The sequence below is a fragment of the Arvicola amphibius genome, chromosome 5, assembly GCF_903992535.2.
Source record: "Arvicola amphibius chromosome 5, mArvAmp1.2, whole genome shotgun sequence".
In the NCBI taxonomy this organism is placed as follows: domain Eukaryota; kingdom Metazoa; phylum Chordata; class Mammalia; order Rodentia; family Cricetidae; genus Arvicola; species Arvicola amphibius.
The window spans coordinates 15666600-15810778 of NC_052051.1; the positions used below are offsets into that span (position 1 = coordinate 15666600).

The 144179-nt window shown below is 45.2% G+C and overlaps 1 protein-coding gene and 1 non-coding gene across 2 annotated transcripts; both read left to right on the forward strand.

Moving 5' to 3' along the window:
• The first annotated feature begins 10795 nt into the window (after positions 1-10795).
• LOC121677190 lies at positions 10796-80628 on the forward strand. The gene is made up of 7 exons (XM_042055119.1): positions 10796-10888; positions 12235-12346; positions 16881-16981; positions 18094-18137; positions 65540-65641; positions 74738-74818; positions 80500-80628. Exons 1-7 carry the CDS (start codon positions 10796-10798, stop codon positions 80597-80599), a joined length of 633 nt encoding a protein of 210 aa, XP_041911053.1. The 3' UTR covers positions 80600-80628.
• LOC119815985 lies at positions 69611-69767 on the forward strand. Its single transcript, XR_005285654.1, has one exon. It is a non-coding gene; the product is annotated as a U1 spliceosomal RNA (small nuclear RNA).
• Positions 80629-144179: the final 63551 nt, after the last annotated feature.

Sequence of the window (144179 nt, forward strand, 5' to 3'; positions counted from 1 at the left end):
GTGATCTGAACATATTATTTGAATGATTTCTTTTTTAAAATATTTATGTATTTATTATGCATACAGCATTCTGTCTGTGTGTATGCCTGTAGGCCAGAAGAGGGGCACCAGACTCCATTACAGATGGTTGTGAGCCACCATGTGGTTGCTGGGAATTGAACTCAGGACCTTTGGAAGAGCAGGCAATGCTCTTAACCTCTGAGCCATCTCTCCAGTCCCTATTTGAATTATTTCAATTGAACTTTTCGAGACTTGTTTATGGCCCGAATATGGTCCTTCTTGATGAATATGTCATGAACTTTTGAAAGCAAATACTCCTTTTGCTGTTTAGTACTCTGTAAGTTTATATTAGATTAAAGTGGTTGTGGCATTGTCTAATCTTCTACATCTTAATGATTTTGATAAATTTACTTATGTCAGCTGTTGAGAGAGGCGCTCTACAATATGTTAGTTTTGGTTCCATTAATTCTGAAACTATTATTAGGTAGAATTAGGATTTTTAAAAAATGTCTGACTGAAATGAACTAGCTGAATATCAAAAAATATAACTATTTTATTTTTATTATTTAACTAATTAGTTGGTTCTGGCATGTGGAGGGGACTGCATGACCTAAGCTGATAGTTCTCCTGACTGAGCCTCCCAAATGGTGGGATTCCACAGAGGCCTACCCTCCACCTCCCTGACGCAAAGCTGGGGTTTGCTTAAATTAAGATTTGATACGGACAGGGGTATCAAGTGAGAGGGTCACTTAGGAAAAGGACACTACACACCTAAGATACTCAGTGTCTTAACAATAGTGGTATCTTTGACTTGGTTGTTGCTGTTTCCTGTTTAAAAAACTATTAATATCTCTCTCTCTCTCTCTCTCTCTCCTCTCTCTCTCCTCCCTCTCTCCTCTCTGATCTCTCTCTCTCTCTCTCTCTCTCTCGTGTGTGTGTGTGTGTGTGTAGGGGTGTAGGGGTGCATGCTTGGCACATGTGGAGGTCAGAGGTCAGAAAGCAACTTCATGGAGTTAGTTTGCTCTCTTGCTTTTATGTGGGCCATCTCTCCCCTCCCCCATCTTTGAGTCTCAGTAGTCAAGGCTGGACTCAAACTGCTTATAGGTAAGGATAGCCTTGAACTCCTGAGACTCCTGCTTTTACCTCCCCAGTGCTGGCTGCAGGTACGTAGCAGGTCTGTATATACCCAGAAGCCTTGATAAGGTTGGTGGCTTCTGATGTTCCATTATTTACTGTGTTTCTAAGGAACCTCCTTTTATCTTTTGTTTTGTTTTTCTTTTACGTGTGTAAAAGGGTGTTTGTCTGCATGTTTGTCTGTGGACCACAAGCATGCTGTGCTCACAGAGGCCATCAGATCCCCTGAGCCTGGAGTGTCAGATGGTTGTGAACCACCACGTCAGTGCTGGGAGTTGAACCCAGGACCTCTGGACCTTTTAAATGCTGAGCCATCTCTCCAACCCCTCTTTCCTCCCCAAATGCTTTTTAACTTTTATTTTATGTGAATGAGTGTTCTGCCTGCATGTATATTTGTATAACATATGTGTTGTTCTTTTTAAAAAAAAAAATGGGTCCCAGGCGGCAGCTGTAGGCAGGCAGCAGACTCTGGGAGCAGCCAGTCCCAAGGCAGAGACTTGCGGTCCCAAGCAGGTCACCCAAGATCCCGGGCAGTTCCCGGAGCGGCTAGCAGCGGGGAATGCTGGCGAGTCCCCAGTGCGGCTTGTGGCAGGGGTGGACGGGCAGAAGATAGAGACATGGACAGACACAACATGTTGAATATTTATTCAGGGGGTTATGGAGGGGAAAGGGAGAAGGGAGAGAGAGAGAGAGAGAGACAGAGAGAGAGACAGAGACAGAGAGAGAGAGAGAGAGAGAGAGAGAGAGAGAGAGAGAGAGAGAGAGAGAGAGAGAGAGGAAGAAGAAGAGAAAGGAGAGAAAGAGACAGACAGACACCACCAAGGGACAGGGAGAGAGAGATTCAAGATGGCAGCGGCGAGAGGTCAGGCGGTCTCCGGGAGTGGGCGTGGCTTGCCCCTTAAAGGGCCAGAAGAATAACAATATGTGTGCTGGATTCCCTCGGAACTGGAGTTATATAGATAGTTGTGAGCTGCTGTGTGGGTGCTGGGAACAGAACCCAGGTCCTCTGGAAGAGCAGCCAGTGCTCTAAATCCCTGAGCCATCTCTCCAGCCCTTATGTTTCTTTTCTAAATTAGACTCTCTGGTGGTTTCTGAGGTGTACCAGCTCAAGTACAGGTTGGGAAGATGGGATCAAAGACCATGAGGTGGAAGGTCACAGGGGACTGAAGACAGGCTCTGCCGCAATAAGGTTCCTGATCTTAATTGTGAGCTTTTCACAAAGCAAACAGGTCTACATCTGAGAAAGGAATAAAGTTAAATTTTAAAGTAGTTTTTGAAGTTAAAATGTATCCATTTGGTTATTTTCAGTAGTTTTTATTTGTTGAAATTTCTTATTTGTTCATCTAACTGAGGCATTTAAAATTTCTTCTTCTTCTTCTTCTTCTTCTTCTTCTTCTTCTTCTTCTTCTTCTTCTTCTTCTTCTTCTTCTTCTTCTTCTTCTTCTTCTTCTTCTTCTTCTTCATGTGTGAGCCCATGCATGTGCCCACAGAGGTCAACTTTCAGGAGCTGATTGTCTCCATCCATGTTGTTTTTGAGCAGGGCATCTTGTGTCTGCCATGCTGTGTCCTCTAGACTAGACGGCCTGCAAGGTGATTATCTTGCCACAGGAGTGCTGGGATTGTAGATTCCAGCCACCACATTCCTCTTCTCAAGAGGGTTCCAGGGCTTGAACTCAGGCTGTCAGGTTTGTGCATCAAGCCTGTTTCCTCGCTTAGCCTGCCCCATGCTTGCTTTCGGATCCCTGTGCATAGAGGCGGTATTTGCCTCAAAATGACTTCTGTCGGGCTAGAACTCTGAGCTGGAGATGCTGAGATGTGTTGGAAGGGACAAAAACTTTACTGTGGAATAACACCTGCACCAAGGAGTGTGACAGAGCAGGGCTGGGCAGGAGGAGTCACCGCTAATAACACATTCCGAAGGCTCCTGCTAGACTGCTGGTGAAGCTGGGAGCAGCAGTTGTCCCCAGGAAAGGAAGGCCCCAGCTTGCAGAATTGGCTTAGCTCCTGTGTGGTTCTTGTTCAGAGACTTGAAGCCGCCCAGAGAAAATGGGGCTGAAAATAGCTGCTGGGTCCTTTTCTCCGTAGCTGGTACTGGGCTTTGAGACGGGTGAACTTGGCTAAATTGAACTACATTTTGCAGATTGCCTTACCTATAGATTTCTTGTTGGAGTGAGCCACAAGGGAGGTTCTTGTGGGACCTTTGGAGGGCAGAGGTGAAGCGGAAACCATTTGTCGTTCACATTCAGCCTCTTACCTGCAGGCTCACCTTTGAGGTCGTGCGGATCCATGGTGTCTCTCCTCCATCTACCGTGTGAATGACTTTTAGCTCGGCAGCCCCTTTCTTCTCCACAGACTGAACAAACTATTCAAATCTTCCCTTAGTTGGGGGCTGTTCTCCTGTCACGCGTTTGATGAGAGTGTCTGTCTTCTGACTTGACTTTTTCTCCACCAGGAACATCTGTTTCTTGTGGTAGAATCCCGAATCTTTCCTCTCCATCTTCCATCTTTTCCCTCGTGGCTTTTTATCTCATTCTCTTTCTTCTCTGAGCTTTAAGGTATTTATATTTGATCTTCCAGGTTTCCGATTCAGGTTTAACAGCACCATTGTCTTGTCTTTAATTTACCTTTTTTTTTTTAAAGCTTAAAAGTTTCTTTTTTTTTTCTTTCAGTTTTTTTGAGGCAGGGTTTGTCTGTGTAGTCCTGGCTGTTCTAGAACTCACTCTGTAGACCAGGTTGGCCTCGAGCTCACAGAGATCTGCCTGCCTCTCTCTGCCCCCCTAGTGCTGGAATTAAAGGCATGTGCCACCACCACTCCCACCTGGCTAAAGTTCTTGTTTTAGGCTTCAAAAGTTTTTATTAATTAATTAATTTATTTATTATGTATACAACATTCTGCCTCCATGTATGCCCACATGCCAGAAGAAGGCACCAGATCTCATTACAGATGGCTGTCAGCCACTATGTGGTTGCTGGAAATTGAACTCAGGACCTCTGGAAGAGCAGCCAGTGCTCTTAACCACTGAGCCATCTCTCCAGCCCCCTCAAAAGTTCTTTTTTATGATGGATGTTGGAAAGTCTTAAAAGTCAACTAAATTTTTTTGTTTTGTTTTTGATTTTTTTTTAATTTAGGTGTTGATCTGCACCTTCAGGCTACAATTCCACCCTCCTGTGGCGTCCCTCTGCTGATATGGCGGTATTTGCAGCCTGCTCCCAGGTTTAGATCTATACCTAATGTCTTCTGTGTGGACCGCTAGTCACTGCAGAGGGACTCCATTCATAAGGCTGCCAAGCACGAGGAGCCAAAGGCCCAGATCTCAAAAAGGCCTTCTTTAGGATAAGTTTAGGGGTGTTCCGGGGACAGAGAAGGGCGGTAGCCTTGAGGTGTGGGGAAAGGTGATTGGGGGCAGGGCAGAGTACAGTACAGGTACTCTGCGCATGCTTGAGCAAACTTCATAGGACACGTGCTCAGAAGGCGGCACCGTGGTGTGGGGGCTGAGTGTGGAGTTTGGCACATTCTGTCCTTCATCATCATCACCTGAGTAGGTAAAGTTCTGTAGTAAGGAGCTGTGGGCAGGCCTGCTTTTCATCCTGCCCAGCTCCCGGCCACTGGCTAGCTTAAAACCCGAAATAACAACACACAAATTGTATTCTTTTAAAGACTGCCTGGCCCATTATTTTCAGGCTCTTACTCACATCTTGATTAACCCATATCTAATAATCTGTGTAGCACCACGAAATGGTGCCTTACCGGGAAGTTTCTAGTGTATGTCCATCTTGGGCTGGAGCTTCATTGCGTCTGGCCTCTCTCTCAGGAGAGGCACAGTGGTCTGCCTAACTTAGGAGAGGCGTGGCATCTTACTGATCCTTCTACCTCACTTCCTCTTCCTGTTCTGTCTACTCCACCCACCTAAGGGGTGGTCTATCAAATGGGCCAGGCAGTTTCTTTATTAGCCAATGAAATCAACTCAAACAGAAGACTCTCCCACATCATTTCCCCCTTTTCTGTTTAAACAATAAAAGAAAGGCTTTAACTTTAACTTTAAAATTACATATAACAAAATAGTTATCAAGTAAGAATTAGTTACAATATTATATCCATTTTATCTTTTATCATAACAAAGGAAAACTTTAACTATCTATCCATTCTTCAACTCCATCAAAGACTCCAGAAGGATATAATATTACCTAAGTAAATAAGAAATAAGCAACTTACAAAACTCTAGAAATGACAGAGACATCTCGCTGCCTGGACAGTCACCCAAAGTTCCTTTGTACTGTTGGGGCATCCATCTTCAGCCTTCAGGCCCATAGTATCCAGAGACATTTCCATGAAGCAGGAAATTTAAAAGGCAGTTCAGTCAGTATCTACTGTGTCCTGCAGAATGTCTCACAGACTCTTTCATGAGTCAGGAACCCCAAAGAATCATCTCACATTTAGGCAAGTTCAGCAGTCCTCTCTGTGAGTTCTCTGTGTCCAGTTTATGCAACAGTCCAAGCAAGAGCAGTTTCTTGCCCAATGGCTATCAAACTCCATAAGGAGCCTCTTTGATGCCCATCATCTTCTTGAAATAGATGGTGCTGCCAGGAGCAGACAAGTCTCATTGTCATGAAAAGCCCTAAGTTATTAAAACATTTAAATGCTATATTCTGTAGTCTTTGGAAGATATGAAGAATGCCTATCTAACTGAAATATATCTCTATATATCTAGAAAATCTAACTAACATGACTATAAGCTTTACTATTATTGACTATCCATTAACAACCTATATACATTACATTTTTAAAATGAACTACACAATCACAATACCTTAATCAGTATCAGAAATACATATACATAAAACAAAATTGACCTTAAAATCCATACCAATGAAAATTATTCATATCTATATCATATCCCCCTTTAAATGTAAAAGAACATTTATAAACAATATTTGGGAATATGGGCGCAGTTATTTCTCTCCAAACTGCTTCCTGCTGATTGGGGACGCTGTTAATCAAATCTTTCATGGTGTAACCTGTGTGCCAGGTTCATCTCAGTCATCAGTTGAGTGAAGTAATTTTCTGAAGTTGTTCACAGCAACCTTTCAGGAGGCCGTGGTCTATCATACCATATTGGGATAGATGCAATCCATAGGGTCTCATTTTCTGTAAAAATAAAAGAAGAATCTCTTTTCCAAAGTATCATATCCTTAGATCCAAATTCTGAAGTCAAAGTATTTTCAAAATATCTATCTTGGATTAGTTCAGCAGCATTTGTAAACAAATATCTTTTAGCAGCTGTTGCTTCTTCCTCAGCATTCAAACAATTCAAAAAGAGCATAATAGTATACAGTATCAAGATTCTCTGTGTATTTTCCATCTTTGTGCGGCTTTATTTTAACCTCTATTTCGTTTATTTTTGCTTTTACTTTTACTTTTTGAGACAGGTTCTCTGTATATCTTTGTCCTGGAATAACTCTGTAGACCAGGTTGTCCTTGAACTCTCAGAGATCCACTTGCCTTTGCAACCCAAGTGCTGGGATTAAAGGCGTATGCTACCACACCTAGAACTCACAGAGATCTGTTGGTCTCTGCCTCCCAGACATTGGGATTAAAGGTGTGTGCTGCCACACCTTGAAGTCACAGAGGTCAATCTTCCTCTGCCTCCCAAGTGTTGGGATTAAAGGTGTGTACCACCACAACAAACTACTTCCTTTTTTTTCTTTTTCTTTTTCTTTTTTTTTTTTTTACTTTTAAGAACTTTAACCTTTAGCCTGCATATATTTTTAACACGGTGTAAACCACTTAGACATTTTCTTTGACTTTGAATTTTTCTTTTACTGTATATCTCTCTTTCTGTGACCACATGAGTCTTTAATTTACCAAACAATATCGGTAAGACTGAAGCCGTGGCTTTGACAGCTAGATCCAGCCCATTCCTTAGCTTTCCAGCCTCATGGCAGAGGTACCGGCTGTAGCCATGTTTATGGCCACAACTCTATGGCGTTTCATGGTCCCTGCCAGCAAGCAAGCTGCAAAAGTATGTCCACAGACAACACTCAAGTCCTCTCTCTGTAGGCGGCCCTCCTGCCTCAAAGAGTCAGAGTTTGCACTGGCAGGACAGCCCAGAAAGCCGGCATTTTTAAACAGCATAGCTTTTTTTTTCTGGCTATGGCTGAAAACCGAAAAACACACATTCAGACCCGAGGAATTGCTGCTACCAAGAAGCCATGTTTTACTCTATTCTTTCCCAAGCTTTCTCAAGCTTTCTGTGGATTCAGTTATCCACGTTGGGCACCATTCTGTAGTAAGGAGCTGTGGGCAGGCCTGCTTTTCATCCTGCCCAGCTCCCGGCCACTGGCTAGCTTAAAACCCGAAATAACAACACACAAATTGTATTCTTTTAAAGACTGCCTGGCCCATTATTTTCAGGCTCTTACTCACATCTTGATTAACCCATATCTAATAATCTGTGTAGCACCACGAAATGGTGCCTTACCGGGAAGTTTCTAGTGTATGTCCATCTTGGGCTGGAGCTTCATTGCGTCTGGCCTCTCTCTCAGGAGAGGCACAGTGGTCTGCCTAACTTAGGAGAGGCGTGGCATCTTACTGATCCTTCTACCTCACTTCCTCTTCCTGTTCTGTCTACTCCACCCACCTAAGGGGTGGTCTATCAAATGGGCCAGGCAGTTTCTTTATTAGCCAATGAAATCAACTCAAACAGAAGACTCTCCCACATCAGTAAAGGGTTGGTGAGTTCTTCTAGTTTGAGCTCCGGTAGGCTATCCCCAAATTCCTGACAACCATCTTCAGGTGTTGTCCCTTCCCGAGGCCATAGGGCTCTGCTGCTGCTTGTTTAGCTGAGCAAGAAGTCCCGTCCCTCGCCCCTCCCTCCTGTCCTCCCCGTTCCTCCCCCCCCCCCCCGCCCTTGCCCCTCCTTAAAGTTTAGAGTTTAATCAGTGGCAAGAGGAAGGAACTCAAGGCGCATGAGGCTGCAGGTTGCTCAGGCTTTTCTTGCTTCAGGAATAGCCAAGAAGCATCCTTAGAGACAAGCAGACAAAGGATTCCTTCCCTTGCACTTCCACATCTTCCTCCTCCCTCCCTCTTCCTCCCCCTTTCTCTCCCTCTCTCTCCTCATGCTGATTTAGGAAGTGAAGTTCAGGTTGTCCTTGAACTGGCAAACCTCTTTTCTCAGCCTCCTAAGTGCTGTGTTTATGTGTGCCATCACACCTGACTCCAGATTGGGTTCTCTCTGTTGCCCTGTCTTTAAGCTTGTCTACTGTTTGTTTGCTTGTTTACTTATTTATTTTCAATTAAGTGCTTCTTAAACTTACCCAGTACACTAAAAAGGTCAGTTTTAAAGTTTTTGTTTTGTTTTTGTTTTGTTTTTTTTTGAGACATGGTTTCTCTGTGTAGCCTTGGCTGTCATGGAACTCACTCTGTAGACCAGGCTGGTCTTGAACTCATAGAGATCCACCTGCCCCTGCCTCCCAAGTGCTGGGATTAAAAGCATGTGCCACATCTGCCTGACCTTTAAAGTTTTTTAATAAGTTAAAATTGTCCATTCATTTATTTTCTGTAGTTTTTGAGTTAGTTGAAATATCTTATTTGTTCATTAAGTTGATATTTTCTTTTTAATAATTTATAATAATAGTAATAATAATAGTTGTGTTATTTTTTTTTCTCTGTCTCTGTGTGCGTGTGTTTGGGCATGAATGTGCAGCACAACCTGTCTGGAGCTCAAAAGACAACTTTTTGGACTTGGTTCTTTCCTTCCACCTTTTTTTCTTTCTTGAGGTAGTCTTGTGATTTCTACCATACCATTTATTCCACAATAGCCGGAGCCAAGGCTTCTGAGGGACTGTCAGTGCTTCTTCCAAGGTGCCCACAGGAGGCCTCTCTGCCTCTACCTCTCCACAATCCCAGACTTGCTAGTGGGCCTTGCTGTAGTCGGCAGCTTGTCAACTTTCTAAGGGCCAGGCAGGCCGGGAAGTCTTCCGCAGGGCCTGTGGAGCAAGAGAGCCCAGTTTTTGCTGAAATGGACACTTTGTTACTTGGAGTTGCTCACTGGTTAATTGTCTAAGAAGCTCAAACCCCAAAGCAGTGCTTTCTGCTGGAACCAGGTCTCGAAGGCAACAGCCTGGAACTGGACGGATAAGGAAAGGAAAAGAGGAACGCAGTCCGCCCTGCTGTACTCAGCATCTTTTCATCAAATAGTTACCTGAATATCAAAGATTTCCTGCAGAATGAGCATGAGTCAAAGATTTAACTAACCCACGAGTGAGCAAAACCTCCTCCCTCTCTTCCTCCTTCATTTCTCTCTTGCTTCCTTTCTCTCCCTCTCTATCTTTTCATATGCTGCCATAGAATTTGATGTATAACCCAGGTTGGCCTTGAACTGGCAATCCTCTTGCTTCAGCCTAAGTGCTGGGTTTATAAGTGTGCCAGCAAACCTATGGTTACTCACCTTGGATCATTTCTATTGGCCTGTCTTTAAGCTTGTCCACTGTTTCTTTTTCTTTTCATTTAAGTTCTTGTTAAACTTACCCAGTGCACTAAAAAGGTCAGTTTGAAGCTTTTTAATAAGTGCTGGGATCACAGGTATGCATCACCACACCCAATCTGCCGAGCGTGGGGGATGAACCGGGCTCGGTGCATGCTGGGCAGGCCTGCGGCCCGACTGATCGAGCTGCATCCTTAGCCCCTCATTTTCTTTTTAATTTAGGAAAACATGCCAAAACCAGCTTCACAACCGTCTCAGCCTTCATTTTATAGAGCACAACATTTCCCTGAAGCTACTAGCAGAATCACTCCTGCCAGCCACCAGCTCTGTAGGAGGAATGAATCCATAATCACCTCTCTATGGGAATGAGGTCGATTTCAATGACTACCTAATAAAGGGCTAAATTCAGCATTAAAAAGATCCCAGGATCGTGAGGAGTCCTAGTGGAAAATGGCAATGGAAATTAGATCTGATGGAGACAGATCTTTTATTTATTTATTTTAAAAGGGTGCTTTCTTTTTTCTTTTTCTTTTCTTTTTTCTTTTCTTTCCCTCCCTCCCTCCCCCTCCCTCCCCTCCCTCACCTCCCTCCCTCCCTCCCTCCCTCCCTCCCTCCTTTCTTTCTTTCTTTCTTTCTTTCTTTCTTTCTTTCTTTGTTTCTTTCTTTCTCTTTTACAGTCCCAACACAAAACTCCATTTGAAAAACTGTAGGTGGATTTATCAACAAATCTCTATTTGAGGCATTGAATTGGCACTGACTGACTACACAGCCGGCGAAGGCTCGGGATCACCACACAGTCTGCCTTGGTCCAATTTAGCGAAAGGTCTGAATCGGTTTGAAAGGATGCTTATGTAACTCCGCCACGCTTAATTACCTTCAACACAAAGTCAGCCGAGAAATTCATTTCCCTCCAGAGGTTGGGGGATCACGTGCCAAACTGATTGCAGAGTTTGTTATCAGCAGATCAGGTTCGCCTTGTTAATCACCACCTCCTAATGTCAGCCCTGTTTGTTGAGGGGGGAGGTGCACTTCTCTGCCGTTGTCTGGTCCCCGCTGGTGTTTGTACACCGGATGAAACAGCCTCACTCTCTGAACTCTTTCTTAGATGGAGAGATGCACGTGGAGACTGAGGCGCGGGGAAGTCTTGGCCAAGGGTTCAGGGCTGAGCCCAGCTCTCCATGACTCCTGCTGGTGAGCTCCGGGCCCGTGTTTCAAGGAAAGTGGACAGTGTTCCTGAGGATGATGCCATCCTCACATACATCAGCACACACGTGTGCACACATGCATTAGCATGCACATATGCACACGAGTCTTTTTATGACTAGTCCTCTGTTCGATGCGTGCCCATGTGCTTGGCATACAATCATTCCAGCACTAGTCAGAAGGGCTGGCATGGTGTTCAGTCTAGAGTATTTGCCTAACATTCATGAGGTGTTGGGCTCTACCCCAAAAGCAGAAATATATATATATATATATATATATATATATATATTTTTTTTTTTTTTTTTTTGAAGAAACTGTTAATATATTTAAGATTTGTTCCCTGTAACAACACCAAGAATTGACTGGCTTCTGTCATAGTTAGTGTTTGGCAACTTGACACAATCCTAGACATACATGGGACAAGGGACTCTCAGTTGAGGAACTGCCTCCATCAGGTTGGTCTGTGGGGGCATTTTCCCAATTGCTGATTGAGGTAGAGGGGCTCACTCCATTGTGGGCTGTACCAGGCCTAGGTAGGTGGGCCTGGGCTGTATAAGAAATGTAGCGGAATAAGCTGGAGAAAGCAGGCAGTAAGACGTGCTCCATCCCCCCATGTCTCCTGTTTCAGGTCCTGCTTTAGCTTCCCTCAATGCTACAGCCGGTAAGTCAAATAAATCCATCATGGCAACAGAAAGGCAAACCAGAAAAGCCTCTTAGGATATGTACCAGCTTCCAAGCACTGCCTGTATACCCTTCTAGCTAATCCCCTCACAGTCTTATGGCATACCATTGTTTCCAGTTTCTACAGGACAGGGAAACTGTGGGCCAGAAATATAAATTCCTAACAGATATTCCCACAGTTCCTCCATTCCCAGTATCCTTATTCACTAGTTCTGGTGCTTCCATGGCTAAAACAAAGGTCGAGTAAGTTTTTATGAGAGGTATTTGTGTGTGTGTGTGTGTGTGTGTGTGTGTGTGTGTGTGTTAGAGAGAGAGAGAGAGAGAGAGAGAGAGAGAGAGAGAGAGAGAGAGAGAGAGAGAGAGAATGTATGTCCCATGTGTGCTGGAAGCCAGAAGAAGGTGTTGGGTCCCCTGGACCTGGAATTACAGAGAGCTGTTGTGGCGGCTCTGCTCTTAGGTGTGAGCCTGTTTCCACCTTGTCTGAAGGTCAGAGAGTTTGAGCTTGCTCAGTTGTGAGCTACTTGACATGGTGCTGGGAATGGAACCGGAATTCTCCGGGAGAGCAGTAAGCACTCAGCTGCCGAGCCGCTCTCCAACTCCTGCATAGATTTGTTTTTGGTTAAGTAGTCAGGACCAAATAACTTGTATTTGTGTCCTAAAAGATCAGCAGTCATTTGAAAGATCAACTCGCTTAAGTTGAAAGAAAAAAATGTTTATATTCCATGTCTGATAGCTGGATCCCCGTAGAATTGGGTTGTGTGTTCTGTGGGCCCTCACAGCTCTTCAGAGCTTAGCGTTCATACTGCTATCATGGCTTATCTTGGCTGTGGAGCTGACTACATCTGGTAAGCCCCAGCTGCTGTGTGTTCCTGTGAGGGGTTTTTCTTAATCAGATTATTTGAAGCAGGAAACCCCACCCTAAGTTTGGCCCACACTTTCTGGTGGCAGACTATATAAAAGGACACAGAAGAAGGAAACTTTGAGTTTGGCCTGCTTACCCTCACTTTCACTGGCAAGTTCACCTATCCAGTTGTTGTGGCCGACATTAAATCCAAATTCTTCAGGGTTCCAATGTAGACTGAAAACCCATAGCTCTCCAGTAATCTTCCTGGACTCCAGCCCCAGGATGGGAGAGATATTTGGCTGTGTGGATTGACCACCACCAGATTCTTGGCCTTTCTGTCATGAGATAGCCGTTGTGGGACTACCCACCGCCATGTCCTTCTAGCCGGTCTAATAAATCACACACACACACACACACACACACGCACGCACGCACGCACGCACGCACGCATGCACGCACGCACACACACACGCACACACATGTGCACACACACGTGCACACATGCATGCACACATGCACACGTGCACACACAATTAGCTCTGTTCCTTTAGAGAATCTTTACTAGTACTCTAACCTTGTTTCTTATTTCTATAATCACTGAAAAGCCACCTGTGCAAAGATATAACATCATCAAAAGCAACATTGTACCAATGAGGTTATAACTCTGACCTTCCCTGAACTATGGCTTGTAGACACTTGACACATATTTCTCTGCTTCTCTGGAATATTCAAGGTGACCATGATGCCTTCGTCCTGAGACTGTGCTTCAAAGCCCAGGGCCAGTTTCACTGGACCAAACTTTCTTAGACAAGCTACATGAACAGTCTTAAGTCTGTTTGGACTGGTAATAAGCTATCGTAGACCAAGAAGCTTAAGCAAAGGAATAGGGGCTAGGGAGATGGCTCAGGCAGTAGAGCTCCTGCCTTGTAAACAGAGGCAGAACTTTTCTTTTGTGACTACCTGGTCCCAAATAATTGCACAAAAGCTTATATTAGTTACAGAATGTTTGGCCTATGCTTAGACTTATTACTAACTAGCTCTTGCAACTTAAATCAACCAATTTCTATTAATCTACATTTTGCCACATGACTTCATGTCTTTACCTGCTCTCTAGCACATCTTATTCCTCTGGTGACTGACTTGCATCTTCCTCTGACTCCACCCTTCTTCTCCTTGTGTCTCTGCATGGCTTTCCCACCTGGCCTTTTTCTGTCTTGTTATAGGCCAAAGCAGCTTCTTTAGTAAGCAGTGAGAGAAACACATATTCACAGCATACAGAAGGATTATCCCACAGCACTGCCTTGCAAGTAAGAAGACCTGAGTTTGACCTCCAGAATCCCGTGTGGGTGGGGGGAATCTTGGCATGGTTTCATGTACTTGTAACTCTACCACTGAGGAGGTGGAGACAAGGGAATCTCTGGGGCCTGTTGACCAGCCATCCCAGCTGAGCTGTTGCTCTGAAATTTGACACCTGAAGCTGTTTTCCATAAACTCTGGTTTCTACACACATGTACACACAGGCAAGCACACCTGTGCATACATACACACATGCATGCACATAAAGACCCAAAAGAATGGATCATAAATTATTCTTTTATAGTGTAGAAGGCCTGACCTTTGTACCAGCAAGGCTGCATTCTGGTAAGAGCTTTCTTCCTGGTTTGCACAAAGCCGCCTTCCAGCATGAGTTTTTAGGTGGAGACCGAATGATCTTTTTCCCCCTTCTCTTCTCACAAGGTCATTGATCCCACCTGGTAAGATGCCTCACCCTCATGACATTGTCTGGTCACACTGCTTCCCTGGGACTATCTCTAAGTACCATCATATTGATGGTGAGGGCGTCAGTGTGGGAACGAGGGGGACAACATGGTAACGGGTGTCTCAGTACACTACTTGGGAACTGTGGGTCTTTAGGGAAAGACTAGTGGGAAGGAAGGGTACTGAAGCCTGCACAGTCTAGATTCTGAGCTGCTGTGTGTCCATCTCAGTCATGGGCTGGCTCTGTCAGAAACAGGTTCATTCATCCAGCAGATACCTGAGAACTGACATATGGCATCAGCCAATGGTGTCAGCCACTGCCAGGCTGAAGAAGGAAGGAACAGAGAGGAAGTGGCTCTAGGGGTTGTTTGGCAACCCTCGCATTACCTGGGGAAATCACTGCAAGTCAGATGTAAATGAAGGAAGTGCCAAGTACAGCCTGGTGCCGAGAGGGGTTTCTGATTGAGTGAAGGCAGGGCTGACGTCGTTGCTCCAACCTTCCCAGTGCCTGGGGTTACAGACATCTGTCCACCGCCATGACGGGTTTCTGTGGTTCTCTAGTCCCCATGTGTGCTGAGCTAACACTTTACCAGCTGAACTGTATCTCCAGTCAACTTTTGGAAAGTTGATTTGGGGAAAGAAGGAAGTCACTCCTCCTAGAATTATGTGTTTAAGTTGGGGAAGAAATAAAGTGGGCTTCAATAGGCATCTTGCCAACCCTGAAGGCTGCTGTAGACGCAGTGGGTGGGTTGGGCTAGCCTGAGGTGACACATCTGGGGCAGGGACCTGCTGAGCCTCCTGGTATTGCTAAATATCAAGAAGAGACCTGTTTCAGAGGGGACCAATCTACTTGGGTCTTGAGCGGCTGCACAAGGTTGGCTTTAGGAAGCGGCCACTTCTGTCCTTGACTGACTCAGCCCTAGCTGGTCACCGACTTGGTTCCGGTGTGTCATGCCTGCCACTTTTCTGGAGACATTGCTCTTGTTTTGGGCTTACATTTTCTGGAAACTGATTCTTCGGGTTTATGGTAAATGTGCTTGCTTTGAGATTACAACTTGACTTCCTGCCAAGATGAAGGTTAAGGTGAAAGAGTAGGTTGGGGGAGGGAGACATCTGACCACCTCCTCCACGCTGCCAGAGGGACTCTGTATAATGCACATCTTGCCTTTGATGCAGGCAATTTTGGGGTGACTTTGAGTTTGAAGGAAGCCTTTCTTCTCACCTCAGATGGACTTTAGGGATCTAGGATGTCATGTGCACGTGCTCTTTGTCACCCCAAACTTCCACCGAGCCAGTGATTTTTTTGGAGCTTTTTGTTTGTTTGTTTTTAAAGACAGGGTTTCTCTGTGTAGCCCTGGCTGTTCTGGAACTTTCTCTGTAGACCAGGTTGGCCTCAAACTCACAGAAATCTACCTGCCTCTGCCTCCCAAGTTCTGGGGTTAAGGTGTGTGCCACCGCACCCTGCTGGCTTTTGGTGTCTTGTGTCTTGGATTCATGAACTATGGGGATTGAGTTTCAGAGAAAAAGTTTGCTATACAGCGTCATAGATGAGAGTGAATGAGAAAGAGAGAGAGTGAAGTGGGGAGAGAGAGAAAGAGAGAGAGTGAAGAGAGAGAGAGAGAGAGAGAGAGAGAGAGAGAGAGAGAGAGAGAGAGAGAGAGAGAGGCAGAGCTTCTATATGGAAGAAGTGGATACTGAGGATGGGGTACCATCAAGGGGCTAGTCTGGGCTTTTGGAAAGGCTGTGCCAGACACTGGGGTGGGGGTGGGGAATGAGCTCTTCAGTCCAGCTGTTCCCCTTTCAGTTTCCACCAAGTCCACATGTATGGCTTCCAGCCAAGGATATGGAAGAGGTAACTGGGAACCAGGAACCAGAACTCTCTCCTGGTGTTCCTGCCTCCAGCAAGGACAGTTTCACAATTGCTGCTCTGGGGTCCTTCTCCCACCTGGCCACTTTCTATCTCCTGCTCTCATTGCTTTTCTGCCTTTTGTTGCCTACTGTTTACAGAATGGCCAGATTCCACACTGCCTACTGTTTACAGAATGCCCGGATTCCACACTGCTTACTGTTTACAGAATACCCAGCTTCCACACCGCCTACTGTTTACAGGAGAACACCCAGATTCCACACTGCCTGCTGTTTACAGAATGCCCAGATTCCACACTGCTTGCTGTTTACAGAATGCCCAGATTCCACACTGCCTGCTGTTTACAGAATGCCCAGATTCCACACTGCTTGCTGTTTATAGAATGCCCAGATTCCACGCTGTCTGTGAAGTGGGGCTCTCAGGGTTTCAGTTCTTGAGTGATACCTACATGTCTAAGAGCAGGCCTTCCAGGCCTACCTGCCTGTGCCTATACTATTCCTCTCTGTCTGGCTCTCCCTGCCTTGTATACCTACTCAATCCTGGTCTCCCAGATGTGGCTCTGTCCTCTGATTCGCTGTGGAGGGCTTTATGCAACCGTTTATTTAGACTGAAAAAAAAAATGTGCAGTTTGGCACTTCCTCAGGGCTTCAGTGGGGATGATCTTTTGGGCCTAGTTTGGGCCTGCTTACAGGTCTGCAGGGTTCTTGTGTGTCCGAGGGCCACCTGGAGTTGGCTGGTGTTGGATGGCCTCACTATCTAAATTGGTGGGGATGGGTTTCCTGAGTGGTTTTTCTTTCTCCAGCAAGGCACTTGGGAAATCCCACCCCCACCTACCCTGCTGACCAATGCCAAGCACTGCTTTCCCAACCTTTGCGAGATCCTATTGGCTGAGACAAATCACCTGACTCAGCCCAGAATCAGGTGGGACGGGGAGGACCGTACTCAAGGGTGCCAACACTGGAGCTGAATCACACAGGAGGGAAGTTGGTGGTCCTTGTACAGCTGTTCAAGGTGGGACAGCACAAGACGACCTACTTGTGTGTCTTTATGTCTCACTAGCTTGTGGTCTTCTTGAGGTCTTGGTTTGAGATACCGCAGTTTCCCTAGAGCCACGGCCGGAGCACATGCGCAGTATTTATTTACCTTGGGCCCCAGTGCTTATCAGGTTAACTTGGGCTTTGAGTACCAGGTAATGGCCAGAGCACCAGAGATGTAGTTGGTCTGGCGAGAAGGGGAGAAGGGAGGGCTAGAGGTGATTGTATCCTTCTTTCTTGGGGGGGGGGGGGGGAGACACAGCGTTCCAGGGTTTCGATTCGTCCCAGAGACTCTGATCTGATTCAGGCAGCCTGGTCTCCACCTTTAAATGCTGGAAACTGCATAAATCAGCACATTTCCCCCAGAGCAGAGTCTATATCCAGCACACCAGGCTGCTCGCCATAATTAGGCTTCCAGCAACGATTGTCTCTGCGCCTTGGGTTTTGTTGCCACCTCCCAGGGAAAGGGGAGGGGTGTGATATGTGCTATGACGTTAGGAGAGGTTCTGGGCACGGAGTGCAAGGGACTGCTCAGGCTGGGGTCTTATTTCCTTCCCGGCTTCAACATGCATGGCCTACCATCTCACATCTCCTCCTCCTCCTCACTTCCTTCATCCCCTTCCCCTGTAACCTCTTTCTGGCCCTGTGAGCCTATTGGGGATAGCCCACCTTAGGCAGGAAAGACACTACTGTATGCAGCAAGCCTGTATGCAGGCTCAGGGCCATTTAGTCAGGGAGTTCCTGGGTCCTTGCCTGGGTGTATGTTGCTGTATATAGGCACGTACTCTGACCCCTTCAGCTTCCTGGCTGTTTGGGAAGAGGCGTGGCCACTGCAAAGCCAGAAAGGGCCTCTAAATCTTTAGCATAAGGGATTTTCCCGAATATGAGCAATACGGAAAAGCAGAGGTTTCTGGGAGTCTGGCTCTGTCATTCTGCCCACAAGACTGGACAGACTCTCTGGGGTCCCAGGAGTCATCTGAGTAGATTCAGGTGTGTTTGGAATCCTGGCAACCGCAGCCATTAGTTCTCACACGCACACATCCTTCTACTGAAAGCTTTCTGTCTGTTTCTGTTTGGCTCTTGTTGCAGACCTTTGGGTCACAGGAGAGGGTGTTGCAACTCCCATTGACCAGGTGAGGAAGCCAAGACTCAGAGGAGGTACTGCCATACCTCACATACCCCACTGTCGCTGAATGAGCAGGACTTGAATCCCATGGTGAGCTCCCTGCATCGTGTTCCTCATACCTTTCTTTGGAGATTTTAGCCTGGTTTGCATGTGCATGTGTATGCACACGTGTGTATGTATAGTGTAATATAGTGGATGTGTGTCTGCGCATCTGTGCCTGTGCATGTAGAGGCCAGAGGTTGATGTTGGGTATCTTCCTCAACCATTCTTCTCCTTACTTTTTGAGACAAAGTTTCTGGAGCTTACTGATTGGCTAGGCTGGTTGGCTACCAAGCACTTAGGAATCCTCCTATCTCTGTCTCCTGATGTGGGATTCCCCTCTGTATGCTGTAAATACCGTTAATGAATAAAGAATCTGTCTTGGGTTTGTGCAGGGAATAGAGGGAATAGACGGAAAACGATAAGCCGTGGAGTCAGAGACAGACACTTTGCCAGTAAGCCACTGCCACATGGTGGTACACAGATTAATGGAGATGGGTTAAATTAAGATGTAAGAAGCTAGAGCTAATGGGTCAAGCAGTGATTTAATTAATACAGTTATTTTGGGAGTCTGGGCATTTGGGAAACAAGCAAGTGGCCTCCCTACAACAGCCTCCCATGTTGTGATTACATGTGCCACTCGGTTTTAAAATGTGGATGCTGGAATCTGAACTCAGGTCCTCATGCTTGCCCTTCAAGTGCTTTACCCACTGAGCCACCCCTTTGCCTCCGTTTTATGTGCATGTGCTTCTAGGGATCAGTCCTAGTGCCTCATGCATGCTGGTTAAGTGTCCCCACCACTGACCTACACCCCCAGCCCTAAGAGTAGATCCAAGTGGTATCCATCTGTCCCTCACGCTCTCCTATTGATGGACATTTGGGTTGTTCCCAGGTTCTGGGGCTGTTGTGGACAATGTGGCTATGAGCATCCTTGTACTGACAGCGCTGTGACTGAATCCTGGCTGTTGCTGAGCTGTTACTAAGCCTCGCTGAACCTCAGTTTTCCTTTTCATAGAACAGGGACAGTAAAATCACTTGCATGAGCTGTAAATAAGTAAACACACGAGCAGGTGTGGAAGGCGGTGGTGGTGATGGTGACACTTGTGTCCCCTGTTGGGCGTTCTGGTTTACACGGAGGACTTCAGTGAGCTTGTTGGTCTGAGGCTGCATGTCTGTGTCTCATACATCCTGATCCCCAAACTAGTTTTAGCCATTTTAGGTTTAGGTGAGTTTGTCTGTGCCCTCTATTCTGTCTATACCTTCCCTCCATTTGACTGTGGAGAAAAATATCTCGGATTATCCTGATGACTCCCAGATATATCTCTAGCTGTGATCTTTACACTGAGTTCCAAACTTGAATTTGTCTGTGGGTTTTTTTTCTCTGTGTTTTCAAGCTGTGTGTGGTAGGACTTTATTAACTCTAGCACTCGGGAGATGGAGGCAGAAAGACCTTGAGTTTGAGGCTAGCCTGGGCTCCATAACAAGGCCCTGACTCAAAACTTCCATCTTTCTCCAAATTGCACATCTACCTACACTTCTTTATTTATTCTGTCATCATCAATGTCATCATTGTCATCTTCATCATCATCATCATTATACTTTTATTTATTTATTTTTTGTACCACAGGGATATAATCCACAAAGTCTATATGGTGAAACACATCAGGACAAATGACCAGGTTCTTTTGACAAATGAGCTGTAAGAATATTACATGCCTTATACACAAGGGTCCCAAAGTTTAGAGAGCATAGAAGATAAGGTGTCAGTTCAAGGCAGCCAGAGGGGGCTCTTTGGGGAAGGTGACCTTGGGGTATGTCTCAAAGAAAATTGTGGAGAACAAGTTGGAAGAGGAGACACTAGGAGACTGAGGAAGCGTGCTTTCGGAGTGCAATCATTTTTTTTTTGGGGACTCATGCAGAGGACAGGAAGGGCAAGGACTCTAGGCTGGTTTGGGTAGAAATCGTGTTTTCTGGTTGATACCCCAGCTGGCACTTTGTGGGAGCATTTTATCTATCAGGCGCCCACACAGATGGAGCAGCGAGTCACCATGGCATTTGAAGCACCACACTAGAACGTCTGAAAGGAAAGCCACATCCCTCCCAGAGTGAAATTGCCAATAACCTGTGTTGCTGAGAACACAGCTAGTTTCATGGGCCCCAGATGAAAGACTGAATCCCGGGTGTTGCTTCCAAGAGCTGGGTGTAATGGTAATAAGATGCCAAGATTTTAAAGGCCCCCTTCATGGGCAGAATGCCTCTCTATTCACAAATAGAAACTTGCTGAGAATTTAATTAAGATCAGTGTACATAAAACTCACTGTTCCCAAGTAAACAAATATTAAGCAAGATACTTCACTCTCGTGTCATGGGCTCCTCCGGGAAGGGAAGTAAAGTGCCAGGAGGGGTGGGTGTGATGATTTGGGGGTGTGTGGGGGGTAAAAGATACATACAGAGCAGAAAATAGATTCCAGTGTGGGGAGGGAGAGGAGGAGAAAGGCAGGTGCACACAGTGCCGAGGGATGAGGGGAGCAGAGGCAGATAGAAAGAAACCTCCTCTTTCTGGCTCCATGTTATTCTGGTTCTGATGCCTAGCACTTCATTGAGACAGATGTCTCTTTTCACATCTGGCTGTCCCCTAGGCTTCACGCAGGTCCCACTGAGAACTCACAGTGGGCGTGGTACCTGTTGTCCCCCAGTGCTTATGGAGTGCCTTTTTGTGGGTGCCTGCCGGTTTCTGCCTGAGGAGTCCTCTCAGCCCTGGAGACACTGGTGGGAACATAGCCTCGGGAGCAGGTGACAGAGGGCAGAATGTGGAGCCTAAATTCCCTTTGAACTTCGGGGATGATTGCTCTTGCCCTCATCTCTTGATGCTGGGATTACAGGTGTGCCCCACCATGGCTGGTGTGTGTGGTGCTGGGGACGAAATCCCAGCCTTCATGCATGCTAACCAAGCGCTCTACTGGCTGAGCTGGGGGGATGATTCTCCAACCCTCTTTTGTTTCATTTTAAAAGTAACTAATGAACAAAAAGCTTTGGTGCATGGATGTGCGTGCTCCTCTGTACTCTCCGTTTCCCTGCCCCCCTTCTCCCAGTCTCTTCTCTCCAGACAGTTTCACTTCTATTTTGTGTCCCCCCCTCCCCCCAAGTGTTATCTGGGACCTGAACTTGGGTCCTCTGGAAGAGCAGTAAGTGCTTTTAACTGCTGGGCCAGATCTCCAGTCCCTTACATACATGATTAAAAGAGAACACAACAACTCTTTACCTTTATTTAAAGGGTGTGTGCATGCTTCAACTTTCAGGCGTTGCTTTTCTCCTTCAATGTATGGACTCTGCGAATTGAACCCAGGTCATCGGGCTTGGTGGCAAGTATGTTTCCCGGCTTTACCACCCTGCTGATCCATGTACATGATTTTGTGTATCTATATAAAATGTAGGAACCATAAATGAGAGATAATGTATGATATTTATCTTTCTGGGATTGGCTTAATCCACCTAACGTGATTATCTCCAGCTGTATCCATTTTCCTGTAAAGCACGTCTTGGTTCATTATGTGGAGAAACAGTTCCGTTATCTATGCATCCACAGTAGCTTCCTTTTTCCATTCCTTTGTTGCTAGACGTCCATGTGGGGTCTAGAGTTTGAACTTGAGTTTCTGATGAGGCTTCAATTCACTGGCTATTCATTCTCTGGTCACCGAACGTGCGTGGCCCTGACACTGGAGCCTGGCCACACAGAAACAAAATCCTGGAAGCCATTGCCTGCCAGAAGGCCGGGAGAGACACACGGTGGGACACTTCCTGTCTAGATAGATTCACCTCTCTGGTCAGTGGGATGGGAGGGAGTGCTGAGTTAATTCTGTCTCACTGGGTGGTGGAGGGGCAGTCAGGGTGGAGGAGACACTGTGTGTGGAGCCTGGGGCGTGAAAGCAAGAGCAAGGCTGTGCAGGATTGGCAAGGCCAGCATTGAGAAGGGCACACTGAGGCTGCAGACAGCACACACAGGCTGAAGAACCTCTGGCTTTTGAGAGCTGGGCTTTGCCATTGGTGGTACATCCCTGTCTCTGGATAGAGCAAAATTCCCGCTGGCTTCTGTCACCTCTTCACTGTGTGCTCTGAGAAGGTGAACAGGCCCCAGCTCTACCTTCATTCACCCGTCAGAGTTCATCTGGTGGGAATAAGGTGAGGGTAAGGCAGGGCAGCTGGGAGCAGTTCCGGGGACACGGGGAGTGCTCAGCCGGAGTGACTTGCTAGTGCTTTGCACTGTGAAGGGAGGGAGTTCATGTCTGCAGACTTCAGAGTCCTTCACAAGGACATCTTTGTGACTTGACAGTGCTCTGGGCAGTGTCCAGGCAAGCTGCTGGTCTCACTGGCCCGAGATTCCATCAGCTTGTTATCACCACCATCCCCCTGCTTCCTGGGACATACAACTTTCATCTTTGACACTGGAACACAGTGGGGGTGTTGTGCAATGGCACTCTACCGCCCCCTATGCCTGTGGGGAGTCTCGCCGTTGGGATTGAGCCGGTCTGGTGAGTGTGGGGACAGGACCGCATGGCAATGCTCCAGACTTCTCACTTGCCTCAAGGCCCACGTGTCACCCTTTTCGGCTGCATCTGCAGTGATGTTCTCAGATAAACTGGAGACCTCCCAACTGCCCACCCCGCCCATCCTGGTGCTGCTCTGCAAACGGGACCGGCAGATGGGCAGCGAGCCCTGCTCTTCGCAGAGAGCTGGAAATGGCTCTGTTTTCCTTAGACTTGGGAAATAGAAGGGGCCAGAAAGAAAAGTGAAGGTGGCCTTATGTTTGTGTAGATGAGGGAACCTGAGGCTTGGAGAGAGGCGGAAGGGGTGGTCTGTTTCAAGGTGGGCCTTTGACTCCTTGCCTCATCTCTCAGCTGGGTACCCCTAGTCAGCCTTTAAGAAGCTTTAATGCTCTCATTAATAATTTCTTCATCCACCCATCCATCTATCCATTTGTCCATGCATCTATAAATCTATCCATCCATGCCTCCATCCATTCATTTATCTACCATCCATCCTTCCATCCATCCAGTCTCTAGCAAAAAAACCATGGTATTGTCTCTACACCAGATGCTTTTTATTGTTGGGGATTTGGAAGTGACAAATGGATTATGAACTTGAACCCCTGTTGAGGCAGGGAGGGCCTGAAGTCACATGGCTGGTCTAATAATTTTTTTCTCTGTTTTCTCCCAAATGATTGCATGACTTTGTTAGTTTAAGGCCAGCCTTTAGTAAGTCACAACCCCTTTGCCTGGCAATATGGATTTTGCTGTCTGTCCTAGGTCTCGCTGACGGGCATAATGGAGCACCCAAGTAACCACTTCTGAGGCCAAGGGGGCCTGGGGTGGCTCTTGTTCCTTCAGGAAGATGAGAACACTTTTCAGAGGTCATATGCCATGGAGAACATGGGAGGACCTTCTCAGAGCAAGCCTTTCCAAGTTCAGGGTGAAAGGTTACAGTGCTAGATTTTGCTTTAGCTCCTGAATATTGTAGAAAATGTTACCTGTACTCCTGCATAGAAGTGAAAAGGGTTTGACTCCTCTCCTCTCCTCTCCTCTCCTCTCCTCTCCTCTCCTCTCCTCTCCTCTCCTCTCCTCTCCTCTCCTCTCCTCTCCTCTCCTCTTCCCTCTCCTCCCTTCCCCTCCCCTCCCCTCCCTTCCTTTCCCCCCTTTTCTCCCCTCCCCTTTTTATCTCTCCTTCCGTCCCTCTCTCCTTTCCTTCCGTTCTCCTCTACTCTCAGTGTGTGGTATATACTTGTTTGTGTGCACATGTATGCACAACTGCCCTTGCCTGTGCACTTGTAGGGGGGCCCAAGATCAAGGTCAGGTGCCCTCTGTTGTCTCCACCTTATTTCTGGCGACAGGGTCTCTCAGGGAAGCTGGAGCTCTGTTTCGGGCTAGACTGACTAATAGGTAAACCCTGTCTCAGTGTCCTGCTCTTCCACAGTGCTGGGGTCACAGAGGGAGGCTAGTGTGCCTGGCGTTTATGGAAATGCTGGGGATCCGAACTCAGGTCTCATGCCTGCATAGCATGAGGTGGCACATACCTTTAATCCCAGCTTTGGGGAGGCCGAGGTTGGTGGATCTCTATGAATTTGAAGGTAGCCTAGTCTACAGAGCGAGTTCCAGGACAGCCAGGGCTACATAGAGAAAAAAAAAAGTCTTAAAAAAATTGAGCTAAGTCTCTTTTGTTATGAGAGAAGCATGGTAGAGACCAGGAGTTCCTGAGTTTACAGGCTCACTCCCCCCTCCTGCCCGCCCCCAAGTTTCTCTGTATAACAAACAGCCCTGGCTGTCCTGGAACTTGCTTTGTAGACCAGACTGGCCTCAGACTCAGAGACTCACCGCCTCTGTCTCCAGATGGCTGGAATTAAAGGCGTGCACTACCACGCCCAGTTTAGGCTCACAATTTCAGCTGCCACAGGGAGGGAGTCATTTTCCACCTTGTTCCACACTGAAACTCCTAAGAAGGGAACGGTGGGTTCAATTTAGGTAGAACACCCTTCTAAGCCAATCAGCTGTGTCCAGGGAAGGGGGTCCTGGTACCCAAAACAGTGGCTTTTGTAGAACCCCACAAACAGGAAAGTTCCCAGGAAGCGGTATCTGCGTGTGTACATCCTGTTTATTTAGGGTATTAACCTGGGTGTGGTCCGGCAATACCAGTGTCCAACTGACCATCGGGCTCACAACATCTTGGAGGGATGATAAACTTTCCAAGCTTCTGCCCCATTCTTTAGATTTTTTTTCCAGTTTATTTATTTTTTATTAAAAATTGCCATCTCCTCCCCTCCTCCTCCCCCTTCCCTCCCCTCCCCTCCACCCACACCCCCACTCCCTCCCTCTTGAGGCCAAACAGCCATCAGGGTTCTCTACACTATGTTGAGACCAAGGTCCTCCCAACTCCCCCCAGGTCCAGGAAGGTGAGCAACCGAACTGACAAGGCTCACACAGTCTTGCATATCACCATAGAACCTTCACCTGGCATTGGATGGAGAAAATGACAGAGCCCCACATAGGAGCACCGGACTGAGCTCCCAAGGTCCCGATGAGGAGCAAAAGGAGGGAGATCATGAGCAAGGAAGTCAGGACCGTGAGGAGTGCGTTTACCCATTCTTTAGATTTTGAAGGGCTTGCAGAACCTCATAAGGCATCCTGGCCCGGCCGACCTTGTCTCTGTGGTGTGCATGGTCTGGGAGAGACAGGCTGAAGCTGAATTCTGGTTTTCCTCATTCCTGCTGCCCTGTGTTCAGTGAACAGAAACCTCATTTCTAGATCGTACTGAGCCCAGCTCCAGTTCTGGCTCTGACACTGCTAAATCATTACTAATCATTATTGATCTTTATGGGCCTCAATCTCCTTATTTAGAAATAGAGACAAGAGCAAATCACTTTGCAGAGGCTGGAGACAACCTGTCCTAGGAGCTTTCAGACTGTTTATCTGTATCACATCAGGTCTAGAACCCACCCTTATGACTTCTAGTGGTGTGGCCTGATCGTTTGCATTTTGAACCTGTTTCTAGTGACACTGGTACTATTGGTCCGGGCACCACCGGTTGAGAAGCACTGGTCTATATTTATGATGAATCTCAGCCAAGGGGCGTTCTGAGGTACCCTATTAACACCTCCCTCCCTTGGCAGATATTTGGCAATATCTGGAGGTTGTTTTGTTTGTCATAACGTGTGTCCTAGCTGCCCTTTGCAGATGCGAAACCCTGGTCATATTGTCTCCCTTCCCCGAGTCGCACTAACACAGGATTAGTTCTAAGAACCTTTGCCGCTCTAATATTCTGCAATTTGGTCAAACACAATTTATCAGGGCTGGGGAGATGGCCCAGTTGGTAAAACTGCTTGTTGTGCAAACATGATGACCTGGGTTCGGATCCCTAGTGCCCTGTAAAATCGGCGTGGACAGCACCAGGGAGGTGGAAACAGGAGGATGCCTGGAGCTCACTGGTCGGACAGTCTAGTTGAGCTAATGAGCTTCAGGTTTGTGAGACCCTGCCTCAGAATGTAAGATGGAGAATGATTGAGGAAGACATCCAGAGTCTATCTCTGTTCTCTGCATGCACACTGGACATATGTGTACACCCTATACAGACACGTGTATCCCTATGCACACAAACATACCATACATACACACAGACAAAAACCATCATTAACCACTACCTATAGGCAAGATATGGTAGCATTTCCAAGCAAGGCATTTTCTTATATGGGTTTCTACTCTTGGCAAGCAGTCTGAAAATGTGGCTGGGTTTTATCTTGTCATGTGTAATGATTGCTTTTTCAGTCTATGTAAACTGTACTATGTTTTCTTCTTTGTCTCTGGTGGAATTCAGAAAACAATGTTGCTATGCCTTTTTATTTTTGTTTGTGTGTCATAAACACATGCACTAATGAGGGCATCTGGGCACGTGCCTGCTAATTGGTGATGGGAACCACGGGTCTGTGTTCAACCCCCCAAAATCAAATTTTCACACTTGGCTAATTGAAGCCAACCTTTTGTTTGGGAATTAATAAAATATGTATTGCAATTAGCTGTGGTCAATAACTAACTGTGTTGCTAATTGACAGTAGCAGACGGAGGTAGAAGGGGCAGAAGAACCTACAGCGAGGGACAGCAAGTTTTTTGGGGTAAATGTTTGGCTGTTGGCCTCAGTTTCTAAGCAGCTTCTAGAGGGATAAAGGCCACCCAGCTAGAGTGACAGCCCTTTCCTGCTGGCCTAGGATTCTCCATGGGTTTCCCTTGTTTTATACCCTGGGAATAAGGATGTTCCTTAGTCCTGGGAAAACATGGATAATTGATGACCCTAGTGGAGACAGAAAATTTATCAGTAAGAGATTTTTCAGAGTAAGAGATTTTTCAGGCAAGATGGAAAGGAAAACTGCTTCCGGTCTAGTGTTTCTGAAAGTGTTTTATTCATGGTTAGATGAATGGGGATGTGTCTGGGAGACTTAGCAGCAGAGCCGGGGTGGTGTTAGAGGGGACACATCAGCAGAAAGCTTATGTAAAAGCTCCGAGGAAGGACAAGGGAGTCACCATATAAAGAAGCTGGGTAAAGCTGAAGCAGAGACGACGGGGCGTGGGTCGAGTGGTGGGACGAAAGACTACAGCTTGAGATTTTATTTTTAAAATGAAGTCAGTGGGAGAAACGCTGAAGGGCAAAAATGTAGGCATGATAAGATCAGAAGGTTCTTTGTTGCACAGAGATCACTCTGGCTGTTGGCATAATTATGACGAATGGGCTTCCTGGGAGCAGGGAAACTGCCACTGTGGGGGACTTAAGCAATCCCCGTCTGCCTTCACAGTTCTAGATGTCGGGTCAGACTGCTGTCAGGACAATCCTTTCCTCGAGCTGGGAGGGAGCATCTGTGCCATGCATGGGCCCAGGTTCTGGCGATGCCCACAGTTCGTAGTGTTTGTTTGATTGCAGGTGTGGCCTCTCTCCTCTGCCTTTGTGCTCACGTGTGCACAGCTGTGTGCCTCTTTCTCATCTTACAAGGACACCGGTCATATTGGATTAAAGGGTAATTTCTATATGACCTCACATTGACAATTTTATGTTTAATAACTGCATTTTCCAATGAGGTCATTTTCTAAAGGCATGAACTTCCGGACTTCACATTTTTTGGAGGGAAAGGGTGGGACCTCACATCTTTTTTTTTTTTTTTTTTTTTTTTTTGGGTAGGGCACAATTCAGTCCATCACAATTGACTGGAGACATTAGTTCCTCAGAACATGAACTTGATCATAGAATGTCTTCCAACATGGCAGCTGGTTTCACAGAGTCAGCAAGAAAAACATGAGAGAGAACCAGCAAGTTGATCTCTTTTTGTAACGTAATCTCAAAGGGACACAACCTTACTTTTTCTGGATTTGATTATTTTAGAGTCGAGCCATAGGTGTAGCTCACTCCCAAGGGCGGAGATTACTCATGGTCCCGAATACCAGAGCTGGGATCATAGGGGGATGTCTTGAAAGCCCATTATCGGACACGGATCGGTTTTGGCTACTAAATCCCCTTTCTACTGGCTGAGAGTTGCTTCCAGGGATTTTCTTGGTTTTAGTGTAAGAAGTCTCACTACTTCTGGAAAACATTTCAGTACCAGGCAAACTGGCTCGCCCTAGTACAGAGTTTGCTACCTTGGCACTGTTGAATCAAGAAGCAATGGTGTGACAGCACCTGGAAGGCATGAAATTGTGGACTCGGCCCTCCAACACTAGCAGCTTAGAGCAGGATCAGGGAGACCCGACAAAATGTCATCTGTGGAGGATAAATAAGTGGCTCTAGCTTACCCAGAGCTCAGTTAGTGCCACCAGTTTGAAGTGGCTGTCCATAAAGCTGAAGCAATAGGCTTCAGGAGGCCTAGCGTTAAGGAGACCAAATGTACAACAGCAGGGGAAAAAAGCTCAGGCCATTAGGTGGTCACTTATCAAGATCTGGAAGGGGTATGCATCGATTTGAAATGATAAAGCAGCATCAAAGCAAACCAAGTTTTTATCACTCTGAAGATGCCAAGAGACAGTTCCTGCTACAGGCAGGGGAAGGGACAATAGACACCAGAGTTTGATTTACATATAAGCTTCTCTGTTTATTAAGGAAAGATGTTCTCATGGTGAAGATCTGAGACCCACCAGGAACGACTGTGTTGCTATGGTTGCTTGTTGTCTACCTGAGAGAGAGAGTGGCTTACTCTCTGCAGTCAGTTGCTTTAGAAGGCCCCAGGGAACACCGGGGACAGAAGTCCTTTCGTGTTCTGTTTCTCTAGTTTGTTTTTTCTCCCTGCTGTCTTTTACTGCTTTGGGCAATGGATCTCAAAGCTGAAAGTGCATTAGAATCACCTAACATGCTTGTTGAAGCATACAAGGCTTGTGCCCAGCTCTAGAGTGTCTAAAAAATTCCCAAGGTGATATTGCTCAACCTCACTTTGAGGAGTACTGGATGGGGGCTGTGAAACACCTGCAAGTATATCAAAGAAACATAATGGTCATCTATCTTATCGACTCACATCGATAGCGTTCTTGTAGTGCTATTCTCTCCTTGGAGCAGGAGATTTCAGTTGGTTATTGTGGAGAAGGCATGGAGAATTGGTTCATGGGATTGGAGGCATGTAGAGGAAGGAGGCTCTTTACATCACATCACACCACAAAGCAGAGAAACAGCCCCAGAAGCTTTCCCAGCTCCCTAAATACCACCAGCTGGGGGCAAGTGTTTAAATAAACCAGTGGAGGACTTTCAGATTCAAACCACAACAGTGTGAATGAGAGAGAGGGGACAGGAAAGAAGGGAAAGGAGGGAGAGGAAAAGGGAGGGGAAAGAGGAAGGGGAGAGAAAGGAGGAGAAAAGGGGGAGAGAGAGAGAGAGAGCGAGCACACGCATAACTGTGCTGACTTGTTTTATGTCAACTTGACACAGGCTCGAGTCATCAGAGAGGAGGGAGTCTCAATTGAGAAAATGCCTCTCTAAGATCTGGTTGTAGGCAAATCTGTTAGCATTTACTTAATTAGTGATTGATGTGGGAGGGCCCAGCCCATTGTGGGTGGGGCCACCCCTGGACTGGTGGTCCTGGGTTCTATGAGAAAGCAGGATGAGTGAACCCTGGGGAGCAAGCCAGTAGGCAGCATCCCTCCAGGGCCTCTGTATCAGCTCCTGGCTCCAGATTCCTGCCCTGACTTCTTTCAGTGATGAATTGTGACAGGGAAAAGCAAGCAAAATAAATATTTTCTTTCCCAAGTTGCTTTTGACTGATGGAACACTAAGATGCTTGGTGTTTCGCCGCAGCAATTGTGACTCAACTAAGATAACAACTTTCTGGGTTTCTCTCTATTTTTCACATATGGTGAAGAGCTCTGAGTTAGCCTTCCTGATGTTGACAATGTTGGAACACTTCACCTCTATATGGTTCTGACATCTTCTCATCCAACTGCTAAGGGCTAAATGTTGCTTCACCTGAACCCTGGCTGTGTATTAGAGTCCGGTAGCATTTAAAAACCCCCGACATTGGCCCCAACTCTGGTGGATTAAATCAGGAGCTGGGGGATGAGGGATGCCATTGATTTTATGATGAAACTAGAGCTGGTCTTAGACGTGGAACGAGTCTACCGCAGAGGTCTTTTTGGGCAGGAAGTCCCCAAATGTGGCTATCCACTAGAATCACCTGAGGGAACTCTTACATCTCTCAGTGTCCATGAATCCCTTCATGTTAATTACTCAGAATCTCAAGGGGGTGAGATCCAGTTATCAGGACTTGAGAACCATGGTCTACAAGCAGGACATGATGGTGCACCTGTGAGAGGGGGAGTGGGCAGGGAGAGAAACTAAAATGGAATGAAGATCATTGAAAACACAAACAAATTAAAACACAAAATTAAAAACTTAACAGAGAATCTCAGATTGGGTAGCTCCAACTCCAATGAACTCTATACTAACTTTGAAGTTATATTTTCGTTAAAGATATATTTTCATTAAATTATAAGGCAGAATAGTCACAGATGCACCAGCCAGACACAAACAAAAAAAGGTGACAGGAGCCACTAGAGGAAGGGGAATTGTAAGACAGCACTATTATACGAGATTAAGAGGGGTCATTTAGCAAACTGATGGAGGGTTTAACCCATGACCACAAGCAAGCAGTTCTGAATGCAGTGAAGCTTATATGATGTGATGGTCTGAATGAAAACGACCCGAATAGGCTCATAGGGAGTGGCTTTATTAGGAAGTGTGGCCCTGCTGGAGTAGCTGTGGCCCTGTCGGATTAGCTGTGGCCTCTTTGGAGGAAGTGTGTCACCGGGGGTAGGCGTTGAGGTTTCAGATACTCAAGCCAGGCCCAGTGTTGGTCTTCTTCCTGTCGCCTACAGGTTTAGTGGAAGAACTCCCGGCTCCTTCTTCAGCACCATGCCTTCCTGCATAGTGCCATGCTTCCCACCATGATGACGTGGGTTAAACCTCTGACCTATAAGCCAGTCCCCTATTAAAAACTTTCTTTTACCGGGCGGCGGTGGCGCACGCCTTTAATCCCAGCACTCGGGAGGCAGAGGCAGGCGGATCTCCGAGTTCGAGGCCAGCCTGGTCTACAAGAGCTAGTTTCAGGACAGGCTCTAGAAACTACAGGAAAACCCTGTCTTGAAAAACCAAAAAAAAAAAAACAAACAAAAACAAAACCCAAAAACTTTCTTTTGTAAGAGTTGCCTTGGTCATGGTGTCTCTTCACAGCAATTGAAACTCTAACTAAAATATATATATATAAAATGTGTGTGTGTGTGTGTGTGTGTGTTGTAGCTGGAACTACAAACAGAAACAGGAAAATGATTAGTAAGAAACTTTGAAGTATTTGATGGATCAGACTGGTGAAAATAAAAGTATTTTTTTTTGTGTGTGTGCATGTGTGTACATGTGTATTCGGGGTTGTGTGTGTGTGCAGGTGCACATGTGTGTGCATTACATATTTAAGTGTGTTTGAGACTATAGAAGCCAGAGGATAGCCTGAGCCGATTCTCAGACACTGTCCACCTGTGTTCTAAGACAGGGTATATGACTGGCCCAGAGCTCACTAAGCCATTCCTTGGGATTCACCTTTCTCTTCTTCCTTTACATTGATGTTATAGACATGCACCACTACACCTGGATTTAAAAATGATTTTTATTTACTTGTGTGGGTGTGTGTTTATATGAATGTTTGTCATATGTGTACATGCCTGTAAGAGGCCAGAAGTGGGCATCACATTCTCTGTAGCTGAAGTTACAGATTTACGGATGATGAGCCACCCAGTACGGTAACTCAGCACCCAGAAAAGCAGTAGTGCTTTTAACCTCTGAGCATCTCTATATTCCCACATTTGTTTTTTTTTTTTTTAATTTTTTAAAAAAATTTTGTTTTCTTTTCTGAGACAGGGTTTCTCTGTAGCTTTGGAGCCTGTCCTGGAACTTGCTTTGTCTTTTAATCCCAAGTGCTGTAATTAAAAGTGTGCGCCACCTCTGCCTGGTTACATTTGGCTTTTTAAAAATGTAGGTTCTAGCCTACATTTAGCCTACATTAAAGGCGTGGTGGCTCACGCCTTTAATCCCAGCACTAGGGAGGCAGAGGCAGGCAGATCTCTGTGAGTTCGAGACCAGCCTGGTCTACAAAGCGAGTTTTAGCTCCAGGACAGGCTCTAAAGCTGCAGAGAAACCCTGTCTCGAAAAACCAAAAAAAAAAAAAAAAAAAAATGTAGGTTCTAGGGATTGAATCAGGTTCTTGTGCTTGCAAAGCACCAATTGGCTGTTGTAATGGTATATTATTTGTATTTTGATAAATAAATCTTGCCTGAAGACCAGAGACAAAGCTAAAGCCACTAGAGGTCAGGCAATGATGACACACACCTTTAATCCCAGGATTTGGGAGACAGAGTCAGATAGATCTCTGTGAGTTCAAAGCCACCCTGGGCTACACAAGACCAATGCAGAAACAAATCCAGGTGGTGGTGGCTCACATCTTTAATCCTAGTACTAGGGAGTCACCCACCTTTAATCCCAGCACTAGAGGGAATATAAAATGGGAGGAGAGAGATGCTTAGCCTGCTTATTCTGTGGTGGATCAACCTTGGTGGAGGTAAGACTTCTCTAGTGGCTGACTGCTTTGCTTTTCTGGTTTTTGGGTTGAACCCCAATTTCCGTTTCTGAGTTTTTATTATTCATGCTACAGATTGTACTGTCTCCCCAGCCTCGAAAACCTGAATTTTGGTATTGAAAAGAATTATACAATGGGATACTTCAGATGGTACGGATGGAGTCCTGACTCCCTCAGATTCTAGAGACAGGCTCCACAGTCTTCCTCCATGATCCCCAATTGTTTTTTTGTAAACCGAGTCAGGTTTTAAATGGGAACAAATGGCGGACAAAGGAAAGCCTGAGCTGGGACTCCTTCATTTGTAAACTTGGTCTCAGCACCTCAGTCAGCTGCCATCCACCTCGGGGGTGGGGGGAATGGATGCTTCACCGCAGTGAGCCCCAGTTCCTTCATCAATAGAATTTACAGTAATCTCTCTGCTTCAAGAATTCTGTAAATGCAGAGTGATACCCTCTCCAAGGAACAGGCAGAGGCTGACCACAGCAGATTTTGCTTCCTCGCAGGATGACGAGGACCACAGCGCTGTATAACCATGTGTCTGTGGAAGGGTCTCTTGTCCTTGGCACTACGCTGACATTTGGGCATCAAGAATTTTGCAGTGGGCAGAGGGCTTTGTAGATGACTAATGTCAAACCTGGTCTCTACCTACTGAATGTCAGCATACCCGCCCAGTGTGACAGTCAAACAGCTATCTGTCCAGACATTGTCTGGCTTCTGGGGGACAGTGCTCTCGTCAGTTGTAATTCTTGGTGAGGTGGGAGACTTTAAAGTATGCTCTCTGGAAAGAGGTAAATAAGTTTTGTCTCTGAGTGCTGTGATTTGACAATTGTATTACTTTTCATTAGCTTCTTCTGCATTTCTGAATGCAGAATCTGCACCGTATACACATTAAGGTGCTGAATTAAACATGGATGCTCAGCATCATGCATTGTTTGCATTGTTTGTATTGATTTTGTGGCTGAGCAGAGGTGCTCTGTTTGCCTCTGTCACTCCTGGACCACAGGGAGAGACTTATTCAAACCCCTTTTGTGCACGGCTGCCTTTGGCACCTGTGAGTTTCCCATAAACGAACCCCCTCTTTCTCCTTCAGCCCCCTCCTCCAGGAAGGAGGGATTAGTGTGAAGGCTCTCTCCCAGGGCAACCGGAGTGGGGTGGTCTTTGTATGAAGTTGGCATCAACTTCATAACTTTATTTCAAAAGCTCAGACAGGCGATGTTGACAAAAGTCAACCGAAGTATCAGCCATTAGCCAGGAATCCACCTGAGTTGCTGTGCTGCTAGCAAAAGAAGTCTCAAAGACCCCCGAAGTGTGGTGTCATCATGTTTACAGAGAGCTCTGAAATGGGTAAGAAATGCTCTATTGAGTCTGATTTCTCCATTATCCCGTTGCGTTCAGGGTTTCAAAAGGGACCCAAATTCTATTTTTCCCGAAGAAAGGGAGCACAGATTCACAGATTTCATTACCAACTTAAAACAAATTGAGCAAAAACCTGGGGAGTCCTCCACCCCCCCATCCAGAAAGGCCTCTTTTAAAAACCAGCACACATCTGCACACTTAAGTACCTTCTGCCGAGGTCTAAGGAAGTCAGTCTATGGAATTTGTGTGAGTTCATTGAGTCTGCTTCACTTTCAGAAACGGAATAAGAAATGAAGATATAGCCTTTAGTTTGTTTTAAAGACTGAAAAAGCCTGATGCATCTGCCAGGAAAGTTTGCACGGGGCATTGAGAGCTCATCAGAGGCAGATGTAGAGTATATAGCATTGGCTTGGAACTGGGCCAGGCGCTGGGGCAGCTTTTGGATTTTCTCTTCAAATAAGTTAAAAAAAAAACCACCAAAAACCTCTAGCTTTTCATTTTGCTGTTTAAAAATCATCCCTTGCTCTCTCTTTCTCAGCAGAGAAATACTTGTTTGCATTAGAAAGGGTGCTTTCAAGCAAGTAGCCACGAGGCACGTTCAGATGTCTTTCCATTCATTTCCCTTCAATTAATAAAATACGAATTTTAGGGGCTGGAGATGTCTCCACAGTTAAGAGTACTGGCTGCTCTTCCCGAGGACCCAGGTATAATTCCCAGCACCCACATGGCTACTTAAAACAGTCAGTAACTCCAGTTCCAGGGGATCCGACGCTCGCATACAGGCAAAACACCAATGCACATAAAATAAAAACAAAAGATTTCTGTTAAAAAGAAAATAAGAATTTCAGGTCCCAGTCAGCTCAGCCGTGTGTTGAGAGTTGACAGTTCTGTGAGGTCACTGGCTTTCCCACAATACTGCAAAATATAGAGCTAATGGATTTGGGAAACAAGGACCAAGAAAAAGGAGACACAGTCAGGTGACTACCTAGTCTCTGACCCTCAGAACTGTAGCTGCTGACACTTGGTATATTTCCTTAAGATTTTACTACTTTTCACAAAAAAAAAAAAATTGATTGGAATGCCAATCTTTGTGAACTGTTTTTTCCTCCTAGTGTGTGTGTGTGTGTGTGTGTGTGTGTGAGAGAGAGAGAGAGAGAGAGAGAGAGAGAGAGAGGAGAGAGAGAGAGAGAGAGAGAGAGAGAGAATACATACATGCTCTTAGAGAGACAGAATACATATATGCTCTTACAGGTACAATGTTGGGTGTCTTTCTCTATTGTCCTCCTCCTTGTTTTTTGAGTCAGGGTCACTTACTAAACCTGGATACACTGATTGGCTAGATTGGTTGCCCAGTGAGCCTCTGGGGTCCTCCTGTCTGTATCTCTCCTCCAAGCACTTGCGGGTAAGCACTACCATGCTTGGCTTTTTACTTGGTCACAGGGGATCTGCTTGCCTAGGAAACAATGTACCCACTCTGCCCAGCCCTCACTTAATATTTTATCAAGAGACTTTTCTCATCTTAAAATACATTTTTTGAAAGTATGACTTGTAAGTTATTTTTTGTTTGTTTGTTTGGGAACTTGCTTTTAGGAAACTGAAGCGAAGTGGGCAACAAGTTCTCTGGAACCTTACTACTCAGTGGCAAAGGACTTTGACCATTTGGTGGGCATTTCTTTGGGTGTAAATACACAGATGGGCTTATAAAAAGACAGTGAATTTTATTAGGGATATTTCCATGTCAGTGGATATGGAGATGCATTATCCCGTTTACTGGCTGCCATTAGTGCATGACAGATGCTATGTTTGATATCTCTTGCTTCATTTGATCAGTACATTCCTCCTTACTTCCTTTCCCTCCCTCCCTCTCTTCCTCAATCCCTCTCTTCCTTCTTTCCTTCCTGTCTCCCCCTCCCACAACCACCTCCCTCCCTTTTTTCCTCCCTCCCTTTCTTTCTCCCCTGTCCCCTCTCCCTCCTTCTCCCTACTTTCTTCCCCTTCTCTTTCCTCTCCCTTCTTCCCTTCCTCCTTTCTTTTCTTTTTCCCTCCCTTCCTCTTTCCTCCTTCCTCCTTCCTCCCTCTCTCCTTCCTTCCTCTGCCCCGTCCCCCTTTTAGTTCAAGTGTGTGTAGGGACATATATCTTGGTGCATGTGAAGGCCGGAGGACAATTTCAGGTCATTCTTTTGGCACTGTCTACCTTGTTTTTGGAGACAGGGTCTTTCACTGGCCTAGAGGATCCCATTATCCTAGGCCTCTCACTTGCCAAGTGCACTAGGGCAGATGGCTGGGCCAGGAGGGCGATGAAGCTCAGGGGAGTGTCTGTCTGTCACTGGGCCCAGAGTTAGGGCCCTGATGGATGCCAACATGGCTCTAGGCCACTGGTTTTCTCTCAGGGGCAGTGGTGTCCTCTGGACATTTTTGTTTGTTATCACTGAGGGGGATGTGCTGCTGATTGAATTGACTGGGTAGAGGTCAGGGGACATCCCACAGTGGACAAGATGGTCTCCAGCACAACAAATGATGTTTGACTCTCTCGTTCACAAGTGGAAAGTGCCATGGCTGAGAATCCGTGTTCTAGAAGATTCTGGGACTTATTGAGACTGTGGGGAACTGAACTCTGGGTAGGGAAAGTTCTTTAGGTAGAGCATTGGTGACAAGGAGGGGAGAGAAGAGAGGAAGGGACAGTTATTCCTGAGGCTATTAGCTTCAGTGAGGAGCAGAGAAGTTCTTCATTGTGAAGCTGTATTTTGACATGTGTCTCTGGTGGCTGAGTCTGAACTGTCTCTAACCGAAGGTGCTTGTTTGGGGGTGTGTGGAACCCTTTGGAGGTGCGGCATAGCCAGCAGTCGTGTGTGCCCTCTCCTTTGAAGGTTATACCTGCTTCTAGGTCCATCCATGCTCCCTTGGTCTACCACCATGTGAACAGCCACTGCCTTAGACTCCCACTGCCATGCACGGAGCCCTTCTGCTTTGCCTTCCCTGTATGATGGGCAGCAACCCTTGAAACTGTGAGCCGTGACACAGATTTCTTAGCTGTTTCTGTCACTCATTTTGTCACAGCAGCATAAAATGAGTACAGTGACTAACATGTTCAACTTTACTTGGCCATTTTCCATGCTAGGACCCCCAAAACAAGGATGATTGGTCACTCCAGCCAAACTCTGTGCTTTAACCCCATTCTTTTCTCTTTCCTCTACAAAGCTCACAACCTGTAACAGAGGGATGCCAATGCCTTGGTCCCAACAGCCACTTTTTTGTGGACATATAGGTTAGGTTTGGTTCCTCATTCTTTTGACCCAAATACTACCAGATCCTATCAATATTCATGTTCCTGCTTATAATAAAATGATGAGGCAAAAGGACCAAATAACATGAGCAGTGGAGAGACTTGCTTCTCAAAGTGTGGTCCATGGACCAAAACAACCAACAGCTTCTGATAACTTGAAAGAAAAGCAGCATTCAGTACTCACTAACCTCTGCCCACTTTCTCTCCCCAAGACCTTCTGAAGAGCCTGCAGATTCCCACCCCTCCCCCCGTGTGGGAGTTGAACTCAGGGCCCTTGTTTGTTCTAGCACATACCCTTCCACTGAGCTCTGCATATTTACAGGGTCTCTATGTGATTCATTAACCCATTTGATCTTTTCTTTCATGATTATAGGGCATTGTATACTCACTCCTTCCTGTACTCTGGATGAGCCCCCACCTCACACCAGCCAGAGTGGCCTATGGAGGGATCCTCATCCCATCTCACTGAGGTGCTGATGAATTATTGAAGCAGGTGAGAGCCCCCTTGCACCTCCCTGAAGTGTGTGGAGAAGCATCTGGTGCATTAAGCCCTTTCTCTTTTTGTTCAAACCCAAGGTCATCTCTAGTCAGGATGGCGGGAGCTAGGTTTTAGCCTGCACTGGACACTCATGCCCTGCTTGGGCAATGAATTATTGAAATCCAAGATACACCATTTGGTCAGTCATGCTGGATCAAGGGGGCCCCAGAGGGCAGCACCTCAGAATAGCCTCTCTATTTCTTTCATCCAGAAGTTAAAAATAAAAGAAAAATACAAAGGCAGCGAGTTGACATGCCACTACCTGGATGACTGTATATTTTTATTTATATATTTAATGCATGAGAGAAAACAGATATTGATAAATCCTCCAAATTGAGTCTTCACCCTTTTTCAGACTCAGTGCTATCTTGATTTTCACAAATAGCCGTGCCTTTTGAAATAATTCTTTTGAAAACCTTTGTATTTTCACATGCATATATATGTATGATGAAGGGAGAACGCACGATATTGCTTTATAAGAACATTTCTCAACATTTGCTCAGATTTATTCCTGGTCCCTTTGCACACTGCTTGTTTTGCTTTTGACCTCTCTTCTTGTTGATGTATGTAGCTCTAATCCCTTCATTCAATTGGCTGCCAGGTATTCTGTCATGCGGAGAGGCCATGTTTAGTTTCTCATTTACATCCTGTTGCATATTTATATTGTTTCCAATTTTTCACCATAGCGAACAATTCCGCAGGCATCATTCTCGCCCTGGGTCTCACCAGGCCCATGCAGGAGAGTTTCTGAGCAGACCTGTCTCCTAGAGTGGAATCATTAGCTTCTGTGTTATGCACACTTTCAATTTTCCTGGGTATGTCCATTGCTCTTCCAAAGGAGCTGTAGAAATTTCCATTTCCACCAGGAGGCTAGAAAAGTACAGTTTTCTCACATCCTCTCCAGTGCTTGATATTGTCAGGATTTTTCATTGTTGCTTCCTCCTCAGGAGAAAAATAGTTTGCTTCTGTGGTTTGAATTTATTGCTGGTTTCTTTTGGTTGGAAGAGATGTCATCGGGGTAAGATGAGGGCCTTGATGAGGTTGGTAGACTGGTCCTTGTCGAGCTGAAAGGGAGACTGGGCAAGTCTGTTGCCCTCTCTGGTGTTCTATGGTATCTTAGGTCTAGATGGTCTCTGGGAGGATGGTACCCTGAAGGAGGCATGGTGCTTCTGACTTGTCGGTTTGACATTTCTAATAACAAGATCTGTACAGGAAGGGTCACTCCAGTTAAGAACCTCTAGGGTTACCATTTAGCAAATTATTCTTGAATTAACAAAGAGGCTCCATGTTGTAGAATGTGATTCTATGAACAAAACAGTTGTCACCTTCATCAGATCAGCTGTGCCTGGTTGCAAGAGACCATCACCATTGGGCCTGTTGCCTGCTGACCCTTGTGTCAGAGGAGAGGGTTGAGAGAGTCATCGGATCCTCACCTGAGATTCGAGTTGCTGCTCCCAGCCATTTGTATGCAATTCTGTCCTATTTGCCCGTGACTTTGGAGTCTTGGGAGATGCTAGAATATACATGCTGGGAAAGACTAGGGGAAGGAGGCTCCATTTCTGTGGCTATGGGGAGGCTATCACCCATGTCAGGTGAAGACACTTTAGCGGAGTTCCTTTGGGCTCCCCTATGCTCTCCTAGGTAGCCCCTCATTCATGTTCTATAGGTAAGCCCAATAAACGGTTCCTTAGGATGAACTTTAGTGAAATCACACTTGGGTTTGTCACTGGGGCCTTTTAATGACAGGGGAGATGTTGTGATGTTTATTTCTCCCCAGAAAGGAATTCTCACAACGCTCCAGCATTGGAATCAGAAGTGGGTTTTAGTCCTGGTTCTAATGTTTCCCTAGAGTGTGGTTGTGGATGGATGAGCTGGTAGAATTCCAGTACAAACCCAATTCAAGGGCAAGGAAGCCTTTGGGGAGCCATGTTAATAAGGCCTTTTCCCCAACGGGGGCCCTCTGTAGAGTAGTGGGAGGAGCTCTGGGGTTTAAATGCAGATCCGACCAAGTGTTTCCTGAGGCCGACTCTGTTCTTGCTTTTGGCTAGAATGTCTTTTGTTTGTGAAGTAGAAGACATTGCTTCAGTTGAGATAGAGGTATCTTAGTGTGGGCAGGGACCTGACTTACATACCTGGAAACCTTATGGATACGATTGAAGGGTTATCAGAGTTGCACGATTCATCCTACAACCCACCCCATAATTTAAATGAAAAAAAATTTTTCCTAGGTATTTTGCTCCAGGCAGAAGCTGAGGTGCCACTCAATGGATGATCTAACTTAACAAGTAATGAGAATCTTGCCTTTGGAGGTATAAAAGCAGAGACTCAACAGACTATGGGAGGAGATGCTGGGCACAAACACAGTCTCAAAGTCTCTGCTTCCACGTCTCCAAGGACGTTGCTGGAAGCAGCTGTGGCCATCTGGTGTTAAGAAAAGACAGACAACCACCAAGTCTTCTATAGCTCCATCCCTGAGGCTGGCAATGTCTTTCAAGAACTATTCCCAGTAAAGCACTGTGAAGTTATAGTTCTCAAAACATGATCTCTAGACATGAGCATCACTGGGAACGTGCCAGAAATGCAAACTCCCAGGTTCTTCTTGGATAACACTGTGATGGCTCAGTTTTGACTTGTTTGGGTTGAGAAACACCAAGAAGATTTGAAAAGTGCACCTCTGGGTGTATCCATGAGAGCATTCCCAGAGCATCAGATCAAAAGGGCTCTGACCCAGTGAATGATTTTATGCATCCATGGATTCAAAAATTGACCAGACTGGTGGCTGGATAGGTGGCTCAGTGGATAAGAGCACTGGCTGATTATCCAGAGGATCAAGGTTCAATTCCCAGTACTCATATCAGGGCTCACAGCTGTCTGTAACTCCAGTTCCAGGGGGTCCAACACCCTCTTCTCATCTCTCTGGGCACCAGGCATGCTCATGGTGCACAGACAGAAATGCAGACAGTACACCTATCACCTACAGAGACAGACTGCTAGGAGATGGTAGACCTGTGCTAGGTAGAGCCTAGTTAGAGGGAATGAGCCACTGGGAGCATGTCCATGGGAACTGCATCTTGCCCTGGCCGCTTCCTGTTAGTGTCTTGCTCTGCTTCCTGTAACATCATGCCTTCCCTGTCATGGTAGAGTAAAACCTCCGAACCCATGAGCAAAACACGTGTTTTCTTGCTTTCTAACTGTTTTTATCAGGTGTTTTTGTCAGAATGACAAGGAACTAAATAACATGTACACTGAATTAGAAGTTAGGATTCAGCATTCTGTCTTTATAAGTCCTCCAAAGATCTGATTACTCGTCACACTTGAGAACTGGCTCAGAAGACTGGCCTAAGATCCAGAAGCCATGTGTGTGTTTTGAATAGGTATGGCCCCCGTAGACTCATTGTTTGAGTGCTTGGCCCTAAGGGAATGGCACTATTAGGAGGTGTGTCCTTGTTGGAGGTCTCAAATACGCTCAAGCCACACTCAGTGTGCCAGTCTCTTGCTGCTGCCTGTGGATCAAGACATAAAACTCTCAGCTCCTCCTCCAGCACCATGTCTACCTGCATGCTGCCACCGTGCTTCTTGCCGTGACAGTAATGGACTAAACCTCTGAAACTGTAAACCAGCCCAAATTAAATGTTTTCCTTGATAAGAGTTGTCATGGTTATGGTGTCTCTTTACGGCAGTAGAAATCCTAAGGCACCATGGCTATGAGCTCGACTTCTCTGGTGGTAGAGAGAAGGTAGAAACTGCATTTGAGGTGACGGCTTAGAGGGAGGGGAAAGGTGGCACTAGGAAGAGCATTCAGCATAGACGATAAAAGAGAAAGAAGCCTGGTAGATGTTAGAGAATTGCATTTTTGTTTACCAAAAGGATTTTGTCTATTTATGTCAGGCGTGGAGGTGAGGTCTCAGCTTCTGCTCGAGAGGAATATGGTTAAGTGAAAGGGGCGGTGATGAGATGGGCTGGGAGGCAGATGGACAACCGTGTACACTCTAAACAAGGACAGGGGCAACATGCTGAGTGGCGCATGGGGAGAAGGGGTCATGGTGAGCGGCCCATGGGGAGAAGGGGTCATGCTGAGTGACCCATAGGAAGAAGGGGGTCATGGTGAGCGGCCCATGGGGAGAAGGGGTCATGGTGAGCGGCCCATGGGGAGAAGGGGTCATGCTGAGTGACCCATGGGAAGAAGGGGTCATGGTAAGTATCCCATGGGGAGAAGGGGTCATGGTGAGTGGCCCATGGGGAGAAGGGGTCATGGTGAGCAACACAGAACTTCTTTTCCTCTCATCTCTGAAAGATCTTCCTTGCCACAGCTGTGGCCCCAGTGTGGAGACAGGAGCAGAAGGAGAGTTTGGCCATAGTCTGCCTTTTTACCATCACACACGTCCACATGGACTTTCAAGAAATAGCAAGTGCCCTGTCCTCAGAGGCACGCAGGCAGCAGCGACAAGATCATCTCAGCATTGGGTGGAAGGAAGGGTAGCCTTTGCGATCTTACCGATGGGGTCCCACCCAAGATTATCTGTCTGCTCTGAGGGTCAGTCACCTAGCTTGCGTTCTATAGCACTGGTCCTCCTTGCCACACCACCCAGTTGTAGCTAAATAATGTCCGTCTGGACATTCTCAATGGTTGGGCAGAGAAGAGTGGCTTTAGGCGTCGTGTGTCAGGTGAGTGGAAGACATGGGTAAACGTGAAAGCAGCAGCGCAAACCGCTGCGTTTGGCAAAGAGCAGTTGTGTTCTCTCCACTCTGCCTTTCCTGGGAGCGTGCCTAGTTTTCCCCCAGAACATCTTGTTCTTAGCCCATGGGTCCCCATGAGCATCTCTGCAGGCAGGGGTATGGCCACTTGTCTGTCACTTTCTATTCTCTGCCAGCCAGTCTCATGGAACCTGGCTCTGGGGCAGGGTATGGGAACTGCTGGGCTCACAGGCGATTATGATTGCCAAGGCCGTTTCTCTGCGATACCACCATTACCTCAGCGTGATTGTGAGCTGAGATGTTTCTTTGGAAGCTGGCCACTTGGCATGGGGAAACACCGCCACACCATTTGGCTGTTTTTGCCGGCTCCATTTGGTAACATAATGCTGGGTGGTTGTTAAATTTGGCTGTGGGATATTTTATACAGGTTGTTAACAGCCACATAACAACCCACCTTCCTTTATCTCCCTCATGTTGCCGGTCTGTTGCTGTGATCAAACACATTTATGCCTTCACCACTGTTACCGCTAACCCTACTGATATTTGTGTCTCATTTACAGATTATCAATACAGCCGCCTCCTGGCATCTGCTAGTTTCCGGGTCCCTAAGGACACTAAGATTCTCGGATGTTGAAGTCCCTTATGTCAAATGTCACAGTATCTGCTATCAGCTGTTCAACCCTCCTGTGTGTGCCATATAATGTCCAGATTACTTAGAAAACCAGTGCAATGGAAATGCCCTGTAAAAGTCATTTTGTGTTGTTTGGGGGCAAACACAAAGAAAAAGATGCACACGCAGTACATGTGCACCCTCTTTTGGCTTCTTTGGGTACTCCATACAGTGTTTAATACATGCACCAAGACATACATAAACACAAAAATCAAAAACAGATCTTAAAAAATCATGTTCAGTGTGCTGGGGCTGTAGCTCAGTCAGCAGAGCGCTTGCCTAGCATGCACAAAGCTCTGGGTTTGCTCCCAAGTCCTGCCTAAACCAGGCATGGTGTCGTATGCTTGTGATTCAGCACTGGGAGATGGAAGATCAGAACTTCATCATCGTCCTTAACTGCAGAGTGATTTCAAGGCCAACTTGTGCTAATGTGAGATCCTGTCTCCAAAAAATGATTTTCAATTCAAGGCTGGTTGATTTCTTGGACCTGGAGCCTTGGATATAAAAGGTCCTGTGGATTGGCAGGTACACCACCTAACCCTGAAGGCATCATTTATAAGATGGGAGTAATAACAGTGACCACCTGCTGCTTACTGTGGGCACTACCACATGTAGTGAGAATTAAATGAGCAAATACACATAAAGAGTTTAGGACATTGACTCTTGTGCCACACTATGTATGAAGTATTCCCACCATCTCAGGTAGGAACAATTTCCCTATGGGAAACAATGGGAAAGCATCCTGCCCTTTGGTGGTGGTCTGAGGATCAGGTATGGACCCGGGTCCCCAAGGGGAGGATTATCATTAGAGAATTTATGTATCTATTTACAAATATACATATTTATATACTTATAAAGCATATATAAATACATAAACAAATATATACTTACATTATATATTTACTTTATAGATTCATAAAATCACATGTGTACTGGTGACATCGGAGTAGAAGTGTGGCAACCTGGGGAGCAAAGGGGACCCATGGTAGGGGTGAGCGGAAGAGGGAGTACAGGGAGGTCTCGGGGAATATGTTAAAAGTACATTCTATACTTGCATGAGGCATTATGTAATCCTGCATAATAAAAACATGCTCACTTAAAACAGCAGCAAAAGGCAGCAATAAAGCTGTCGAGTTAGCCCGCTCTTTATTACTGCTCTAGGCTGGCCACGCTAAGCCATGTCAGAGTTTAGTTGATCTCTGATGTAGATTGCTGGGCTTTGTTGAATTTTAATAATATATGCGCCAGCTACATATTTCATTCATTTGTTCTTTTCATATTTATTTATTTATAATTTTTTTAAAAAAACTATCTTTTTTATTTTACATACCAATTCCAATTCCCACTCCCTCTCTTCCCCCCATTCCTTCTACCTTCCCCCTTAACCCCCATCCACTCTTCAGAGAGGGTAAGGCATATTGCTTTCAGGAAGGGCCAAGGCCCTCCCTACTATATGTAGGCTGAGCAAGGGATGGCTCCAAAGATAATGGGTTTCAAAAAAAAGCCAGTATAAGCAGTAGGGATAAATCTTGGTGCCATTGCCAGTGGCCCCTCTGTCTGCCCCAGCCATACAACTGTCACCCACATTCAGAGGGCCTAGTTTTGTCCTATGCTGGTTCCTTCTCTGTCCGACAGGAGTTGGTGAGCTCCCATAAGCTCAGGTTAACTGTTTCAGTGGGTGTCCCCGTCATGGTCTTGATCTCTTTGCTTATATTCTCACTCCTCCCACTCTTCGACTGGATTTTGGGAGCTCAGCCCAGTGCTCTGATGCGGGTCTCTGCCTCTGTTTCCATTAGTTGCTGGATGAAGGTTCTATGGTGCCATTTAAGATATTCATCAATCTGACTACAGGGCAAGGCCAGTTCGGGCACCCTCTCCTCTGTGATGCTTAGGGTCTTAGCTGGGGTCATCCTGTGGGTTCCTGGGAACTTCTCTGTCAGGTTTCTTGTTAGCTCCATAATGGCTTCTTCAATCAAAATTTCTTTCTCCTTGCTCTCATCTCTGTCCTTCCTCCATCTCGACTATCCTGTTCCCTCAAGTCTCCTCGTTTCCCTTCTCCCCTCCTCTTTCCCTTCTTCCCTCTGTTCTCCCCCTCCCCCATGCTCCAAATTTTGTCAGGTGGTATATTTCCCCTTTCCAGCTGGATTTATATATGTTTTTCTTAGGGTTCGACTCTTTACTTAGCTTCTCTAGGGTTATGGACTATGGGCTTGTACACATTGCAATTTACATGGTCATTAATATGTCTACACTCATACCTCTAGATGCAAGGACTCAGCTACTTGTGGTCATTGGGAATCCTTTGCTTTGGGTTCAGCGTTGGGCTTGCAGCCCTGTAGCACTGCTTATTCCTGTGCTGAACCACTCTGTCTAAGATCAATAGTGATACACAGCGGTTCAGTCGTGAAGAAATGGAATGGGAGCTACTTGAACTCGGTCACTCTGTACAGCCGCTTGCAGTGCTTCTTTGCTCTTGAGATGTCTACTTTCTTATGGTTCTATGAATTGCAATGGGATCGTACATAAGACCTTGCGCATGCCAGACGCGTGCTCTACCAATGAGCCATACTCCCGGAGCGGGATGCACACAATTCAAACAGTGAGGTGACACGTGGGCTGTGAGCTGAGCTAGTTCTCTTCAGTTCATGTAAATTTTAGTCTCTTTGCTAAACGTTTTACTGAATCAGAATAATACATGTACCATTGAAATTCTTCCTTTACAACTGTTGATTGCCTTAAGTCTGAAGGATGAGTGAGGAAGGCAATGATTATTACTAATTACCCTATGATGACGGCTGGAAATCAATTTAAGTGTGGCGGAGGAGTGTGGAGACACCTTTTCTTCTGGAGCTGTCCCAGCTCTGGACAGGGACGGTCCCTTTGTGCACACATTCCTTTAATGTGCAGGGTGGCCAGAGAGGGAGGGCCAGCACCTCCTGGTGTGTTTTTAATGGTCTCTTTTTGCTGGTGATAACACAACCGCCTTACTTATTCTTACATTCAAGTCCACTCCCATTTTGTTTCTTCCTGAGAAAATGTTTTATTACTTACACGATCCAGAGCCTCTCCAGTGCATGGAGTGAAATCCACACCCTCCTTACGAGAGGCTCTCTGGCTTTAGCGCCTGATGGTGGAAAGGTCCCTTCAAGTGTACACTTGATTCAGGGGGTTTCTTGATGCTTTCCTGTGTGTGGGAAGGGCACAGCACCTGTGTTCAGCTGGGGACAGTGACATGCGTTAATGAAGGTCTCTAGTACCTTTCTTCTGTGATTGAGGGGTTAGGGTTGAAGTCACGATGAGAGGCAATTGCTCTGACCCAAGTGCCACCTTGAACACCGAGGAGCAGCCGGGTGGCCTTCGCAGGACAGCCATGCACGAGGTAGGCCCCAGCAGCTGGCACCCATACGTAGCTCAGCTAAGTTTCATTTTTGTTTTCTGGTTGCGAGGTCCAGGACCTCCTGGCACTATAGTGGAAACATCAATGGCCTTTATACTACCAGAGTTTAGTTTCACGGCTCTGACAATAATCGCAAACCTACCTATCCCTTTCCCCCCTAGCCTTCCGATTTGGTTGTAAATACCATGTGAAATTCTAGTTGCTAAGCTCTGAAGGTTCTCCACCCTCATCTGCCTGCTCGCCCCATCTAGCCTTTTCTTGGCAGGTCCTCCTGACTTCCTGAAGTTGGTAGCTCTATGGTTTTCAGTCTCAGCTTTGTCCGGTGTGGCAGAGAATGCCATGTGTCCCATGTTTCTCTCCAGCATGCTGATGTTCTCAAAGGGCACAGACTTGTGGAGACCCAAACAGGGACAATGTCTTGGCTTGTTCCCTAGGCAACTTTCCTTTCTCAGCCAATGAGTTCTGAGGCTTGATGGCTCCAAGTGGGCAGGGAGAAATATAGAGAAAGCAAGCAAGGAACTTGAAGGAGGTTCAGTAAACTACAGATTTAGCTTACTGAAACAATTTATCTACAACTGCTTTTAGATTATCTAAAAAGTACTTGTAACTGGACCTTTCAGATTTGGAACCTTCCTGGATTTGGAACCTATTTGCATAGAATTTATCTCCAACATTAAAACCCCAAATCCTAAATGTTCCAAAATTTGGACCCATGTTGGTACTCAGAAAGTTTCCAAAGTGACTTTGGGTTTTCAGACTAAAGACAGGTATTACTTCCTGTTTTGATTGCGGTAACAATGCCAGGCAGAAGGGACCTGAGGAAGGAGAGTTTATTTTGACTCATGAATGGAGAGGAAAAAGCCCATTGTATTAGGAAAGACAAGATGGTGCCAGCAGTCAGGAAGCAGAGATGGACACCAGTGCTCAGCCTGCTTTCCCTCAGCTCAGGATCCCAGTCCCTTGGATGGTGCCTCCCACACTTCCGGTGGCTCTCGCCTCCCATGTCTTACCTCTCTGGAAATACCTTCAGAGATGTAGCCAGAATGTATTTTCTAGGCTAGATTGACAATGGAGATTAATCACCACAGATACTTAAATAGCAAAATCTCAAAAGCGCTGTCCTGTGGTGTAGAAAAGAAACTTGAATCTGAGGAAGTTCTGGTAAACAGCTGCCCTCCTATGCCTCCCAGCCCGTTGACTAACTTGAGTTTTAAAGCCTTATACGTACTAGCTTCTTGTTGCTACACTAACAAGTTGCCTAAAATAAATCCAATGGCTCCACATGGCCAGCATAGGCATCTTTCTGCCCGAGGTAAATCTCTGGCTGCAGGACTAGGCGTGGCCTATGATGGCACAGGCTGGAAATACTGGGGTGTTGATGGCCCTGAAAGAAACCCTTCACCAAGAAGGGACTGGGACTGGTGGAGTCATTGGTATCTTGTGACTGCAATGCTCCTGGCTTCTTCTGGCACTCTGTAGAGTGTGGCCGCCCTTCTCTGGACGTGGCTCTCTGATATCTCATGGCCTTTTCCTTTTCTCAATGTGCGTCTTTTATAAGGACACTTGGCGCTAGGTTTGTATAGTCCAGAGTGAGCTCATTTCAAGATATTTATGACAGAGGTCATTTTAAAAAATATGGACAAATCTATAGATTCTACAGGCTAGGGCATGGGCATATCTTTTTAAGGGCCACTGTTCAGCCCAGTAGAGGAAATAGATACATGGCACTCTGCTCCTTAGGGTCATTCAGATGCAGTCCACATAGTCTTTCAAATAGGTCTGAGTTGAGCCCCGCTGGCTGACAGTGACCAGCCCTCTTATTAACGCAGCCTCCATGGACTTTGTTGTCTTATCCTGTCCCCCCCCCCCACCCCCACCCCGTGCTTCTTGACATCTTCATGCAGATTCTCTGCACTCAATCCTCCTCTCCAGATCTGCTTACGGGGAGCCCAGATCAAGACACACCTTCTTGCTCCTAAGGCCCTTGCAGGCAGCTGGAAGTCACAGCTCAGCAGGTTTCCAGATGCAGTTCGCCTTGGTCACCTCCTTGTACTGTATTTCTGGCTAGAATTTCTCTCGGACTCCCTGGTCAGTCCAGTGATCTCTACAGCCTATCCTGCCCGCTGTCACATTGCCCTTGTGATTCCACAACCTCATCTCTATCTCCTTAAGCCCCAGGCGACATGCAGCCTCAGCAGAGGGGAAGTGATTGCAAAGGCACCTGCTGCCTTAGATAGTGCAGAAAGTATCAGTGTCAGCATGTGGCTTAATTGAATTAAAGGGGAAGAGTCCTGCGCCTATCTCCACCCTGGTAACTCATTGCCCTTGACAGGGGGCAGAGACAGCCTACTCTAGAAATAAGAGTTTAGGCCAAGAGGCTGCTGGGGTAGAAAGGAGCCCTTGCTCCAGTGAGGGCAGGAATTGGGGTCATAAGTGGTTCTGGGCTAGGCATAAAGGAAGGAGGGAAGTTGGGAGTGAGGAGGCAAGGCTTTGGCCTTGGACTGGAGACTATGACTCAGGATCCTAGAAGGTCTTATATAACATGAGGGCCTGCTTGTTGGGGTTTCTGTCCTGCCCAGTTCCTGCAGTCGTTATGCCCCCAAAGAAAATCACAGAGGTCTATATTAATGGTAAATTGATTGGCCCATTAGCTCAGGCTTCGTATTAGTTCTTATAACTTATATTAACCCATTATTCTTACCTATGTTAGCCACATGGATTGGTACCTTTATCAGCGGGGCAGGTCACATCTTCCTTCTTCAGTGTTTGGGCAGGACTGAGGAGGAATGGGCTTCCTCCTTCCCATGATTCTCCTGTTCTCATTGGCCCACCTCTACTTCCTGTCTGGTTGTCCTGCCTATAATTCCTGCTTGGCTACTGGCCAATCAGCATTTATTTAAAACATAATTGACAGAATACAGAATTGTCCCACACCAGTCTTATAATTGGCAACAGTCCTGTGCTTGGCAACAACAGGCAGAGCTGGAAAGAATGGTCAGAGGTGACAGAAGTATTCTCCCTCTCTGTAGACTCTCTGCCTCCTCTGACTGACTGTGCATATGCTGGATGGGGCTGGAATTATAGGGACCTGTGGGCAGGGCCACTGGGGCCCTGCAGCTCTGTTCGTGCATGAATTTCATACTTCTTATAGGAAGAGGTGCCCTCAGGTCAGTGTGGTGCTCCTGTTGACACAGTGTTTTTGGAACTTTCAGGGAGGTAGAACTTCATTGGTTGAATGTCCAAATTCCAAACCTCCAGTCTCGGATGCTCTGAGTTCTCTACTGTGGATGAAAGCGGAGGCCTAGTTCATGGCAGAAGGGACGTTTCCTGACTCATAACCATTCTATGATGAACAATCCCCCAGAAATCCTGCAGAGATGCTGGACCCAGGCACTCTAGATATCCAATTGTGATAGCATGGATGGAGTCTCAAGGTAACCTTGAGATACCTTCTCCATCCGAGGACCATAAGTTGCTAAGGGATAACTCCAGGGTGGGTAGAGGCACTAGGTATGTTGGGGACAGATGCCCCTCCAGAGCTACTGAGGTCCCAGGAGACAGCCAAGCAGCAGGCTTTGTTGGGTTTGAGAAAGAAACTCATTAAAGGCCAATCCTGTGTATCTGGGTTGCCTAAGCCCCCTGTGTTATTGAGTAAGGCAGAGCTGTCCACTGGGGGCAGAGGTCCTTTCTCGGTACTTTATATGAATGAACCTAGTCATATGGGGCTTTGCATCTCTTCTTCCTGGGTGGTCTTCCATTTACTTCCCTAATAAGGCTTTTCCTTGGTCATACCCTGGAAGACTTGTATGTCACAGAGACCTCTTCTGTCTATCTGGAGAGGCAAGAGGGAGCCAATTAAATATAGTCTTGGGCCGGGCGGTGGTGGCTCACGCCTTTAATCCCAGCACTCGGGAGGCAGAGGCAGGAGGATCTCTGTGAGTTCGAGGCCAGCCTGGTCTACAAGAGCTAGTTCCAGGCCAGGCTCTAAAAAAAAAAAAAAAAAAAAGCTGCAGAGAAACCCTGTCTCGAAAAACCAAAAATAAATAAATAAATAAATAAATAAATAAATAAATATAGTCTTGGCTACTAGTCTTAGGAAATTAGGAGTTGTGGACTTTATTTAGAGAGCCTCTGGAATTCATGGAGGGTTATTGAGCAGAAGCAGCAGTTAGAACCAAGCCTTGAAGGACATTTAGGGAAAGTTTGGGCCATAGGATGAGGTCATGTGTTTGCTGATTGGAACTTGTAAGTCATCTCTCAGAGAATGTGAGAGAGCATTAACCATGGACGGCTACATCTTGAAGAGATGGCTCCGCGGTTCTTGTGAAAGACATTCCAGGTTAGTAAAACTAGCATGAGATCAGAGGAAGACTGAGAGCACAGAGGGAGTTGTTTCTCTAAAATAAAAGTTAGAACATACAGTCTATAAAGCAAACCACTCTTTAGAAAAATGGAGATTTGAACCTGGAGTCTCTAAGGAATCTGTCTAAAGTATAGTTGAAGCAAGGTGAATTCATGGTCAGTGTCTCCCCACCCAGCACCAGGGTATTTTTTTTTCCTCTTAAGGTCTTGAGCAAAGACCCAGCAAATGGTAGGTGTGTTTAGTGAGGGTAACTTCAAAACTATATCTTTATCTAGTTCAAATCTGTTTACTGCTCTAGACTATGAGGGCAGGAACCATCCCTCTCTTGTTCATCATGGTAAAACCTGCAGTTTTGCTTACTTCTTGTAGAAGTTCAGGAAGTGCTACAAGAAGGATGAGAGGGTGGGTGAGTGGATAGATGGATGGAGGGAGGGAAGAAGGGAGGGAAATACAGAAGCATCAAGGATGATGGTTTTCTGCTTTTCATTGTGGGAGACAGCAGCTCATAGACCAGTGGTGGCTGATTCTGAGCAGTGATAACGCTTGTCTGAGGGGAGAGGCTGCTTGGTGCTGTTCTTAGGGAGTGGAGGTCCAGGGTTTGATACCTGTGATGCAGACGGTTCAGTGAGTGTTAATGAAGCCTGGGGACTTTACGTGGGCACATTACATCTCTCACCTGGCTTCTGCTTGATCTCTAAGAAGCCACAGCAGTCCTGGGGGAGATGATAACACAGGCTCTTCTTGAGTTTATTTAGAAGACAGAGATGTGCGGAGGTGAGGGCCTCCTTCTGGGCTACCCACGGGCAGATGGATGCCGGTGCATGTAATTACTCTCAGGGTCAAAGCCGTGCAATCAGCTCTTTTGTCGGCAGCCTTCATTGAATAGTTTTATCGAGCGCCTGCCGGTGATTTGTTCCAGCTCTAGAGTAATTGTCCAATCAACCGAGAGCTCCCTTGGGGGAAGGTGGTTTGCAGGAAGCATCCTGAATGTTTGTGATTAAGACAGGACAGCCTTCTTAATGAACTCAACAAACATTCATTGAGAACCCACTGTGTGCCAGACACAGAGGAGATGGGTGGAAGTTCTCATTCAGAAGACCCTCAGGTCATTCGAGGGGCTTGGCACAACTGCCTCACTTCTGTTAATCTAGGGCTTCTGGGAGGGGAGGCTAATTCTTGGGGACAAAGCTGAGGAGATAGTTGGTTGGAGTGAGGGGAAACTTGGGGATTGACAAGTGTTCATTCACCAGGGAAAAATCAAATTGTTCCTCATGATGGTTCAGATAGAGGACTTTTGGAATTAGATGTATCAGGGAAATAGCAACAGAAAAAGAAATAGAGATGGGAGCATAATAGATCATACGGGGCCCTGTGGTATTAAGCAAGGAGTGTAGGATTTTACTCCAGGTTCCAGAAAAAAGATAGTCAAAGTTTTAAGTCGAAGATGGATAGGATCAGGGGCAATTATCCTCAACTTCAAGGGACAGTTCTGCCTCTGGTGTAGAGAAGAGTGTGGGAAGCCAAAGCAGATACGGTACAATAAGGGCAGAGGCTATTCATTGTTAAGGGTCCAAGCCAAAGACAGGATGGCCTTGTTTGACTCCGAAGTTAGAGGGATAAATAGAAATGGCTGGTCCCGGGAGAGATTAGTTAAGAGGAGGATTTTGTGGGTGGCCGGAACCTGTGGGGACCAGGAGAAGGAAAGGGAAAGGCCAGGGTGGTACCCAGGTTTGGAAATGAGTAGATGAGGCAGATGATGGAACTATTTCCAGTATAGGGGCAGGTGTGGGAGCAGAGAAATTGTTCACCATGCCACTGAGGACATGGGGCTGGAAATCAGGTGGCCGGGGAGGGCGGGGGCGACGTTGAGGGGATGGGAAGGATTGTCATCTCCAGGCTGCACCTGAGTACAATGGAGCCTGAGTTTCAGGCACAGCACTGAAAACCTGGCATTTGCTTGACGTCATTTGTTTCTGCCAAATACTGAGAGAACTCAAGTGAAGATACCCTCTGGCTTAGACCCTTCTCCTTATACTCTCGGAAGACAGATTCCTAAGAGAAACCAAGCAGAAGTTAGTTACATGTGTGGTGTTTGGGCACTTGGGAGACAGGAACAATATACAGAAGTCAGAAGAGCAAGGGAAGGGATTTTGGACTTTGAGGATCTGGAAATGGCGAGAAGGAGAATCTGTGAGCAGACTAGAGGTAGATAAGGTGCAGTTAGTAGGCTCTGTTTGTAGATTCTCAGTGCCATCTTGTCTCTGCTGCCAAGGCTGTTATCCTCTCCCTGGTCAAGAAGAGGAGAACCAGGGAAGGCAGAGAACTCATCCTACGTATTTTCTCAGTTGATTTTAGTTCAAAATAACCCATATGCCAAAGTGACATACCTTGACCATAGCCTGAACCTCTCTCTCCAGGACTGTGTGAACTGGGAATTGAATCAGGAATAGGAATGAGCCAGTAATATGTATCACTGAACCAGCAACTTTGATGGCTGAATCATGTTGGTGGGGGTGGAGGACGCAAAACACTTACCTCAGAATGAAGGGGTTAAGGGGCCTAGATATTTATACAATTCCATTAGTCATTGGAGGAGGAGGGCTTCTCTCTGGAGAACCTGGCCTGTCCGTCGTGTATCAGCAAGACAGCTTTCCGTTGTTCCTGCAACAGCAGCCCCTAGATGCAGGAGTAAGATATCGACAGATGGCAGTCTCAGGAGCCTGGCATGACATCTCAGGTGTATAATCAGAATGCCAATAACATAGACCAAAGCATCTAGTTTGTATAGATATGTGGATTTCTATCCCGGCCTACTCAGACGCTGGCCTTCTCCCTAGTCTTCTGTCATGTTGGCTGAGTTAATGATGACTTTCAAATAAGTCACACTCAAGATTGGGGAAAATTATGCTCATGGCACAGGCAGTAGGGTACAACTCACCAATCTACCAGCCATCATCTCTCACCTACTTGAGATCCATTTGTTTGTTAGCTAGAAATACGCACACACACACACACACACACGCACGCACGCACGCACGCACGCACGCACATACACGCATTAGAGTCATACTATGTATGTAGCCTGCTCTGGCCTAGAGCTCACTATTTAGCTCAGATTGGCCTTGAACTTGTGATCTTCCTGCCCCAACCTCCCAAATGCTATGGTCACACACATGCTCGGCTAGAAATAGATATTTATCAGGCACCTATTATGTACCTGGCCTCAGGCCAGGTACTTAACACATATGAGCACATTCAGTCTTTGTCACAAACGCTGAGATAGATACGGCTGGACCAGTTCAATAGATGAAGAGGGATTGAGTGATTTGCGCTTGCTGAAACAGCTCATAGTGGGCAGAGCTGAGTTTCGACTCCCTTTCTCTCCTTCGCCTTTTGCTGCCTTTTGGTAGGTGGAAGTTACAAGACCGTTCTGAGCTCAAGTGTTTGGTGAACATTTACATTCAATATTTATTGAAGTTCCCAGGCCCATACAGTACTTACTGCCAGGACTTAATAAGTTCTAAATAATAATGATATTCCCCCTGGATGAGTATAGATGCTTCTGTCAGCTGAGGCTGATTTCCTCCTAATTTGCAGGGAATTTATGCCACACAATGATGAGCTAAATATTTATGCAGGGAGGATGTATGTACAAATCACATTTCCATAAGAAACACAAGGCAAATGAGCATTTCCCACAAAAGGCTTATTGATGGGAAAAGACGATTCAGAGAATTAAACATTAGCCAGGATTAACCAGTATTATCCAAGAGTTAACCATTTTTAGGCAACCCGGCTTTTATGCCATAGGCTCTTTATAGAGCACTGTCAAGGATGGAGGAGGGGCTATTTTTTGATCCTTTGGGTTTAGGGAACATGTCTGGGGAAGAGACTAGCTCCTTTTCCAGGTGACCACTCCATCTCATTGTATGACTATGGGTGATCCACTGCCTTTTTTAGTCTTAGTATCCCACAGCATTTAGAATTTAGATGGTCTGTAAGGCCCCTGCCTACTCTGTCTCTTATTTGTTTTTTTTTCAAGACAGGGTTTCTCTGTGTAGTGTTGGAGCCTGTCCTGGAACTTGCTCTGTAGACCAGGCTGGCCTTGAACTCACAAAGATCCACCTGCCTTGCCTCCTGAGTGCTGGGATTAAAGGCGTGCGCCACCACCGCCTGGTTCACTCTGTCTTTTAATTCTCTGTTCTACAGCTGGCCAAGTCTTTCATGTCAGATAGGACTCTTTGTCCTCGCTCCCTTCTCTACACCCTTGCTAGCCTCCTACCTGCTTTCTTAGCCTCTTCCCACTCTCTCACCCTTATGTACACGCAAACAAATATTAAAAGTTAGGGTCCACAAATGAGAGCGAACATGCAGTTTTTGTTACCTCAGTTAATATAATGCTTTTCAGATCCATCATTTTTCCTGTTTCATAATTCCATTTTTTTTCTTGCTGGCTGCATAAAATTTGATTGTGTATATGTGTCACATTTTCTTCTCTAAAATTTTTAGTTAAAATATAATGATGTCATTTCTCCCCTCGCTTTCCTCCCTCCAGCACCCTCCATGTTCTCCCACCTTAATCCCTCTATAGGTCATGACTTCTTTTTATTTGATCATTAATGTAGTGTGTGTGTGTTCAACACTTAGGGTACTATTTGAATATATACAAGCATATATATGCATTTATATATATGTATACATACATATATACATATACACATATATAACCTGCTGAATCTCTTTAGTGTTGCTTGTATATATGTGATGTCAGGACTGACCTCTAGGTGTGGTTAACCAATCAAGAGACTCATCCTTGGGTGTGCCACAGTTTTATTGTTCATTCCTCTGTTGATGGGCATCTAGGCTGATTCCGGTCTGATTCCATTCCCTTGCTATAGTAAATAATATAGCAGTAAGCATGGTGAACATGTTTCTCCATGGTAGGATATAGAGACTTTTAGGTATATGCCAGTAATGGTGTAGCTGGGTCGTGGGATAGTTCTGTCTTTAAGTTTCTGAAGAACCTCCACACTGATGTCCATAGTGGCGGTATGAGTTTGCACTCCTAACTGCGGTGGATAAGTGTTCCTCTTTCCCCACGTCCTTGCCAACATTTGCTGACTTTGTTCTCCTGATCATAGCCATTCTGACTAGGCTGAGGTTTTTTGAGAACCGTCTGTCCACCCACTTACTGATGGGTAGTTTTATGTCTTTGGTGTTTAATGTTTGCAGATTTTTACACATTGTAGATATCAATCCCCTGTATGAGTCAAACTGCTTCTTTCATTCTATAGACTGCTACACAACAAATATTTTTATTTGTTTATTCTCCCCCTCATATATTACATCCTGACTGCAGTTTCTCCTCCCTCCTCTCCATCCAGTCCCTCCCCCTCACCTCCTCTCTCCCTCAGATCCACTTCTCCATTTCCCTTCCAGAAAGATCAGTCCTTTCAGGGATATCAACCGAATATGGCACAACAAGTCACAATAAAGCTAGACACAAACCCTCATATCAAGGCTGGACAAGGCAACCCATTAGGAGGAAAAGGGCCCTAAGAGCAAGTGAAAGAGTCAGAGATACCCCTGCTCCCACTGTTAGGAGTCCCATAAGAATTCCAAGTTACACAAACATAACACATATGCAGAGGACCTAGCTGAGACCCACACAGGCTCCCTGATTGTCACTTCAGTTTCTCTGTGAGCCACTATGAACCCCGACTAGTTGATACTGTGGGTTATGTTCTCATGGTGTCTTTGACCCTTTTGGTTCCTGCAATCCTTCCTTCTCCTCTTCCACAGGATTCCCTGAGCTCTGCCTAATGTTTGGCTGTGGGTCTTTGAATCCAACACAAATATTTTTAAAAGTAAGCATTTTTATTTTTATCTCCTCCAAGGGTGCCAAGGAGCAAAGAGCATGGGACTTGATATTGCACGGGCCCCAGTTTGAATTCTGCCTTGCCAGTGTACCAGCTGTGCCTGGGTGACTCACAGCTCCTGCCAGTCCATTTCCTCATGTGCACTCACTTTGCTATCATCTTCATGGAGCAGGGCCATCACGAGATCTATGAGAAGTGCTACTGCTTTTTGGTCCCAATTCGAGTTGGCTATTCTAAGTTTCTCTCCAAGGGCCATGGAAGATGGCCACTCTCACTATCTAAATATGGCTGCTCTCACTATCTTCCTGTTTAGGGAAAAACTTCGGGTGTGATTTTTGGCCTCCTCCCCACTCTGGCTTTTTTGAGTCTTTCAGTCTTATCCTGTCCAAGTCCAGGCCTGTCTGGCTTCTGCTTGTATTTATGGTCCATGACTGGAGATGTAGGGCCAAGCCCAGCAATTCTGCTTTCTATTTGTGTGACCTTCAGTCAATCACATGACTTCTCTGAGACTCTATTTTTTTTTCCTGTAAAACAGAGATGATCTTGCACTTCATCCAAGACTTGAATATTTTTATTTTTCATTTTCAGATAGGGTCATATTGTAGCCCAGGCTATCTTGGAACTCTCTGTAGCCCAGGCTGGCTTCATATAGTCATCCTCCCATCTTAGACTCCTAAGTGCTTATAGACCTTATAGACATATTCCACTGTTCCTAGATTAATAGTTGGTTAGATCCATGTTGAGCCTAAAAGTGCTCTGAACTATGTTCTGCCCCAGGGAATGACCTCAGGACTTCTAAATGAATATTTTATTTAGTGATCAATAACTCTTATGACAATGAGCTCATTCTAGTCCAATTTCTGTTACTGTTACTAAATACTTGATTCTGGATAATTTACAAAGAATGGGCTCAATACTTGTGGTTCTGGATATTGAGAACTCTGATGGGGGACTTCTTGTTGGTGCTGACTTTCTGCAGAGTCCCGAGGCAGCCCAGGGCTTCATCACATAGTGAGAGGGGCTGTTTCTATTTCTTTCTGTCACCGTGATAAAATACCCTGACTAAAGGCAGGTCAAGGAAGGAAGGGTGTATTCTGGCTTATGATTCCAGAGTCCATTATGGCAGGGAGGATGGGGCAGCAGGTGTGGGAGGCAGGCCTGGCATCCAGGAAACAGATCACATTTCACCTTCTCACACTATACCACACACACACACACACACACACACACACACACACACACACACACACACACGAGGGGGGGGGTGGAGAGGGAGAGGGAAAAAACAAAGTAGGTGAGGCCATGCAGTCTCTAAGCCTGCTCCCAGTGATATAGTTCTTCCAACAAACACCACTTAAAGTTGGCATAACCATCCCAAACATCACCAACAGCTAGGTGCCAACTGTTCAAAGTTTCTCATTCAAGCACGACAGCATGGCAGCAGGCTCTGAGGCAGCCACTCAGGAAGGAAAGAGATGAGTGTTTGTTGCCCAGTTGGCTTTCTCCTTGTTTTCAGTCCAGGACTTCAGTCCTGGAATGATGCTGCCTGATTTAAGGTAGATCTTCCCTCCTCAATTAACCCAACCTACAATCTTCCCTCACAGACATGCCCAGAGACTTGCCCCCTAGGCGATTTTTAGAGCTTGTCAAGTTGACAGTTGTTATTAACCAGCACAGGGGCACATACAAGCAATGGAGTCAAAAGGACTTTTATACCAGACCAGTTCTTGAGATAACCCATTAACCTGGGAGTCCGAAAATGGCTCAGTCCATTTATGAGGCAGAGCTGTCATGAGCTAATCACCTCTTGCAGGTCCCCCTGATTTTGTCTCATACCTCAAGGAGGATGAAATTTCGGCTGAACTTTACTGGGGACTTGGCAGAGTTCCTCACCGTTGCTATGGAGGGATATTTGAATACCCGCGTCTCTCAAACAGTTTTGTCGGGATATAATTCACACACAATAAAACTCACGATGTGAGCATGTTTAATTCAGTGGTCTCTAGCATATTTGCAAAGTTGACAGCTACTGCTACCACTGTCCAGTTTTATTTTTATCAGCCCACCCCAAAGAAATTGATTAGCAGTCACTTCTGTATCTACTAGTAGTCACTTCTCCTACATCCCTGGCAATCACCAATTTGCTTTCTGTCTCTATAAATTTGCCTATTTTGACCAATTTATATGAGTAAACTTGTAGTAGGAGGCCTTATGTGATCAGTTTCTTTTACTTTGTTAAAGACTCAAGGTTTTCAAGCATCATGAATGTTATAGCATCTATTAGAATCCCATTCCTTCTATAGGTAAGGGTACTGTATCACTGATTGCTCCATATTTTGTTAATCAGTTCATTAGTTGCACTGAGGGACACTGGGTTGTCTTTATATTTGGGAGCTATTATGGACAATAACCATCCATGTGCAAGTTTTATGTGGACATATGTTTTCAGTTCTCTTGGGTTGAGACCTAAGGACAGAATTTCTGGGTCATATGATGACTGCGTTTTACCTCTGGAGAGACTGGGAGGCCGTTTTCTAAAGTGGCTGCACCATTTTACATCCCAGCTCCGAAGTCTCTCTCCTGGTTTGTCTTGGCCGATTGTAGATGCTGACAATTTGTGTGAGCTTCAAACTCAATTTAGTACAAAGCCTCAAAGGAATGCTCAGATTGAATGATAGGACTGGATTTAGTTTTTTCAGGAGAGGACTTGTAAAGTTTATACTGTATGTCCATATTATTCTGCTATAAAATCCATAATGTCAGATAGTCTTAGATTTGAGTTCTTAAGAGCTGTGATCCAACAGTTGAGATTGGTACCTGTCTTACCCAGAATTCCCTTAGAAAGAGGAACCCCTCCCCCCTGCCAGTTAGGAATTTGAGCATAAGTCATTTCCTTGGGTCCTGATGCCAGGAAACACTGGTCAGGTGTAGAGAAGTGAGGCAGAGAAGAGAAGGTCACCAATAAAGGGTGTGTTATCAAGAAGCTTACTATTGGGAGTACTCAGATCTTGGTCATTTGAGGATGGGTGGCCCAGTGTAGAACATGACTTGGAGTTGCTTCAACTTAGAGACAAGGCAGCTGGGCCAATTAATATCACCAGTTCCACTGGTGGAGGGATGCTTCATGGAGACATGAGCTCCCAGGACTTCTGGATTTCCCCGTACACCAGGGAACCTTGAACTCATAACCACAGGTGGGGAGTGGCATGGTAGTGTCTGACATAAGAACCTTCAGTATATGGAAGTGAGAGCTGAGCATCTATTGTAGGATCCACGCAAAGAGAAGAAGCTCATGAATAATCTACCTCTGACCATCACCGCTTATATAAAAATGTTTTGACCAGAATGTGCTATAAGGCTGGTTCATGTGTCTGTGTTGATGTAAAGCAATGAAAATCAGGACAAATACATTTTTTTCTTCAACCTGTCCTTGAGGAAAACAAGCACAAAGCTTCCCAAACGTGGGAAGTAGCATCTATATATGCTGTTTCTTTTCTTCCAAAAGATTGAAGTTTGAGGTATTTCTTTATAAAAGGAAGGAATGGGGGCAATTGAAAGGCACTTGCCGAAGTAATCAAGAGTTGAGAGGCGGGATTAGAAATAGGAATCAGAATCTGCCTGGAGACAGCTTAGAGCCGTAATCAAGGGTTAGGAACTATGCCAGTTCCCCACAGACCCAACCGCTGAGCTCTTTAGAGCCCTGAGCACATGTTTATCTTTAGGCCCAGCAGAGGAACAGCAGGTTCCAAACACTGCTGGAGACCAGTCACCCTGGGTACCACATAAAAGCATCCCTCTGGGATCTAGTCCCAGCATCTTTGGAATAGGAAAGGCAAACTGTTTTATCTAAGGCCCCAGATGACTGTGGATTCTACTTGAGGCCTTCTGAGAGGAGACAGTGCCACAGTCGATAAGCTCCGGCTGTTTCTGGAGAGAAACAGGACAATGGTGACCTACTAGGCTTTCTCCCTGGCTTTCCCATGTAGCCCATTAGGTTTCTCTGGCTCATCCTTCATAGTTAGGCCCAACTTTTGTTTATTGTGATTCTGGTTGTGTGTCTGTGGGGGTTCAAGTTTTGTCCCTGGAAACCATAGAACTCTCAGCACTGTGAGGTTCTCTCTCAAACAAGCAAGGGGAAAATTGATCACCAATGGAATTTGATCAGTTGAAAGGGATGCAAGGGGAATTACTTCCATTTGGATTTTTCTGAAACCAGGAAAGATTCTTCAAGTGTCTTACCTCTCATCCGACTTTTCTTGTCTGTGGTTGTGTTTGCATTCTTCCTCCTGTCCTGGATTCATGTGTTGACGTCCTTAGAATGGAACCTTATTTGTAGATAGGGTCCTGGCAGAAGTTCAAATAGTTCAAGTGAGGCATTTGGGGCAGTCTCTCATCCAGCAGGACAGGGACAGTGTGCAAAGGGGAAAGCTGGAGGCAGACGCACAAAAATGGAGGGTGCCATGCGGAAAGCATCATGCAGAGGACACTACTGGAGGTGACGGTGATCTTCCACAAGCCACAGGGAGAGACCTAGAAAGAGTCTTCCCTCACATTCCTCAGAAGAAACCAGCCCTCTCCATCACCTTGATTGCCACCTTTCTGCTTCCATGGCTGTGGTTGTGAATCAGTCAAGTTCTGTAATTATAGGTAGCCAGTCTATGGTACCTTGTGCAGCAGCTTGGCTAATGACTCCAGCTAACTTTCTTCATAGTAGGCTCACCTCTTGAAAAAACTCTTGAGTTTTTCCTCAGTCTTTTCTGGCTGCTGGAGGAGGGGAGCTGGGGAGCTGGGGAGATGACGCAGTGTTAAAGCAGTTGCTTGGCAAGCATGAAGACCAGAGTTCAGATCACCAGAATGCATGAAAATGCCAGTTAGTGTGGTAGTCAGCAGCTGGACACACAGGGGCACACACGTTTGTGTGTGCCCATGCGTGTGCACGTGTACACACACACACACACACACACACACACACTCACCCACCTACCCATCAATGTTTCTGCTCACTTTTTCCATTCACACTGGTGAAAAAAGAAAGAAAAAAGAGAGAAGGGAAGATGGCTCTGTAGGCAGACCTTTCTGTGCTGCCAGCTAGCTCCCAAATAACCAACATGGAGACTTATTATTAATTATAATTGTATTTTATACAATTATATATAATTATAATTATTTAACTATAATATAATCAATCAACCAGTAGCTCAGGCTTGTAACTAGCTAGCTCTTACATCTTAAATTTTAAAAACCCACATTCCTTATCTATGCTCTACCACGTGGCGGTACCTTTTTTCGGGACTTTATGGTCATCTCCTGCTTCCTCTGCATTTCCTGGTGATGCTTCCCTTCTTCTTCCCAGCATTCTCTCAGTCTGGCTCTCCTGCTTAACCTCTTTCTGCCTAGCTACAGGTCAGTTGTCTCTTTATTAAATCAACGAGAGCAACACACCTTCATGGTATACAAAAGGATTATTCCACAGTATGGCTCTCCCTTCTTCCTTTTGCTACACAACACTTCCTCCTGCTGGTAGGCTTCAGAATCTAACGTGTCCCCCATGGGTTCCTGTTGGAGTGTTTGTTCACCAGTCTTAAAGGTCATGGCACCTTTGGGAGAAGTAGATCACTGGGCGGGGCCTTTGAAGGCTCTGCTGCTTCCGGTTCTGACCTGCCCCCCGTCCCATGCTTTGCCGAGCTGTTCTGCCTCCCGTTCCCACTGCCACACGGAGTGGAGTTCCCATGAGCCAGAACAAGCCTTTCCTCCCTCTTGTTTCCGTCATGCATTTTGGTCACCATTAGGCAACTAATGAATCCAGTAGCACTGGCCGGGGTCTTGGCTGCTGTTGTTTCCTCGCTCCGGCACCTCTTCCTAATAGCGCACATGTGTAAGGACTACTTTGTGCACAGACCTATTTAATGTCTCCCTAGAATGTAAACTTCACCAAGTCAGGGATTTTAATCCTTTTTTTTTTCAAGAATATTTTTATTATTTATGTACATTTGTGTGTGAGTACTCACAGAGACCAGAAGAGGGCATCAGATCTCTTGGAGCAGGGGTTCCAGATAATTGTGAGCATGGGTGCTTGGGTCTGAGCTCAGGTCCTCACAACAGAACACAAGCCCTCTTAACCACCGAGTCCCATCTCTAACCCCTATATGTTGTTTCTTCACTTCTGAAGCAAGAGCTGGTAGAGTGTAGGTGTTCAATAAATATTTGTTGCATGAAAAAGCGAACAAGACAACATTCCCAGAAGGCACAGTCTAGTTCTGCCCATTTTTCCCTGCCACCCTAACTCCAAGACCAGGGCCTGGAGCGTGGTTGATGTTCTGTGAGGGCCGTGAGAGAGCGTGGAAGGAGAGGAGACATTGTGGACAGGACCGAGTTTCATCTGGCTGAAGCCTCCTGGGCACATTCCCTGTCCTTGGCGAGATCTTGGTTTGACAATGCAGACCTTCCTGCTAACAGACCCATGGGACAGTGTGGCTACATCATGTTAAGGGTGAATCCAGTCTGCTGGGGAGGGGTCCATGAAGTGGGAAGGCAGAGATGGGGTCCCTGCCATGGATGGTGGGGAGACTCCTGGTTTCCTAAGTGTTTCTGGCTTGAGGGTGGAATGAGGACTCCATAGAGAGGCTTCAGGGGTCCGATTGAAAGTTTCCATGCCGCTCACAGAGACGCGTGAGCTCCCCAAGCCATAGACTTTGCCTGTTCGTCTTCTGCACTGTTGACCAGAGCCATAGGCTTCGTCTCACGATTTTTAGGGACCGAGGCCGGGCAGTCGTGGCGCACACCTTTAATCCCAGCACTCGGGAGGCAGAGGTAGGCGGATCTCTGTGAGTTCGAGACCAGCCTGGTCTACAAGAGCTAGCTCCAGGACAGGCTCTAAAGTTGCAGAGAAACCCTGTCTCGAAAAACCAAAAAAAAAAAAAAAAAAAGAAATGTCTGTGTGAGGTTACCACTTCAGCAAACAAACCATCATTTCCTTCTCAAAGCATCTCTTTACTTCCTGATGACCTGGGACATGGTCCTGAAGCTGTCTAGTGGGCAATCCCTCTATCCAGAGAGTTCAGCGTCCCCAACACAGTTTGCTGAAGGACAACCCTCTCCCGCAATGCTCCTGTCTGACTTCCCGCATTTCAGGGCATGTGGGCACATGGCCAGGCTGTTTGAACTTGGTTTGCACAACTGTGAAAATGTATCTTTAAGTCAAAGAGTGGGAGGAGTGAGAATAGGAACAGAGAGGTCAAGACCATGATGGGGACACCCCCCTGAAACAGCTTACCTGAGAGTCTACCAACTCCAGCCTGACAGGGAAGGAATCAGCATGGTACCAAACTAGGCCCTCTGAATGTGGGTGACAGTTGTATGGCTGGGGCAGACTGAGGGTCCACTGGCAGTGACACCAGGATTTATCCCTACTGCTTGTACTGGCTTTTTGGAACCCATTCTCTTTGGAGGGATACCTTGCTCAGCCTAGATATAGTGGGGAGGGCCTTGGTCCTGCCTCAAAGCAATGTGCTAGACTTTGCTGACTCCCCATGGGAAGCCTTATCCTCTCTGAGGAGTGTATGAGGGGTGTATGGGAATAGGGTGGGGAGGAAGGTGGAGGGGGTGGGAGGGGGGGAGGGAGGGGGAGGAGGGGAGGGAGTGGGAGGAGGGGAGGGAATGGGAACTGGGATTGGTACGTAAAATGAGAAAAGATAGTTTTTTTTTTAATTAAAAAAAAGAAAAAAAGGGAATGGGCACAAACACCTCACCCTTCTCTCAGAGCCTCCTTTTGGGAAACAAACAGAGCCCCATCTCCAGATCCATGCTGTCTGCTGACGGATGCTGCCGAGGGAGCCCTGCGGACTGTTTTGGCATCCCAGAATATTTGTCTGTTTCCCTCGATGTCTCGTCTCCAGCATTCCTATCCCCCCTCCCTGTCTCTGCCACAGGGCTTAAACTGGCAACTCTTCAACCATGGCACAAATAAGATAAAACAGGGAGGGAAGTGTGAACGAGGGCATGGAAAGACTCACTTCGTCAGAGTGCTCACTGCGGTGCAGCGGAATGGTGGCGGGGAAATTTGTTGGGGTCCCTTTAGGCTTTGCTGGTGCTTGTTATGGTTTGAGTTACTGAGGGTCTCCCAAGTGTATGTTTTTGAACACTTGATTCCCAGCTGGTGGCGCTGTTTTGGGAAGTTGGGAAGCCCTTTGGGACCTGTGACTTAGGCACTGTACTAGCTCATTGCAGTTTATAGTCCAGTCCTGATTCCAGTCCCATTCTCTCTGCTTCTTGATCTATTAAGATGTAAGCAATTGGTGCCACGAGATCCAGCTTCAGCCACCGTGCTGTCCCCGCCATTTGGATCTTCACTTACTCTCAGGCTGGGATCACAGTTCTCTGCCATCACATTTGGCTACAAGACATTTCCTGCTGGTTCTGTTTCTCTGGGTTATTTAACCTTCTCTCCCTCAATACATTTGGGATAATAGCCATAGCAATTATCCGTATTTATTGAGAGCTAACTATGTTCCTGACTCTGTTTTACACACTGCATTCACATTAACTCATTAACTCCTCTCTACAGTTCCAGGTGGATGCTGTGGGGACATACTTTACAGGAGAAGAAACTGAGACACAGACATGTGATTTCTTCCAATCTGAAGCAAACTTCTGATGGAGCCCGGGAGTAAGTACAAGGGAGAGCCGCACGGTGGGGACAGCATGGTGGTTGAAGCTGTAGCTATGGTAACACTTGTTCACACTTTGACAAGTGATCAGGGAGGAGAGAGCCAACTCCTGCAAGTCTTCCCCACACCATCCACACACATGCACATAGCTATAAATAAACAAACACAACAAAGGAACACACATGTGCACTTGTGTGTGCATGTATGTGTGTGTGCATGTATGTGTGAGAGAGAGAGAGAGAGAGAAAAGAGAGAGAGACACAGAGAGACAGAGAGACAGAGAGCACATTCAGATGTGACGTAGCTTCCTAAGTAGGTGTCCTTTCCCCAGTGCTCATTTCTTCCAACAGTGTCCAGAAGTGACAAGCAGGGCCCAGTCCATCTCAACACCAGATTCTTTATCCCCCTCTTTTCTACAGAAGCTTAAACATGCAGCAGCACTTACAGGAGGACCGAGGAAGAGAAAATGATAATTGACCATGCCCCAAAATATAAAGAATTATGCTTTATGTTTCATGACCAAATACCTGCTCTTGCTGCTGTCATCCACAGAGTGCTTTTTGCTACCTGATGTCAGTGCTGCTCAAATGCCTACCTGGTTCATGACGTCTGGGAACCTTGTCCCTATAAAGGGAGCCAGACCCTGGGCTGGGCTTTATTGCTGCCTCGACTCCCCCCCCCCCCGCCTCATCTGGATCCCTAAACCAGCAGCTGGGTTTCCTGTGGAGCTGTGTGTTTGATGTGTTGTGTGTGGTTTTGCTCTTGGTTTTCTGAGAATGGACACTCACTTTAGTCTCAGTTTCTCTTTTGCTTTTCCCTTGGGGAATCAAATCAGTATATGTTTGTTCACAAGAAAGTGTAAGCAGGGAGGAAAACGTCATGGGAGTGAACACCCTTCCCTGCTTGTGCTGGGACCCCAGTGATCTGTTCCCATTTTTTAAAGCACTTAGCCACTAGGAAAACGTCATGGGAGTGAACACCCTTCCCTGCTTGTTATGGGACCCCAGTGGTCTGTTCCCATTTTTTCCAAGCACTTGGCCACTCAAAACAGTTTTTTTTTAAAAAGGTGTGTGTGTGTGTGTGTGTGTGTGTGTGAGAGAGAGAGAGAGAGTGTGCTCACGCACAGTCTCCTTTTAGTACCTCAAGGAGGCGCCTCAACCTCAGAGATTAGCTGCTTCAAATCTTCACTTTATGAGCGGGGAAAATGAAGCTCACCTGGGAATATTGTACAGGACTCTCCTGGACAACAGTGCCACCATCTTTATAAATTCAGCCATGACTGTTTGCAAAAGATCATTACAACTTGTTGGCTATTGATGGTCCCTCATAGAAGGAGGGGTGAGGAGGGTCATGGTTTCGCTACCCAAATAGCCAGCTAACTCTCCCAACTGGTTGTAATCAGTTCTGCTCTGATTGTGTGCGGTCTCAGGGGTAAATTACAAGTTAGATCTTGGTCTCTTCATGGAGGTTGTGAAGGCTGCTGGAAGGTCCTGGCAGGGAGTGTTGGAAAGACAATGGTTCTGTGGGTGAGGGGCTGTGGGATATGACTAGGTTGGGGACCAGGGTGTCAGGAAGTAAGAAAGGGTGAGGGAGATAAAGGCATTTGGCGGTGGGTAGGAGAGGCTAGAGGAGCTGCTGGCTGGAGGGGGGGAGAGGAGGAAAAGTTGGGGAGATGAGTATCCTGGTGGGTCATTGCAGAGGAAAATGGAGATATGGAAATTTAGGGATGGGTACCCTCCTGCAGCACCATCTTGGATGTAGGGACTGAGACCAGGTAAGCAAGGATGGGAGGGCTAAGGTGTTGACAGGGACAGTAAGGTGATCCAGCCTGTATGTTTGGACCCCAGCATAAAGACTTGGCTTGCGATGCCCTGGTCACAGTGAAGTGTTCTAGTAAAATAGCACACCCCACCCTCAAGCTCTGAGGCATCAGCCATCGAAGGGGAAGTCAGATGACCGAGCACTGGACCCTAGGCTGGCCAAGCTCCTCTCTACTTTCGTAACCTCATGACTCTTAGAAGAACCTGACATCGAGGGTGCAAATTTACTGTTAAATGCTGGGCGACATGACAAAGAAAAGACCCTTATTGACCAACATGGACAACTGCCCGCTGCATGCTAGAAGCATCCACTCAGTGGTCTGCTTTATTTCCAACTTCCACGGCTCCATTCCTTATGTGATAACAAGCGCCACACTGGCTGTATTTATTTCAGACCCTTTTCAAGTTCTTTCTAATAATTAGTTTTTTGGCCATTAAGTCGGTCCTCAGCAGGAATACATTAACATGCTTATTTATACCTCATTGGGCACATACATCCTCTTGTAAGTAAGGTCTATGGTCCCCCAAAGTATCAGTGTGGAATCTTGAATTGACCCATCCTTTTCTCAGCCTGTCTTCGTGAAGGTCAGCCCTGAAGTAGGTTGCCTCTCTGTTACTGTCCCTCTACTCCCCCGCCCCTACTCATGATTCTTTTATTACTTTGATTTTAGAGGATCAGGACCATAGAGTTAAAGTGTTGGCATTGTTCTGTGAGAGGAGATGAGGTAGTGAAGAAGGCCTTCCAGGCTGAGGGGTTCGGCATGTCCTGATCCCTGTGGGGGAGCTCTGCTCTGCAGCTAACACGGGATGGATGCCTACGGCTTTCAGACCAAGGATTCTAAATATGGAGATTGTGCAGGTGGGTCTCACTTGAGTAAAATAATTCTATGGCGACTGTTGGAGGTTGGTGGCAGGAGGAGAGGCGAGGAGGCAGCAGGTCTGAGTGTAAGTAGCATCCACACCCTCAATTATGAATCTCCTCTGACCATCATTTCAGAGCCCAATGCAAAATTAAAAAGTTGGAGCATGGGCTGGAGAGATGGCTCAGTGGTTAAGAGCACTGGCTGCTCTTCCAGAGGTTCTGAGTTCAATTCCCAGCAACCACATGGTGGCTCACAACCATCTGTAATGAGATCTGGCGCCCTCTTCTGGCATGTGGGCATACATGGAGGCAGAATGTTGTATACATGATAAATAAAATCTTTAAAAAAAAAAGTTGGAGCATGTAGTTAAAAAATTAGCTAGAATGGAATAATGCTTGATTGTGTACTATAGTAAAGGACTTACGTATGCTACATTGTGGGTAAATCTCAAAAGCATTAGATTGGGCTATGGAGATGGCTCAGCAGGTAAAGGCACTGGTTTCCTAACCGGGCAACCTGAGTTCAAACCTTAAATCCCATGATTGAAGGAGAGAACCGGTCCCTGAAAAAGTTGTCATTTAACCTCCACGTGTGCATCATGGTGGCGCAAACATCCCCTTCCCTCCAAACATAGCAACAAATAAATGTAAAAAGCATCGCTCCCCCCAGTTATGCTAAGAGAAGGAAGGCAATTGCAAAAGGTCACATATTCTATGACCCGCTCATTAAAATTTCCAGAATATGGAAATGCATGGAGACAGAAGGCAGGTTAGTGATTGCGGAGTACAGGGTAGGAACATGGAGAATGGTAGATTGACGGGCATGAAGTTTTTTTTTTTTTTAGGGTGATAAAAAAATCAGATTTCAGAAATCAACAAAAATGAGGGCTAGGGAGATGGCTCAGTGACTCAGAGCATTTATTGCTCTTGTGGAAGACTTGAATTTGATTCCCAGAACCCATATTGGGTGGCTCACAGCCCCCTGTAACTCCAGTTCCAGGGGGATCTGATGCTTCTGATCTCCAAGATGCACCTGCATTCTTGACGAAGGACCCACACACAGACACCAACACATGCACCATACACGTCATTTAAAATAAACAACCTTTTAGGGCAAATGGAAAAAGAGACGAAGAAAAACAAATTGTGATTGAAAATGCCACAGTGACCTAGTGCTGTAATTAAAAAGCTTAAACAAAGCAAAGTAAAACACCAGAAAGAGCTAGATAATGGAGCTGGATGACACATGTACTAAATGCCATTCAGCTGTTCATTTAAAAATGCTCAGCCTTACCTGGCAGGGAGGACACCGCAACCACAAAGGTGGTTTTTCTACCCGCTGTTATACTCTGAGGGCACTGACCCCTGACATTTCCCCAAATTTGGGAAACTTGACTATGTTATCTGTGGTAGTGGGGGGGACTACATTCATGATTTCTCTTATATATATTGTTTTATTTTGTTTATTATATATATAATTTAAGTGGTCAAATTTATTTAGTAAATTTAGTTTTAGTAGAAAATATTTAATATATTAAATATTGTTAATTATTTCAAGATGTCACAAGAGGGCACTAAGCCTAGTAGGGTCTTTCTCAGTGTAGAACCCCATGTGGCTACTCAGGAATTTGGTCCTAGAGTCTTCACGGCTCTGAGAAACTCAGACTAGAGCAGCAAAAGGCAGAGGGATGTGGTCCCTACAAGTTGACAGCACATTTCTGGTGAATGCTGGTGAGTTGGTCCCTGATTTCTGAAGCCCCAGGAGTCCTGAGGCTTCAGAGACTTTAAATCCCAACCAGACAGGGCCCTAATTCCCATCAGCCACCAGATGGAGAGGGGCCTTATCCAAGGTCATGAGCATCTTAGCTTGATTCTCCAGACTCCCACTAGACCACCTGCCCCACTCATGCCTCCTCTCCAACCCTCTTCAGGTCCTGCCACCTTCCTGTCTTTTTGTGACTGGGCCTTTGCCTCCAGCCTTCTTTGCAGTGATAGCTCCGGTTTATAGAAACATGCTTATCTAGCCCTGGTCTGTGCTAATGATCTGCCCCTGTTCACGGATGCAGAGGTGAGTTGGTTCACGGAGGGTCTTGTTAGCTCTCGTTTTAAAGCTCCATAAGAGACTGTGATGCCACCAAAGTTTGAGTCAGTGCAAAAGGCTTCTGCCCTCCGGGACCACCGAGCAGTCTTCCAGTTGCACCCGCCTGAAGCAGTGCTGATGGTGACACCACATAGGCTTGCCTGAAGGGGACCGCTTGGCCTCCAGCATGCAGTCTGTCGCCAGATGTATCAGAAACGTCACCATACCCAGGCTGCTCCAGCTGTTCCCACTGTCAGGACACACCCTGTACAAACGCCAGGCCAAATCCTTCCAGTGCCCTGGGCACAGTGTAGGAGCTGTGAGCAGGTAGCCCTGGGAACAGTTCCAGTCCCAAGGCCTGCCTCCTGGGTCACCAAAGGGCACCATCCCCTTGGAGGCTCCTTCTGGGCTCATCAGGGTATGTTGCTTTTGGAGAGGCCTTTTTCAGGGCTGCTGGAACCAACTGTGCTTGCCACATGAGCAGGCTACCTAGTGGGGTCCTGTAGATCCAGATGGCAGAACTCCATTTTACCCCAATCTTCTGTTTGGGGAGTATTCTGGGGATAACCTTGGAATTTCTTCATTTCTCAAGGATCAGTAAGAGAGTAGGAAGAGAGAGAGAGAGAGAGAGAGAGAGAGAGAGAGAGAGAGAGAGAGAGAGAAAGAGAGAGAGACACACACACAGACAGAGAGAAGAAGACGAGAGAATGGAGAGAGACAGACACACAGATGAGATAGAGAGAGATATATAGAGAGATAGAGAGAGATAGAGAGAGAGATATAGAGAGAGAGAGAGAGAGAGAGAATGAATAAGGCAGAAATGGACAGCTATGAATACCTGGTTCTTTGTACCAGACAAGACACCAGCAGTTTGTTACCACCATTAATTCTTTGATACATACGTTCTGTTTTCACTAACACACATTCATTGTGCATGGTGTTGGGTTGCACAAGGATACTTTCATTCAATTACATAATACACTTTGGGCACTACACCCATTCACCCTGCTCATTTCTTAACACCTCCACGATAACCCTTGCTTCCTCTGGACAGTTTTGCTTCCACGTTCACGTCACCATTAGTTCTACATTAGCTGCACAAGCAAGGTCATCTCTCCTCTTTGCAGATGATTGAGACACGAGGGGCTCATCCGTTGGCCTAAGTCTGCAATTCCGACTCTGCTGACTGGGAAGTGACCATTGTCGTAACAAATACCTACAAATTACACAGCTTAAAAACAAAAGCCCCTACACTTACTTACCCTGCAGTTCTAGAAGTCAGAAGCCTGAGGGGGGCCTCACTGGTTAAGATCCCAGGGCTGGCAGGACATACTCCTTACAGCTTCGAGGGCAGAATCTGTTGCCTAGACTCTGTGGCTTGTACAGGCTGCCTGAGTTCCTTGGCTTTTGGCCAAAATATCTCTATGCCTTCATCTCTCTGGTTTTCTGGTCACAGCCATGAAAGGATCTCTGTTTATGAGAACTCACATGACTAGGCTGGACCATCCAGACAAAGCAGGATGACTTCCTTCCATCTCAGAGTCGTTGACACGTCATGTGGTAAAAGTCCTTGTTGCCACATAGATGCACATGCTGGGTATTAGGACATGGGTCTCTCTCTCTCTCTCACATGCACATTTTTGTATGTGTATTAATCCTTTTCTCTTTCGGGCTACGGGCACCTTTAGAAGTACCTTCATTCTCTTCTTCATGCTTGTGATAGTTACTATTATCAACTCGATAGCATCTAGAAACATCTACAAGACAGACCTCTGGGCATGTCTGTGAGCGATTTTCTAGATATGTTTAGGTTGGAAGACTGACCCAGAATGTGGGTGGCACCATTCTATGTGTTGGAGTCCCGGACTGCATCAAAAGGGCACAGTGAACCGGAAGTTCATCTCTCTTTGCCTCCTGCCTGCAGATGTAATGTGAGAAGCTGCCATAGGTTCCTGCCACTATGCTCTCCCCAGCATCTTGGATTATGCCCTCACTCTGTGAGCCAAAATAAACCCTCCCATCCAGTGGGAAAAGTAACTATTGTAAGGCCCTTCAAGAATGACACATTTCTGATGCAGGAGGTGAAGAGCCACGTTCCTCTAAAGCCTGTGTCTTGACATAGTTTGGAAGAGTGTTCACATGTCTCAGATGAGCTGTGTTTTCAGGTGGTATATGTGCACGTGTGTTTGTGTGTGTGTGTGTGTGTGTGTGTGTGTGTGTGTGGTTGCTTGGTTTATACTAGTGACTCAGACATTTCAGACATTTTGGATGAGCTCAACAAATTCCAGAGTTACGTCATTAACCACCGTCCTTACCTTTCATCTAGTTCGGGTTATGAAGCTGGCATTAACATGGGATTGCAGGACCAGAGGGCAGGCTTGAAGCTAAATCATCCTGTTCAAACTTCCGATTAGTCCATCAGAGCATTTGAGATGTAGATGCAAATGTCTCCCCCTAATGGGCTTCTGGCCTGACAGAGTGTAGCTCTGATCGCCGCTGTTTACATTAAGGATTTCCAGTGCTTAGGACATTTGCAGACTTGGCTACTCTCGCTATGGATTGCTCCAGGGACCCTCCATCTCTGCTTCAGTGGGACTAGGATTACAGGATTCCTGCCTGGTGTTTAAGTGCATGGAGGAGAGCTGAAGTCAGGTCCTCATGTGTGTGGCAAATGCTTTACCCACGGAGCCATCTCTCACAGCCCCTCCCTCCTTCTGTAGGCATCTCACACCAAGTCTTTTTCTGATTTATTTATTTATTATTTATTTATTTTTATTTGCTTTTGCTTTTGACACAGGGTCCTTCTACAAAGCCTAAGCTGGCCTGGAACTTACTATGCAGCCCAGCCTGGCTTTCAGCTTCACTATAAGAGGAAAGAGGGCCTGCTTTTCGTCCCGGTTGCCCAGCTAGCTTGGGAATTTAAAAAAATTATTTATTTTTTATTTTTTTTTGGTTTTTCGAGACAGGTTTTCTCTGTAGCTTTTGGAGCCTGTCCTGGAACTAGCTCTTGTAGACCAGGCTGGCCTCGAACTCACAAAGATCCACCTGCCTCTGCCTCCCAAGTGCTGGGATTAAAGGTGTGCGCCACTACCGCCTGGCTAAAAAATTAAATTAGTAAAAATTAAAATATAATTTCAACATTTCCCTCTTCCTTATCCTCCCACTAGCCCCTCTCATATGTTTCCCTTCCAGCTCCTTCCATGCCCCCACTCCCTCTCAAATTGATATCCTCTTTTTGATTATTATTGCTACATATATATGCATAAATATATAAATATAATCCGCTGAGTATGTTTAGTGTGACTTGTGTGTATATGATTTCAGGGCTGATCATTTTGTATAGGATAACCAATTAGGAGCTTCATTCCTGGAAGGGGCTAATTCTCCCTCTCTTAGCAGTTACTTGTAACAAGTCTTTCTCTATTCTGCCTGCCAGCTCCCACATAACCACACAGAGTTTTTTTTTTTTATTAATTATGCGTGCTTGGCCTTAGCTTAGGCTTGTTCCTAACTATTTCTTATAATTTAAAATAACCCATATATATTAATCTACATTCTTTATGGGTTCGGTAACCTTTACTCTGTACTTCCCATCCTGCTTCCTCTGCATCTGGCTGGGGACTCCACCCTTCTTCTTTCCAGAGTTCTCTGTCCCCAGAAGTCCCACCTAACCTCTTCTGCCTAGCTAATGGCCATTAAGTTCTTTATTAAATCAATCAAAGTGACCCATCTTCACACAGTGTGCAGGAATAGTCTGCCACAGTTACTAGATACCTGTAATTCTTTGTCTAAAGTGGGACCCCACGAGATTTCCACCTCCCATGTTGGGATGCCATGTTGACGAGACTTCATGGGTGTGGCTTCACTGTCACATGTAGGACAATGCAATATCTCACAGCAAACTTCCTTGTCCTCCAGCTCTTGCAATCTTTCTGCTCCCTCTTCCAAGGTGGTCCCCACACAAGAGCTGTATTATAAACGTATCCATTGTAGCTGGGCTCCCTACGATCTTTGTTATCATCTGCATTATGACTTGTCGTTTTTCTGTAACAGCCTCCTTTTGCAGTAAGAAGAAGCTTCTCTGATGAGAGGTGAGAGCTATATTTATGGAGATGGGACTTAACAAAACCGATTAAAGTAAACTAAGGCCTCCATGAGTGGTTCTAGTGTGTTATGACTGGTGTCCTTACGGGAAGCAGAGCTCAGAACACAGGGGTGCATGTACACGGAGGAAAACTGTGTACGGGTGCAGTGGGCAGGTGACCATCCACAAGCCCCGGAGACAGCACTCATAAGAAAACCACCGGCTAACTCTTGGACCTTGTTCTTCCAGGCCCAGAAACACAACAAGAAGAAAGTTTGAAGCCACCGAATCTGTGGTTGCCCTAAAAACCCAATACTGGGTCTGTTTCAGGTGATGGCCTCTCCTTCCTACAGGGAGTTAGTCTATGTGACTACTGCATTTAGTGACTAAGGACACAGAGGGCACCTACAAAGCAGAAAACCAACTAGAATCAAGTTCCCGATAGGCTGCCCATGGGACAGCTTATGTCAAACGTTTGACAACACCCTTGCTCTTCCAGAAAGTTGGGTCCTGGTTTCATTTTCTCTTTGGTTAATTCCTTTAACTCCATCTGGACTCTGGGTTTCTGTCCCTTCAACCTTCTTCTAGTGTATGTGTGTGTGTGTATGTGTGTGTGTGTGGGGGGGGGGTATGAGACACATGTAGACAACTTAGAATTGGCTTGGCTCTTGAGTATGTCTAGATGCTGTGATCCAGTGGAAGGTGATGGTTTCTGAGCCATCCCTGGTCCCTGGCTGACTCAGGTTAGGGCCTGATACCCAAAAGACAGTTGGAAAGGATATTCATGGTGGGCTTTGGTGGCTTCTAGTCTCTTGCTCCTGAAGTGTGGCTTAGGGTCTCGTCTGCCTTTCTGGGGCCCACTTCTGTGAAATTCAGGTCCTGAAGTTCACGTTAGCTGGATGCCTGAGCAATCCTAGCAGAACAAAGATCAAAGTTCACTCCTTTCTGAGGGTTTAGCCCAGATGGTGTTTCCAGACAGCAATTGATTATACACATTGAGAAAGGCCAGTGTAGAAAGCCAACACAGCCACTGATTGGCTGGCCAAGGTTACTGGGAGCAAAGAAGATGGGAGGGAGGGAGGCAAGTGTCTAGGAGGAAGGGTCCCAGGGTGGACCCTTGTCACTGACAGCTGGCGTCCTTCTTGGCTCAGTGCTGGAGGCCAAAATCAGTTGTCTCGGCTACAGGGCACATTTTTTTTTATAAGAGCAGAGGACAGATGCCTTAATGTGTATCACTGTAAGGTTTGGGGGACATGACGGGAAGAGAGGGGTTCACACAGCCAGAGTGAAAGCTTGATCTATATGAGGCAAGTGATTTACAGGAGGAGAGAGGCGCAGGCATGTTCCCATGGCTTTTCCATCTCCGGCTGAATCGCACCCCTGAGCCCTCTGTGTCAGCTGTTGGTTCTAATGAATAACACTGGTGAGAATGCTATAATAATGTTAGCTCTGAGCTCCTCCGGTGCAAGACCCCAAATTAAAGCCCAATATTGTGTCATCTTGTGGAATAGCAAAGACCTCAAAGATCCTTTCTTAAATTCTCCTCTCCACTCTGCTCCTGCTGAGATGGTTCACCAAATAGCCAGCCTTCCTTATCCAGGGGACTCTGGACAATTCCTGCTTATCCCCAGTGGCCCAGTTCTCTATCGTCTCATGGAGTCACTCAAACAAGCCCATTACGCCTGACCCTCTTGAGGCTGGGTGTTCACTCTTTCTAAGTACAAGGCCCATATGGCCCTGTGTGGTGTACTGTCTCTTCCTGACCCAAGCTGTTCTTGTCATAAACTGCTAAGGCTGAGCATTTCCTTCACACTTGGGTAGGTGGGAATCTCCTTCATCAGTTCACTGCACAGGAGGCAAGATGTTCTCGCTAGCCATACTCGAACACGTAAGGTTCTCTTGAGAGTAAGCTGCCCCCTCAATCTAATTTAGCTGACCTTTTGGAGTTTCTCAGGTTAAGATCTTATTGGGTCAAGTTGGAAGGCCCACTTGGGGGTCTTGTGTGTATGCTTCATGCTCTGACTTCTAAGTATATTCATGCTCTGGCCTCTGAGCATACTGCTTCCTCCTTCCTTTGACTCAGGGCATCAGGTCCAACCCCTTAGGAGTCCTCTTAGCAACTTGCTTACCCTTTTCTCTTAGCCTTAAGGACACAGACATTTCCCACAGAAATCTCTTTCTGATTACTGTCATGACTTCCTTTCTAGAAGAAGGAAAGTGTATGAATAAGCAAGAGAGAGTCTTAGAGAGTGTGAGCCTCTGTATAATTAAGGAATGCAATTTGATGTTTACTAGTTATCCGTATCAGTTAGAATAATAGATGTAGCTGTTACTACAAAATAAACTATACAAAACAACTTCCTTGTCTCTCATATTACAGTCTAAAGTAATGTTTTAAGTTAGCAAGTAGCTCTGTCCAACATTATTTTTCAAGTTCAGGTGTGTGTGTGTGTGTGTGTGTGTGTGTGTGTGTGTGTGTGTGGCCAGAAGCTGATGTTGGGTATCTTCTTCAATTACTCTTCATTTTACCTTTTGAGGTAGGGTCTCTCCCTGAACTTGTCAATTTGACCAGGTTGACCAGTGTGCCCCCTGTCTCTTCTTCCCAGCATTGGAGTGCCAGGTGGATGTTGCTATGCTCGGTCTTTTATGTGGGCTCTGGGGATTGAACTCAGGTCCTCATGCTTGCATGGCAAGAACTTTACTGACTGAGCCATCCTTCTATCATTTAGGCTCATCTTTGTCTAATTTCTGTTTGATCATTGTTATCTAGTTGGTGAAAAAAGAAAAATGGAGGATAACTATATGTCTTTCTTTGGGTTCACCTTCTTAATTAGCCTCTCTAGGATCACGAATTATAGGCTCAATGTCCTTTATTTATTGCTAGAAACCAATTATGAGTGAGTACATCCCATACTTATCTTTTTGGGTCTGGGTTACCTCACTCAGGATAGTGTTTTCTATTTCCATCTATTTGCATGCAAAATTCAAGATGTCATTGTTTTTTACCGCCGAGTAGTATTCTAATATGTATATATTCCACACTTTCTTTATCTATTCTTCCATTGAAGGGCACCTAGGTTGTTTCCAGGTTCTGGCTATTACAAATAATGCTGCTATGAACATAGTTGAACAAATGCTTTTGTAATATGATAGGGCATCTCTTGGGTATATTCCCAAGAGTGGTATTGCTGGGTCCTGGGGTAGGTTGATCCCCAATTTCCTGAGAAACCGCCACACTGCTTTCCAAAGTGGTTTGGACTCTAGAGTGAGGAGGAGGGGAGTGAGGGGAAGGGGAGGGAAATGGGAGGTGGGGAGGATGTGGAAATTTTTTAATAAAAAAAAGAAAAATAGAATGCTGCATATAGACACTAATCAATAAAACTCTAATTGTATTCTATTAAGTATTAGGAAAAAAAAGAAAAATGTACAAAGCCAGGATTGACAGGATTATGAATTTCTTTGTAAACAAGGGAAAGAATGATGCTCATATCGTGTCTGCATGCCTCATCACTAGAGCCTGGGTATAGCCTCAAGGGAGGGTGAGAGACACAGTCTTTGGCAGGAAGGGCACTTAGAATTACAAATATGATATCTTAGTTGCTTTTCTGTTGTTGTGATAAAAAAACCATGGCCAAGGCAACTTATTTTAAGAAAGCATTTAATTTGGAACTTACAGTTCCAGAGGGGTAGAGTCCACAAAGGTGGAGCAAAGACAAGGCAGCCGTAACAGCTGAGATCTTATAGCTTGATCCCCAATTTCCAATCAGAGAGAGAGAGGCACACTGAGAATGGTGGGAGGTTTTTGAAACTTCAAAGACCACCTTTGCTGGATACACTTCCTTCAACAAGAACACACCCCTTAATCCTTCCCAAACAGTTCCACCAACTGGGGGCCAAGTATCCAGATTTGTGAGCCTAAGGTTGCTGTTTTCTACATGCATGATGAGTATTACATCCAGCTCAATATACTTTTTAAAATTAAAGTAAAATGAAGCAGGTGGTATTCATTTTAATATTTTATCTTTACTGAATATATATGTAAAAATCATTTCAATACACAAAATCACTAATGAGACATTTTATACTTATTTTTATATCGCCTTTTAAATCCAGCGAGTTAATTTGTATTTCCTCTAAATCTCTCTCACCATCTGCATTTCAAATCTTTAGCTACCAAATGTGACTTGAGGCTGTGAATTGATCAACACAGTTCTGTATCATCTCTCAGAAGGTTACCAGGGGCACCAAACTACATTTGCTGGAGGTCGGCACTTATTCATGAACATGTCCGTGTTGGCTTCCTGTCTGTATGTTAGCGCCCCACACTGCAATGGAAAATCCATGTCTGCTTTTGGGGTCCTCTTCCTAAGAACACGAGATCAAATGTTCTCCAGAAGGCAATACCAGGATGAAAGTCCAAGGAGAGTTGTTGGGTCAGCACTGGAGCTAGGGGTCCGTCCACTCATTCCTTCACCTCTTCATTCATTTCCTTTAAGGCTCTACTGAGCACTGTTCTACAAGGAACAGGTTTGTTACTGCCATCATAGAACGGCAGCCTGCTGGGGCAGCTCTACAAGGCTCTGTGAATCAGACTAAGATTTTGGTCACGTGTTGCGCAGCATCCTTTCCAGCCCATCGACACCACCTCCCATGATTCATCTGTGCCTCAGAGAAGCAGCTCACGTTGTTAATTGCCCATATCCCATGGCATGCCACTCCCCAAAGCTGCAAATCAAGGTTTTTGTGACATCTCTTCCCTAGCAGTGACTTGTGATTAGGTTGTTGTTCCTAAAAAAGGTCCATCCCTCATCATCTTTGCAATTTCCCCTTGATTTTCTTGTTTGGTAAATTGCAGTTCCCTGGATAAAAACTGGTTTGGGAGTCTCTTCACTTTTACTCAGCCAGAAAACACACCTAAGACTCAGGCTGTGGGAAGCTACTTCAGAGACCATGTGGTCCAGTGCTTTCAGAGATGGAAAAACTGGGGACTAGGAAGGGGGAAATTGCTTGCCCCAAATCACATAGTTTTTATTTCATCTTTTTGGCTTCATCTCACTCCAGTCTGGACTCTTAGAGCTGGCCCAGCTAGGCAAATGCTGTGCTATATGACCTGTAACTGGCTTTGAGGTTCCCTGGAAAGGAAGTATTTCTTCCGATGACAGGAGAAAATGTTTGGATCCTGGATAGCCCACAGGTAGTTTGAGCACGCCAGCAAAGGTGAGGATGGCTCTGAATTCCAGCTCTGTGGACAGCTGTGTAACTCCGAGGGGGTACCCCGCTTCTCTGAGTATGAGTTTCTGTTTTGGGGGTATTTTTTGAGACAAGGTCTTATTATGTAGCCCTGGCTATCTTGGAACTCACTATGTAGACCAGGCTAGGCTCAAACTCATTGAAATCCACCTGCCTCTGTCTCTTGAGAACTGAAGGCCTGCACCACCATGCCTGACCCAGCTTCCATCTTAACAGTGGTAGTAGCAACTGTGCCGCATTGGTTTCCTGCTCATCTGGCTGATACCTCTTCCTTCTTCAGATGCCCTCTCCCCAGTGACCTCTTTGAGAAGTCTTTCTGGTTCCCCATTGAGTCCAGAATACTTACTGTATCAGCACATACCTCTGTGGAGTACTGGCCTCAGTGGTCAGTACAGAGTGATAGATCTCATCATGCCATTTTCCTGCTTATGTGTCATGCTCATCGCCCTCCCTCATGCCCCCCTCTGGCTGGATCCCTTTGTCTTTCCACATAGCCTTCCTATTGCTTTCATACACTTGTGTTTTATTGCCCTCCTCAAAATCTTGTCCTCCCTCCCCACGATCCTCTTTCTAGTCTCAAGATCTATATGCTCATATGAATGCATGCACATACACACATAATTTTAAACCTAAATCCAGCATATTTGGGAAAGTACACAGTATTTGTCTGAACCTGGGTTATTTTGTTTAACATAATGATTAGCCAGTTGAGTCCATTTTCCTGAATATGTTATGATTTCAGTGTTGTTTTTTTTTTTTAGGCTACATAAATGCCTCTGTCTATATGCAATTCATGTTCTCTATCCATTCAGCTGTGGATGGACATCTAGGCTGGCTCCAGTTCCTGGCTACTGTGGATAGTGTGTAGCAATAAACAAGGCATGCAAGTATCTGTGTGATGTGTGAGTCCTTTGGGCGTCAACCCAAGAGTGGTGTAGTTGAATCACACGCTGCTTCGATCTCCAGCTTTTTAAGGAACCTCCATATGGGCTCTCACCCTCACCTGCAGCGAGGCAGGGCTCGTCTTTCCCCACAGCCTCACCGTCACTGCTTCCCACCGCTTTCTTGCTGTTAGTCATTCTGACTGCAGTGAGCTGAATTCTCAAGGCACTTTTAATTTGCATGTCCCTGATGACAAAGGATGCTGAGTACTTTTCAAGTGTTTATTGACCATTTGGATTTCTTCTTTTGAGAACTATCTATTTTGTTCATCAGCCCATCTATTGATCGGATCATTTGTTTCTTAGTGTTTAATTGTGGCTGCAGTTCTCCATACATTTTATGGATTAATCTCTTGTGTGGCTGGCAGAGATGTTTTATCTTACTATACAGGCTGTCTTTTTACTCTGGTGATCATTTTTGCCATGCAGAAGGTTTTTAATTTCATGTAACCTCATCGACAGATTTTTGGGGTAATTTCTGATACTATTAGAGGCTTTTTAAAAGAATTTCTATTTTTTTATTTTTAGAAAAGTCCATGTCTTTGCATGTATCTTATAGGATTTTATCTATGTTTTCCTGTAGCCTGTAGTGGTTTCAAATTTTCCAGATTACATTAAATTTTTGATCCCAGTTTGGATTGATTTTTTTTTGTGTGTGTGAAGAGTGAGAAGTATGGATCTAGTCTCATTCTTTGTTAAAGAGACCATCTTTTCTTGAATGTTTGTTTTTGACGGCCTTGTCAAGAATTGTCTGTAACTATGTGGATGTATTTTTGTGTTCCCTATACTACTCCACTGGTTTGCACATTTGTTCTTGAGACAGTACTATGCTGTTTACATTACTGTAGCTCTGCAATGTAATTTAAGATCAGGTATTGTGATGTTTCCAGCATTACTTTTTTCTGTCCACAATTGCTTTAGTTGTTTAGGGTCTTTGTTCTATAATGTGAGTTTTAGGATTTTTTTCTAGTTCTACAAAGAATGCCATTAGAATTTTCAATAGGGATTATGTTGAATCTGTAGGTTGCTTTCAGAAATATAATCATCTCCTTGGTTAGATTTATACAATATTTAGAAAAATTATTGTGAATAGAATTTTCTCTTTGATTTCAGTCTAAGTGGGCTCATTATTGGTATATAGAAAAGCTACTCATTTTTGTAAGCTAATTTTGTATCCTGCTACTTTGCTGAAATTGTTTATAAAGGCTAAAAGTTTTCTGCTGTGGTCTTTAAAGTCTTAAGTACAGGAAGGATTGTGTTGTCCACAAATAGTGATAATTTTACTTATTCTTTTCCTGTTTGTAACCTTTTATTTTTCCCTTGTCTAGCTAAGACCCAGCATTGTATTGAATAGAGAGAATTGTTGCTTTTGTCTTATTCCAGAGTTTAGTGGAAATGGTTCCAACCTCCCCCACTTATTATAATGATGGCTTTAGGTTTGCTGTATATTGTCTATCATATTGAGGTATGTTACTTCTGTTCTTATTTTTATTTCTCCAAAGCTTTTATTGTGAAGAGATACTGAACTTTCTCAAGGCCTTTTTTTTACATTGACTGAGATGGTCATGTGGAGCCTGTCCTTAAATCTACTTATGTGCTGGATTATAGTTATTGACTTGTGTATGCTGAATAACCTTTTATTTCCAGAATGAGACTAACTTACTCATGGTATACAATCTTCTTAATGTGTTCTTAAATTTGGTTTTCAAAAATTTCAGGTAAATTTTTGTGTCTCTGTTCATCGGAGAGGTAGGTCTGTAGTTTTCTTTTGTGCAGTTGTGTTCTAATCCGCTTGTGTAAAGTTGGCTTTGCTCAGTGAATTCGGGAGTGTTCTTTCCTCTTTATGTCATAGAAGAGTTTGTGAGGTCTTCTTTGAAGCTTTGGTCAGAGGTTAATGTTGGATGTTTTCCACTGTTATTTCCCACCTTATATTTTCTGGGTATTGTCCTGTCTTGGAACTCCAAGAGTCTTCAAGGTTCAGTACTCCCAGGAATCTGCTGATTTTGGCTTTCCAAAATCAGATTAAAGGCCAGCATTACTATGTCCAGTCTTTCCATATCATATTCTGAGAACAGTGTCTTTCACCGAACCCTAAGCTCTTGGAATGTCTTATATAGCTCTTCTGTAAGCTCTGGGTACAGGCTGTTGCCACACCTCCTCCCCATCCTGTTGGCAGAGGCTGCTTATTAGATCTAGACCTGAAATAATCAGACAAAACTATATTAATTAAAACACTGCTTGACCAATAGCTTAAACGTATTTCTAGCTAGTCTTTACATCTTCAATTAATCCATTTCTATTAATCTGTGTATCGCCACGTGGCTGTGGCATACCGGTAAATTTCTTTCTGTCGTCTGTCTCTTTTGGCAGCTACATGGCATCTCTCTGATTCCACCCTCTTTTCTCCTCTATCTCTGCTTGGAATTCCTGCCTTTTTCTATTCTACCCTGTCAAAGGCCTAAGCAGCTTCCTTATTCATTAACCAGTAAACGCAACACATATACAGAAGGACATCCCCCCTCCCCCAGTATTAGGGTTATGAATGGCTAATCCTGGTTTTCTATGTAGGTACAGGGGCTCGAGACTCGGGTCCTCATGCTTGTGTGGTAGACACTTTACCAGCCACGTTAGTGTCCCAGCCCCTAGATCAGCTCTTGATTGAGCAGTTTCTTTAAAAAGTTTTTATGGCATTTATGTGTGTGTGTGTGTGTGTGTGTGTGTGTGTAGAGGTCAGAGGAAAACTTGAGGTATCAGTATTCACATGCTACCATATGGGCTCCAAGATTGAACTCAGCCTTGGCAGCAGGGGCTTTATCCTCTTAAGCCTCTGGCAAATCCCCGTGAGCAGTTTCTTTAGGTGGAACATTACACGGAGGCTGGCCCACGCCTGCATTTGGGCCGCATGCAGTTGTTTTTTGAGAAGAGTCCTGGTCAGGGTTATTGGCGTTGATGAGGGTGGATACTGTCAAAGGCAGTGGAGGGGCGTAGGAGTGTTCAGAGCAGTGCTGGGTCTGTTTGCAACCCTTAGGTCACCCAGCATCTGGTGTTCTCTGTGCATGGTGAGCACACGTGGAACAATACCAACAGTGTCAGTAACTGCTCATATGTACCACATATGTGCCACATGCCTGGCAGATTTGAAAGAGCCCTGCATGTGCTGTCTCATGAGGTTCTGCTCACCGTTGTGAGGTATTCTCATCTCTGTCTCGGAGAGGGAAGGGTAGAAACACAAGGAGACTTGGACTTTCAAAGTCGACTTTCCTGGAACCAGTGGAATCTGTATTCGAATCTACACCCTCTGAGCCTTGATAACTATCCCTGGGATCAAAGCAGTTTGCTTTATAAAGGGGAAGGGCGGCTTTAGAAAGGTATTTAAGACTTTCTTGTATTTTTCTCTTTCTCCCTTCCCTCCTCTCTTTTGTGAGAGATTTGCCGTAGTATTATGTGAATTTATTGGATTTATAATATGGGTTACAGAGGCAACAGTTTTCAGTTAGAGAAAAATTGGCTTCTTTTTCCAAATGTCATGTATCTCATTTTCTTTCAGCAGCGCTGGCCTTCTCCAGCTCCTCTTGGCTCCTACGTCATTCAGAAGTGGGCCCCACAATTAGAATGTGAGAAACCCTCACACACCAATTTGGGTTTTGATATTTGTTCCAAGGGACACTTAAAATAAACCCTGAAGTTGATTATGGAAGGAGAGAAATGGATGGGAACGAGAGGGGATTGAACAAGAAGCAAAAGTGGGGCAGCTGGATGTTCTCAACGACCCACTAACAAGTCATCTACGCATACATACGTCCTTATCTATCCCTGTCCACCTATTTGATCCCCACCCACGTCTGCTATGTCCTTCCTCTCCTCTCTCTTCTTCCTCTCTTTCTTCTTTGATTCACTTATTCATTGATTGATTAATCAATTCATCCATTTTTGATATTTTTTTAATTTTTTAAATCCAAGGGCAATTTTATTGGAGTTTGAAAGGACCTCCCACTCCAGGCAGGTAAGCTGGAGAGAGAGAAAGAGAGAGAGAGGGAGGGAGGGAGGAGGGAGAAGGGAGGGAGAGAGGGAGAGAGTTGAGATAGGGAGAGAGAGAGAGGGTATATAGTGAGAGAGGGACGCGATAGAGAGGTCTATGGAAGAGTAATGAGAGGAGGATAGAGTGGAGAGAGATATAGATAGAGAGATCGGGAGAGCGGGATAGAGCCGAGAGGATAGATATAGGTGGATGGGAGTGAGGTGAGGGATTTAAGAAAGAAGATAGGGAGGGAGGGAGGGAGGGAGGGAGAGAGAGAGAGACGGAGCATGCTCTTTGAGCTGGCAGGGAGGCCAGGCACAGAGCAGACAAGCAACCACATGACGGGAAGGGAGGCTTTAGACAAAGAGTCAAGAAGCCCAGAGTATTAGAAGCAAATACATATTAGGTTCTTATCAGACTCTGAAAGAAAGTGATAGAGAAAAGGAAAATGAAGAGTTGTCCCTTTCTGACTCAGGCAGACTCAGCAGAAGCTCATGATGGCCCATAGGAATCACACTGGGGATAGGAGGTCAAGAGGGAGGGATTCTATGAGGGAGCGGTACAGTATTTCATTAAAGGAATGATCCCCTCACAGCTTAAGGTGAGTTCACCTTCTTATGGGTGGTCCCTTGTTCAGACTAATGAGTCTGAACACCCAATTGGAATGTTAGGCTTTTTTTCTCCATCTATGCCAGAGATTCTACTTTTTGGCAAGAGGAGTTTTTCATTACTTGGCCTTTATTGCTATTATAACTTGACCTTCTCTGAAGAGGTAGCCCTCACTACTCTTAATGGAATTGGGAACAATGACTGATCTAAGATCTTCTATCTGAGGTGTGGAGGTGTTGGGTGTGACATTGACCTCTTCCTTTTAGTAACATCTGTTGGGGCACGTCTCCTGTCCCGACACCGTGTTGAAGTGCTGAGGACACAATTGGTAGATTACCGTTCCTGCCCCTCATCTAGTAGAGAAGGTGGAAAATGAAGGGTGAGAGCTCATGGGAGGGGACACAAGAGTCAGGAAGAAAGGTGGCCCAGGGAAGGAATGCAAGTGTGGAATGTGGTCTAGCATAGGCCTTTGTTTGTTTCCTAGCCCCTCAGTGGAGTGATGTTTATACCATTTCTCAAGGACCATTCTGGGATGGCTGGCTTATTAAAACACATTTTATATGCCTAGAATTGCTGTAGAGCATTTATAATCATTTATATACATGCATTAGTACAGGCCCAAAGGGATTAGATTTATAGATGTTTAAATCCCTCATCACACAAATAATAGGAAGCAGAACAGGAATTGGAGAGAAGCAGGGAGGGAGGTGCAGATCAGATTCTGGTTTCCTGGCCTAGAACAGTTTAGGGACACAGGAGTTCAGTTAGACGGGTGAGCATACATGTCACAAGTTGAGTCCAGTCAACTTCTATTGCATAACAAAGCACAGCTAAAATTTCAGTTACACAGCTAAGGTTTACTGTGGGATACCTCATCTGAGCTTTGAAATCATGGCTGTGGTAGAGCCAGGTTCCCTGATGTGGATTTTTTTTTTTTAAAAAGGTCCTACTCCCTGTGCATTCATTCTGGGTCCCAGCCCTGGCTTTGAGCTGAAGACTCAGCAGAGTCCTGAGCCCTGAACACATACCGCTGTTATCCAGACATGTCTCTTTGGTGGATTGCTAGAGCATAAACCAAATGCACAAACACACGGCAAGCCTCTTACAATATTTGCTTGTTAGCATATGGTTGCAGCTAAGCACAACTCATGCAGGTAAGCACAAACCAAGAGGTGGGCCATTTTATATCACAAGACCATATTATATCACCATGACCTGGGCCCAACAACAACAGAAAGCATGCTCCTGCCAAAAAAGAGGTGACAAAGAGGCAAAGCATTCTCTTGCTTATATTTATTTTTTTTTTTGGTTTTTTCGAGACAAGGGTTTCTCTGTGGCTTTGGTGCCTGTCCTGGAACTAGCACTTGTAGACCAGGCTGGTCTCGAACTCACAGAGATCTGCCTGCCTCTGCCTCCCGAGTGCTTGTGATTAAAGGCGTGCGCCCCCAACCTCCCGGCCTCTTGCTTTATTTTTATTTGCACGTGTGTGGCTGTTTTGCTAGCATATATCTCTGTTCCCATAATGGTCGGAAGAGGACATCAGACCACCTGGGACTAGAGTTACAGACAGTTGTGAGCTGCCACGTGGGTGCTGGGGACTGAAGCAGGGTCCTCTGAAAAAGAGCAGCCAGTGCTTTTAAGCACTGCACCCCTTCTCCAGCCCCCTAGAGTAAATATTTTCCAACTGTCCATCTAAAAATAGACACAGGAGTGGCAGCCATACAAGGCTGTGAGAGGGAAGTGGGCAGCGGAGAGATAGCAGGTATCTGGCCACAGTCCCAGGAGTTGGATAATTTCAGGAAAGATTAAGTCACTAGATGTCTACGTTCGGGAGTTTAGCCTTGTTCCTTCCATAAAGAGCTTGGGTCTAGGGCTGAGGACACAGCTAATCAGCAAGGTATTGTCTTACAAGCACAAACACCTCCAGAAACCATATAAAAAAATCTGAATGTGGTGGTACCCACTTATAATGGCCAGTCCCTGGGGAAGAAGAAGGATCAACAGATTCCCTGGAGCTCACTGGCCAGTCAGCCTAGCCTACTTGGGTGTATTCTAGACCAATGAGAGATCCTCACTCAAAAAGCAAAAAAGATGAGATGGGCAGTGGAGGCACAACAACCTTTAATCCCAGCACTTGGGAGCAGAGGCAGGAGGATCTCAGTGAGTTTGAGGCTAGCCTAGTATACAAAAGAGTGTTCTCAGGACATCCAGGGGCTGTTATACAGAGCCCTTGTCTGGAAAAAGAACCAAAAAAAAGGACAAAATATGAAGATATGAAGAACAATACCTAAGATTGTTCTCTGTCCCCAACATGTATGTACACACATGTTCACCCCCACAGACATACATCTGCACATATACATGCACACATATGCAACACACTCACACTTACCAGTACTCACTGACAAAGAACTGGTGTTCAGGGCAGAGAAAGAGACTGAGTTGGGAAACAGTTAATCTGTTACTCTGCTGTGTGTGTCCAGGGCTCAGACCCTGGTAGGAGTCCAACTCAAAGCTAGAGCCTGGGGTATGCAACCAAACTAGAGCTGCCTGCCACTACTAATGCTCTAGGCCTGAGCTTGGCCTAGAAGTTGGAACAAGGATGAACACATAAAAAGGCAGTGCTGTTGGCCAGAAGCAGGATGAATGGACATGCTGTTGATGAAATAGGCTATATGAATGGGGAGATGTGTTACCAGAGATGCAGAGCTAGATTCCAGGAATGATGACGTCACTGGATGATCTGGTGTGGGGGGGGGTGGGCTAGAAATTCTGGTCTCAGGAATGTTAGTCTCTCAGGGTCCTCCCTGGAGACCAGGCAGGATCTGAAGCTGGGAAGAGATGTGACCGGAGGTTGTGTTTTTAGGATCTTGCCATTATGTGTGGTCCATGGGGAGCAGAGCATCAGCACCATCCCACTTGCCATTATGTGTTGGTCCATGGGGAGCAGCATCAGCACCATCCAGTTCCTTATTGGTCTAGTCTTGACCGACTGAGGTTTGAACCTATGTTGGAATGAGATGTCCATAGAACTTCTGTGTGCATTTCCCTCTTTCCAGGCTGACTACTGCTCAAAAGTTATGAGGGTATAGCTCTCCAGACTCCCAAACTTGCCCAAGAACCCAACTATGAGATGGTAGATTCTAACTAGAAGTTAGAGGAAGAGTCTTCCCCTGCCCCATTTCTGAACACAAGTTGTGAATTTTGGGGATTTCTCTAAGGCAAGTCCTCAGTTTCAAAATACTTCTCTGGGAGATCTTATAGAATCCCACTGGAAGAGATTTCACTCATGGATACAGCAATCTCACAGAGAAGGTGACCATTCAAATTTACACAAAGGAAGAGCTTGCAAGAGGTAGAACCTAGGAAGTTGTCCCATGTAGAGTCCACATCCTCAGGGCACACATGCTACGTTCCCAGTACTGGAGGTGCCATTTATGGGGTAATCCCAACAGGAAACTCACCTGGGCTTTGGTGTTAGAACTCCCTCCTGGGACAGGTGTTACATTAACATGGTTGATTTTCCATAAGAGTTTGAATCCATCTCCAATCCTGTCGACCATAAACCATCAGAGGTTAGCCAGAGGAGCCCCAGTGGAACAACAGACAGGAAATGTCAATTCTGCGAGGTCACCTTCTGGATCCAGGAATAAACACTATACCCCCTTTTTGGAAATAATGAAATTGGTTCTCAGATATCAGTAGTTTGAGCGTTGGCTTTAGGGATGGGTGGATTCCTGTAATGCTTCAATCATCTTCTGACAAAACCCTTGACCTTAAGTAAGTTCAGAACAGAATGGCTCAGGACTAGACCTCTTTGGGTGTGTATGTGTTTTCCTTCCCACCCTGTACCCACATTTCCCCTTCAAAACAGGATTCATTCAGTTTTTCTTGCATGTAGATCCCCCAATCATAAGCTTTGTAATGGCTCACATACTTCCACTCAGTAGAAAAATTTAAAATATATAACAAAATAATGTTCAGTGAATATATGCCCACTATAGAAGTCCTTACAAAAACCTAGTACCATGAACACAAATATATGCCAATAAAAAATATGAGGGGTTCAAGAGAAAATAATTATGTTGAAACACAGCTATCCAAAATGTTAAGAAATATTTTGTAATGTTGTAGTAATGTATGTAGTTACTGACATTTTAATCTCAAGCTAGCGGAGGGTTTAATAATTACTGTGTTTCAAAGCAGTATTGAGCATAAATATTTACAACATTTGATACATGCAGCAATCATTAGGTGACTGAAAAATATCATGGATTTTATTAGCAAAAATTCTACATCCTATGGCTGCTATTGTGGTTGTTGCCTAAGATCATAATGGAAAAGTGCTAGGACATTTCAGTAGAGGTTCTGCTGTGAACAATGATGGTAAATGTTTTTCTCAAGTACACAATAAGTTCACAGGTTTGTTTATTGATAGACCATTAAAACCCAGGTTCAGAAACCTTGCTTCAAAGTCTTGTGTGGTAGATGTACTTAGTTTTATAATTGTGCATCGAATGACAATTCGAATTTGTTTCAAGAAAATTGTGAGAACTTTGGAAAGAGTCCTCGAGAAAATTGGAGGCAACCCTGGAGTAGAACAAAGCTTGGCTTGGGATTTGGTGTGTTGCTGGTCTGGGTGGATTTATGGGCAAATGTGAGTTGGGGAATATTGGAAACGAAGACCGAATAATCCCCTCATCTGAAAAAAGGCTATCTACATTATGTGAACATGTTGACATGGGCTTCGAGGTGTGGCTTCGCTTTGGCCACTTATCAGTAATTGGGATTGAAATTTAGATTCAACCCTTAAAAAAGCGACGTGGGCCCGGTGCCAAGGTGAGGAGGATGGAAGAAAAATAAATGAAAATTAAGAAAAAGCTGAAAGAAAACCAACTGTGCACAGCCTTTGGGAAATCCATTTGTGGCCACTGAGTCGGCATCCATCTGGAGTACACCAACGGTTTCACACCATCCAAGACAGCAAAGAAATGGATGAGTCCCAGAGCAAGACTAATGTTTGAATAAAAGGCATTTCTTGAATGACCCACAGAGATTTTTTATTATGCGCATGACTCTTTGGAATACTTTCCATTGGCATGGTAAAACCTTACCTTCTCACAGAAGGCTTTTCCTGTTGGCCTCCCTTAGAACGGCCGTGAGGGTGGCTGCTGACTGTTGGGTGCATGCCAATGTTTCAGGAGCCGTGTGTTCCTGGGAAGGAAGAGGTCAGGGATTTGCTCATATTCTGTCATTCATAGGTGACAGAGTGGTGGGTCTCCTCTAGGGGTCAGACTCAGTGGGATGAAAGCCTAGGAGTGGGTTGAGGATTATGCATGGTCTTACCCGTTGTTCTATTTCTTCCTATAAGGGTTTTAGGTAGTCAGGTCAGCCTTGGAGGTGTTATGTAGCCTAGGATGACCTTGAATCCTGATTCTCCTACTTCTTCTTCTCTAGTACTAGGATTACAGGGTGCCGCCCTGTTCCTGGTTTATACTATACTGAGGATCAAATCCAGGGCTTTGAGTGTTCAGCAAGAGTTCTCCAAACTGAGCCATGTTTTCCTAGTCCCCAGAAGTAAGCCACATTCCCTGTTTCTCTCCCTAGCCACTTCAGTGGTCCAGATTTGATGATGCAAAAGGAAGAAAGAGGTCGTGCGCTTGGGGGCTGAGGCTCATCCCTGTTCAAGCCTATATGTTTGTAGTTAAACTAACATGAATTACCAGGGCCTTCTGGAGAACTCAAGTAATGGACAATAAGGTTCTGGGGCATCACACAGATGCACACGCCTTGGTGTAGGACTGAGTCCATTGCCCAGAGCCCCGGGAAGAGATCTTATTGACACCTGTAGTTGTTTTTTTTTTCTCTTTTTGGGCCCAGCTCCCAAATAATCACACATGGAGATGTATTCTGACTTATGAATGCCCGGCCTTAGCTTGGCTTATTTCCTTGTCAGCTTTTCTTAAAATATCCCATCTACCCTCTGCCTCTGGGCTTTTATCTTTCTCTATTCTATATATCCTTTTCTCTTTCTTCTTCCTTTCTTTTGTTCTTTTTCTTCCTTCTTTCCTTTCTCTTTCTTTCTTTCTTCTTTCTTCTTTCTTCTTTTTTTTCTTCTTTCTTCTTTCTTTCTTTTTCTTTTCTTTCTTTCTTCTTTCTTTCTCTTTTTTTTTCTTCTTATTCCCTGACTTACTGGCCTCTGGTATCTTCCTCTCCTTATCCTTTTGTCCCTCCTTGATCTTCTCTCCCCTGATTTCTCATCCTATTTATTCTCTCTGCCTATCCTTTCTCCTGTCTTGCTATTGGCTGTTCAGCTCTTTATCAGACTAGTCAGGTGTTTTAGACAGGCAAAATAACACAGCTTTACAGAGTTAAACAAATGCAACATAAAAGACTGTAACACATCTTTGCATCATTAAACAAATGTTCTACAGCATAAACAAGTGAAACACATCTTCAACTAATATTTGGCAACTGGTGCCAGAAGGAATATGTTTCCCGTGTGATCCAATCATGTCTTTCAAATGCCATGTCCAAGATGGGATCAGGAAATCTCCACTCTGAGCTACTCTCTCTCGGGGAATAGTAGAGCCAGGGTCTTAGATGAGGTGTTCCTTCTCAACCTTCTGTATCTATCCCATTCTCCCTATTCTGTCTCCTCACTGTCTTTGCACTCAGCGTTCTCTGCATGTACACTGCATCACCCTGTCCCAGCCACCATCCGTTTTTCTCCAGGAGCAGAAGTCTGGCTAATAGGCTGAACAGTGTTGTAATTAATATAGTTTCTGTGTGATTATCCGGGTCTAGGCAGCTGGGAAACAAACAAACAAAAGCAGTCTATGATTACATAATGGGTGCCCAATGTGGGCCCGTTAGCAAGGTGGGAATCTAGAGAGAGAGATAGAGATAAGAAGGCAGAGTCAGGGAGATGCCATGTAGCTGCCAAAGGAAAAAAGATGTCAGAACCTTACTGGTAGGTCACAACAGCCTTGTGGTGATACACAGATTAAACAGAAGATGGGTTAATTTAAGATGTAAGAGTTAGTTAATAAGAAAGCCTGAACTAATAAGCCAAACGGTTTTTGTAATTAATATAGTTTCTGTATGATTATTTGGGTCTGGGAAAGCCGTGAAATAAGAAAGCAGTCTCTTATTACACAGAGCCAAGGTCTAGACCTGTAGAATGGGCTTCATGAGAGGCTCCACATCTCAGTATGCCCGTTCCACCAACCTGTCTTAGGAATCTCTTGTCACCAAAGGACAGAGATGCATTTGTTTAGTATCCATGACTTATTACATCTATGTTTAGTTCTTTAGACCATTTCACTCACTCCACACACACACACACATGCACACCACACACACACGCACACACACACACACACGCGCACACACACACACACATACATACAACACACATATAATATATATTCTGATCATTTTCAACTTTATCCTTTCTTTTCATCTCACATTCCCTTTGCATACTTTCTTCCAACACGTCACCCTCTATATTAGTATATATATATCCCAGTTATACATTCTGGGACTGGGGAACTAACCACAGACTGAGCTCAGGGACCCACTGAACCTACTGTGCATTGGACTTCAGCCAAAAACTCTATTAGTCACATGACCTCCGTAAGTCCCATCCTTTAATTGGAGGGCCACAATGTTTCTTGGGATCTCCTGGAATCAGCATCAATTTAGAACCAGTATCCAGTAAACACTGGAAAGTCTGACTGTTTTCCTTTCCCCCAGTGTACAGTTCCCCTTGTAAAAGCCCAGAAGTCCTGCTGGGGAAGGACTGAAGACAGGCTAACAGTAAAATTTCTAGGTATTTTATCAAGGTCCTTCCTTAGGGAGCATGGCTGTCCATTGAAGGTGTTCTGGGTCTGCAAAATGGCTCAAGTCTGGAAATGGATTCATGGGCCTGAGATTCCCTTTTGCCAGGATCCAATGTAGCCATTCTTTCTCTTGTCTGAGAATTTTTCAGCTTATACTGATCAAACAGAAATACAGTAGGCTTCTTATCTATTCCATGCCTGGAAACACTACGATTGATTAGCTAGAATCAAGGTCCAGATGAGTCACGCCACCATAAGATTCATTTGCCTGTGCTGACAATTACAGGTTAAGCCATTATGGACATTGCTCTGTCTATGTTGCCCATTACAATAATTACAACCACCTTGTCTTTGGTGATTCAGTGCTGCCACCTGGCCCCTGCTACCTCAGGCCCAATTAAACCCATTGCTTTTAATTTATCCAACTGAGCAGCAGCGACTCCAACTCTAAGGTCTAGCAACAAGGAAAAAGGGTGACAGCAAAGCTCTTCAAATTAGGGTCTTATACCAGCATCCCTACTCTAGCATTGTATTTTCCCCCGGAGCCTTAAAATCTCTTCATTAACACTAAGTCAAAGCATATCAGGCATCTTCAACTACTTTTCAGTCAGCTATCTTTTGACAAACGCTTCAACCAACCATTCAAACAAACTTTTGACGCCTTTATTTTAGCTCTGCGAACTTCCGTATTAAATCTAGACTCTCCACTCAGAGGGCCCATACTAATAAACTCTGCCTGATCCAGTGCTGGTTCCTTCGCCATTATCTCAGAGCCTCGAAATCCATTTCCATACAGATTCTCCCGATTTCTGCTTCAACAAATTAGCAAACTCGTTAAGCTCTTTAGTAGTGTAGCAAACCTGCTCATGGACTTCACTTTCCACCTCCCCATTAGGAGCCTGCTTTGCCTTAAGTCTGGCTATAGGGCTAGAGGACACTATTGGTGTACCCTGAGGCACACCAGTATTGTCTTTCCTGGCATTTCCTTCAGAGAAAATCATTGCTGGTTTAGTAGACAAACGAAAGGTTAATTTCCTCAGTTAAAGATGGAAAAGACAATATTTCAGGAGCTGGGGGGTCTGAGTACATCTGCTAAGGGTGAAGAGACTATTTCTCAGTTAAGATAAGCCCTTGAGAATCTGAGGGTTATCTGAAGCTTATAAGCTTCAATAGGTTCTTCCCTCCCATAAATCCCCATCCCAGGTTATAGGTTCCCATTCTTTACCAATTAGTGGTCTTATTTTAACCTCCAATACCCTTTGAGGCTGGAACTTGAATTTTTGCTGGAGAATCTTAGAATGAGGACTTTGGTTTGATTTTCTGCAACCTGTCTCTGGTTTCTGCAGAAAAGATTCTCTTCCAGGGCATACTTAGACATCTTTAGCCTATTTGTGCACATCTGGATAAACTTTCCTCTGTCAATTTATCCAGAGAGGTTAGAAGCAACCAACCAGCCTAATCATTTTCCTTATTTTTTCTACAAACTGTCAAAAGTTTTATATACAGAGCCACCAAATCCACTGCTGCTCACAACTGGTGAATCAGGATAATCAAATAATTTATCTCCTTAAATTTGTAAAATAGTTCACACCATGGCTCTCAGTATTCTCCCAGAAGAGGCTTCAGTAACCAAGCAGCTTTGGTAACCGTAGGTTTTGACAAATTGGAAAGCCTCCTCTGGATACTTAAAAAATTCATCCTTGTATTTCTGTTGTTCTAGAGCTTTCATCAACCATTTTATTTTATTTTATATTTAAAATAATGATAAAAAACTTTAAACAGAAAAAAAGAGCTTGGAAAGTAAGGAAGCTAAGAACTTGCCATTAATATTCATCCATTTTCATTACTATAATGAAATACTTAGAGTAAGGTAACACAAGGAAAAGATGCATATTTTGTTCATAGTTTGGATGTTGAGCACCAACCAGCATGGAACAGTTTCTGGTAACAGTTCCTCCTGGTAAGGTCACCTCATGGTATGTGGCTATGTCGAGACCATGTGTGGGAGGAGATATTCAAGAGAGTGATTTGGGGGGGTCGGTTTGCTCTTAACGCACTTTCAAGGGAGCCTGTGAATCTCCATGAGAATTTCCTTAATTCCTCTGAGAGCAGCTCCCCCAGGGATTGGATGATCTGCTTTTAGGCCCCATAGCTTCAAGGTTCCACCTCCCAACATTGTGGCGATCAAGCTTCCAGCACATGACACTCTGGGTAACACACTCAAATCACATCCAAACCAGAGCGCTGTCCCAAACGAACACACAGGAACCTCAAATCTTATTGCCTCAAAAATAAGCCAAATGCTGTCTTTAACGCTCACCCACCCTTCGCACTTAGTCTCCCTTCTCCTGGGCGGAACCTGCTTTTGACTGACAGGTTCTTTCTCCTTATGCTTTGAGACTTACAAGACATATGGTTGTATTGATAATCTCCCTTTTCTCTTTGTAACTGTGGTTTTAAAACTAAACATATATGACATTGTGATGCAAATATCCACAGTTATTAAAAAGTCCAAACACTGTACTTTAGAAGTTACTTCATGCTGATAATGCAGATCAAATGCATTTATTTAAATTGTTGTACCAGACATTCAGCATTGAAAGAATGCCTTCATTATTGGACTATAGTGGGAAGCGCGGGGCTGCCGTCCCGCCACCCGCCGCTGGCTAGCCTTGACAACCCCGAAATAATTCCACGGAAACGTATTCTTTTAAAACACTGCCTGGCCCATTATCTGTAGCCTCTTATAGGCTAATTCTCACATCTTCCCTTTAACCATATTAGTAATCTGGGTAGCACCACGAGGTGTGCCTTACCAGGAGAGATCTTAACCTGCGTCCATCTCGGAGAGGAGCAGCATGGAGACTCCTATGGGGACTGCCTGAAGCGTCCTCCCCAACTCTACTTCCTTGTTCCCACAATTCTGTTCTGTCTACTCCACCTACCTAATTTCTGTTCTCTTAAAGGGCCAAGGCAGTTTTCTTTATTAATAACCAATGAAAGAAACATAGACAGATAACTCTCCTCCATCATTGGACCCTTGGGCTCCCATATGGACAGTTATGTAGGTTTTCCTTCCTTCCTTTCTCCCCCCCCCCCCCCCCCCCCCTCCCTCCCTCCCTCCGTCCTTCATCCTGCTCCCCCCCCAAGGACTTGTTATATAGATCAGGCAAGCCTGGAATTCATGTTTCTCTTGATCAGCCTCCTAAATGTACGGATCCATGTGTACACCATCACAGCTGGCTCAGTACTTTGCTTATTTTTGTGACAAATGTTGCCACCCTACGTTTTAACTGCAGTCTGCTGGGTCCTGAGCTGTGCGGGCCTTGCAGACGCGGAGGGACTGCTTTCATGCCCTTCTCCTGGAGCACATGGATGAATATTTGTATGACTTCAGTTTCTACTGGAAACAAACAAGCAGTTTTTCTTGTTATGTGCTCTGGCTATCCTAGAACCGGGTGCCAGAGGATTCCTTCTCGTCCAATTGTGGCACCAACATACAGTACCCTCTTGGGCTTCCCCCTCCGTGGCCTCAGTTTCTCTGTCTTTGAGATGAAGGATGAAGTCAGAAAATCTCTACCATTCCTCCATTCCCGGCCAGAGAAAAGTTTGTAGGAAGAAGTTCCATGCTCTCAGGGGATCCAGCAACTCTTCAGAGGTAGACTTGCTGGGAGCTGGAAGGAGAGTTGGTAGCAGAAGGTCACTGATGCTTTCACCAAAGTCAGAAACATTTGTCATTTACCTGAACCAGAGAGATCAATGATTTTCCCAAGTTCCCAGAGCTAAAAAGTATCAGAAGCAGAACTTGAACGTTAGTCCGAGGGAGTCATGAGTCTACAGGGAGTCATGAGTCTACGATTTCCTTACACACAGGATGTGCCTGCTTTGTCTCAGGAAGTTTTCCCCCAACATCCCTAACTAGGTGTTGTCCCCTGGAGTGTTAACGGGCCAACTACTGCTGGCAAGAGACCATTGTTCTGGGCACACTGCCCCAGAGGTAGAATTGAGTCCCGAAGCTGCGAAGCCCGGATGATCAGAAGCGAGTGGGCTGACCCAGAGCCTGAGGACGGCTCAAAGGCTTCGCTCTGAAGGCATTTGTTCTGCAACCCCAGCTAATGAACCAGTGAGGAAACGGCATCAATAAGAAGCAAATTAAACACCAGCTCCAGTTAATTCGCAGGCACAGCTGCTTGCCTTCCTGCTTTCAATTTCAGATTCGCATTATGAATTGCCTCCCTGGAGAAATGAGCCCCTCCCTCCCGGAAAGAGGAACCGCGTGCCAAGCAACCAACTTCAATCGAGGCCCGGCAACTTATCTCTAGGTCCTCGCTCTGTGGCGAGAGACTCTCTGAGCTGGGCCAGTTTCACTCAAGGTTAGTAATTAAGGTGTAATTGAAATGAAATTAATTGCAATAAATTTGTCATGAGCACAGCCATTGATTAAGGGCATTCAGATGCGGTCCGGGCATGAGACATTGATTGCCACGCTTTTTTGATAAATGTAATTGCAGTGGTATCTTTTGTTACTTTAGAAATCATCTCTTGCCTGAAATGGGTTTCTGTAGGGAGGAACTGGCCTTGAAGCCATCTGACTTCCTGAAAATCGGAGATAAAAAGAGACTACTCCTGGCGGCCCGCCCGTTAGGTTGGCTGTACACTCCGTTGCTCATGTCTCACATAGCATTTATTTCACCGTGGCCCTCTAGCCCATGTGGACGTTTCTGAAAATTAGGAGGAGACGTACCTTCTTTTGGGAAGACACAGTTGGTCCTAAGGTATACAGCTTGGCCAGTGCCACCTGGGCTGGGGTTCCGCTCTCATTGTTCAACTCCACTGGGTGCTTTTGTGTAGCGAACGACTTTTCACAACCATACATAGCAGACTTCGTGCAGAATGAGGTGACAGAAGAGCATGGTGAGACCTAGCATCTTAAATCTCGTCTCAGGAGCACAGCCCCCACCCTTCTCTTACCAGGGATTTTGATTGGCTGGATGCATGCAGAAACCGCCCCCAGGAATTACAAACCTCTAGCTTTGGTGATGAGGGAAGGAGGGAAGGACTGGATTGGCTGCCAGTGGAGTGGGGTGTAATCTGTCTACAGGACTCTCTGGTGAGTGGGTGGTAGGTAGGGAGGTCCATGATTCTAATCACACTGTGGGTGAAGGCGTCTCAGGTCCGTGGGAGTGATGCTCACAGGTACAGATCCTAGAGGAGCTGGTATATTCAGCAGGCCCGAGGGGTCCTGGGGTCCCATACTGAGTCTCGAGGTATGGGTGTTGAGACCAGATCAGGGTTGATAAGAAGGATACAGGATGTTAGATCCCATCTCCAGCTGGACATCAGCAGGCTGAGGGTCCTTTCTGATGCCCAGTGACAAACACTGCAGCTTTCTGCATCTGAAGAAGAATTAGTTCTTCCCGTTCCAGGGCCCTCCTTCCCCTGCGCTCTGCTCTACAGGCTGAAGCTTTGGCTCCTTCATCCAACCGTTTCATTTCTCGTTTGCTCACCCAGCAAATGTTCAGTGTGGACTGTCTGTGTGCAGGTGCTATGCAGGTGGGGAGGAATGAAGCGTGACAGAGGTGACACAGTGCAAGCCCAGAGCTCTGAGTGCAGGAGCTGGCACATTTGACTCACTTCTCAGGACTCCTGTCCCACCCCTACCTTGCCTGCCTGGGCCCTGGAGGCCCCATAATGGATTGCGGCTGATGGAGCTGCTTCTGTCTTCTGCCTTCAGGTAGGATTGGCCAAAGCAGGAACCTGGCAGGATACGGGGAGGGAGGACAATGCAGTTGGCATTTGTTCCACGTCTCATGGGTTCCCTGAAAGAGAATAGCCCTGTCCAACACTAGTAAAGGCTTCCTGCCCTTCAGTCTGAGATTTGTCAATGACAGCCACTGTTGGAGTATTGCCCTCTCCTGCACATTGTAGCAGTCTGTTCTCACTTGTGAACGTGGCCATCTTTAGTTGTGTGTTGCTTTTCTTTTTTTGAGACAGTCGGGAGGTTAGGCTGGCCTTGAACTCTCTGTGCACCCAAAGATGCTCTTGAATTTCTGATCCTCCAGCCAGAACCTCCCAAGTACAGTGATTATAGGCGTATGCCTCATCATTTAGTTTGTGTTTTGGAAGATGGATTTAAGACCACGATCCCACGCAGACATCAGGATCCCCGAGCACAGGAAGCATAAACTTGAGACTGCTACCCTTAGACCACTTGGCTATCCTGACATAGTGGCCTGGCTTCTCTATAAGTTCCTTAGCGCCAGAGTCAGGCTACGCTGTATCCCCTCTGGGGGACCAGGTGTCTGGGCAGAGATGCTCAGGGATGGTGAGAAGGGATGGCGGGAGCTTTAGTGGTGTGAGTATGTACATGCACACACATGCAGGAATGCTTCTTTGCAGCTAGAGGTGAGGTCTGAGCTAAGCAATGTATTAGGTCTTTTACAACACTATGACCAAAATACCTGAGAACAGCTTAAAGGAGTGGGGACTAAGTGTCTTACAGTTTTAGAGCAGTCGGTCCTTTATGACATGGAGTGCACAGAAGAGAGAACAGTTCATATCATGGTATCCAGGAAGTAGACAGGGCTATACAAGCCGGCTGAGGGCTTAGTATACTCTTCAAAGGCATGTCCTCAGTGACCTACATCCTCCAGCTGAGCCACACCTCCTGTTTCTAGAACTTTCCAAAATAGTATCAGCAGCCTGTGGAGGAACATTTCACATCCGTACCATAACAAGCAGGAAAGTGGGAGCAAAGAGGAGTTTCCCCACACAGATATAGCTGATGTGAGGCGGGAGGGGAGACTGAGATGTGTCTAAGGCTCTGAAGGAGGCTGGCATCTGATGTCTCCCCCAGCCAAGCTCAAGGACAGCTCTGATTCCTGCAGCAGATGAGGTCTTCTTTACAGTTCATGCATCTTTGCTGTTCAAGATTGGTTCTCCTCTCTGGGACCTGAATCCTTGTGACCTGGCCTAAAGGTCACTGAACCTTCTAGCATCGGAGCTCCTTTTCCTGAAGTCCACACGCCATCTTTTGACATGCTTCCTGGATGGGGGAATGGGTTCCCTGTTTCCTTAAGGGGCCACTGTGTGTGTGGGATACCCTAGAGTCACACAAGGTGTGACGTCTACTTCTGAGCTGCTGCAGAGTATAGTGACCTCCAAGGGGGACGGGAGTTGTGGGACCCGATTTAGCCAGTGTTTGCTTCGTTATAAAATGTTTTCACCAAAGTCTTGGTTGTTTTTTTTTTCTCTCTCAAACATTATATTCCAACTGCAATTTCTCCTACTGTCTTCCTTCCCAGCTTCCCCTCCTCAACCCACTCCTCCTCTGAAGAAAAGGGCAGGACTCCCAGGGATATCAACCAAACATGGTATATCAAGTGTTCTTGATGAAAGCCGTGCTCCGAAGTGGGACTTTGGGGGAAAATGATTGGATCATAAGGGCTCTGCCTTCATCAGTGGATTCATCCATTGAAGGATTCAGAATCTGAACTGACTATTGAAAGTTGGGAGAATTGTGAGGGCTGGGGCCTGGTTGTAGGAAGCATCACTTGGGAGTGTGTCCTGGAGAGTTAGATGTTGTTCCCAGAGCCCTCCTTTCACTCACACTGTTTCCTGGTTGTCACAAGGTGAGTAACTTTGTTCTGGCACACCCTCCCACCGCCCTGATAGTCTGTGTTATCACAGGAACATGGCAACGGTCCAGGGGACTCTACTTTCCTCATTGTTGCTGCAGTGAACACCTGAAGAAAGCCACTTAATGGAATGTTCTAGTTTCACTTCTGTTGCTGTGATAAAATACTCTGACAAAAAGCAACCCCGGGGAGGAAGGGTTTATTTGGCTTACAGTACCAGGAGATAGTCCATCCTGTGGCGTGTGTATCAAGGCAGGGGCAGCAAGCATCTAGTCACATCACCCATAGTTAAAAGCAGAGAAAACTACATGCACACATCCTTTCTTGCTTGCTATTAGCTAACTTTCTTCTATCTTATACTGTTAAAGACCCTGCTTAGGGAATGGTGCCACCCACAGTGGACTAGGTCTTCCTACATCAACTAACAACCAGGACAATCCTCCACAGATGTGCCCACAGTCCAACCTGATCTAGGTAATTCCTCACTAAGGCCTTCTTTCCATGTGATTTTAGGTTGTATCCAATTGGCATTTAAAAGTAACTAGCCTGGAAATATAGCACGGATAATATAAATCTAGAGACAGATACAGGGGTTCAAGCTGAAGATCAGAAAAGCAAAGCAGCCAATCACTAGAGAGACCTTTTATCTCTACTAAATCTTCAGACCAAAAGAGTGAAATCCTGTCTCCATAAATCCTCAGACTCCAGTGAGTTCCTATCTCTTCCCCTGTGAGTTCCTGTCTCTTCCCCTTTATATTCTTCTCTCTGCCCAGTCATATTGATTTTGTCTCTACTTCCCTAGTGCTGGGATTAAAGTTGTGTAATGCCCAAACATGGAATTAAAGGTATGAGTCACCACTACCTGGATCTGTTTCTGGATCGAACTTGTGTAGCCCAGGGTAGCCTTGAACTCACAGAGATCTGTGTGCCTCTATCTCCCCAGTCCTGGTATTAAAGGTGTGTGCCACCACTCCCTGGCCTGTAGTAGCTCCTCTTTGCATTCTGATATTCAGGAAAGCTTTATTTATTAAAATACAAATAAAATATCACTATATTTCCCCTTTTTGTTTAAAATAAAAAAGAAGACTATAACTAATTTAAGCCAAACTATATACAATAAGTACAATGACTATATACAATATATACAGGCAATAAATACACTTTCTAGCTCATTTGCATTTGCATTAAATACTTCATTCTCTATCCTATATTGGTGAGTCCTAATTTATTTTCTATCATAACTTGCTTTCTGTGTTTTATAAACAAGGAAAACTCTAAGTATCAGTTATCCAACTCCCTCAGAGACACAAGAAGGAAATATTAGCTGAGTAAGCAGGATGTGCAGTCAACCAACTTCCAAAAAATGTAATGAGAGAAACATCTGGCTGCCTGAACAGTCACCCAAAGTTCCCATGCAACATTGGGGCATCCATATTTGGCCTATAGGCCTAGCATATCTAACAGATTTTCTGTGAAACAGGATATTCTGAAGGATTGTCCATCCTTGTCTTAACAATGTTTGGCAGTGACTTTTTTTGTGTGTGTCCAGCTTGTCCAATTAGGACAGCATACTGTCAGCAGTTGAGGCAAGGGCACTTTCTTGCCCAATGACTTACTTTTGCCACAAAGAAAATAAACTCCATGTGGAGTTTCCTCAATGCCCATTATCTTCTCTCAAGTAGATTGGTGCTGCCAGGAGCAGACATGTCATAAAGAAAGCCCATGTTATTAAAACATCTTAAATACCATATTCTGTAGATCTCTGAAGTGTTTGAAGATGACCTGTTTATCTAAAATATATCTTTGTTTGACCTTGAAAACATACCTAATGTGACTACAAGTTTGATTGTAATAGGTGATTAACTACTAACCTGCATTTCCTTATTATCCTAAACAGTTGGTAATAATAACTTTCAAGGGCTAGAAATTTTCATTACATTGTTAAATAAGCTGTATAGGTACAACACCTTGAACAAGAATAGAAATGTATGTTCTAACAAAATTAATGTCAAATTTGTATCAATATATAAAATTTGTATACAATATGCAAAAGTTCAATCCAACGTAAAATATTTAAAACTAGCAGTTACTTTTAAAAAGTAGATTCAATAATCTACCTTTTAACTTATATTTATATCCTCCTTTTTTCTTTTCAAAATAGATTCAATAATCTACCCTTTTATCCTATCAAATCTATATCTCCTTTTTTTCTTTTAAAAACAAGAACCTTGAATCTAATATCCTTTGTTTTTCTTACCATTGCCTATAACAACTTGTAACCAATTCCCCCTAAACAATGACAAATATCCATAACCCAATGAAAGACCCACCCACCCCACCTCTTGGGAATGTGGGTGTCGTGTTCTTAAATTTACTTCCTGCTGTCTGGGAGCAAAGGCATCTTTAGGGGATCCCGAAAAGAAAAATTTGGGTTGACTGTCCTGGGAGAGGCAGCTGCATCATTGGTTGTCCAGATGGAAATGCATGATGGGAAAGTGCGGGGCTTGTCTCAAGTCCTGGCGAGAGTAGTCTGTGAGGCTCAGCTAGCCACCTTGAAACTATTCTGAGCCATTTGTCGTCCAAAGCCAATCTGTAGGTGGTGTTTTTCAGCTTAGTACTGTTATCATACATAGTCTTGGAGGAGGAGTCATCATTGTGGGCCCCATCCTCCTTATGGAGACTCAAAGGTCACTGTTAGGTATGCTCATAGTTAACTTCAGAAGACTTCAAGTGACCCAAACCTGAAATCATGTACAGGAGGGTAAATGAATCCTTTTTTTTTTCTAGAATTAGTTAGTACTCTTTATGACCATTAATATCATGGCAAAAAGTTTAAAAAAATATATATGTATATATTAATCTTCTAAAATTTATACCTTAAGAAAAACTGTTAAAGAGTCAATAGAAAACGAAAGGATTATGAGATTAGTGGTGATAAAGTAGTCCTTAAATACTTGTTTTTCTTCTGCCCCGTATCAGGTGACTCTTCTGACATGAGACAGAGGTTTGGGATTTCACTTTAATAAGTATGCTTGGGTTTAGAGGAGGAGAGAGCCACACTCCAACTCCAAAGCCAGTTTTAATCTTTAACTGAACTGTGACTACGTACAAAAAGACCATTTGCATTATATGTCTGTAGAGAATAGCATAAACAAACATTTGGGAAGATTTCTGAAATTTTATGCTGTTGGAAATGTGTTATACCAATAGGCCAATTTACTTTTTTCTTGGGACTTTTTTTTTTTTTTTTTTTTTTTTTGGTCTGGATGATTTGTCCTTTTGCTTCAGATGTCTCATTTGTTCAGTGGTCTTCAGATTCCTTAGCTGGATACCTTTATTCTGAAAAGACAGAAACAAAACCCTTCCCAACCCTAATTTTGGGGATATTCTCTTTTGGCAAGTTATATCTGATCAAATGAAAAGCGTTTGTTAGTTTTATAGGTTAGTTAAAAAGGTTTTTATCATTGTTTTTTAATGTTGATGTTTGCTTGGGTCATGCCTTGGGAATGCTGACTCAATAAATCTGGGGAATGGGAGGATTTTAATGAGCCTCCCTAGCAAGCCCTTCCCTCCTTCCTAGGGACTCCATAGTGTGAATTAGTGGGCTAGGAGTATTTATACCTTGATGATCTACTTCTGATCCCCTCTCAAGCCTCTTTATCTGCCACCATTCATTTTCCCACACTTAAGTCTGAGAATTGTTGGTCTTCTGCTTCCGGTATGCACTGAGGTCTCCACACCACCCCCACTCCTCTGCCTGGAAAAAAATCTCAGGTCATCTTGCAAAGTCAGCTGGACATTACTCACTACCCCCAGGAAAGTACTTCCTTTCTGGTCCTTGGCTTCGGAAGTCAGCTGCCAAGTTGGACCCCACCGGGGGAGAGAACAGTACAATGCCAGCCCTGGAAGGTCCACACAAAAAAGCTGTTTCTTCATCCTCATCAGCAGATTTAGAACAAAGTTGGAAGCTCACACATACTGTGGTTGCCATGGTCGCTGCAAAGGCATTCTAAATGTAGATGGTTATATAATCCAGCGGGGTGACTCTGCTTGGGAAAAGAAAGTTTTATTCCTCCCTTTTCAAGGAGCCTGACCCTGGGGTGTGGTGGCTCTGCATGGGGTCATGCAGCCTGCAGCTTGATGCATGTGGCCTGCAGGAATAGTAAAACGTGATTTCTAGGTGTCTAAACTATCACCCAGGATGGAGGTCTTATCTACAGAAAGGAAGGCTAAGATCCACAGAGAAATGCAAGGCCATAGTTTCTGTCTTGAGGACCCAGGAAAGCCTGCTACTTCTGCATGGTTCTAGCCCTTGTTGGATGTTGGAATTCACGGTCTAGGGAAGCCATAAAATGAAAAGAAATATCATAATTCTTGAAATTGTGCCAACCTGAATTTTACCTTTGTTTCTATGTCTTACTAACTACTGGGTCTTTGATACGATGTATATCTTCTCAAAACTTGTGTTTCTTTACTGAAAATGAGAAGTAACAAGGATGTGAAGATTAGTGTTGCACATCCAAGGAACTTAGGACACTTGGGTGTGGTGGATTCTTAGTAAACAGTCCTTGTTACCTTCCTGGTCTGATGAGGCGGCGTATGTATGTGGGCATGTGTGTGCACATGCACATGGGAGTACATGCATATTATGCAAGTGCATGTGGAGACCAGAGGCCAACCTGAGCTACGTTCCTGAGGCTCTGTCCATCTTGTGTTTAGAAACAGGAACTCTGACTGGCTTAGAACTTGCTGATCTGACTATACTGGCTAACCAATAGCTCCAAGGCATCCACCTACCTTCCTCAGCACTGTGGTTTCAAGTGCATGCTGCCATGCCTGGATTTCCATGTGGGTTCTGGGAATTGAACTTGTGTCCTTATGCTTGTTGAGTAAGCACTTTACTGATGGCTTTTACCCCAGTCCGAGAAATACTTGGATGCTGGTAACTGAACCTAAGTCTTCTGCAAGATTAACAAGTGCTGTTAATTGCTGAGCCATCTCTCCAGTCACCCTTTTATTTCATAATGAAAGAAAATGAATAGGAGGAGTAGTTTTATCAAGAGCACGTGTGCATGAACTCAGAACGATGGCTCTGGAAGCTTCATGACTAACTGCTCTGTCTATATATATGGAAGGAGAGGTTAATAAAAACTGGTGTGGAGAAAGCCTCGTAATCTAGGCAAGTAAAAATTTATACGGGAGTAAGTTCTATCAACCTACTTTGCTACAACAAACATAAGACTTGTGAAAGAAAAATTATATTTGTCAAGTTTTCATTATGGACACAGCAATGCTACTTTCATAAATGTATCCCAAGAGATAATCTGAAACATGTCTGTGGTTTATATGTAAGAATATTAATTTAAAATGGTAGATATGAAGAAAAATTTCAGAGCAACACAAATGGCCAACAAGACCACACAAATAGACAATATATAATTGGTCAAATTGCGGTAAGGTTTGATATTGAGTGCTCGTATGATGGAAAAAAAAAACATTCAAAGCATATTGTAGAGAAAAATCTAAAGGTATGTATCAGGATATAGTTTCACTGTTATTCAGATGACCAAGCAGATTGGGGATTCTTTCTTTTGCATGCCACAGTCTGGAGACAGGTTGAAGCTTGCAGAGGCTCTGCTCTGTGAAGTCACTCAGAGGCCCAGCCTCCTTCTGCCTTGTTGCTCTGCATTCTGTCTTCTTACCAGTTTACCTATCTTGCCATATCAGACTTTGATCTTGCAGAAGACCACCTTGCCTTTGTGTACCAGCCCCTCTTGTCACCAGTCTCCTTCTAGCTTGTTCTCATGTACAGCAGAGGCCAAGACAGACTATACTCATCCTCGAGTCCTCAGCTCAATCATGTGACTGCATTTTACTGCAAGTAAGGCTGGGAAGTATAATTATAAAAAAAAATAGGCAGTGGTAAAAAGATGTTGGTAGATTAAGTTGCTAAAAGGAGAATGAAGAAACAGATATTGGATAGCAATAGCAGCCTTTGATTTTTCTACAGGAAAGCATTGTACAACATATTTAGTGCAAAAAAAGCCAGGAACAAATCAGAACCGATTTTACACGTCTGTGTGTATCCATATGTGCCATGTTTCCCTTTTCCCTACATAAACAGTAGTTATATTTGAGAGTTGGGATTGCGAATGATTAAAATTGTCTTCTTTGTGCTTTTATTGTCTTTTTCCAATTTTCTGCAAATTAACATTTTCTTTGTAGACAGAAAATCCCACTATATAAAAATAAGTAGGAAAAAAAAAAAGGCAGGTGTGTTGTGCCTGCAGGCACTTTTTTCCTCAGAAGTCCCCCAGGCCCTATCCCAGATCTCTTAGCGCTCACACTAAAGGACGGCACTGTCCACTCTGCCTCTCAGATGTGAACTGTCTCCTGGAGCGTCCTGAGACCAAGACCGTCCTAATGTGATTCAGAGTCTTCCATAGAAATAAAAGCCAGTCTGAAATATGGCCTTCTCCTCTGGGGTGACGTTGAGAGAAGTTCTGGGGTTCTCTTAGGAAGAAGAGTTCCTTTGCTAAGATGGAGAGAAATAAAGGGGGCTACTCAACAAAGACCGGGACAGAAGAGAAGAGCCGGGTCCAGGAAACAGGAAGTCGCTGCGAAGAGGCCAGAATCCAGGCCGTTCTACTTCCTGGAACCTGAGACAGAGGCGTATAGGCGAGCCGGCGTCTCCCTGTGACCAGCTTCTTCCTGACGTGCCTGGACTGGGCAAGTCTGCTTTTTCTTCAAAGCTTGGGTGTTTGGTTGTCAGTTTGGCCATCGGTCTAATGAGGGTGTCTCAGGAGCGAGGCAGGACAGGAGTGGCTCAGAGACGACTGTGTAGGTGTCGACTGTGCACCGGGTCAGTACTTCCTGCACATCTCCCATGAGCCGGACAAATAGCCTCATGCACCAGGTGAGTGTCCTGAGTGTGCCAGGTGTCGCCCATGTTTCAGGCAAATGCCTCCTTTGTATCAGGTGTGATTGTCTCTGGCAGGTGAGCACCTCCTACCGGCTGGGTGTCTTTTGGACCAGTGCCAGCCTGAGATTCAAATCTTTATAACGGTGTGAGTTCAGACAACACTTCCCTGCCCCAGGCTTCTGCTTCAGTTTCCTGCAAGGTGGGGCAGTGTGACTTCTACCCTTGAGGCTGAGGAGGCGCTGCAGTGCCTCACGTGGTGCCGGGTCTAGTCTCAGGCCTGGCTCTCTTCTCTGGTTGCATAGCAAGGCGCTACATCTCAGGGCTTAAACAATGGGTATTTATTGTTGCACGGTTACGCATGCTTGAACGCTGGGGTCAAAGTGTTTGCTGGGCTGGATCTGTGAGCTGTGAGGCAGCATCTATTCTAGGCTTTTAGCCACAGTCCCCGCCGAGGGTCTTCGGATCCACTTCCCTCTGGGGAATGTCTGTGTCCACATTCCATCCCTTTCTATTTTATAACATTGTAAAATGACATCTGTTTATTTGTGTGTAGGTGTGTGGGCATGCTCACGTCTCAGTGCCTGTGTGGAGGGCAGAGGACAGCCTGTGGGAGTCAGGAATCAAACTCGGGTCGTCAGGCTTGGCAGCAAGCACTTTCACCCACCGAGACATCTCACTGACCCGCAGATTTTCCCTTCTCCTAAAGCAACCGGTATTACTAGGGTAGGACCCACCCTGATGACTTCATTTTAACATGATTATCCCCACAAAGACCCTGTCTCCAAATGAGAGGACTTCAATATACAAACTTCAAGGGGGTCACAGCCCACAGTGACACTTACAGCTGCCTACAGAAGAATATTAGAAATATAGGTCCTCATTAGCACTAGGGATTCTTGTGAGCTCTGGCATGTCCTGCTGCTCCAGATCAGCCTGGGTTGCCATAGCGCTAGCCTCCTGGAAAGGGACAGTATAGTCTTACTTGTCTGAGTCACCATGCTGACATTCCTGTCTGGCTCCCTGGGCTCTATCCCAGACAGTTCAGTGTGGCTGCCGTCTCTTGATTGGTGGCCAGCTTCCACTCTTCCAGAGACACACTATTCGACCTCGCTCTCCTGTGGAGAGTTGGAAAAGCTCACTTATTACATCCATTTGTTTAGCAACCACTTCTGTTGAGCTCATAGTGCGCTAGGCATGATCCCAAGTGCCTTAGAGATGGGCAATCATTTACTGCTCCTGATGGCCCCATGGGGCAGGGACTATTATCACCTCCGTAATGGGGGAAACTGAGGCACAGGGAAAGAAGTTTAATCATTTCTCTGAGGTTTCACAAACAGCTAGTAGGGCAGCTGGGATTTGCTCAAGAGAGTCTTGTTTAGAACAAGCACACAGAGAAGTCTTAGGAAGAACATAAACTCTTGAGTCAGAGAATGTGAGTTTGAGATCTGACTAAAAGCAGAGCTAGACATTTTTGCTATTGCTTGTCCTATGTGGAGTTTTGTTCCCTTAAGAATGAGAGATTCATCCTTCAGGTCTCTTGGTCATGTTCTGCTACAGCTTGTAAGGTCTTAGGTGATGGTCTAGGGTGCATATGTGATCCAATGGGGTTCTCTTTTGCTTGCTGGGACCCATCATGCATTTGGGTCAATCGAAGTTCTCTTATAGGAATTTGTCTATGAGGATACAGTAAGGACTAGGGACTGCAGCTTTTTGGTTCTAGGTTTTTTTTTTGGGGGGGGGGAGGCACGTGGAATCCAGGGTTAGAAGGAAAAGAGTCAAGGGTGGGGCGAAGAAAGGTGACTTTCAGAGAATGGGAGAATGGAACCAGGGATACAGGGATACACAGGGATACAGTGGGATACACAAGGATATATGGGTATACATAGGAATACACAGGGACACAGGGGGGATACACAAGGATACAGGGGGATACAGGGATGCACAGGGATACAGAGGGATACAGGGATACACAGGAGAACAAGGGAGATACAGAGATACATGGGTATACAGAGATACATGGGGATACACAAGGATACATGGGGATATACAAGGATACAGGGGGATACACAGGGATACATGGGGATACAGGAATACATGGGTATACATGGGGATACAGGGATACGGGGATACACAGGGATACAGGGATACATGAGAATATAGGGGGATACACAGGATTACAGAGGAATACATGGGGATATAGGGATACATGGGGATACAGGGATACAAGGCTACAGAGGGATGTGGAGATACCTCATGTTAGAGCTGAAGCTGATTCTAAGAGATTACCCTGACTCCACATAGTTGGTTCCCTAACCCTCTAGCTGCTGTGAATGTTGGTTGCCAATGTCTTAGGTATTGTTATTTTCTAGATAATTCTTGGTCAGGCTACCTAGTTCCCTAGCATCTGACCTCTGGTGGCTGACCAACACTGGGTCTAAAGGGCAAGCTCCTTGCCTCTAGAGGGGCCAACTCTGCAGGGTCATTTGCACTTGAAATCTCCATGGGTAAGATTGAAGCTGGTCTTCACAGAAGATGATGTCCTGACTTGGTTCTTCTTCCCCTTCTTTGCCCTGATCCCCCTTTTCTCCGGAGAGCCTCCTCCTATATCCCTCTTGCAAGCTAGAGTCCCAAGAAAGAGAGACACATGCCTGAATCCATCTGCCACTCACTTTCAGGACCCCATAGGTTTAGGCTTGGACTTCCCATCTTAGAATTGTGGGTGGTGAAACTTTCTTCACTTGAGGAGCATGGGGATTTAAGTCAGTCTGGGGTCTGTTCCTTACAGCGCCACAAGCCCCACTTACTTGGCCTTCCTAAGGTCACTCAACCATTCTTCTTCAGACTCCATGTGAAAACTGTGCCTCTTGCTTTCCAGAGCTTAGTGCTCGCTCCTGTGACACCAGAAGAGACGTGTTGCAGCTCCCCAGCCTTGTGTTTGGATCAGAGCAAGCACACTATTAGTAAGCTCAGTGTCCACTATTTCTCTCCCTGTGTCTCTTCTTCCCTTGTGCAGACCAATTCAGACCAACAAAATAGAAAGAGTCAGAAAACTGTCAGAGTGCCAGGAATCTTTCAAAGCCCCATGGGCGTATGGGAGTTCAAAGACGGGAATCTAGACCCCCCGCAGTCCAGGTTTGTTTCTCTCATCTGTTGCTTCTGAAGTGATATGCACATATCCATCACTCAGGGATCTTTGTGACATTGGCAATCTGCTAGTACTCAAGGGGGGGGGGGTCTGTGTGGAACCTGAGTGCTGCCTTGGTAACAAAGCTCCAGGTAACACTTATGGTCCAAGCCATAGCGAAACTCTAAGAAACAAAGCTATGGTTTCTTTGTGGCTTCTAGAGTGAGCGCTTTCCTCCCCAGACAGACCACATCACGGGTAAGTTCCGGACTCTTCCAGTTTGTATAAACTGAGATACACTTCTTGCCTGTGGGGCTACATCCTCTCAGAGGTTGAGATGACTGGGAATGTCATCAAACTGTTGAGGGTGGGGCATAAGTGGAGCTAACTGGAACCGAAGGCAGAGGCTCAGCAGGGGCGCTTGCCTCTGGATAGGCTGTCAGGAAGGTCTCCTTGGAGGAGGCAGGCTGTTGGTCTGTCATCTTTCCTGGACAACTCCTGGTGCTCACCCACATTGATCCTCCAAGCCAGGACTTCAGGCCTCAATGCCAGCCAGCACTGTAAGTGTTTGGCAACTGACCTCCTGTTGGCTGGACTCTGGTTCAGGTGCATTGCCGTCTAGATGAGACCCTCCGCACCTGAGCCCACCATGTCCCTCTACTGTGGCCTTGGGCCTCATAGCTTTCTACGTTGTTTTGATGTCCTGTGACTGCAACGAGAGGCTCAAGCGGTTTCAGAGAGGAACACAAGGTTGGTGTTATTTCCACAACATTTAATAAATTTCCTCTTTTCATTATAATCCTGGCGGAGTCCCTGTAAACATTCCCCTTTCCAGACTGAGATTGGTTTCCCTCGTTCATTGCTGCCAGCAGCTGGGCCAGCTTCCTCCCATCTGTTCATTTGCCTCTTTGCCATTCTCTTTCCCTTGGGGTTGGGAGAGTGAAGGCATTACCTCAGAAAGGCCACAGATGCCTGAGAAGGGAGAGGGTGGCCTCCTGCTCTGTTGGCGTGCCTGGGAATTTTCGCTTATAGCCTAGAAGTCTCTGGGTAGAGGGTAGGCCTTTGCTTAATCCTTTTATTGAGGTGCATGGAGGATCCAGATGCATCAGGCATTGCAGTGGGGAAAGGGATGAAGCAGCAACCGGTCCCAACTCCTACCCACCAACCTCACTGGTTAGACTGCACTTTCTTATCAACTGAAGCACCTAACATCTCTCCACCCCCATCCTGGTTTTCACCTTCTATAGGGACCTAGTCTTGCTGGCATCAGGCAAATGATCTTAATTTCAGGTTCAAGGGAACTTGAAGAATTTGCCTCCTACTGAGAAGCAAAATAGAAATAGATTGTTTTACTCAATGTCACCATTTTGGTCCAGTTTTCTGTAGAACTCCTTAGGCTGATGAATGTGTGACAGTGGTTCTGATGAATCCAGTTCCGAAGAGTCTTAGATGCTCCACTTGCCCTAGGCTTCTGTGACCTGCCGACTACATGGCTATTATTGTTGGCCGAGGAAAGATGCTGTTTTGTCATACTGACTTATTTGAAGCCATTTCCACACAGGCATGTTTACTTTGAGGCCCTTCTCCCCCATGCCCTGCGCTTCCCCCTTCTCTGCTCCTTCCCCCCATTTGTCCCCATTCCTTCTAGACAGGTCTGCTTCTGCTCTAATGTCATATGTTTATACATGACTTCACTTGTGTATAGAAAATCTAGAATCTATAAACGAGATGCTTGTTTTTCTGAGACTGACTTAATTTGCTGGTATGACTAGCTTCAGGTACATCCATTTTCCTGCAAATGACCTAACTTTATTCTCCTTTATGGCCGAAAACCAATTCCGTTGCATATGGACATCACATTGTGGTGATCTGTGCAGCTGTTGTGGGACACTTAGCTTGTGTCTGTGACTTCTCTATGGCGAACAGTGTGGTAATAAGCATAGTTGCGCAAGTATCTCTGTGATATGTTGACTAAGATCTACATTTGTGTGGTGACTGTGGTTGGGGTTGGAGGGCACATAGAGGCCACTCCTGTCTCTGCAGAGGCACCTGGAGGTGGATGCTGCTGTGTGTTCATCAGTGGGTACAGAGGGGCCGTGTCACAAGTTGGCCTGATTGAGATGTGCTGTCCATCTCTGGCTTTCTCTCGCCCCATTGTATTCTAACTTCCTGAGGCTTCATAAGGGTAACCAGAGGAGAGTCACTAGACAGGGCCTCGAGACTGAGACACCGAAGGAAGGTTCCAGTTTAACTGTGGCTTTGGTGCCTGCAAGTCACTCCCATCACCTCCTCTATGGAGGCCCTTGGGAGATGGAAGCCTATAGCAAGGGCTAGGAAGATGAAGGGCAAGGAAGGAGCATCTAGGGAGAGAATTATGCTATCCTGAGTGTGGCTACAGAAGGGAAGCCCTGCCTGGAAAGGAGACAGGAATGGCAGCTGAGGTCGCAGCATTCAGATTTTGGACTTCGTCTTAGGTCCTTGGGAAGCCCATGAGGAATTACAGACATGAACTAATATGATTTGCTTTTGAAGCCTTTCCTTGACTCCTGTGTACAAAATGGGCCGTTGGGTTAGGTGGCAAGAAAGGATGTGGTGAATTAATTACCTGGCCGTGTATCACCCACAGGAAACAGTGAAGGCCAGGTAGAGGCCACCGTGTCAGAAGTTGTCAGAGGTTAGACCTCAGGATTTAGTAGTTGATTGGCTGCTGGGGTGTAAAGGAATCTAACTTGAGGAATAGGAACAATGGCCCTGTTCATGCATATAGGCAATGCTGAAAGAGAACCAAGTCTGAGAGCAAGAAATGATGAAAGGAATGCAGCTTCCCACCTTTGCCACCTAGAAGTTAACAGAGCAGTGGTCACACCCACATGGGAAACTGACCTCCCATAGTGCTCAGCCTGCAGTTCCCGCAGTCAGTTTACGAACAGGAGGGACTCCATGATAAAATCTCTCTGATATTTTAAATATTACAGCTACTCCAGTCTGACTAGCAGGACAGATCTATTCATTAAAGCAAAGTCAGCAATAGATAAAGAAAATGTGGCCCATTTACACATTAGAGTACTACTCAGCAGTAAAAAACAATGACAGCTTGAATTTTGCATGCAAATGGATGGAACTAGCAAATGCCATTCTGCGTGAGGTAACCCAGACCCAAAAGATGAATATGGTATGTACTCACTCATAAGTGGATACTAGGTATAATCTAAGGAAATTGAGCCTAGAGTTCATGATCTTAGAGAAGCTAAGTAACAAAGTGTAACCTAAGAAAAACATGTATAGATCCACCTGGAAAGTCGAAATAGACAAGATCAAGATCACCTGATAAAATTGGGAATATAGGGCGGGGAGAAGGAAGGGTGGAGGGGAAGAGGAGGGGAGAAAGGAAGGGATGAGGAGAACTTAAGGGAACGGGATAGTTGAGATGGAGGAAGGACAGAGATGAGAGAAAGGAAAGAGATACCTTGTTTGAGGGAGCTATTATAGGGATAGCAAGAAATCTGGCACTAGAGAAATTCCCAGGAATCCACAAAGATGATCCCAGCTAAGACCCTAAGCAATAGAGGAGAGGGTGCCCGACCTGGCCTTGCCCCGTAGTCAGACTGATGAGTATCTTAAATATCACCATAGAACCTTCGTCCAGCAACTGATGGAAAGAGAGGCAGAGACCTGTATAGGAGAACTCGACTGAGCTCCCAAAGTTCAGCTGAAGAGTGGAAGGAATGAGAATATGAGCAAAGAAAGAGGTCAAGACAATGTGGGTACACCCACTGAAACAGTTTACCTGAGCTAATGGGAGCTCACCAACTCCAGCCAGACAGGGAAGGAACAAGGAAGACAGGGAAGGAACAAGTGGCACCAGGATTTATCCCTACTGCTTGTACTGGCCTTTTGGGAACCTATTCTCTTTGGATGGATACCTTGCTCAGCCTAGATATAGAAGAGAGAGCCTTGGACCTTCCCCAAAGCAATGTGCCTTGACCTCTTAGAAGAGTGGATGGGAGTGGAGTTGGGGGTATGTGGAGAGAATGGGAGGAGGAGAGGGAGTGGGAACTTGGATTGGTATGCATAATGAAAAAAGATAGTTTCTTTTCTTTTTTAAAAAAATTAAATAAATAAAAAGTAAGTCATGTAAAAACAATAAATAAATAAATAATAAATAAATAAAGTGACTTCAGCATCTAGTTGGTGTTGGGCAGAGGGACTATCAATGTTAAAGAGACAGCTAATTTCTTAAATGAGAATAGATAAAAGCTGCAGAATTGAGTCAGCACACTTGCGAAAATTTGTGAGAAAGGGAGGAACTGAAAGTTTGCTTTCTTGATTGTCAGGGTATAGTTTATGTTGAAGAGCTGTCCTAGAGTAGTCTGTGTGTGTGTGTGTGTGTGTGTGTGTGTGTGTGTGTGTGTGTGTGTGTAAATATGCCAGAGGTAAACCTTGGGTGTTACTCATCAGATACCATCCAACTTGGGATTTTTTTTTGTTTTGTTTTAAGAAAGGGTCTTTCACAGGGATGTGGGACTAGACAGCTAAACTACATGGGTTGGCCATCATGCCCCAGGAACCTGCTTGTCTCTACCTTTCCATTGCTGGGATTACAACACGAGTCCCACCACATCTAGCTTTCAAACAAACAACATAACAACAGACCAGTGCTGGGATCAAACTCAGGTTCTCACGCATGGCAGTGATCTTACTGCCTAAGCATTTCCCTAGGTCCTAGCCACAAAACACCACACACACACACACACACACACACACACACACACACACACACACACACACACAAACTGAGGAACATTTTGAAGAAGAAAGGTTTAGAATCGAGAGGAAACAAAGGTGGCACCAGCTGCTGGCACCTGCCTCAAAGCTCAGCGGATTCGGACAGAACCATGGAGGCTCCAAAGGGTCTGTAGGGTCTAAAGTCGTTCCAGAACAACTTAAAAAAAAAAAAAAAACCAAACCAAAAGGCTGCTCTTCTGGAAAGACGCTTTTAAAAAGTGGACTCTGGAGCCTGACCCAGCTGGCTCCTGCAAGCAGGCAAGACTTCCAGCGGAAGGTTTGGGACACCAACCCATGCACAGAACTTTTGACCTACAATTTGCCCTGCCTTATGTCTTATGCTGGGGCAAAGGTGGCACAGAAATTATGGAAGTGGCCGCCAATGACTGGTCCAGTTTGAAACCTGTACTGTGAGAGGGAGCCCAGCCCTGACCCTGCCTGAAGAGCCAGGACCCAGATGCTGGACAGCCCAGAGACCTAAGACAGAACCAATATGATTGGCAAAAAAGAAAAAAAAAGTCAATGAAATGATTCCTCATAATATTCTGCTATACTCATAGATTGGTTCCTAGCCCTAGGGTCATCAGAGAGGCTTCACCCAGCCACTGATGGAAACACTGCAGTTTCCAATTACACTACGACAATTAAATACGTGACAGAGAGGTGGGGAAGAGGGAGGAACGGCAGTGAGCATGCAGTGGAGACAGGCAGAACGAGAGACTCGAAGGCGGTGACAGGCGTGAGAGAAGGCTGTGGTGGACAGGGAAGCTTGCCCTTGCTGAGTGGCTGACAGGGTGGTACTCAGAGGTCTAGGGCATTCACAGATTCAACTCCCAACATGCTGCCTAGCTGCATCATCTTCCTGGCCTCTGAGCAACAACAGGATGTCCAAGATGAAGGCCAAGATTGGCCCAAGATTGGTCATTTTCTGGGTTGGACCTTGAAAGACCTCTATGGTCTGGTGCTGCCCCTGGGGGCCGCGTTAGTGTCTGTGGTCTGTGCTGCTGCCCTGGGCTGTGTTAAAGCCTGAGAGAGGTTCCTGTGGATGTCCATGCTCTGGAGGCTGTGTGGATGTCCGAGGCCCGTGCTACTGCTGGAGGCCAGATAAGACATCCACAGTCTGTGCTACCATGGGAGGCCGTCTTAATGTCTGTGTTTCAGATTGCTGCTGGAGGCCATGTGGATGTGAGTGGCCTATACTGTTGTTGGAGGCCATGTTGATATCTGTGGTCCATGTGATGCCAAGAGCCTGTGTTGATGTCAGTGGCCTGTGGTGCCCCTGAAGGCCAGGCAGATGTCTGTGGTCTGAAGTGCCACCGAGACAGTGCTAAGCCATGGCATGTGCTGATGCTGGAGACTATGTGGATGTCTATGGTGTGTATTTTCGCAAGATACCATATGGAAGTCCAAGATCCGTGCTCCCACTGACTGTAAAGGGCAAGGAAGCTATTTTTGCAGTGGTATTGATAGGTGAGAAACAGATACATGGAAGACTTCTATGATACCCCCCCCCCAAAAAAAAAAAACAGACTAGACAGAAAACCATTGAAGAGAACTCTTAAAAACTGGTAGGGATGCTGAAGTGTAGCTTCCAGAGTTAACGACTTCTGGCTAGGAAGTGTAACTTGGTTTTTTTGGGGGGGAGTAGGGTGAGGTCACAAAGGTGGGGGTGGGCTTGGGAGGACTGGGAAGTGACTGTGGTCAGGGAGCATGATGTGAAATTCCCAAATAATCAATAGACATACAAAAATGAAAACAAAGGTTTATTGCTCCAAAATGGGATGCGTGTTTGATGTGGAGACAGGGACAAGCTTCTCCTGAGGGTCTGGTCCCTAAGATGGAAGAAGGGTGCTCCCAAGAGATGGCAGTGAGTTTTACCTGGGGCTGCATGCTTCAGTACAGAATCCCACGGGCAACAGGAGGGGCCCTTGCCTGCAAACAGCAGTCCCTGTGGGGCATGACTGAGCTCAGAGCCCAGAACTCTCTGTTTCTCCAGATTCATAGATGCTGTTATCCAGCGAATACCTGATTAAGGAATGTAGCTGCCAAATGAATACATTTGCCGCTCATCAAATAGCCCCATAAAACTGGCAATGATGGAGCTTATTAGAAACCCCCTTTTACTCTGCATAAAGAAAAAACCCATCCATGCCCCAGCCCGTCTCAATACCGGAGCTAATGAAATGGGTAACCAACAGACAAAGAGATCTACTCAAGAACAAATTAGCTGCCTCAGAAATATGCAGCATAAAAATCGCGGCCTGGAAAATAAATAGGCAGGGGACTGGGCAAATTGTCCTTGTGGTTAAGTGCTGATGTGCTGGGACAACTGATACAGTTTCTTGACAGAAGCAGGCAGTGTGGGATCCTGGCTAGGACCTTCTAAGTTCTAAAGGATGAAAACAATCCAGCAAACATTTATTGACTCAGTTCCACATGCCTGGCCCTTAGTATGTGTGGGCACCTACTGGTTATGTCTTCCTAGGACATTGGGATTCTATAATTTTGGTCTCACTTACCTGTGACCAAGTCAAAAGATCAGAATAGGAGGCAGCCCAGTGAAATTCCATTTCCTTAGTGCCTCTGAACATAAGTTCAGGAAAATGCGCTTCCTTAAAAAAATGACCCCTTTTTAAAGGGCCCCAGATGCTTCTGGATTCCTTTAAGAGAAGTCCTGGCACCAACCCCACATCAGACAGAGGACTGATCTCCAAAATATATAAAGGACCCAAGAAACTAGACATCAAATTACCAAATAATCCAATTAAAATGGGGTACAGATAGATCTAAACAGAGAATTCTCAATAGAAGAATCTCAAATGGCTGAAAGACACTTAAGGAAATGTCCAACATCCTTAGCCATCAGGGAAATGCACATGGAAATGACTCTGAGATACAATCTTATACCTGTCAGAATGGCTAAGATAAAAAACACCAATGATAGCTTATGCTAGAGAGGATGCAGAGTAAGGGGAACACTCATCCATTGGTGGTGGGAGTGCAAAGTTGTACAGTCACTTTGGAAATCAGTATGGTGATTTCTCAGAAAATTAGGAATCAACCTACCTCAAGACCCAGAAATACTGCTCTTGGGCATATACCCAAAGGATGCTCAACCATATTATAAGGATATTTGCTCAACTATGTTAATAACAGTATGACTTGTAATAGCCAGAACCTGGAAACAACTTAGATGCCCCTAAACCGAAGAATGAATAAAGAAAATGTGGTACATTTACACAATGGAGCACTAGTCAGCGGCAAAAACCAATGACATCCTGAAATTTGCATGCAAAACTAGAAAAAACCATCCTGAGTGAGGTAACCCAGACCCAGAAAGACAACATGGTATGTACTCACTTATAAGTGGATATTAGACATAAAGCAAAGGATAACAAGCTTATAGTCCATGACCCCAGAGAAACGAGGTAACAAGGAGAATCCTAAGAGAAACATGCATGAATCCCCCTAGGAAGGGGAAATAGACAAGATCTCCTGAGAAAATTGGGAATGTGGGGGTGGGGGAAGAAGGGAGGGTGGAACAGGAGGAGGAGAGGAGAAGGGGAGGGAGGAGGAGAATTTGAGTGAATGGGATGGTCGAGATGGGGGAAGGACAGTGAGGTAGAGCAAGGAAAGAGATATCTTGATGAGGGAGCCATTATGGGGCTAGCAAGAAACCTGGCACTAGAGAAATTCCCAGGAATCCACAAGGATGACTTCAGCTAAGATTCTAAGCAGTCATGGAGAGGGTGCCTGAACTGGTCTTGCCCTGTAGTCAGATTGATGACTATCTTAAATGTCATTATAGAACCTTCATCCAGCAACTGTTGGAAGATGCAGAGACCCACATCCAAGTACTGGACTGAGTTCTTAAACTCCAGTTGAAGAGAGGGAGGAGCGATAATATGAGCAAAGTGGTCAAGACCTTGATGGGGTACCCACTGAAACAGCTTATCTGAGCAAATGGGAGTTCATTGACTCCAGCCTGATAGTGAAGGAACCAGTACAGGACCAAACTAGGCTCTCTGTGGGTGACAGTTGTATAGCTGGGGCAGACTGAGGGGGGCACTGGCAGTGATACCAGGATTTATCCCTACTGCTTGTACTGTTTTTTTAGAGCCCATTCTCTTTGGAGGGATACCTTTCTCAGCCTAGATATAGTGGGGAGGGCCTTGGTCCTGCCTCAAAGCAATGTGCTAGACTTTGTTGACTCCCCAGAGGAAGCCTTACCCCCTCTGAGGAGTGGATGGGGTAGGGGAGAAAGGTGGAGGAAGCGAGAGGAGGAGAGGGAGTAAGAACTGGGATTGGTTTGTAAAATAAAAAAGATAGTTTTTAAAAATAAATGAATGAATAAGTGAGTGAATGAATACATAGAGAACTCCTAGCTCATGATCTCCAAACTTGTTTCTGTCTAATATTCTCAGGCTGACATTCCACTGCTTGTGCTACCTCTGTTATTCTCTGATCCCATTTGAGACCAGAAGGAAACAGCTACTGTTGTGGAATATTAGTTGGAGATGTGTTACTTTTGTTTATGTTGTGGAGTATTTTTTCAATGATGCAAAGATGTGTTGCATTCTTTTATGTTGTATTTGTTTGACTCTGCGAAGCTGTGTTACTTTACCTGCCCGAAACACCTGATTGTTCTAATAAAGAACTGAACAGCTGATAGGTAGGAGAAGGAAATAGGCAGGGCTGGTGGGAAGAGAGAATAAATAGAGAAGAAAGAAGGAAGAGCAAGAAAAGGAGGAGAGGAGGATGCTAGGGTCCAGCCACCTAGCATCACAGCAAATGTGTAATTAGAAGTAAGGAAATATATACAGAAATAGAAAAAGGTAAAAGCCCAAGAGGCATAAGGTAGATGAGATAATTTAAGAAAGCTGGATAGAAATAAATAAAACTAAGACCAGGCATTCATAAGTAAGAATAAGTATCCTTGGGTATTTTTTTGGGAGCTCAGTGGTAAGCCCCCAAAAGAGTAAAAGAGAGCCGGGCGGTGGTGGCGCACGCCTTTAATCCCAGCACTCAGGAGGCAGAGGCAGGCGGATCTCTGGGTTCGAGGCCAGCCTGGTCTACAAGAGCTAGTTCCAGGACAGGCTCTAGAGACTACAGGGAAACCCTGTCTCGAAAAAAACCAAAAAAAAAGAGTAAAAGAGAAAAAGAAAAAAATTACTACAAGTCACTTCCAAACTAAATGGTCATTCCTAGGTATGTGGTGGTTTCTTGAAGATTTAAGGTAAGCTCTTGCTTCTTAATTTCTCCCCATTCAACCTTATAGACGCAGGAATATGAGCCTCCCACCCCCAACACATGAAGGCTGAATGTAGATATAGTGCCAAAGGCTTTGGATCACACAGACTGGGTCAGGTCACTTGACTCTCCTGAAGTCCTTGTTGGCCCTTTGGAAGTAGAGGTGGTATTGTCTCCTTTGAAGGCCTGTCGGGAGAAGTTGTAGAAACACCAGGTCCTCGTCTAGAATAAGATGCTTGCAGACCTTATTTCTCCTACAAAGCAGCCACACACAGGGCTTCATGGAGAGGAAGGTCATTGTGCCTGTAGCCTGGCTTCTCTGAAAAGGGGTTAAGTAGTCTGATGTAACTTCCAAAAGACCACAAAGAGACAGCGCACGACAGCCTTGAGCGCTGAAGCGTTCACTCCTGTGCTTTCTCGAGCAGCATTTTCATTAGCCTGATTATTATGATTATTTCTCAAGGAAAGCTAATGAATTGTTTGGGCTTATCTCCTGACCCATTTTAAGCTAATGGACAGTACATTTCCATTGAACTGAATGGACTCCAAAGGGCTGCGAGGGCTGTGCACCCTACTTGCTTGCTGGTGCGTGTCTTAGGTTGGGCTCTAGCAGAAACAGACTCTCAGACAAGGATTTTAAGTAATTATTGGATCTGATCTGAGAGATGGCAGCACTAGGGGTGGGGTGGGGGGAGAAGTGGGTCAGGGACTGCACAAGATACCTTAGTCAATAGCTGACTGTTATTACTGGCAATGGGGGGAGCTTGTAGTCGGCAGTATAGAATCCATGCTGTGGTCACTCCACCAAGGGCTGAGGAAGCAGGGTGTTTATTCTCTGATTCTGGTTGTTTATGGTTTGAATGTTGTTCCTACAGATATCATCATCATCATCTGTTGAAAATAAGAGACAGATACACATCCAGGTGTTACGCCTCATTGCCAGGCATATGTGGCTACCTGGTCACACAGACTAAGGGACAGCCTGGAGTTCTACAGAGAGCCATGGGCTTCCCAGATCCCCAGAGGTCTCTATGTGGCCTTGGATGCTATGGTTTAACAACATATAAAATAACCACATAATTCATATAATTCTGGAGTCTAAAGAGGTGGGTTCCAGTAGTAGCCACTTTGGGAAACTCCTTCCTTCCCATGTCTGTAGGGCAAGCTCATCAAAGCCTGATCTCTTGTGTGGTGAGAGTGTGGCTAGTGCCTTTCCAGAACTCTCCCTGTTCTCCTAACAGCCATGTGCTCTGCTTAGAGTAACACTCCTAGGCTCTGCTCCCACTGCTCCTGCAGGCCCTATGGGTTTCCATCTGGTGGCCTTTGTCACAACCACCTGGTAAGCTTCAGGGGCTTGGAAGTTTTCTTTGCAGTACGCTCAGCTGTGGTTTGGGCTCTACCTCTCTGTTACTGTCTCTGGACAGGGTTGCTAGACTGGGTTCATGGTCCAGTAAGACAAATAGGAAATCAGTTTCTGTTTTTGAGGTATCGACATCCTAGGGAAAGCAGAAACTCTTTCATAGCAGCACCAATGCTGGGAAGTGGTGGTATTCCTTTATTTACCAAGTCCCACAACTTTTTCTCCTGGACTTGTAATACCAATATGTTTTCAAGACTCTCTTGCAGCTAAGTGAGATCACATGACTCAGTTCTGACTAATGGAATATAGGCAGAAGTGAAATAGGTTAGTTCTTAGACTAGCCCATAAATCTCTCTTACATTATTCTCAAAACTTCATCTCATTTACTATCAGCTGGTTAATTGAAGAGAACTCCAGGCATGTAGAGCCACAATATAGAAAGAGCCCGGGTCCTTGACTGACTATATAGAACAGAAATCCCACTTCTCCAACTGACTTGTATTACATTGTGATGTGAGAAATAAACTCTTCTGTACCATGCCTTTGGGATTTGGGGCTTGCTTATTATAGCAGTTATTCTGCTTTGGTTGATACAGTGCCCTGTAGGGAAGTGTTTTATGAACTGCCTTAGGAACTTCCTTAGAAGAAGGCTTCCTGCTAGGGGGAAGGTTCTGTTTCAACTCAGAGCTCACTGATGAAGACCGGAGGTTCTTTACCCAGGCAAGAGGAATGTGGATTTGGGGAGCCAGGCAGAGCTGCATCTACACATATCACAATAATCACAGCTACATGACTTTTGTATTGTGTCTTGAGAGCAGAAAGAGCTCAGGGCTTTTGGGTAACTACCAAATTGTAGTTGAGAACTGTGCATTGCAACACTCCGCAGTGTGATCTCAAAGGTGCAGGTTGATATTCCAGGGACAGCTGAGGTCCCTGAGTGTTTTTTTTTTCTGAGAGTCACTCTCCTTGCTTACTATTGGGACACTTGATAGTAGGAGTGAGCTGTGTGTGTCTGGCAAAGACCAGAGGTGGAAGTTCTGACAGTGACTTCCCTCCTTCTCCTAGGGCCTTGAGATGGAGAGTTTTTTCCCCCACAAGGTGCATTGGTGTGTGTCTGCTGAAGAAAGTAAAGGAAGAGAGTTAAGTCTCATGTTGCTCATGGTGAATGTTTCCAAAGAGTCAGACATGCTGCTAGGTGTCTATATTAACATGTTAGAGAAACATCTAGGAGAATTTTGAGAAGTGGCTCTGGTTTCCCTAAGGTTTCTATTCTAAGGTACAGAAGTCAACTCTGGATGACTCAGGGAACACAGGTGTAGGAGTTCTTTGAGTCTCTGGGGTGAAGAAGATACAGAATGAAGGCAACTCTGGGGGCAAATGAGAAAGAACGGGGGATAGGATGCTATAGTTGCTCTGTTTGAACTTTAATGTTCAGGAAAGGAAGCTAGTTACACAGAATGTGAGTTGGTCCAAGGTTTCTAGAGGGACAGGCATACAGGTTCCTAAACTCCAGGGATGAGAGACATCCTCAAGGAGGTTGTTATACTCTCCGTGCCGCCTCCACCCTACATGAGTATGCTGGTCACTGTGGCAAGTGACCATTAACCTCCAGCTTTAGTGCCCCTCTGAGTGATGGCTCCAAGCCTGGGAGATGCAGAGGTATTGTGCCCAGATATGATAACACTCAGCTGGCTCGAACCTCCTAACTGCTGAGGTCAGCTTCTGAGGTGGGGGCTGATAGAACTCTATTGCTTCTTCATTCTCCATCAGGACAAATGGTTCATTCTCTAGGGCTTTTTTATTCTTTAGTGTGACCACAAGGAGGACATTGGTGACCAGATGGCTCCAGAGAATTAAAGGTAGCCATCTTGAAGAGCACTGTCTACCAAGCTACCTAAGCTAAAAATTATGATTAGCTTTCTGAATGCATTGCAGCTAAATTCCCATGATCTTGACGTTTGAGCAGGTTCTTTAAGCCTTCCCTGTCGGGACCTCTGAGCCTGACATCTCTTTGTAAACAAACTCATTTTTTCCTATGGGTTCGTGTGTACTCCTTAGAGCAGAGAAAAATCACATTAGAACAAAAGTCTCCATGGGAGGGCAGTCTACATGGGCTGTTGGCGACATTTTACTCCATCTTTAAATGTCCATTAGTGTGAAACTCAATGGTTTATTTATCCTGTAAGGCATTCATAGACCTTCAATGTATGAGGCCCCGGAAGGAGGAATCAATACAAGGACGCATCTGTTTGCTCTGCGCTCAAAGGAGTGCAGCTAAGGATAAGGCTTTTAGATCATACGTGTGAGGTGTTGTGCAGTGTGCAAGAACTTTTTGTGAATGTTGGATGGTCACTGACATTTAATCCAGTACCATCTTGTTGAATGTCATGGTCATGAGTGGATTACAAAATTGGAGCTCAGAGAGGTTAAATAACTTTTCCAAGTTCACACACAAAATCAATAGGCTATGCTTGAACTTGGATCTTCTGTCTAAACTTCTTGTCCTTGAAGACAGGAAGACAGACACATGTGCAGGTGACAGGAGGGACTGTGGGAATTTTAGAGAAGAAGAAGGAATGTGCCAACTGTGAATTAACTGAGGGGTCTTGATCATGACAGCGGTGTTGAGGAAGAGGAAGAACAATCCTCACTTCCCTGCCTCCTTTCTCAAGTTCTTCCCCAACTCTGTTATGTCAATGATTTCTCCACAATATAAATCTGCTTCCCGTCACTTTCAAGCTGAAAACCCTTCATTGGCTTCCCATTGTGTGGGCTCTGAAGACTGACGTCACTGTGGTGTGAATTCATCTGTCAATGGCAACATGGGGGAGGAGGATGGTTGACTCCTCCAGGACTAGGCTATTGCTGGCAGATGTGATGGAGAGGTAGACGGGATGGAGATGAGTCCTGATAGGCTAGAGGATCTAGTTCAGGAAAGGGGCAAAGAAAAGATGGGCAGGGAGGAAGGGGAGAGGCTGATGGCCTGAGCTCCTAATGAAACCGAGGAGTGGCTGTCAGGGGATGCTTGGGCGAGCAGGGCAGACTGAGAAGAGTTAGGGGAGAGTACGATGTGGGCTCTGCCTTTGGGGGAGGCAGCTCCAGATAATGCTGAAGTGCAGCAAGTGGCTCTCCCAGGGAGTCACCGGGAGGATCATCTGCCTCTCCTCTTGTGAATGTCTCACCTTGCAGAGATCTGACAGGAGCAAGAGGGAAGAAAGGGGTTGGTTTTGAACATGCTACACTGATGACTTTAGATAAAGGGGCCATGAGCCAAGGAGCTCAGGGGGCTTTCAGAATCTGGAAAAGGTAAGAGAGCAGATGACCCCCAGAGCCTTCGGAGGGAGGACAGGATGCTGATTTGCATTAGACTGCCAGCCTGCAGAGCTGGAAGACAGCACCTATGGGTTAAGCCACTGGGGACTAACAAAATGACTGTGACAGAGGGGACAGAAGCCTTTGCATGACTCTTCACATTTAGACTCTGTTCCTCAACCTACTCAACACCAGCTCAGGGTCTCCAGAGCTCAACTTGCACTTAACTCTAGCTAGCTTAGTGCTCCACTGTTGGGATCTTTCTCTGTTACCATTTTGGCTACATAACATGAGCTAACCTGTTTTCTGCAGGATTAAGTTGAGGCTAAAGACTTGATTGAATGAGGGGATTTCTTAGAGGGAATAGCAAAGATGTGGAGAGAAAAGTATAACTTGTCTGAGTTCCAGAGATTCAGGACTTTAACATTTAAAAGTATTTGTTATTTTTTAAGTGTGTGTGTGTGTGTGTGTGTGTGTGCATGTGTACACGAGTGGGTGTAGGAGTCTGCAGAGTCTAGAAAAGGGCAGTAGATCTCCTGAAATGAGAGTTACAGGCAGTTGTGAGCCACCTGATATAAGTTCTGGGAACTGAAATTGGTTCTTCAGGAAGAATGGCAAACTCATGAGAACTGATAAGCCCTCTCTCCAGCCCTGTGGAGGTGCAGGACATTTTGAGAGGAGGTGTATTGTTCTGCTTAGGAAACGGAAGCAATGGAAAAAAAGTCATAGTCAAGGAGTTTTCACGGGAGAAAGAGAAAGGCTGCTTTTCAGTCTTTAAGAAAAGGAGACGAATAAGGAGAGAGAGAAAAAAGAGGGAGAAGAAGAGCAAGAGGCAAGCTTCAAGATGGCAGAGGGGTGGTGACCCCGAGGCGATGAAGCAGAAGAAAAGGCTTTAGTGTCAGGTGTGATTCTGTGCAGTTCTCCGTTGTTTTCATTTTATGGTATGTGCTTCCTTGCCAAGGGCCTACCAACATTTTTGGCAGAATATTTTACATTCTCGAGTTTATTGGTGGGATTTTGGAAATCAAGGGTGAGATTGGTTTTGCCAGTAAATCAATTTAATATAGAATAAAGATGGGACATAAAGAGAGATAAGTACAGTGGCTGAGACAGCCATGTGTGCATCCATCCATCCTTCCTTCATGCATCTATCATCCGCCTATGGCTCCCTCTCTCCCTTCCTTCCTCCTTCCATTCTCCCTTCCATCCCTTCCTTCCCTCCCCTCTCTCTCTTCGTCACACACATTCATTCAGTGATTCATTTATTTGACAAATATTTACTAAACATCTCTTATGTACCTGGCTATGTTGTAGGTCTGGGGTCCTACCACATTGAACAAGAAAGCTGCATAACTCACTCTTGGGTGCTTCTAATCGGCATAAAAGGCAGACTGTGAATTAACTTAATAGATTATCGTGAAAATTTCAAGTTGTACCCAACTCTATGGTAGCAATGAAACAGGCTGGAATTATAGGGCAGGGTTTTCACAGTGTGGCTCCTGGACACACGGCATTAATACAACCTGGGAACTGTTGAGGCTTTGAGTTTTCAGGGCCCACTTCAGGCCTATTGAACTAGAAATCTGAGTGCAGTGCCTAGCAGTCTGCATTTTAAACAGATGAATGTAACTGTGTTGAAGTTTGAGGTCCACAGTTAGAGAGATTAACCAGGTAGTCTCCTGCAGTAGGATGATTAGGAGGCTCCCGAGAGTATGCGGTATGTGAGTTGAGACCTTAGTGATGAGAGGAGTTCGTGATTCAGATATAAAAACACATGACCCACAGAGGAGAGAGTGATTGAAAAGTCCTAATACAAAATCAGGTAAGGGGCTGGGAGAAGGAAAAGGCCATCATGGCTGGTGTGTGGTGTAACATCATGCATGTTAACTGTGGAAGTCAGAACTGGGCACATGCTTGCTCTTGGGTATTCTCTTTATATGGAGATTAATAGCCTTTGCCTATTTGCATTATAACATATATATTGAGATTCTTTTTATGAAGTAAAGAGCTTAAATTAGCACTGGGGAAGCAGCTTGGAAGGTAAGTTGTTGACTGCAAAGCACAAGAACCTGCATCTGGAGTCCCAGAGCCCATGTAAAGCTGGATTTGGTAGCATCCTTCCATCCACCCATCTATCCACCTGTCCGTTCATCCATCCACCCATCTATCCACCGTTCATCCATCCACCCATCTATCTGTCCATCCATCCATCCATCCATCCATCCATCCATCCATCCATCCATCCATCCATCTGTAATCTCAATATTCATATGGTGAGATGGGAGGCAAGACTGGGGAAGTCCAGAAGCTCGTGTGACAGCTAGCCTGGAGTAAGAAGTGGGCAAGAGACCACGCTTTAATCTTGCCAAAAGCAATCTGCATATTTAATGCACTTCCCATCAAAATTCCAACATGATTCTTTATAGACCTTGAAAGAATAGTACTCAACTTCATATGGAAAAACAAAAAAAACCCCCTCAGGATAGCTAAAACAATTCTGTACATTAAAAGAGCTTCCAGAGGTCTCACCATCCCTGATTTCAAGCTCTACTACAGAGTTATAGTAATAAAAAACACATGGTATTTTTGGCATAAAAACCAGATAGGTTGATCAATGAAATCAAGGGCCACAACCCAGAGGCAGAACAGCCCAGGGACCTAGAATAGAACTAAACATGACTGGCATAAAAGAAAAAAAACCAATGAAATGATTCCTCATGATATTCTGCTATGCTCATGGATTGTTGCCTAGCCCAGTGGTCATCAGGGAGGCTTCACCTAGCAACTGATCGAAACAGCTGCAGAGATCCCAGGGGAAATCCTGAGGAAGAGGGGAGGAAGGATTGCAGGAGTCAGAAAGGTTAAGGACACCACAAGAAAACCCACAGAATCAACTAACCTGGGCTCACAGGGGCTCACAGAGACTGAACAGATAACCAGGGAGCCTGCATGGGACTGACCTAGGCCCTCTGCATGTGTGTTACAGTGTGTAGCTTGGTTTTCTTACGAGACTCCTCACAGTGGAAGCAGTGGCTGTGTCTGACTTTGGTGCTTGCTTTTGGGACCCTTTCCTCTTACTGGGTTGCCTCGTCCATCCTTAATATGAGAGGTGTCTAGTCTCACTGTGGCTTGATATGCCATGTTTGGTTGATATCCATGGGAGGCCTGCCCTTTTCTGAGGAGAAAGGGAGGAGGAGTAGGAGAGGAGAGGTCAGCAAAGGGACTGGGCAGAGAGGAAAGAGGAAAAACTTCAGTCAGGATGTAAAAACAAAAACCAAAGCAAAACAGAACAAACCCCTCCAATTATCTGTAACTCCAGTTTCAGAGGATCCTGCCCGGATGTTTTAAACAAGGTGAAAGATGAGAACCAACTACCAAGGTTGGCCTCCGATCTCCACATGTATGCCATGGCATGTGCATATACATGCACACCCATCATACACTATACACATGGACACACACACAGATTTTTTTTAAAAAAAAAGCTTAAATGGATATAAGTCATAAAATTATGTGTGTAATTCAGTTATTTTCCTTATAACTGAATGTCTTGACCTGTAATAGAGCTGTGTGCTGGGGCATCCCTTTGATGAGAGTCAAGGGATTGGGCTTAATCCCATTCTAATGTTGTCACCACTTCTGAGTCTATCTAAGGTCAGGAAGAGGAGAACACTGGCAGAATCAGCTGATCTGGGCCCTGAATCAAGACTGCTGATGTCCTGATGGGGGAGGAGCTCCCCTCTGTTGTCCCAGGTTCTCTGGGAGCCTCCCTTGCTCCCTCTCCTCCCCTTGATTTCACAATGGACAGTCATGCCTGGGGCAGGGAAGCAAGAGGGAGGCACTTGGGCCCCCTGAAACTGTCCATTGATGTCAAAGTGCGTTTTTGAATATATAGTAATGCTGGGAATTTAAATTGCTGCCCCAATGAGAGTTTTCATGCTGGGGCTGTGCCTGATGGCTTTAGATCTTATGGGTGGATATCTCAGGAAAAGCTCAGCAGACAAAAGAGTAAAGTTATGAGCATGACATTTGTTTTGACTCTGTAGGACAGAACCAATGGGCAGAGAAGAGCCTGCTGAGCTCATTTCCTTGAGTGTATCACCTTCTCTGAGCCCCAGTTTTCTCACCAGTAAAAGGAAACACCACTTAAACTGTATTAAACAGATGTCAGGTGCCAAGAGTCTGGCACACAGTAGGTGCTCAACAAAATTCATGTTTGTCTTCCATCCCTTCCTTGGGAGTAGGCAGGCAGACAGCTCCCCTTCCTCAACCAGCAAGCCCCACTGTGCCTACAACTTTGGGTTTGTTTGTAGTAATTAGACGTTAACAGCCAATGATATCCACACCTACAGTGTTATCGGTTCCTCAAGCTGTGGCAGTTGATGGGCTTGGGCGTAGATGACAGCTTGTTTATCCAGCGAGGCTGTGTGATATTCTGCCGAGTACGCATACAGAAAAGCCCATCTGTCTTGTCTTTTGTCTTCACCCCCACAAGAGCAGAAGGGAGGCTTTCCTCCTATCTTCCTGGCTGCTTCTCCTTCAGCATCCCTTGTTAGACCCCTGTCTGCCTTTGCCTCACAGTGCCTGGGCTACCCCAGTCTTCCCACTGTGATGTCCTCAGAAATCTTCAGGCCATCTGGACCACTCCCAAACTTCTAACCCTAACTTAGATTTCTCCCTAGAGTTTCACAATAGACATAACCATTTATATGTCCCCCAGACGCCACCTACACAGCATGCCACAGACAGAAATTACCTTCCTTCCTGTGCTCATTGCTTATTTCCTGGTTCCAGCCATTGGTAAGTCTGGGCACTCATTCTCTGAACCCCAAACCCTAATGTCCACTCTAGGTATCTTACTGTCTTTCATTCACATCCCTCCAAAGTTCTTGACCTTGTTCTCTTTAAGCTGTCTATCCTAGGTCGACGAGATGGCTCAGGGAATAAAGCACTTAGCACTGAGTCTGATGACCAGAGTCTAGTTTTCTGAGACCACATAATGTAAACAGAAAATCATCTCCTGAAAGTTGTGCCCTCAATAGCACACTCCATCTTTCCTCCCTAATAAATAAATGTAAAACAAAACAGAAAAAAAGTAAAACCTAATAACCAGCCTTGCACTTAGCTCCAGGCATGACCTCTCCGTAGACGGTCTCTTCTGTACTTCCCACTCTCTATCTCCTCCTCCATCTGCAGGAGAGCAGCCAAAGGGGTGCTTCTAGAACACACCCAGAATGGTAGGTCTGAACAAGGCAGAGGAAGGAATTTATGTGAGGCAGACAAATGAGCCCAGGGTTGTTGTCTTTTCCCTCCCTCTTTTAACTTTATTTTCTTCCTGGAAGATAGGAAGGCTACTCATGTTCATGGATGGGTAGAATTAATACTATGGAAATTGCTATATTACTGAAATAAATCTACATATTTAGGGTGACCTCTATAAAAATTTAAATAACATTCTTCACAGGATTAGAAAAACAACCCTAAAATTTATATAGAAAGACAGAACTCCCTAAAGCTATTCCTAAAAGATAAAGCAGGACTGGAAGTATCACAATGTCAGACCTCAAATTATATTATAGAGCCATAGTAACAAAAACTGTATGATCTTGGCACAAAAGGAGATATTTAGGCCAGTGGAACACCTAAAAAAAGAACACACACAATTAAATTTTTTAATTAAAAATTAAAAAATTAATTTTTTTGAGATCAAACATTTATTGATAATCATGCTGAATTTTTAAAAAGATTCTTTGGCATAAATATTTAATTTTTACCAGTAATTAAAGACTAAGGCAAATTTGAACACTACTGGGATAGATGTACTTTTTTGGTGGGAAGCTTTTATTACTCTGTCATTTTTCTCAATATATTATTTTTATTGTTTAATTGGGAGTTTCACACACTGCTCCTTGATTACATTCACCGCCAGTCTTCCCAGGTTCACCCCACCCTTGTGATCTCCCCCACAGGAAAAAAAAAACCAACCAAATCTAATTTACGTTGCCCATAAACTCACTGGAGCATGGTCAAGCTCCCGGTGGTCAGCCCCTTAAAGAAAACTGAGGCCTTCCCCACCTCCACCCCTGCCAGAAGCCACTACCTGTCAAGAGCTACACTTAAGGAATCCTGTCACAGTTTTAAAGAGTTCTCTTCAATGGATTCCTGCCTGGAATGTTTCCTTTTTATTGGAGGGGGGGAGTGTAGGAGGGGGAGAAAAGTTATCACAGAAGCCTTCTATGTCTCTCATTTTCAACCGTGTAAACTCCTAAATTTTTGACAAGGCTGCTAAAAACATACACTGAAAAAAGATAGACTCTTTAGCAAATGGTGCTGAGCAAATTGGATTTCTACATGCAGAAGAATGCAATTAGGTCTATATTCCTGCACAAAAATCATCTCAAAGTGGGCCAAATACCTTGATATAAGAGCTGAAACCTTGAAACTGCCAAGGAAAACATAGGCAACCCACTTCAAGATACAGACATAAGGGCTGGAGAGATGGCTCAGTGGTTAGGAGCCTATGCTGTTCCTGTGGAGGACCCAAGTTTGATCCCAGAACCCGAGCATAGCTCTGGTGCCAGGGGATCCTGTCTGGCATCTCTAGACTCTGTGGGCACCTTCACTCACAGGTATACACACATGCACATGCACACACCCATACATGTATGCATACACTAGTACACTAGCACACATGGGCACACACATTGTACACAGGCCCACACACATGCACATACTTGCACATACAGGCACACACACATGCATACATGCATGCATGCCCACACAAACTTAAAAATAAAATGAATTTTTAAAAAGATAATATAGAACTAGCAAGAATTTTCTGGACAGGACTCTGTACAGGAAATAATCCCAATAATTGACAAATTGGATTACATGGAATTAAAAGGCTTCTGCACATGTTTCATAATTTGATTTTTCTTTGCAGTGAATAATATTACATTGTGAAAATACACCATATTTTTATTATCTGTTCATCTGTTGATGAACAACTAAGATGTTTCTCTCTCTTGGCTATTGGGGATAAAACATCAGCCAACATGGATGAGCAAGAATCTCTGTAGAAGGACATGGAGTTCTTTAGGAACATGCCCAGGAGTGGTACAGCTGGATCATATGATAGGTTTGTGTCTAGCTTTTTGAGGAACTTCCACACTGATTTCCTAGTAGTTGCACAAGTTTTCACTCCTACTAACAGTGAATAAATGTTACTCTTTCCTTACACCCATACTACTTGTCTTTTTTTTTTTTTTAAATCTTAGCCATTCTGATTGGGGCAAAAGAAATCTCAAGGTAGTTTGAATTTGCATTTCCTTGATGGCTAAGAATGTCGAACAGTTTTCTATTTCTTAAAGTTTCAGTCACTTGTATTTCTTCTTTTGAGAACTTTCTATTTAGTCCTGTGCCACAATTTCCAATTAGATTGTTTCCTTAGTGTTTAGATTTTTGAGTTTATTGTATATTCTACACACTAAGCCTCTGTCCGATACATGAGTGATAAAGTTCTTTTCTCATTCTGTATGCTGCCTCTTCATTTGCATGGTGATGTTATTTGCCGTACAGAGTTGCTAGCTATCATGAAGTCCTATTTGTTAGTTGTTTGTTTTTCTGTCTGCACCAGCACAACCCTGCTCACAAAGTGCTTTTCTGTGCCAGGAAAGGGAAACATGTTCCCCACTTTCTCTTCTACTAGATTCTGTGTATCAAGTCTTACGTTGAAGTTCTTGATCCATTTGGAGTCGAATTTTATGTAGGCTGAGAGACAAGTCTCATCCTACATGTAGCTATCCAGTTTGACCAGCATCATTTGTTGGAAATGCTGTCTTTATAGCTAGTATTCACTTTTGAATGAGAACATAACATATTCATCTTATTGGGTCTGGGTTACCTCACTCAGGATGTTTTTTTCTAGTTCCATCCATTTGCATGCAAATTTCAAGATGTCATAGTTTTTCTTTTATTGAGCTATACATTTTTCTCTGCTGCCCTCCCTTAATCTCCCCTCCCCTTCAACCCTCTTCATCCTCCCCATGCTCCCAGTTTACTCAGGAGATCTTGTCCTTTTGTGCTTCCCATGTAGATTAGATCCATGTATGTCTCTCTTAGGGTCCTCCTTGTTGTCCAGATTCTCTGGATTGTGGATTGTAGGCTGGTTTTTCTTTGCTTTGTGTTTAAAATCCACTTTTGAGTGAGTACATGTGATAATTGTCTTTTTGAGTCTGGGTTACCTCACTCAATATATGATATTTTCTAGCTCCATCCATTTGCCTGCAAATTTCAAGATGTCATTATTTTTCTCTGCTGTGTAGTACTCCATTGTGTAAATGTACCACATTTTCCTTATCCATTCTTCAATCGAGGGGCATTTAGGTTGTTTCCAGCTTCTGTCTATGACAAACAATGCTGCTATGAACATAGTTGAACACATATCATGAGTGTTCCCCTTACTTCACATCCTTTCCAGCATAAGCTATCATTGGTATTTTTGATCTTAGCCATTCTGACAGGTGTAAGATGGTATCTCAGAGTTGTTTTGATTTGCATTTCACTGATGGCTAAGGATGTTGAACATTTCCTTAAGTGTCATTCTGCCATTTGAGATTCAGGATATTGAGTCTATAGTTCATGATCCTAGAGAAGCTAAGTAACAAGGTGAACCCTAAGAAAACCTATATAAATCCACCTGAAAAATCGAAATAGACGAGATCACTTGACAAAATTGGGAACATAGGGGTAAGGGGAAAAGGGAGAGTAGAAAGAAAAGAGGAGGGAAGAAGGGAAGGTGCGAGGAGAACTTGAGGGAATGAAATAGTTGGGATGGAGGAAGGACAGAGATGAGAGCAAGGAAAGAGATATATTTTTTCATTTAATTTTTATTATTTATTTATTTATTTATTTTTCATGGTTTATTTTTTTATATTTAAAAATTTCCATCTCCTCCCCTCCTCTCCATTCCCTCCCCTCCCCTCCACCCATACCCCCACTCCCTCCCTCTCCAGGCCAAAGAGCCATCAGGGTTCCCTACTCTATGTTAAGACCAAGGTCCTCCCAACTCCCCCCAGGTCCAGGAAGGTGATCAACCAAGCTGAGAAGGCTTCCACAGAGCCCGTCCATGCAGAAGAATCAAAGCCCAGCGCCATTGTCCTTGGCTTCTCAGTCAGCCCCCACCGTCGGCCACATTCAGAGAGTCCGGTTTGGTCGCATGTTCCATCAGTCCCATTCCAACTGGAGTTGGTGATCTCCCGTTAGTTCTGTCCCACCGTCTCCATGGGTGAACGCACCCCTCACGGTCCTGACTTTCTTTCTCATGTGGAAAGAGATATCTTGATTGAGGGAGCCATTATGGGGCTAGCAATAAACCTGACTCTAGAGAAATTCCCAGGAAACCACAAGGATGACCCCAGATAAGACCTAAGCAATAGAGGAAAGGGGGCCCAAACTGGCCTTGCCCTGTAGTTAGACTGATGAATATCTTAAATATCACCATAGAACCTTCATCCAGCAACTGATGGAAATGGAGGCAGAGACCCACATCGGAACACTGGACTTAGTTCCCAAAGTCCAGTTGAAGAGTGGGAGGAGTGAGAATATGAGAATAAGACCATGATGGGTTTGCCCACTGAAACAGTCTACCTGAGCTAATGGGAGTTCACCAACACCAGCCAGACTGGGAAGGAATCAGCATAGGACCAAACTAGTCCCTCTGAATGTGGGTGACAGTTGTATGGCTGGGACAGACTGTGGGGCCACTGGCAGTGGCACCAGGATTTAGCCCTACTGCTTGTACTGGCTTTTAAAAAAGCGAACCCATTCTCTTTTGATGGATACCTTGCTCAGCCTAGATATAGTAGGGAGAGCCTTGGACCTTCCCCAAAGCAATGTGCCTTACCCTCTCTGAGGAGTAGATGGGGGTGGGGTGGTGGGATAAGTGAGGGAATGGGAGGAGGTGAGGGAGTGGGAACTTAGATTGGTATGTATATTGAAAAAAATAGTTCATTTTTAAAAAAAATAATAATAAAGAAAATGCTGTCTTTCCTCCAATGTAGTCTGTTTGCCAAAACTTATGTAGCTATTAGTGTGTAGGCTTCTATCTGGGTCCTCAATTCTATTCCATTGTCCTTTTTATGCCGGTACTATTCTGTTTTCATTACTAAAGCTCTGTGGTATAATTGAAATCAGGAATGGTGATTCCTCTGGAAGTGCTTTCTTTCTTCCTTCCTTCCTTCCTTCCTTCCTTCCTTCCTTCCTTCCTTCCTTCCTTTCTTTCTTTCTTTCTTTCTTTCTTTTTTTGGTTTTTCGAGACAGGGTTTCCCTGTAGTTTCTAGAGCCTGTCCTGGAACTAGCTCTTGTAGACCAGGCTGGCCTCGAACTCAGAGATCCGCCTGCCTCTGCCTCCCGAGTGCTGGGATTAAAGGCGTGCGCCACCACCGCCTGGCTGGAAGTGCTTTCTTGTTCAGGATTGTTTGGATGATCCTGAGTCTTTTGTGTTTCAGTACAAATGTTGAGATCAATTTTTCAATTTTTGTGAAAAATTGGATTGGAATTTTGATGAGAACTGAATTTGCATCTGTAGATTGCTTTTGGTAGGATGGCCATGCCCACAATATTAACCCCACTAACCCGAGTACAGAAGGTTTTTCCATCTTCTGGAATCTTCTTTAATTTCTTTCTTCAGTATATTAAAATTTTTCATTGTACAAGGTTTTCAGCTGCTCGACTAGATTTATTCCAGGAGTTTTGGGAAGGCCGTTATGAATCGGAGTGTTTCCCTGGTTCTTTCTCAGCATATTTATCATTGGTGTATAAGAAGGCTAACTCTGTAGGCAGGTTGATGGGGCTTGAAATAAGCATTCTGAGGGAGGTAACAGACCCGGAAAAGCTAATGCTTCATGATTTTTTTCCTATATGTATGCTGGTTCTGGATCTTAAATATGCATATTTAAACTGGAGTATCCACCAAAGACGGAAAACTAGTGAGGAACTGGTGAGGGGGATTTCAAGAAAAGTAGAGTAGAGCAGAACGCAGGAGACATGAAGGGGAAAAGGGGATAATAAGCTAGGGAAAGGTAAATAGGGTGCGTCATGGAGGGCAGGTGAGCGGGGGTCACGACACTAAAGGCCTTTGGACATTCCATATGGAAATCTATGACTATAGAACTTACACACACACACACACACACACACACACACACACACACAGGGTTTAAAGGGAGTTGTCCTACAATGAGGGAACAATGCCTTCTTAAGACACCTTAGGTAATCAAATAACAATTCAGGACCAGTATTGATTACCTCCTTTTGAACTGTTAGTCATTGGAGTCTCACAGACCCCTTCCAAACCTTAGAGACAATTGCCACTGATTTTGGTTACCCTCCAGAACTTGATGGTAAGACCCCGTTATTGAAAACACCACACACCCAAGTTATAGAGCATGGGGAAATCAAGCTGGAAGCTTTATCCTTTATAGTACTGGAAAGTTCCATTCATAGGACTGGAGGAGAAAGGCTGTCAACAGTCTTATTGAGCTGTGAACCCTGTGAGTTACTATAATGACTGACCCAGTAAAACTTACTCATTGGTACAACAGGAGCAGGGAGCTTATGGCCATGATCAACCACTTTCTTATTGGATTTATTTAGTCCACTCCCCACGAAGAGACCTTTGCTTGGTACTTGGTCAAGAATCTGCTGTTGGCTAGGCCATAGGCCCTAGGTAAGAATCTAATACTTTTAGTAGAATACTAAAAGAACATACTAAAAGAACATAGCAATAAACTGCCCAATAGGGTTTTTAACTGTATGCCCATAGATTAGTGTATCTTTCAGCCCTCATTAGGGAAGCTTCTTGTTGTAGTAGATGGTGATGAATACAGAGACCCAGAGCTGGTCATTGTGTAGAGAATAAGAGACTGTGGAGTGCTCAGCTCTAAATGGGACATCTATATCATACCTCCCACCAAGGACTAGGGACCATCATGAAAGGGGGAACAGAAAGACTGTAAGAGCGAGCAAGCGAGCGAGCAAGAGAGGAAACAGGAAGTTGTGAGGACAGAGGGGAGAGACTGATGGGGAGGAACTGGAGGTGAGGAAGGGGAGGGTAGATTTGACCCAAATACATTACATACATGTGAAAATATTAAAATATTGGAAAGCTCATGCACAGAAAAGGAAACTAGCATCAGAGTGAAGAAAATGCCCAAAAAGATGGTAAAAATAAAAACTAGCCAACTACACATCAGACAGGAGATGTACGACCAGCAGGATATATAAAGACCACAAAGATTAAAAAAAAAAACCCTGAACTACCCAGTCAATAAATGCACTGATGAACTGGATAGGCCGTTTTCAAAAGAAATACAAATGAGCAATAACTACTTTAAAAAATGTTCTGCACCCTTAGCCACTAGGGAAATGAAAATCAGATTTGCCTTGAAATTCTATCTCATCCCAGCCAGAATGGTATCCATCAAGAAAACAAACGAGAAAAAAATGCTGGTTAGGATACGAGGAAATAGGAGTTCCCATTCACTGGTGGTGGAAAGTAAATGTGTGAAGCTGTGCAAATCGGTTTGGAAATTCTATCAAAAACCTGAAAATAAGGCTGGAGAGATGGACCAGTGGTTAAAAATCAAAACAAAACTCTGAAAATAGGGGTTGGGGATTTAGTTCAGTGGTAGAACTCTTGCTTGGCGAGTGCAAGGCTGCTGGTGGTGCATGCCTTCAATCCAGCACACCTTCAATCCAGCACTCAGGAGGCGGAGGCAGGTCTCTGAGTTCAAGGTCCGCCTGGTCTACAGAGTGAGTTCCAGGATAGCCAGGGCTACACAGAGAAACCTGAAGCATGATTACTAAAAGCTCAGAGACAGAAATTGGGGTTCAACTTGAAGGTCAGAAAGGCAAGACAGCCAGCTACTGGCTTTTACCTCTATCTCAGTCCAAAATGGCGATCCTGCCTCCAGAATCTCAGAATGAGACTGACTGAGAGCTGTCTCCTCCCATTTTATATTCCTCTCTAGGGCTGGGATTAAGAGCGTGCATCACTACCACCTGGTTTCTGTGGCAAACTAGTGTGGCTATTGGGATAAAAGGTGTGTGTCGTTGCTGCCTGGTCTGTAAGACTGGCCAGTGTGCCTGCTTCCTTTTCCAATCCTCAAGCGAGCTTTATTTATTATAATACAAATGAAATGCCACTATAGAGACCTTGTTTTGAAAAACCAAACCAACCAGCCAAACATACCTGAAAATAGAACTACCCTATGACCCAGCTCTGCATCTTGGGAATATCCCTAAAGGACTGTTGAATATCAATGTTTATGACTGATGTATTTTTAATAACTACTTCATGTAACCAGCTTAGACACCCATCAGTAGATGAATGGGTAATCAAGATGTGGTATATACCCATGATGAGTATTACATAGTTAAAAAGAAAAGTGAAACCACAACACTTGTAGCAAAATGGGTGCTACTGGAAATCATTACGTTAAACTAGGTCAGAGTCAGAAAGACAAACTTTGTCTCATATGTCAAACCTAAATGTGAATCTTCTCATATTTGTTTGTAAATATATAAATAAATATAAACTATGTGGATGTTTATATATGTGTGCTCTCAGGTCATGAATCTACAAAGAGGGAAGGAAGAACTCTTGCAGGAGGTGAGAAATTTTAAGGATAATGCAGCACATACAAAAGGGAAGCAGAAAAGGCTGTAACTGGGGGAGGAAGGAAACCAGCCAGAGCAGGGCTGGCTAACTTTGTATTCTAACCTAGAAACCAACAACTCGAAAAAGCTTAAACAATTTTGCATTCAAATAATTGTATTTTCATTTTTAAATTTATGCATATGTATGATATGTGATATGGTGACATGTATGTTTGTGTTGTGTGTGTGTGTGTGGAGAGAGAGAGAGAGAGAGAGAGAGAGAGAGAGAGAGAGAGAGAGAGGAGGTATGTGCATGTTTGATGTGTGCATGGTGTGTGTATGTATGTAGGGTTTGCCCAGCTGTATATGCAACAATTTTGGAGGTCAGAGATTAGTGTCAGGTGTTTATCTTTCTTTTGCAATAGGGTCCATCACTGATCCTAGAGGTCACTTACCAGCTACCATGGCTGGTGAGTGAACCCTGGGAGCCTCCTCTCTGCTTCACAGCGCTGGGATACAGGTCTGTTTTGCTCTGCTCAGCCTATTTTGTCCTAGCATAATTTTTTTGGGGGGGAATTTCACATAATTCTCCCTAATTACACTCATTTCCCAGTCCTCCCAGGTCCACTCTCCCACCCCTGTGACCTTCCTCTCTTAAAAAGAAGAAGAGGAAGAAGGAGAAGGAGAAGAAGGATGATAATAATAATAATAATAATAATAATAATAATAATAATAATAATATATCAAGTCCAATTTGTGTTGTCCATATAATTAATGGAGCATGGTCAAATACCCAGTGGCCAGCCCCTCTCCCCCTTTTATGCGGACATTTTTTGAGATTATAATATAATTGTATCACCTCCTATCTTCTTCCCTCCCTCCAAATCTTCCCATTTTCTCCCATTTTTCTCTTTCAAATTCATGACCTCTTTTTCTTTAATTGCTATTCCTACATGCATAATTATAACCTGCTCAGTCCATATAAAGTTATTTCTACATATATGTTTTCAGGGCTGACCATTTGGTACTGGATAACCAATTGGTGTGCTCTTCCTTGGGGGAAAACTCTCCCACTCTAAGAAGCTACACTCATGATGTATTCTTATTTTTAATAGATATGTGGTACTTATACATATTTACGGGGTACAGTGTGATAATTTGCTACATGTAGACACGTTATGGTGATAAAACAGAGTCATCAGCATTCCCTTCTCCTTAAACATTAGACATGTCACCGCATGGAGAACCCAGATTCTCTCCTCGTTCTCTATGAAACACATAATAAATGATGGTGAGTTGTACGGTAGAACCCAGATCTCATCTTTCCCATCTAGCTGTAGTTTTGAGGGAGAAACAACAAACCAATGAGAACAATGCAAAACTTAACCTCCCTGGTCTCCAGCTCTGGCACCATCACGTATTAGTAATGCGACTTGTAACAGTATTTAAAATCTCTCTAGAGCCCGATTTCTTCATTTCTGCAAAGGGAATGACAAATCCTACTTCAGAAAAGCTGTCATGGAGTTTAGGAGCCACGTGGATCCTTTTGGCTGGGTAAATGTTAGCCTCTCACCGTGTTTCACTTTTGAACAAAGCATTATAGTTTTCAGAAGTTTTTTTTTTAGTAGCTCCTCCCTCCCTCCCTCCCTCCCTCCCTCCCTCCCTCCCTCCCTCCCTCCCTCCCTCCTTCCCTCCCTTTTTATTGTGTCTGTTATAAACTTGAAACAGTACTTGGTGCTGTGGCAATAAGTCAGGCTTCATTCTCTCTCTCTCTCTCTCTCTCTCTCTCTCTCTCTGAGTTTGCATTTTTGGTTGGGAGGACATTGGACAAGCACATAATACGGTCTAGTTAGCATTAGGCAGCATAAAAAGTCAAGCAAGATAAGATGGAAGTGGTGGGGATTGGGAAGTTCCTGGTTCGAGCTTAGAGAATAGTGGGAAAGAGAGCCGATAACAAGGGGCAATTAAAACAGTTCACGGGCTGTGGTAAGGGCTGGGAAGGAAGCAGACGCAGTTGTGTCAGATGGGCTGCGAGAATTAAATATTAAAAGTGCGTGGAAAGTGCTCTGATGATGGTAAATGGTGGATGGCTGATGAGCCATTCTTTCCCGGAATAGCTTTCTTTCCTGTGTGCTTTTCTTCCCTGACTTGGACCCGTCCCCGTAGCGCCTATCCATTCCCATGTCAGTCCATCTTCAGACAGGCAGTTCTGCTCCCGGCTCCACACCTTTTCCCTTTATGATCCCCCCGTAGTTCCCCAGCAAATGCTGTCCTAAGAAGTTGTCCTAAGAAGTTGTCCCTTCTTCTACCTTATCAACTATTCTGATGGATTCACTTTGGCTTCTGTCCCTGGAGGAGTTCTAGCCATTGCTCTCACTAAGTCCCTAGGAACGTCCGTGGTCACCAAGTCTGCTGAATTCTTACCTCCCCAGTTTCCGGGCTATAGCCAACATTACGATCACTCTAGTTTCCTGTGTACCACCAGGTAGCATGTATGTTCCCACCGCCATATCAGTTCCTTCCTTGCTGACTGCTCTTCTGTTGGTTGTCTTAGGAGGCATGGCTTGTTTTGGCGTATGGTTTCAGAGGTTTCAGGCCATAGTCACTTGGCTCTGTTGCTTCTGGACAACCGCGGGGTAAGTCAGAGCATTATGGTGGGGGCATGTGGCAGAGAAAAGTGCTTAGCCTCACGGTGACAGAAGGTAGCAAATTAGAGCTAGGGAGGGGCTTGGGACATGGAATCCCTTAGAATAGGCCCCACCTCCCACCACCTGTCAATAAGCCCACCAAATCCAAATCTGTCAATGAGTGAATCCACTGATGAAGTAACATATTCATGATTCAATCACCACTCAATTGTTGGATCTGTGAGCCATGGACCAAGCCTTTATAACACAAGCCTTTGGGGGAACACTTCATATCCAAACTACAGCATTGACTCTATTTGCCTTTTAAACATTATTCTAAGGTAATGGCGAGTTCTCCTTCATCTATGACGTCAGCCCAGTTTGTGCACTTAACTCTTGATTGTATGGCCAGCCGTTCTTGCTTATCCCCACTTGGATTTTCACAGCTGCCCGAGTAGAACGTATACAGATATGAATTTGCCTTCTCCCACCATAAACCCTGCTCTTTTCGTCTTTCCGTCCTGGGGAATTGTTTCCACTGACCTTCTCAAGCCAGAGCTTCAGAATTCACCTGCTTCTCCCTTGACTTTAGATCGGACCCACAGATCGCTCTCAGATCTGTCTATCTCCTGCCATTTGCTCTGTCCAGCTTTATCGCCCAGGCCTCCATACCTGGACAATTATAGCCTAATCAGAATTCCCGTGCCTCCACCCAGCCCCCTTCAATGAGCCTGAATTCAGCAATCAGTCAGTTTACAAGGCAGACCTGAGGCTCTTCATTGCCCACAGGTTAAAAACTTTTCTTTTGCATTTAATGTGCCAGCAGGCTTAGACATGGCCTCTCTCTTGACCTCACCTCTGTCTTCTCTCACACTCTCTCTAGCCACATAAAACTTTATCCAGGCCTCTGAGGTGGCTACATTCTCATGTTCCCTGGATCCTTTTCAACCCTCATCCTCTAAGCCTCTTCTCAGCTGGCTGAACAGAGAGGGCATGGGACAAGAGCCATTCCACCCCCTCCCTTTCTAGGTGAGAACTTTTTTTTTCCTCATTTTTTTAATTAAAGATTTCAATCTCCTCCCCTCCTCCTCCCCCTTCCCTCCCCTCCCTTCCACCCATAGCCCCATTCCACCCCTCTCCAAAGACAAAGAGCCAGGAGGACTGAGAAATCTAGGTGAGAACTTTGAAGTCAAGAGAGGAAGAGGGACTTGCCAGTGGCTGTATAGAAAGCCCAGGATGGGCCGGGCGGTGGTGGCGCACGCCTTTAATCCCAGCACTCGGGAGGCAGAGGCAGGCGGATCTCTGAGTTTGAGGCCAGCCTGGTCTACAAGAGCTAGCTCCAGGACAGGCTCTAGAAACTACAGGGAAACCCTGTCTCGAAAAACAAAAACAAAAACAAAAAAAAAAAAAAAAGAAAGCCCAGGATGTTGTGTGCTGAGCAGATCAATCTCATTTCCTCCTCACCTTTAGCTGTGGTGAAAAGGAAACCCGGCACCAGCTAAGACCTTCCCCCAAAGTTTCTGGTTCCTTTTGCTACTGATATTAGAAACACGGGCGAGAAGTGAAGGGTGAGAAGCAATGTACAGTCCCTTTCCATCACCTTGGCTTTTGAAACTTAAGTCCTTATGGTGTCTCGAACCACCTTCCAGACCTCCCGGTTCTGCTTCAGCTTCCCCCCACCCTAGCTCCAGTACAGACCCTCCCCTGCAGATGCTGTTGTTTGCTTCCTCTAACGTGAAATGGTTGAAGTCTCTTAGTGACTGTCCGCACATCCTGTCTGGGAATAACTATGCTAGTAAATGAGTCTTCAGGTGCATAAACGGAGTGTTAAACCCCAATATCCTGAGCTAAGGTAGGGCTAATGTCGGATCAGAACCTCTCAATGAATGAATGATTGGCTGTTGCCTAAACTGACCAGACTGTGAACTATACCCAAATCCTGACCATAGACTAAGCCCTCATCCTGGCCATGGAGCAGATTCTGAGGATAGATTCATGTCCAGCTATCATCTATGCTTCCAGAATTGGCTTTAATTCTGGTTCTTTACTGAGCCTTGACCCTCATCCAAGAATGAGCCTTGACTCTGGCCATAGGATGAACCCTCTTCTTAATCCCAGAGTGATCTCTGTCCTTCCTTTTACTCTGTATCCTAATCCTGCTCAAGACTGATCTCTAATGCTAGTCCCGTAGTGAGCTCTGTTTCTATTTCCAGAACAAACTTTAACCTTGGCTCCAGTTTGTGCCCTGGCCATGGATTAAATCCTACTTGGTCCCCAGCTTAACTCTGCGGCTGTGTACTCGTAGTAAGAGCAGAGTTTACAGGCTCAGAGTGACTTTTCCTGAACAGAAAGT

Coding starts and splice junctions, on each gene's coding strand:
- LOC121677190 (XM_042055119.1), top strand. CDS start 10,796: ATGACTCCTGCTGGTGAGCTCCGGGCCCGTGTTTCAAGGAAAGTGGAC. Junction 18,138..65,539: donor TTGCAACTCCCATTGACCAG/GTGAGGAAGCCA, acceptor TCCTCTCTACAG/TTCCAGGTGGATGCTGTGGG. Junction 65,642..74,737: donor ACTTCTGATGGAGCCCGGGA/GTAAGTACAAGG, acceptor TTGTTCTTCCAG/GCCCAGAAACACAACAAGAA.